The following is a 117,299-nucleotide window of genomic DNA, read 5'->3' on the forward strand; positions in this document are numbered from 1 at the left end:
AATAAAAAGAGGTACAATGTCAAATATGCCCTCAATAGGGTTGTTACTAGGGGTATAACCGGATCAAATTTCAATTGAATAAGGCAATATCCAAATTCGATTTGATATCTGACAGATATTGAAAATTAATATTCGAATTTAAATTCGATTAAATATTCAAATATTCTACTCGATTCAAATTCAACCAATTAATTATTTTAGGTAATTAATAAATATATAGAATAAATAATTTATTTATATAAATAAAATATATAAATATATAATTTAATTATTATATATAAATTATATAAAGCATTTAAGTATTGTATATATTATATATACAATACTCTAATAGAGAAAGAGTATCCAATACTGAATTAGATGAGTATAATGGACATGATGACTCTTTGTTTGATTCAATGAATGAATGAATGAATGATGATGATTTATGGTACAATGAAGAGGAAGGTGATGCCCTCATACTTGTAGTGATGTTTGGGTTGATTACTATGTAAACAGAAGATATCTTACAGGGATGATTCGTTCATAGGGATAGATTATATCCATAATGTTTTAAATGGTAACGTAGAAAAATGCCTTGACATGTTTAGGATTGAGAGACATGTCTTCATGAATCTTTTATAGGAATTAAGAGAAAGAGGACTTCTTAGTGATAATCTTTTTTGTCTGTAGATGAGCAAATAGGTATTTTCATGGCTACAGTTGGACATTGTAAATCAAACCATGGTATTATCGATACATTTCAACATTTTGGGGAGACAATCTCCTGTCAATTTAACAAATTGTCGAAGACTATGGCCAAGATGGTCAAGTATCATATAAGGGAGCCTAACATGGACATAATCCCAAGAGAGATCCATTCCAACTCAAAGTATTATCTTTACTTCAATGTATCTATTTAGATAAATTTCACTCATTTTTTATACATCCAACATTGCTATCCTTTAACTATTCCATATATAAAACTACATTGGTGCGATGGAAAGCACCCATATTCATGCACATGCCCTAGTGGACAAACAAATTCCATTCCATGACAATTCTACCATCACATAAAATATAATGTGTGCACGCTCATTTAATATAATGTTTATATGCAGGATGGGAAGGTAGTGCTCATAACTACAATTTTCCTTGAGGCAGTTGGAGATCCTTCAATTAATTTCCATCGGCTACACTTAGGTATAGGTTCTTGTCTTGCCTTTTAAACTTGTGTCCTTTACATAGACAAGTACTATGTATTATGTAGTAGATTCGGATTACACAAATATGGATGACTACTTCTTGTGCCAGTATTGAGGAGAACAATACCAGCTATTCAAGTTTACAGAAGAGGGTCATCCAAGAAGCACAAGAGAATGCTTCAACCACTTGCTATTTTCATTATGGAGTGTTACTGAGCGATGCTTTGGCATGCTCAAAGCTCGATTCCCCATACTTAAACTCCTCATGCCTCCATACAAGTTAAAGAACCAAATTAGAATAGTTTTACATGTTGTACATTGCACAATTACATCGATCTGAGATCATTTTGTGTTAGACTTGCCAGACTTTTCTAATAAGTCGCATGGATTTGAGTTTGAATTGTTGAGTTTTAATGGTTGAAGAATGACATGTTTGTTAACTATTGTTTGATTATTTGATTTTGGTTATATTGTTCATCATATAGATATTCACCTAATACAATTGACATTCATTCACAGATATGGCCACCAACGCCAACACCTCAAATGACTGAATGAGTTGAGCACTCTCAAGTTAAAAGTGAACGAATTAATTTACCGTATGAAAGAGGTGCTAGAAACGAAACACCCGTGAAGGCCTCCACAAAGTAATTAGAGAATTGCCTTCTGAAAAAGCTATAAATGAAGTAATCGATGAATAAGAAAAAAAGTGAGGAGAAAGGAAGATTGGGAAGAAGATGCTTTACATGGGGAGAAGATGGGTCAGATTATTATTACCTTAATAGTAATAGAAAATACAGAAAATTCCCAATTCATGCGTGAACTTATGTTTGAGACTGTTTGTAATGGCATGAGAGAAGTCATTTTATTCCATGTGAATTATTCTAAAATATTCAATTTGTAATGTACTACATAGTTATTCGAGTTACTGCCACGTGGGATAATAAGAATGCCACATGGCGTGTGTCCCATGTCACAACCGGCAAGTGAAAGCCATGCTAGAGAGAAACATTGATGGTATACATTACTGATTTACTGAATGAAAAAAATAAAATAAAATAAAAAAATCTTATTCCTTTGCATGAGTTCATTAACGACATTGTATATTACTACCACATGGCATGATGTGGAGGATGTGGCAGGTTCCCCAAGTCACGTTGACATGTGTAAATGGTATGATGATACCAAACACGTGGCATGTGAAATGTACATTAAATTTCAAAAATAACGTATGGAATAGGATAGCACACTCTACTCTGTTTAATTTTGAAAATTTTTGAACCAAACAGTTTTTAAAGTAAAAAGAGGAAAGTAGAAGCATTAAATGTACTTTATACTATTGAAAGAACAAGATACAAAGTACCGCCAAACAGGATCATACTTGAATCTGTTTTTTCCCATAGTTCTACTTGTGTTAGGTCTCCCATGGGCCCTTTTGTTTCCATTTTCCTTGTCCATTCAATGGAGGTTTTTTGCATGCAAGCTGGTCATTGTTGTCAAAGATAAACAGCAAGCTAGGATTAAGAATCCAGGTTTTTAGAAAGATCTAGCAATGGAAACACTGATAGTTTAATACCCATGGGCCATGCTCAGGTTATTTATAATTGATACAACATCACAAAACTATTCTCCATCAATTCGATAAAATATAATGACTAGGAATTAATCTTCCATTTGCCACTTGCCTACAAAATTTTCTCGTTAGTTGCTGTTTACCCACTAAAAAATTATAAAAAGCAAATACTATTCAGGTCTTAACACACTTCACATTTCACTATACTAACTTCTTTCTTTTCCTTTTTTGGGTGAAGATACTAATTTCATTTAGTCTGTCCCTTTGACGACCCCTTCTTTGAAAATCCTTTCTTTGATGATTTCTTATGAGCTGTCTTTTTTGGTTTCAATTTGCTTGAGGTCGAAGAAGATTTCCCTTGCTGATTCTTTCGCTTCTTCTCTTTCTTCACATTGAACATCGTAACAGCCTATTTTGTAAAAAAAAAAAGAAACACCACACAATATTGCAGATAAGCAAAATATAAAAGAATGGAAATGAGCAGGAATTAGGGGCTAATAACCTTAGAAGAAAATAAAGAACAGGAGTAGGAAATAAGAACCTGGCATATAACAAGGTAAATGCCTAAATGGTTGCTCACCTTATTAACATCCAGTATCTCATGAGAGTGCTTGGACAGTAGCTTGCTCAGAACTTTGTCAGTCTGCTGCTTCTCTTGCGAGCCCATTCCTGTTCCTTCCACAACAGGGAGGAACTGCAGGGAAACAAAGGGAAGAAATAAATAATTGTCATCCTCAATATCTCTTTTACCATAGACAAAAATGGCAGTTTGGGATGGAATCCTAAATAAATACAAACCTTACGATACTTCCCAGGATGTTTTGCAGGTTTTTCACCTGGCAACTTCTTGTCAAACTTTCCACCACTGGCTGTTGATGTTGCTGCCATTCCAGCTACATTTCCTAGCTCATCTTTAGTAACTTTCTTTGGAGCACTTTGGGTTCCTGTTATGGGCAATGCTGTTGCAGCAAGTTGAACATGGCTGCAACAAATATTTTATCAGGTCTTCTAAATAGTCAAGTAATTGAATACTGCTACTACAATACACATAAAGAAAAAGAATTAGTTTATGAGGAAATGAACGGGTGACATAGGCAAGACCTACAAGAATAGACCTAAAGGAGTTTTTAGTCTAACTCCAGATGGAATTAATTATGTGGCAATTATATGGCTTTGCTATTGGTAGAAATAAAATCGTTATATAAACCTTTTTGTTAGTATTTTATTAATAGGGTTTGAAGTAGTCATAACAGGGCAATTGTAAAGCATATAAACCAGCATATTTTGTTCTCTAGAAACACTTTATGCTCATGTTTTATTATTATTATTATTATTATTATTATTAATAAAATACTTAATTATTCATAAAAAAAATTATGCTCATGTTTTTCCTTATATTTTTTCTCGAGGTTTTAGAAAAAGATGTGTTGGAAAAATTGTTCCCTAGGGTTTCTCTTGCTTAAATTTCCTGCAGCAGGGTGCTAGCTGGATGGTCTAATAGAAAGTCAGAAACCTCCCCTGTTATATGTCAACAGGCTTACCCTGATTGAAAAATTCCTGTCTCGATATTTACTGAATAGTCAATTTAAATACATTTTTTTCAGTAGGACCAAAACATAATGGTCAAGATATTTCATTTATAAAATATGAATAATCAAGATTTCTCATGTTCACAGGGAAGGCAATAGGGCTACAGATTTTAGCATCCCTGGACCATTGCGGAAGTGTCAGGAAGGAAACTTTCACCAGGATCATCTGGGAGGACATAATCACATAACTGACATAATGAGGTCTAACTGTCAGCTTCTACGGCCTGTTTGTTTCCTGTCTATTTCCAGCAAAAGGGATTTTTTGATAAGTCAGAAAGGAGATTTTCTATTACTAACTTGCAAAGTAGAGACCACTCTATCCTAAACCTCGTGATATCCTTTTTTAGATATTTGTGGGTGCAATGTTATGTAAATTAGCAGATAATATATGCACCATATGCCTTGAATCAAAGGTGAAAAGACGAAACCTTGGCAATGCACCAACTTTAGCAGCTTGTTTCAGGTTCTGTAACCGGTTCTTTTCCTGTTTTCCAACTCGCTTCTTCTTTTCTTCTTTTCTCTTGGCAAATGGATCTTCTCCTGGCTCTGCCGAAATGCCACATCATCTCAGAGAAAGATTAATCAACTTACCATATAATATATTGAATTTGTTTCAAAAATTCCAAGGCTTATAAATTTAGAATATTGTGAAATTTATTTCTGCTTACAATAAAAAAAAATAATTCATACATCTTACATGTTTCTCCACAGAATGGACAGTGATATAGATGATGCTTAGTTGTAGAGAATTCAGTAATATATCACCTTAACACAACTTTGTGTGTGTGTGTGTGTGTGTGTGTGTGTGGTGTGGGGGGGGGGGGGGGGGGGAGTGTTATGATCCACTCATTGAATTCATATATTTCCTGACACAAAATTTCTAAAATATCTTAACACCCGGGCAAAAGAAAAGGTTTGAATGTGTACCAACTCTGGTCTATTCTTTAATGTGACTGGGGGTGTACAAATTGGCTGGTCCGGTTAGAACTGATGACCTAACCAACTATTCAGTTTGACCATCTCTCCCAACCGAACTAGAGTTTAGAACTGAACCGACCCTAATCGAATTCAATTCGGTTCAGTTTTAATAATTAAATGAACAATTAATTATTAGTCTTTAGTCTAGGTTCTAACAATTAGTCTAGGTTTTAATGAACAACACTACACTCATTTAATGACCAATTAATTAATAACTAATTATTAAAACAAGTATACCCATTCTTCACAAACAATTAATGAATAATTAATAATTAGTCTAGGTTTTAATAATTTAGTTGTTTAGAGTCTCCGGACAATTTAATTAACTATTATTAATTAAAAATCTAGAATGGGCCTAGAGCACAATGGAGAATTGTGAATCGACCATTGGAAAAGATAACAATTATTAATTAATAAGTATAAAGTATTAAATAGAATATTATATATTTAATAGACTTAATTAGATACAACCGCTAGTTCGGTTTTCGGTTCAGTTCGTTGAAAATCTCAACCAAACCGAACTGAAACCAAAAACCAAAAACCGAATTTTTAAAGAAACAAAAACCGAACCAAACCGACACTCGAATTAACCAAATCGAACTAGTTTTTTCAATTCAGTTCGGTTCAGTTTTCAGTTTATCATCCAAATTTGAACACCCCTAAATGTGACCTTTTAACATATCCTTTTTATGTCATGTGAAAAAGGGAAAGTTAGCATATTCATAATTCTAGTGTATGTAGTTTGGAGTTTGCATTTTCATAATTACTAATTTTTTTAACTGCTTGCTGCATTTACAAGTTCCTCTCTTTTTTTGTTGATTAACATTTGACATTAAAATAAAATCAACAAAACCTCCAATTTATTAGGTTGGGATGATATGACCGAGTTTGGAGATTTGATGCTTACAATTTAGTTACTTCCAAAACTTCCAATAACAATTGCAAAATTTTAGTTATTCCAAATAACCTCTCAAGTAAAATAAACTCTTAGATCCTTCCAATCATTAAAATTCAATAATGGAATTTGTGCCTTTTTGAACAAGGGAATAATGGGAAGGTAACATCTTTACCATCAGTCATCTTGGTCTCAATGATAGGTACATCTTTGTCATCATTTACGCGATCATAGCCATATTGACGCTTCCAAGTACCAGTTTGTTCATCATATACAATCTTGTCTTTCTTGCGCTTCTTTATACCTGGAAAAAATAATGCAGTACCATAAAAAAACATTGGAATTTTGCTAAGGAACCTGGAAGAAAACCTGAAACACAAAAGAAAGAAAAAGGAGAGAAGAGGAAAACGTGGTCTAGGAATCAGAAATGTTTATATATCATTGATGTGAGTAATATGACAGAATACCACAGGTTACATAATTTGACATTAATAACAGATACCAGTTTTATCTCTGGATTCAATTCAAATCTCTCAATCTTGACATAATTGATTCCCTAACTTAAGAAGTAAATTTTATAATGAAATACTGAAGCTGCCTGTATGACAGAATATAAAAATAGTTGAGATGACTAACCTTTCTTTTGGGCAAATAGTTCCCACTTTGTAGGGGGCTTAGGCTTTGGAAGCTGAAAAACATCACCAAATTAAGATGAGCAATGAAGAATCTGTGCCTAACATATATAAGTAGAAAATGCTGTAATGCATCCAGGAAAAAAGAAAAAAACAAAAACAAAAATGCACAACCAAGGAGCAAATGCAGTCTACAGATGTTGGAGTAACTGGCTTTCCAAGTAGGGTTGTCAATAAGCTGAGACCAAGTTTGAGTTGGCAAGCAACTTTGTAGGCAAACAAGTCTGAACAGAGCTAGGGTGGGCTTGATCCACTCAGTCTCAGACCACCTGATTAACTTATCGGTTCACAAATGTCAAAGCACTGTACAAGATATTTAACTTAAAGGACCTCTTCTCTTCTTTATTCTATCTCTTTGTACAAAAAAGAGGTTGTTTCACAATTTCTATCCCCTGCAATTCCTCTGGCTCTGGGTTCTGTAAAGGGTTAAGGGAGGAGGGGATTGATTGCTTATCTAGTTTGCTTTGTCTCCTGAACAAGGTTTGCTTCTCTGAGAAAGACAAACGGTTTTGGACTCCCAGGCCCACAGGGACATTCTGTTGTGCTGTTTTCTTGAAGTCCCTCTGCCAGTTTCCTTCTCAGCAGTCTTTCCCTATTAAGGAAAGTTTGGTGCAGGCCTGTTCCCCCTAAGATTATAACCTTTTGGTGTGAAGTGTTTTATGGGAAAATAAACATTTTGGATGGCTTACAAAAGAGAAGACCGTTCCTTTGTATTTCAGGTAACTGGTATCCTTTGTAGGTTTCATGGTGAGGATTGCTACCACTTACTAATTTCCTGCTCTTTTTCTGTAGTGTTATGGGAATTTTTTCTTGATGTTTGCGTGCAAGTGGAATTTACCGATTGCCAGTAGAAGTAAGCATGCTCTTTAACCCTTCTACCTCCACCTGACCTAAGAAGGATTATGTGGAGATGTGCCAGAGCAGCTCTGATTTGGACAATTTGGGAAGAAAGAAATGCTAGAATCTTCCAACAGGAGAGAAGCCAAGAATTGAAGGAGTATGTGTTGAATAAAGTAATTTACTGGCCAAAGACTTTGGAGTTATTCCACCATTTCTCCTTTAATGATATATGAAGGAATTGATCACCAGTAGCAAGGTGTTCATAAAGAATAGGGTAATGGCAAGTTGGGCACCCCCTCCTAAAGATTCTTTAAAGCTGAATTTTGATGGGAGTAGTCGAGGCAACCCTGATCCCTCTGGAATGGGAGGGGTTTTGAGAAATGAGTTTGGAGATGTTGTACTTCTTTACTCGGGTCCTCTTGGAAGTTGGAATTGGGGACTCTATTAGGGCAGAATTACTAGCTGCCTTACAAGGAGTGCAGTTTGCTTATCAATTAGGTGTGAGCAACTACTGATTGAAGGGGATTTCAAGGTGGTGGTGATGTGGTTGAAGAGACCAGAAGCTGTTGTGTGGTGTTACAAGAATGAAATCAAGAAATTTAAATGGCTGACACAAAACATGTCTGTAAGAATGCAGTGGGTGAGGAGATCAGCAAATGCATTGGCTGGTTGTTTAGCCAAGCAAGAGGCAAGTAAGGAACAATTGTATTGGGCCAATCAATTTGTACTCTGTTAGGAGAAGCCGCAGCTTGCACCTCTCTAAGGGATATTTCTCTCAGTTTGAACCTCTGAATTAATAAAATTTTCTTTAATTAGAAAAAACAAAGAACTTAGATATTATGCTTCTGGCATGGTCTCTTGTTTTAACATAATTATTAATGAGTATTGCAAGTGCCACAGACTATGGCCATAATAGGCCTTTAAATTACAGAACGAAATTTCCTAAGATGAGGGGTAAATAGACCAAGATGGTCTGGGTATGTGCATAGAGGACCACCTACTGCATTATTAGGTAGTCATCCTATACCATCTGTAGTTCTAGAGGAGTTAGGAAAAGACTGAAAAAGAACATTGGAATGTGGTAGTGAAAATGAAATATATATTTTTTTTTTGATAGAAGTGAAAAATGATTTAAGGCCCCACAATTTAGCAAAGGACATGGAAGTGTGAAACTTGACAGAAATCAGAATAAGATGGTAAAATGGGATTCAGGTAGCCATCCTCATATGTTGGGAAAAGATTTAGTTGTTTTTCTTCGGGGGAGGGGGGAGCTAATTTGAAGCTTTACTATTAAAACTGTGGGTCATATGATTCAGAAATATGCTAGAAACTCACCAGTACTACCAAAAGCCAATGATTATCAGTTATCTTGCTTCGGCTTATACCAGTGTTACCTGAACCCGTCCGAAAGATTTACAAAAAAATATCAAAAAAGAATCCTTTCTAATATGTTCAAGTCCACTTTGAACATTTCAATTTTACCACAAATTCTGTCCATGACATCTTGCTCGTTTCATGCCATTTCTGTGTAGCATTTTTACAATAATTAACAATTTATATCCTATGTTACATGAGCATTTTAAAATAGGTGCTGCACTCAAGTCAAATACATGTGGACACCAATAGTGACACAGCACTAATGGGGGCCCTTCTTTTTGTCAAACCTGTAATATGCGACTAACAAACCTTACAAATATTAGGGCAAAATTTGGACACCAGTGGTTAATTTATTAGACTTTATAACTTAATATTGTAAATCTTTGTTTTCTTTATGATCGTTACACTGATTTATGCATCTACATTAATGTTTTTCCTTTTTAACAACTATCCCATTTTTTATAAAGGACCATTACAATATTTGTCCCAGCTATCCAGGGTCATGGGAGGGGTGCATTGAATATGGTCCTGACCTTTGGCGTTTTTTTTGGACAAAGTGGCCATTTTTGCACTCAAACTACATTTTCATGTTTGTCAGCCCAACATTTCACTGTTGCACCGAATCCAAACATTGGCCTCTTTTCCTCCTTTTTTTTTCAGGCACCTTGTATCCAAAAAAGGTTGTCCCTAGCATCTATAATGTGACCCCCAATCAAGTAGCATCACTTCAGGAAAATTTCTCTCTGGATAAGGTAGAGATTAGATGATCTTTTTTTCCTGAGAAAAGGTAAAGTATAATTTTATGTTGAGATTCGGTGATGATTAATGGCGGCTTTCTACCAATCAAACAAAAAAATAATAGATATTCTTTTCTTGAAGGAGGTGGCATCAGCCAACTACATAATCTTTCATTGCATATAACAGATTCTTAAGGTCTTTTTTTCCACATATTAGGATTTTGGAATCAACTAGTTTTTTTCTGAATCTATAATGGGTTTATTAGTCAATTGGAATCTGTAAGTTTTCTCCAAAAAAGGAGAGGACCGAGAGGTGTGTATAAAATATTCCATCACTCATAAGAATTTAATTTGAATGAAAATCTAGAATTTTTAAAATGTTTACAGCCTGGAGCAAGTACTGTTGATGAGAAGAACAAAGGGACATGCATTCTCTTGGATTGGGATAGATAAATTATTCAGGGGTTCCCATGGGCCTTCTATTTTTGGGGCCGTACTAGATTTCTTTTAAACAAAATCCCCATTACTCCTTTTGGGAGCTCAATCTTATTTCAGTGTATGGCATCTTGTTGTACATGGGCATGCTTATGTACCTGTGCATAATATCATTTTCTGAATGCTAATGCATAAATAAATAAATGCATCCAAGGAGAGAAGTCTCTGAAGCAGAACAGACTAAATGGATTAGGTTTAAATATTACATCATGGATAAAATTCAAGGAAGGAAAGAAGGGAAAAGAGAAGGGAGAATAAGTTATCAAAAAAGAAAGAAGGGAGAACAAAAATCAAAGGAAAAGGAACAAAAAAAGGAAAAGAAGGCTTACATGCTTTTCCCTAGGCAACCTTGTTGTAGGTGGAGGCAATTGAACAATAGGTCCATCACGGTCTTCTGTTGAAGGTAAGTTGAAAAGGACATCTGCAATCGCTTGGACCAACTCAGTACCTTTTTGTAGACATTCCTTCACTAGCTCTCCCCTAGATAAACAGAAAAATAATAGCAATAATACAATAAGTTTCCCCTAACAAAAGTATTACAGTGGAAGGATTTCAGAACAACGAGTATTTTACAACAATAAAAGAACTTAGACTTGATTAAGATCTAGCGGTCAAGATTATTATGCTTAAAGTTATTGGTGGTTACTTAGATGGAAATTCTCTACTTTCATCTTGCAATTATTGTTGTGGAGTTAACTTTCAAATCTGTTAAGAAAATCCCTACTTAGAGTACAAAATGCCTAGTAAGAATTTTATTTTGGACCATTACAAGCAAAATGGTTCAATGCCTCGATGGGCTAATAACTTGGAAAAATCATACTTTCCTAGCCTTTTATGTGTTATATTTATAAGGTATTAAGTTTTACTACACATGTAATGAGGATTTTATATTTCAATCAAGTTGTACACCTCAGCTGACTCATCTTCCTATTTCAGTTCTATACATCAATTTTTCCACCACAATTCATCTCAGTCACGTTAGTTCTTCCATAATAAAATTAATAAACATAGGATTGTACTAGGTCTCTAGTATAACCACACAGCCAATAAAAGAACAGTATAATAGTTTGGAGAGGTTTTGAATCCTCTCCAAGGTACCCTTGCCTTGGACATTCTTCAAAAGGTGACAGAAAATAGCAATACCATGGCTTTGCCTAGTTGCTATTAACTCATTTCCCGTTCCATGCAACCCATATCAAACTTAAGGATACCATCAAACCTAATTGTTTTTTCTTTTTTTTTTTTAATCAGCAACACATAATTGATTTCCATCAAACATAATTACAGAACTACTAATACTTATTCAGTTCAAAAACACTGGCATATACTAGCTTCCAGTTATCTCTATCAACTAGATATCTTGCATGTGCATAACGTAATCTCAACAAACAACAAACCACTGCCCCAATACTAGTAAGTATTTGCATTGGAATTTATTGGTCGAATGGCGAGGCTTTCTACTCAAGCCGATATCTACTTTGGAAGTGTTTAGGCTATAAGACTGAATGAATAGCAATAAAAAAGAGACCTTGAAACTTGAAACAAACTCTCATTATTGCAAAATCGAATCCCCCCCCCCCCCAAAGCAAGACCAAGAAACTCAGGAAAAGAACACCTAAGCTATATAGTAAGGCATAGTAATAACTCCCTCCTGAAAATAATAACTATTTAGAAAAATCAATAAATACAGATGTTCGAAAGGAAGACTCAGAAACCAAACCGGGTATAACCTATGTCAAAGAATTGCAAAAAAATACCAAAAAGTACAAATACACAAGAATAACCAGGGTAGGAGAACGAAACACACGCATGGTGGAAAATAGTAGCTTTTGAAGGAAAAACCCTAAACCCTGACCTTTCGGAGGGAACAGAAGGGAAGTGATGATGGCGGTCGTACGCCATTAGATTCCCAAGGTCGATCTGGACCATCTGGTACTTCTGCTCCTGCAGCTCCATCCTTTGCAAGCTCTACCGTTATCTCCCTCTCCCCAGCTGGGAATCCAAAAGAAGAGCGCCGACGCTGTTACAGTTGTTAAATAGGTTTGCGAGGTTGAAGCGCAGATGACCTGTTGGCAATAACCCAGATAACTCGGTAAGCCTCGCAGTCTGAGTATCCGAGTTCTCACTTAAAAGGGTTCAGATAACTCGGTATGCCACCCGGTCGAGTTAACTCGATGCGATCCGATAATCGTGTTTACTGCCGAGTTCCCTTTCTTTCGAGTTGGCAGGTGATCCGAACTCCTTTAGTTTAAGATTGTAAATGTAGAATCGAAGCAAATTTATACTCGAGTTCAATTTTGCCATTTTTGTTAAGAATGCATTTTCTGTGTGTTAGAAGGAAGGTAAATTTGTTTTTTTTTTTCAATATTAGAGCAAAATTTACTTTAGTTGCATTTGGTAAGTGATGTAACCGTTTTCGGCCACGTACCAATGTTTTGTGATGTAAAATTTTTTGGCAAAGTACCTCGTTATTTGACCCGGTGGTGGCGTACCTTAGTGACGAGCTACTTGGTGGCGAACTGCCTGGTGGCGAACTGCCTGGGGGCGAACTGCCTTGGTGGCGAACTCCCTGGGGGCGAACTGCCTGGTGGCGAACTGCCTGGTGGCGAACTGCCTGGTGGCGAACTGTCTGGTGGCGAACTCCCTGGTGGCGAACTGTCTGGTGGTGAACTGCCTTGGTGGCGAATTACCTGGGGGCGAACTGCTTTGGTGGCGAACTCCCTGGGGGCGAACTGCCTGGTGGCGAACTGCTTTGGTGGCGAACTGCCTTGGAGGCTAACTCCCTGGTGGCGAACTGCCTTGGAGGCTAACTCCCTGGTGGCGAACTGCCTTGGTGGCGAACTCCCTGGGGGTGAACTGCCTGGGGGCGAACTGCTTTGGTGGCGAACTCCCTGGGGGCGAACTGCCTAGTGGCGAACTGCTTTGGTGGCGAACTGCCTTGGAGGCTAACTCCCTGGTGGCGAACTGCCTGGGGGCGAACTGCCTTGGAGGCTAACTCCCTGGTAGTGAATTGCCTTGGTGGCGAACTCCCTGAGGGCGAACTGCCTGGTGGCGAACTCCCTAGTGGTGAACTGCCTTGGAGGCTAACTCCCTACTAGGCGGCCGATGCCTTAGAGAATGTTGGAGCTCCCTGGTGCGGCGCAATCCGACTGCCCTCAGCATGAGGTGGTCTTCTTTCCTTTGTAGGCTGCGGGAGATGAGGGACCTGCGAGAACTTCATCTTTTCCTCCTCTTTGTAGGTGGCGGGAGCTGAGAGACCTGCGAGAACTCCATCTTTTCCTCCTCTTTGTAGGTGGCGGGAGCTAAGGGACCTTCGATAACTCCATCTTTTCCTCCTCCTTGTAGGTGGCGGGAGTTGAGGGACCTCCGAGAATTCCATCTCTTCCTCCTCCTTGTAGGTGGGGGGAGCTAAGGGACTTCCGAGAACTGCATCTTTTCCTCCTCTTCGTAGGCGGCGGGAGCTGAAGGACCTGCGAGAACTGAATCAGAGGGCCTGGGGGTACTTTCCCGGTGGGGGCTCTCCGATGCTTAAGTTAGCACTCTTATTGTAGAGAGCTTTGAAGATAATATGAGAGAGCTAGAGTGCAGGGTTACTTCCCTTTCTTTTCCATCCCCTTCCCCTTTGGGGGGTGAGGTCTTTATATACCGGAGTCTTCGCGAGTTAGGTGGGTGAAAAGCCTCCAAACGGTAAGACTCGTTGCATCCGGTCAGAACCGGGGTACGGTGGTGAACTCCTCGAGGTCGTCAGGCTGGCGCTTGTGTCAGGCGGCCAGGTCGGTGCCTGGGTCGGGTTGTCAGAGGGGTGCCTGCGTCAGTCGGCGGGTCAGTGTTTAGGCCAGGTCGTCAGGTCGGCGCCTGTGTCAGTCGGCGGGACAGTGTCTAGATCAGGTCGTCAAACTGGCGCCTATGTCAGTCGGCGGGTCAGTGTCTAGATCAGGTCGTCAAGCTGGCGCCTTGGCCAGATCATGCGCTAGGCTGGTCCAGGTCGGCCAGGTCGCGCAGGCCGTGCACAGTTCGCGTAGGCCGCGCGCAGTTCGCGCAGTCCGTGCGCGCGCCGTGCAGTTCGTGCGCGCCGCGCAGGCGCACGTCAGGCCGGCCAGACAGGTGCCCGGGTGGGTCACCAACTTCGTAAGTTTGTTGGCTGGGTGTTTTCCTAGTTGTCACGAGGTGCCATGTGTCACAATTTTACTGGAGGGCCAAATATGCCCTCATCAGTAAGAACGCAAAAAGTATATGCAAATTTGACAAAAAATGCAAATTTGGTTTAGCTGAGCATTGATAAGCAATGTTTTAAAAACAACCCAGAGGCCAAACTGTTTTTGCCTCACGGGTCACCAGTTTAACTATCCGGATCGCACGGGTCATACGTACAGTATATATATATTATCAATAAATAATATATAATTATGTTTTGGATATATTATATGCATTTTTTATATTTAATTTATGCTTTTAATTCAGTTTTTAATTTTATTATTTATAAAATATTAAAAATTGCATTTTGAGGCCAAAAAGGGTTTTTTTTCCCGCAAATATAGCAAGGCGCGTTGGGACATGTAGATCTCAAAAGTTACCCCAAAGAAAAATCACTCCAATCGAATATCATAATGCAAAGTTATGGCCTCCGAAAGTTTGCATGCATTGAATGTGCAACCCATGACCCGGTGATCGGGTCAAATGGGTCAACGGTTGAACCAGTTGGGTTGGACAATTCTTGACCAAATCAATGGGTTTTTACTGTGCTAATGGGTTTTGACTTAACTAGACCCGAAATCCTGGCCAGGTGATGATTCGAACAGTTCAACTAGCCTGATCAATGACAGGTTGAAAACACTATTGATAAGCTTTATCTTGTGTTTGGTTGTAATGGACAGAAATACAAATTTCAAGATTGCAGTCTACCTTCTTACATGCAAATTTTGTATTGCTTGCTTAGCTCTACTTTGATAGAATCCCCCTCCTTTCGCTGGTATTATTATTTTTTATTTATGTAGAAAAGGTTCTATATATAAAATAAAATTAAAAATATCATATTAAAAATATATACTGTGATAAAAAGTAAAAATATATAAATTATCTATGACATAAGTACATTATATAAAAAATTAAAAACAATTCAGTTTGGATAAAAAAGGTTATAACCATGAAACAGAATCCCCCTCCTTTCTTTCATATCCATATGGATATTTATCTTGATTTTAGTGCATACTATAAAAGTTAAATGCAACCCCCTCGCATTAGTGTTAAAGAAATCATACTTCCCAATCTCAATTTTGAGAATTCTGTTTTACCTACTTTACTAGAGAAATAAACAGTTTAGCACAACCAGCAGTTAACTTGATCAACAAGGGAATGAAAGAGATGCATAAAAAGTAGAAAGTAAATTAGTAACAATAAAGAAAGTTGCTTTATGGGTCTTGGCTAAACATTGGTGGTAGTTTTAGAAATTGTTGTTATGATCCTTGAATTGTCAGCTCATCACGCACACACCTTCCTCAATTTAAACTAATGGTAATGTTCTCCAACCATTCAATCATCAAATCTCAATTGCCATAAGTTGCCAATCTTCTTGTTATTTACTCGTTTTGCAAATTCTTAGTCTTATTCAGTTCAAACTTCAAAGTAATCAGTGCAAAATAAGATAATAAACATTTTGGTTAGAGATCTTTCCTGATGCTGATGCTTTGGAAGCCAATTACCCATATCAAACATATGTTAAAGGTGTAATTAAGGCCCCGTTTGCATGTTTTTCTGCACTGTCTTTTGGCTGTTTACAAGCTGGACAAACCAAGCAGTGGTCTTTTTCCGTTTGGTTTGTAATAGATTTACTTGTAAAAAATCGGTGCACCGAAAAGACACAAGAAGCTCATTTTTGGCTGATTTCGGAAAGCTCCAAATAGAGTTTTTCGTGTCTTTCTCGCTTTATTCTCGTGCGAAAAGACACAAAAAGATGCACAAAAAGACATGCAGTAGCCAAACTAGCTTCGAACTGCTTAGATCTTCATGCAAAAGCTCAATGTGTCTTTTAATTGTCAGAGCTACCAGGAGATATTCCCAAAAAAACTTGCCAAACAGCGCCTAAGTCAAATGTGAACCATCTACATATAGTGTTGATTCCAAATATATATTCGAGAACAAACAAATGTGGTATAAATGAAATGGAAAAAGCTTATACATTGGGTGGAAGTAATAAAGAGTGATTTAAGTGTTCATAATTTAACAATAGATATGGCAACAACATTTAGGGGACATTTTTATTTTTAGATTTTGAGAGGGAGGAAAATTGGCCAATGGGATTTTGGTTCCCATTGACCAAGAATCTCATGTTCTTTTTTCAACTTTATGTGGGGACTAGGGAAAGTTTATTTTCTTGGGTATCGTTTACCTAAGAAATTGAAACCCATCTTCTAGGTGGGTAAATAACTTTTCCACATAAGGGGAAAATTACCAACACTTGAATGGGACAAAAATGCCCCTTTTAATAATGGATTTCTATGACTAAAATGGTCATTGCCTTACTTACATTGGAAATAAAAGAACATGGGTAAATACACTTACCCGGGCAAGTGTTTCCCAAGAAAAATTTACCCAAATAATTGTATTTACCTGAATAAGTAACTTACCGTAAAGCGAACGGGGCCTTAATGGAATGGCAAAAAAAGATTTATATAGCTGACCCCATATAATTGGGACAAGGCTATGATGATGATAAAATGAATGTATGGATTTTTTTTTCCTTCTGACCATGGAAATAATTTTATGTTTGTTAAGCAAACAAGTTGCTCTGGTGATAGTATTAGGATAGACTTGGCACTAGTCCTCCAGTACCCACTTTTCCTTGTGTTTGGTTTGATGAAAAATAAGGGAGAAACAGATTGATATGTAGTTTGTTTAAACTTGTGCTGTTGTGCACCTAATGAAGTTTGTTTGAGCAATAGAACATGTGTGACTATCATGGTTTTGAAAACTGGATCTGATCAAACAATCGGACCATTAACCCAAAAACATTCCAGGCAATAGGTTCCATTTCACCCTAAAACCATTCTTGGGCCAAAAACCATTGCCTTGGTCAGCAACCCGCTAACCCGGGGGGGGGGTTTAAACCATCGATTCATCAACTTGGACAACGGTTTTTGGCAGTTTTTATTTTAATTGTTTCTAAAATTTTTATTTTTTTTAATCAGAATGCACCATCTGTTTGGACCAGACAATTGTACCATTTTAACCAGAAAACTGGTGGCCAAAACAGTTTTGTATCCAATCCTTGGTGACTATGATCCATTTTTTAACACTGCTACTGTAGGAGGCAGGGGTGCAGTTGAAGCATGTATACGTTTAGGTAGATGCTTGCTCCAAGAACCCACCCCATTTCTTTTATACCCCCTGTTTATTGTAAGTTACAGTTGCATCTTACCGGAATCATCATTTGAAGGAAATGTAATCAGGTTTATAAGATGAAAAAAATAAAGCAACACTTAAATCAAATCCCTTAATAATGTATTTGTTTTGATAGAAAATAAAAGAGAAACAGAAAAATGAGGGAAAGTTCTTATAGCTAAAGGTTCTCCTTTTAAGTATTATATAAACTAGTCAATAAATTGTTTAGCCTAATCCGAAGGGTCATTATACTACATTCAAGGTCCATTTGGTTTGTAGTTAGAATTGGAATCGGAATCGGAATTGAAATTGTAATCCTCTAGAATCAGAATTGGAACGGTCCATTCCCATAATATGTTTGGTTCAGACAAGAATAGGAATGGGATTTCATTCCCAAGGGAAAGGCAAGGAATGGCCATTCCCTCAAATGGGGGAATGTCATTCCAGCAATAATGGGAATGGGATTCCAATTTCGCCCAACCAAACAGTTGGAATTGGAATAGCCCATTCCGATTCTGATTCCAGACTACTATTCCTGCAAACCAAATGGACCCTTAGATATGCATTACTTTTCATTAAGAGCTATTGCTATCTGTTTTGGGTCCTATCACTGAAATTGACACACAGAAAACAAATACTTAAATTGTATAATCTGTTTGCATATGCAGTCAGAACTACATTATTGTACTATTTGTCTTCCAAAGAGAAGGGTTGGAAGTAGGGATGACAGTTTTCTCCGTCTCTGTCAGGTATCTGATTTCCCTGATCTGATAGGATCAGGGGTGGAGATTGCCTTGGCGGGGACAGGATAGGGAGTGAATTCTCCCCCCCACCCTGACCCTGATTACATATATTAAATATATACATATAAAATATTAGGGAAAGTCTATGATGTGGAAAAGATATGGTATGGGAAGAGTTTTGGCCAATCAAAACCCATCCATGAATTTGATAACTAACACCTAATTAACTACCACGTTTATCATTCCAGTTGACTAATCAGAAGTTTTTCAGATATCATATCTTTTCCATATCATAGTTGAATTTTATATCAAAATATATTTAAAATGTTTATACATTTTAGAAATGATTTTAATCTAAAAATTTTGAGAATTCAGGTCCCCGCCTAAGTCTCCACTGGGGATCAAAGATAGGAGGGTAATTTTTATCCCCTACAGAGAATGGGTTTGGGGAAGGGGTATGTTTGAAAGTTGGGATCGGGAATGGGAAATATAATTCCTGCCCGGAACCTGCCCATTTGCCATTCCTAGTGGAATGTGCATCTTGGACCATGCGCCGTGTGTGGAATTAGAGCTGTTGGACAATACACGTGGCTGAGCCGATTATATCACCAATGCTACACATCCATTGTGGGCCCACAAACCGACCAAGTGCACATGACATTGCCTCTCATAGGTTCAACAGATAGACCAGGTTAAGGTACAACTCTCTGGCTCACCCATGGAGCTCTTCACTCTTCAGATCGACCACTTACTGGGCTCCTTAACTCGTCTTTATTTCTAGCTCAACTGACTTGAGCATCGGAGGATCCACCCTCGGAGCAGTTCGTCGAGGCCCTTGACTTCTTATGTGGTTATTGTAGGTCGCCTAGGCTGAACATTGTATCAATACTCCCATACGGCCATACTAACATCAGCTACTAGCCGTGACCCCTTTGATCCTCTTACTGCTGTCCTATCCGTTTTCCAAATTTGAGCAGCAAACATGTTAAATTGCCCATCCAAGACTGGAAAGAAAATTTATGGAAGAAATCAAGAAATTAGGATAGAGGGAAAATATGCTTATTTTGAAGAAAACTTCAAATTTTCTACAGGAAATTAAACTCATGGCTAGGATATATATGCTTCTTTTGAAGAGGATTCCCGGCCCTAAGGCAATGTTTGGTTTGAAGGAAAATGTAGGGAAAAAATGAAAAGGTAAAGAAACCTTTACAAATCTTGTATTAATTTCCTCATCTTTCCCTTCCTTTTCCCTATCCTTTCCTTCAAACCAAACATAGCCCAAGTGTTGATGTGCATTGAAGGTGGCCCCATCCCATCCATTGGGTAGTCAGAGATAACCCATGGGCAGCTAAACCTAACAAGGTTCAAGATTTGGTTTGGGTCTCTAGTTGCTCACTATCAATACTTCAATAGAGTGGGAAATTGGGTGGGTACCCAGTCAACTAAAATGATTGGGCATGAGAAGGGTGTATGACCACACAATGTTGAGATGGCATGGGGATCCTTTACGCGGTCAAAAAGCAAAACTATGATGAGTTTGGTGAGTGCGTGTTAATTAATGGGATGGGGTTGGGGTCAATCATCCAAACTCATCTTAACCTCGTTTACACTTATAAAGCAGCATCACTTCAATCGATAATCAATTAAAGTATCTCTAAATTGTATAAACTGCGTTATCTTTTTCCCATGCTCTTTTATTTCTCACTTAAATAACACAGTAAAGGCTCATGAAAATATGTACAGCGTAAATATATACAAAAGAATACAAAATTATAAGGTTTTACACTCTACATTTTGCATTTGTACTCCTTTCAAATTCAGCCTAAATGTTTTAGTCATAAAAAATCATTATTAAAAGGGACGATTTTGTCTCATTCAAATGAAGCATTGGCAACTTTCCCCACAAGGTGGGAAAATTATTTATCCACCTGGGATACCCAAGAAAAATAAATTTTTCATAAACTTCATATAAATCTAAAAAAAAAGGATGAAAACTAAAATCCCATTGACCAATTTTCCTACTCTCAAATACAAAATCCAAAAAAGGAATGAGCCCTAAAGCTAAATGTTACCCTCTGACATACTTTTAAGATATCAATTCATCACAAAGGTCTTAAATTAACTGGATGGCGAGGAACCCACCAATTAGGGCATGCACACCAACAATAATCTAGATGGCCCAAGATCACTTCAGATTCGATAACCTTATCATCATTGCTTAGCCAAAGAAGAGTTATCTTAGGATTGTTTAAGGCTCAGTTTGGAAGGAGTAGAAATGCAAATACGTGCATACAAAATAATACAAAATAAAGGGTTTTGAACTATATACATATATGTGCCATTATTCAGTTGAGGGATCTCTGCTCAGTCCTCTCTTTCACCCTATAGTGATGACAGACTCTTGGAAATTGACATATGTTCAATCTGACTCCATACTGCATGTCCTTTTTGCATATATCTCTCCAATACAATTCAGGTCGCCGACGACTGGTCTAACTAGACTGTTGAACTATGTTTAATGCTTTATCGACTAAGGAGTATTGGATTATATTACGTTTGGACCACGTCGAAATGGAACGTGAAATGGATACCAAGCTCATACCTCTTGAGGGTTTAAAGTTTCAGCTTTGAAAAATATGAAAAGTGCATGTTGGTGGGAGCACTTCACTAGTCCTTTCCATTAGAGAGAGAGAGAGAGAGAGAAAGAGACTTGGTTGGGGAATTAAACCCACAATCAAAGTGGGGTTGTTAGATGCATGGATGACACCATGAAAGAAAAAGACGCCTATACTCGTCATCCTGTGCGTATATGCTCTTGTCTGCATGTATAAATTGGAGCGCAACTGGGAACTTCTTAGGTAGTTCAGTTCAGGGGCGCCTTAACAGTCCAAATACTCCATTCACTCAAATAAGAGGAAAAAAAAATGAGGTTCACCTTGGCATTTCTTCTTCTCGCTCGGCTGTGTTTTGATGTTCTGATCGTCACCGGGGATGTTGGGACTGCTTCCTCATATGAGCCTCCATACTTACGTATGTAGGAGGGATATATACCCTTTTCAATTTTGTGTAAGAGAGAGAGAGAGAGAGAGAGAGAGAGAGAGAGAGAGAGAGAGAGAGAGGCACAATTAAGCATATTGATCACCAAGGCAGTGATATTCTGCGTTAATCTCTCCTTTTCAGATGTCTTAATTAGGTCCCATATAAACAATTCATCAACCTCTGATTACCAAATCTCTTGGATTTGGGTGCTTTCCACTCAATGGTTGACCCACCATCTGAACAGTGAAGATTGATGATTCCATGCCCACAATATATTCATATTGTTTAGGCTTTAGGGGAGTTGGGTTTTATTCTATTCATCATCCTTCATGTAGTACAGTCAGTATTAGACGTCAGTGATACACAATGAAATATATAATTACAGTGTAGTAGCTTCCATGAATGCTACCTAATTTCTCCTCCTTCTTCCTCCAGCAACCAGATGTAACGGATACGACCAAAATCAGTTTCCTGAAGGTGGCTTGTTTGCTGCTGCAAGCAATGGCGTATGGGACAATGGAGCAGCATGTGGCCGGAGGTATCGCATCAGGTGCATCAGTGGACTAAAGCGACCATGCAAGGATGGCTCCATAGTTGTGCAGGTGGTGGATGTCTGTAGGAGCAATCCGTGCCGGGCGACTCTAGTCTTATCAAGAAGAGCCTTTGACGCCATTTCTAGAATCCCTAATGCCAAAATCAACGTTGAATATGCTCAGTAATAACTTATATTCATCTCTATTTACTTCTGTAAATGTGTTTGATTTTTGCTCATTCTCCATGCAAGTTCTGTACTGTAAATTGCTGATCACCCTCGGTTCTTATTTTTGTAGGATTTGAAGTGGTGGACACTCGGCTCCCCCAAGACATTTGCAAGGCGTCTTCTGTGTTCTTAATTTGTGTAGCACTCTGATTGAAAACTAGAGTAGTTTTGTTTTATTCTTCTATGTTGTTACTTGTTGGTAAGATAACTGCAAGGAAAGAGATGTGTTTGAGGCTTTGAGCACAATAAATTGTCAAAAGCCTGCTCATTTGCATGGTGTTATTATCCATGCATGATACGATTTGGGTGGCTTCATGTTTCAAATTCTCAGATCAATGTTAAGATTCTTGTAAATTAATCGAGTCCATGGAATTGGTTAGGCTGCATTTGGTTTAAGTGCAAATCTTGACTGCATGCAAACTTTTTACCCTGTTTAGTTTGCTTTCCTTTTTAACTATGATTTGCATTCTTATTTGATTCAAAGTTTGTATATTTTTTTTGTCTTTTTTGCACTTACTGGCAGTGCTAAACTGCTAATTTTGCATTGCAAAAACTGAAGCAAAATTTGCATCATCTTCCTCCCTCAATTAATCTTTCTAATATAAAGCGGGAACCACATCATCTTGCACCCTATCCTATTCCTAAGCAAATAACTCTCCTCCTACCTCCATTCTCTTTCACCAAAGTGGAGGTCACTTGATTTTACTTAATTATACTACCAAAAAAAAAAGACTTTATTTCTATTTTCTTACAAACAAAAAAGACGGTCAAAAGTAAACCAGAGCTTACACTCAGCCTTTTTGCACTTCCATACATTTACACCAGTGCAAATGAAATTTATACTGCAGCCAAAAGCAAGTTAACCTAAGTTTTACTGGTCAAGAAGAGAACATGACCCTTAATCCAATGAAATATGAGTCCTGTTTTCACTGGTCATGCAATCAAAGTCAGAAGTTCAAAGAATTCATTTTGCATCGCAGGTCTATGTTTGTACAAAAAAAAGCCTAATTTGAAAACTCAAATGGAACATTACAAACTATTGGGTTACAATTATTTACTCAAACAAAACTAAATACTCTCAGTCTTTGTTTCGAATAACAAAATGAGGATTTGAGAATGGAAGCAACAGGTCGATGGGGGTCGGTATTTCTTACCTGCTTGGTGAGGAAGAAGACTTGCTTGCAATTGTGACTGCTAGCTATCTCCTAGTGTTGATTCTTGAAAAAGGGATGAAGTAAACAATCTCCTTCCTGTTCTTGCTTGTTTTTTTACTGGAATTTCTTTTTCTACTAAAAACAAGTATAATTGGCTCTGAATTTCAATAATGGATACTTCTTATACAGACTGCTCATTGTTAAATTATATATGACATATATGAACCTGCAAGTTTCTCCATGTTGTCAGATTTCAGTCAACAATTGGACTGCAGAACAGATAAAAAACCTAAATCAATTGCAAGTTGGTGAGCCAATGTCTTTTTCACAACATTAATGGAGTTGGGAAGTTTGATATATGCTTGGAAGGCTGATGAAAGGATTTAAATCACAGAAGGACAAGAGATAAAACCTCAATAAACCCATGTATTTGTACAAAGCCCCATTTTCTTAGTTTGTACTCTAATAAAACTAAGGTTTTATTTTTTATTTTTTCACTTTATACTTCAAATTATTTTATGTTCAAATTTAAGCGTCCAACTACAGTGTATTTCAAATATTTGCTGCACGTTACATTAAGTTTTCAACCAAGCTAGTTAAAGATGTTACATAGTTTATTTATTCTCATTGATTCATGTTATACAGGGTGTACTTACCATTAAAGACTTTAACAATGTCTACCAAACATGCCAGAATGCATTAAAGCTTTAAGCCACCCTAAAAGGCTAAAACAATCTAAAAATTTATATCTTAATATATAAGTTCAAATATAATTAAAATTTATAAAACATTAAATTGTTTATTTACCAAACAGTTTTCTTGTGAAGAAAGCAGCAGACAGCCCATGCAATGCACTGGCTCAATGACACCAGTCAAAAGGGTTTCTTCTATTCTCAACTCAGTTTTACTGTTTCTTATCCGTAATTGCTAATTGGTTTAAACCCAAAAATATTTTAAAACTTACTGGGTCACTAGATCACTAGTCTCACTGTCTCATCTGGACCAAGTTTCACAATATTGCGTTTACCCGTTGCTCTGTAAACAGGATGGGGCATTTGATGGAGCAACTGATAAGCTCTCTATTTTGAAATGAGAGTTTGGTTCAGTTTGGCCCTTTACATGTTTGTCTGAAAGTCCAATGCCCAATGTGACATCCAGCCCAATTATTTCAAATTTGGATTATCTATTTACATAATCAAATAATTTTCAGATTTGACGGAGGTTGTTAATTTACAGCACGCTAGTTATCTGTTCGAAGCGATGTATAGCAAGTTGAAGGGGTTAGAAGAATTAGGAACAAACTAAAAAGAACTAATGATCTAAGCATCCATAATTTGATGATGAATCGTATGTCACTGAACAGAATGAAATGGCGAAACAGGATTCCTGTAAATCATCAGGAGAGTTTGGCAAAAGTTTTAATGTGCCTACCAACTTGACCACCCTCCTCCTTTATCCGAGCTCCGGATCACACCCGCGGAGTTAATTAATCCGAAGGATTTCAGATCAGATTGGGAATTAGGTTTCTAATAGTTGGATTGGATTCGAACATGGCTGGATCCAATGTAAATCCAATATCCAATTACGAAAAACCAAAAAATGAGTTGGACTCCAACTCTCCAAGTAGACTCGTTGCTGACATTCTTTCTCCTTTGACCTTTGACCACAATTAGATATGAAAAATAAAAGGTTTTGTGGCCACAAATGTATTATTGAGGTGGGAGACTTCTGGCAGCCCTCAAAAAGTGCAGAGCCATGAAAACAACTGAAGGGATAGACTTTACTTCAATCCTCCCAAGCAATATGTTAGAGTCATTACTCCTTTTTAACATCACAGCAACTAGTAATCAATTATAAGTGGAGAGGTCACTAAAGGGGTCAATCTACTCTACCCACTATGAAACTTTAAGCAAATCAACAATTATAACCGACTCATAATTTTTAAATTGGACGGCCAAGAACCCATCAATCCCATTGTTCCACTTGTACTTGTCAAGCAGTCAATAGATTTAATAACCTTGTTTGATTATGTAATGATAAGCTTAGCAAAAGCTTAGTTAATTTACTAATTAAAGGATATACCATACAAAGTGGGGCATTTGATAAGCACGCTAAAAAGTATGTAACCATCCATTTCACTTCAATAATTTAATGCTCAGTGCTCTTTTTTCCTTCTCTAGTACTTTATTTGTAACTCTGAACCATACTGTTTAATTAATCACTTGGCATCATGGTGTCTATCTGCTGTTTTGTTGAAATAGTTAGCCATAATAGCAGAGCAACTTATCACTGTTTACGCAGAAACATCAATAGTTCAATACCACATCTTACTTTGTTAGAGTTTAATGCTGGAGATCAGTCGTAGAATCTTCTAAGGCAGGGGTGGCTCATGGTTGGATGTGATGTGGCACATTGGAAATTGGAAAAGCAAATCACTTGGTCCCATTGCAACCCTTACCACTATAAAAACATTGAAATTAGGTGGGTGTTTGGTTGGAGGAATGAATTGTCGAAATCATGGTTTTAAAAAACGACCCGGAAACGGAATCGTTCTGGCTACCAGTTTCTTGAACTGTAGTCCGTTCTGACAATAAAAAAAAAAATAAAAATAAAAGGCCAAAAACCTTTGAACGGGTCAACGGTTTAACCACTTAGATCAATGGGTTGTTGACTGATTTAACGGTTTTTGGCCAGAGACCGGGTTTGGGGTAAAATGGAACTGATTGCCTAGACGATTCTTGGGCTGAACGGTCCAACCATCCAGGTCAATGGCGGTTCAAAAAACCATGGTCGAAATCATTTCTTCTAGAATCAGTGATTTTGGTGGCAATGCTGGCAAGATGATTTCCTGCAACTATCTAGACATTATTGGCTTGCACATTATTGACATTGACATTTCATTGCCATGTCAGAAACCAATTCAAAAATCACCTCCTTATCATCTCCAGAGGCTTTTAGGCATCACCCCAGATTACAAAATTTGAGACTAACCGATTCCTTCACTGATATTTGAGGAATCAACCTTAACAGAATAGTTTCTTTTTTTTTTTTTTTTTTTCCACAAAATTTGAAGAATCAGCTAATGTGACGACATTATAAATCAGAATCAGCAAATGGCTTCCTCCAGTCAAACATCCCCTAGGACCTAGCTAGTGTGTATTGCATTGTTGATTAATGCTCCAAACACGAGCACAATTAAGGACCACGATGCCAGACACCATTGGAACAGGGAGATAGAGACAAATCGGTACTCAAGTAGATAAACAGTTGAAAAGTGTTAAATGGGTCTAAATTCTAGATAAATCATATATATAACTAATGGGTTGATCTAACTATAGATGATTGAGAGCTAGCTAGTAGCTACAAGAGAGAGTAGCCAAAGTATAAAAGCATTCAACCATTCTAAGGTTGTCCATTCATTGTATTTGGGCGCACTTTGAAGTGGGATGCGAATTTGAACAAGTATACGTTTTCATTATAACCATAGACATTATGTCTACTGTCTAGAACCTTTGATGCAAGACCAGAGCTTCTAGCTAGCTTGCCAGGAGCTATTTTACTTTGAGAGCTGAAAAAAACAGTGCACAGTGGGAGAGCACCTCACTAACAGCCGTAGGGCACTAAACTTCTCCCGTTGACGTCAACCAAAAAGTGAAGAAGATGACAGAAACCCACAGCCGTCCAGAGGAAGAAGATAACATGATAAGGTCATATACAGTCACTATAGCCATCAAAACCAGAAAATGCCTAGGGTGTGTTGTAGGTTCTGAGAGGGGGAGAGAGAAGTCGGTTTCTGTGGTTGGGAAATGGAAAAGCAGACCGCGTTTGGTTCAATTAATTTAAGTTGGGGTTGGTTTATGTCACTATTGCAGAAAGAACAGAACTTCACACGTTTTGATATTTCTTGAATGCTGTAGTGGGGGATGGGGGTTCCGAGTTCAGTATAAATTAGAGCAGCTCGCAGGCTGATCAGGGGCGTCTAAGTCTAACTACTTGTACTTGAATGTCATTGAGCCAAGTAACAAAAATGAGGTCCACCTCCACCATAGCAATTGCTCTTGTGGCTTTGTTGTTTATTGACGTTTTCTTTGTCTGGGGGGACGTTGGCACGGCTACGTCTTATGATCCTCCATACTTGCGTAAGTATCAAAGCTTCATACCCTCTTTGAGTCTGAATATGCTGGCTACTAAATCAAATAGAGTCAGCTGGGTAGGAGTTAGAAGGTGTTTGATGAAATGGCTATAGTAATCTAACGCAAGATATATAGCAAACAGTGCAGTTTGCCAAACACATACACATGCAATTTTCCTTGCTCAGAAGTTGATTGCTTTGACACCCATTGACACAAGTAACTGTTGGTCAGTCTGTATGTCTAGTGCACCTCAAGATAGATTGGCTTAGCCCCTATGCGACTACTTAGGTGGGGACCGGATCTGCTCCTCACACCGGGGATGTGCCTGTGACTGTGAGGTTGTTGTGAGGCGCCCTGTGTGAGAAGCAGATCCCAATTCACTTAGGTGAGGCATGTCTGTCAGTCGAAATCAGTAACAGTTGAGTAGAGTCCACCACTAAAGAGTTCTGGTCGTGAATGTTTTTTTTTTTTTTCTTTTTTTGTGAGTTGTGACCTCATCATTGTATCAGTGACGCAGCAGTCTCGACCCTACATGAGTTTTCATGTAGATCTCTTACCCACAAGAACTCTACTCATATCTACCCACAAAATACTAACTCTGTGCATTGAAAACATTTCTCATGCATAATAACATGTAAGAGGATGAGATATTCTCATGTGTGACTGCGGTGATATTAATTATATGGGTGGAGTTGTCGTGGGTGGAAAATCCAGTCTTGAACTTGCTAACTGGTCCCATGTTTTGGATAGCTTTGATCAGGCAAACACACTACCAGCTTTTTCAGAAAATTGTTTCTAGCAAGTACTCAGAGGGAAGTTGGCAATAGTGCAAATGCATTAAGCAGCCTGACATATTTTCTTTTGTGTTTGACGTAGCAACCAAATGCAGTGGATATGACCAAAATCAGTTTCCTGAAGGTGGTTTATTTGTTGCTGCGAGCAATGGGATATGGGACAATGGGGCTGCCTGTGGGCGGAGGTATCGCATCAGGTGTATCAGTGGACTGAGACGACCATGCAAGGATGGATCAATAGTAGTGCAGGTTGTGGACGTCTGTCGGAGCAATCCATGTCCAGCTACTCTAGTCCTCTCAAATACAGCTTTTGGTGCCATCTCAAGGATCCCTACTGCCAAAATCAACGTAGAATATGCCCAGTAATGCCTTGCTCCCCTACTCATGCAGCTCTGAATTTTGATCTATACAAACATGCAAATTCTCTCCTGTATGCAAAATGTCATCTTGACCTTTCTGTTTGAATGTTTGCAGGATTTGAAATGGTGGAAGCTTCTCAAAATATTTTCAGAGGAATGTTCAGTGATGCTTAGTGCGTATAATGGTTTTAAGAGCTTATTAATATGAGAACCAAGAGTAGTTTTGTTCTATGCTCGCGCGGTGTTGGAACAATATACCCTCAAAGAAAAGAAATTCCTTCTAGCATAATAAATTGCTCAATACTTGCTTATAAGACCCAATTTCACACAACAATGTGGGAATGTTGCAAATTGATTTTGCTGATGTGTCCAAGTAAAGCATGTTCTTTGTCTATTCAATTAATCAGGAGTCCAAAGGACTTGTTTACATGTCTAGTGCAAGGTTCAAAATTTTGATATGATACACCCTGATACAGGCATGTTGTATTGTATCTTTTTGGGACGATACACCTTTTTTAAGGCATTTTAAGAAATTTTGTTTTTAATAATTAAATAACATAAAAGGCTCCCTCTGAAATTTTGAAAAAAAAATATAAAGCATGATTCCCAAAGTACCGATACACCCCTTCCACCATATCGGGGTGAATCGATATTTTGAACCTTGGTTAAGTGTGATTAACAAATAAAGAACTTGAATTAGAGCTCGAGTCAAAATATTGATGATTCTGTAAAACACAATTACCATATTAAATATTACAAATATATATATATATATATATATATATATATATATATATTTATTTATTTATTTAACATAGACAAGTGTTCTTAGGAGCACCTTCCACCACTATTTTAGTTGCCTAACCGGGGTGAAGGGGAGGTAAGAAAGATGGTGAGAGTGATGAAAACAAATGGAGTTAGAATTATATTGGGAAGCAGTCACAATGAAATTCAAGGGTCACGATTATGATTGAGGTTGCAAGGAACATCTACGATCACTGGATAGTTCTTTGTGTTGGTTCGAAAAAATGGATGAAACGAACAAACTCCTTCCAGGTACAGTGGAGTCTGCATTTCAATTAAGCGTGACACCTACAACAGAGCACTTTGTTAAATATGGCGTGACATCTACAATGAACTACCCTATAGTTACCAATGCAGAGGATGGGTTTTAAGAAGGATAAAACAAATTTTACATTCAGAACAATTCCCAAAAATATTTTATACTTGGTGGAAGCAAGGACTATAGTCCAACATTATCTCAATCTCATATTATCTTTGATAGAAAGAGAGCATGGTTGAACAAATATTTTCTGTTTCTAATCAAATGAAAGACAAAACTGAAGTATGCTTTTTCTAACTCAGGAATATATAAAATAATTAAACTGGAAACGATACAAAATTGGAACACCATAAATACAGGAGAGTAAGGCAATCTGAATGATGATACTTACTGCTCGGCGGAAGGCAAACATTTCTTCTTGACCAGATAGTAGGGATGCAATACCAGCTGGTGAACCACCTGAACCCACACTACCTTTTGCTAACACATCTCTACGAAGCCTCGTACCTTCTATCTCTGTTTCAAATTGGAAACTGGAAAAGAGAAGGAAACATTTTCACATCAATGCCAAATCTTCAAACTAGAGCAGAAATGCTAAAAAGAACAAGAATAGTGAAGCACTGAAATGTGGCAAGTTTTCTCTGTTGGCATCTAAAAGTCATTTGGTGGTGGAATAAGAAAGCACCCAGAAACAGCAACCCATAACCTCAGTCCATGATCACCCGAATGGAATAACATAACCTATGAACCAGCCAGCGGAATGAAAAGAAAATGCAAATTAAGAATTTTTGTCAGGGTAAAAGTTTTTGGCAGTTTTACAAGTCAACTTGAAGAACTTCATATAGTTGCATCATTTGTGATTTTGACAGCAATGCTCCACTTTGATCATGCTTAGTTGAAATCTAGCACCAAAAAATCTCCGACTCAAACCAAAAAATTGAGTTTTGGAACCTCTGTCTCCTGTGCCCATGGAAGTACAATGACAGGATTAGGGTGTGCTTGCCATTCAAATTCCAGACAATTGATCCTATCATTGAAAAGTCCATAGTGACTTGTGACAAAGGCAAAGGCCTATAGGGCCTATCCTCAAGGAAAAGAAGGCTAGAGGTAGTTTTTGGAATTTTATTGTTTGACAACAAAATGGAGCTTAATCTTGGACTGGAAGAATGGAGACAACTGAAGATCAGGATAAGAATGACAATGGTTGAGTACTTATTAAAAAAAAAAGATGACAATGGTTGAGGTATCATCTAGTAGTGGAAACTAGACCTTACATGGCCTATAGAAGTTGCAAAAAAGATAAGTTTGCTATGCATGAGTGTTTTTTGGGCAAAGATAAAACGCATTGGAAAAATTATCAAATTTCATTGTTGATGACTTGTTTCATTTCATTATAAGGAGCAATTGCAAAGTTGGATTTATCAGTTGAACCTTGCCAAAGAACACTTGAACCAAAGTAGATAGACCATAGACTAGCCTCACAAACCTGTTTGCTATTCTAGCAACTTTCAACTATAATACACAACTAGTAACCTTTCTATTCTGATATTCTAAAAAGCATATTTCTCTCCTACGAATAAGTTCCATGCTTGTTCATGCATCATTTTGTTTCAGACTTAACTCTTAGATCCTCTTGATCAAAGAAGAGGCTGAAAAGCAAGGAGATCTTTTATCCAGCAGCAAACAAAAACAGAATCTCTTCACAGAAAGAAAAAGGAAAGTCAATTATCTTCCTTTCTAACTTCTAACCAATAATTTTTAGGGAAAAATTCTTAAAGTACCCCTAAGGTTTAGCTAATTGACTAACTCTACCCCTACTGTTTGGCTATTGTCTTAAAGTACCCCTATTGTTTCTGACAATTGACTAACTCTACCCCTATCGTTAATTTTCGTCAATGTTCCGTCAAAATCTGTATACACATGACATATAAATATTTTTAAAACCCAATACTACCCTCCATCCCCTGCAAACCCAGTTCCTGCAGTAGATACTGTCCTGACCGTCATTAGGCTCACTTCCATTTCCAAAAAAAGATTTCTCCACCTCCTGTTCTTGCTCTTCTTCGAGTCCTCTTTCGAGATGGGCTTCTGTAGTTTGAAGCTGCTCTGCACATCTACAACCAAACTGAAGTTTTCATTTCTGGTTCAACTTGGTCACTCGGTATATCATCCCCACCTTGATTACTAAATCTGTCTCTCTCCATAGTTCACTCTTGAGATAGAAAATTCTTCTTCAATCCTTCTGTAGTTCAATTTGCTCAAGGGACTTGTCGGTTCGAGCTTTCAAGTCGTATTCCGAAACTAAGAACGAGGAGATTCCCAAAGCTTCCCATCATGAAGATTGCTTTGGAGGAACTTCTCAGTAGCAATGGTTCGACTATTCCCATGGATAAGCATAGTCTACGTGTCTCGATAAACACATCTAATTCCAATTCACCCCCTCTGTCATCATCACTGGACAGTGGATCTCCATCATCTCCAACAGATTCAACTTCTTCTCCGACGACAAAAAATCTGAACAATCTTCTTGCTTCAACCTCAGAGAAGAACAACATCTATGCAACGGATGAGTTCCGCATGTTCTCTTTCAAGGTCCGACCTTGTTCCTGAGCATATTCTCATGATTGGATCAAGTGTCTGTTTGTTCACCCATGTGAAAACGCTCGCAGGAGAGACCCAAGGAAGTTTCATTACAGTTGTCTTCCTTGCCCTGATTTCAGAAAAGGGGCATGCAGAAGTGGAGATATGTGTATGCACATGGAGCCTTTGAGTGCTGGCTTCACCCGGTGCGGTACAAGACTCGACTCTGCAAGGATGACACAAATTGCACGAGGCATGTCTGTTTCTTTGCCCACACAGCTGAGGAGCTGTGCACCCTGTATGTCTCCACGGGCTCTGCTGATCCTTCTCCCTGCTCAACTGCTTCAGCTGCTACTGCTATGGAGATGGCTGCTGCCATGAGCCTCTGGCTTGGTTGACCCTCCTCAGTCTCTGTTATGTCACCGTCCCCTTTCACACCACCCATGTCCCCGTCTGGTAATGGCATTAACCATCCTTGGCTTGGCCACGGCCCAATGTCCCAACCCTGCATCTTCCTGGTAGTAATCTTCAATCTAGTCGCCTGAGATCCTCTCTCAATGCAAGAGACATCCCAGCAGAGGACAGTTTGTTTCTACTGTTCGTCTTCTGGAACAACGACAGCCCATTCTTTTCTTTCTTTTCTTCCATAACATCTTTCGTTCATCTTCTGGAAATTTTTTATCAGTTGAGTTTTATTCTGAAAATTTGAAAAATAGTAGAGGGAAAATTCGGCATTTTATTTTTTCCATTACGATTTAACAATGGCAACAATTGTTAGAAACAGTAGGGATACTTAAGACAATACTGGAAAAGTAGGGGTATAGTTAGTTAATTCCCTAAACCTTAGGGGTAGTTTAAGAAATTTGCCCAAATTTTTATGATTGCAACTCCAAGACAAAAAAGGGATGAGTTCGTTAGAAGTTAATAATACAACTTCCTGGAAAATGAAAATAAATTAGATAAGCAGGAAAAAATTACAGAAAGGAAGTAGCAAAAGAGAAATACTTGATAGAAAGCATACATTTTTCAACATAAAATAAAATTAATGTTCCAGAATAGAAAACTGAAAACAAAATAACTACCTTTCCAAATCAAAAAGTGTCCCCTCATCTGTTCCCTGAAATAGATCATCAATAGAAGAAGCTGCCGTACAGAATAGGCAGCAATGGTGATTGTACAGTTCATCAATAAGTGTAATAAATCTCCGGGCCTGAAACAGCACCGAGGAAAAGTTCCGTAAGGTTGAAAGGAAAATGCCCCCCCCAACTGATAGGGTAGAAAAATTATGACATCATAGAGCATGTCAACATGTACCAGGAACTCAGAGCATATGTATAGAAAAGAGAAACAATAAAGATTCATCTGAGCTAGATTGAGGTCCATCTCAAGATCTCCTGACATGGTCTAAAAATTGCTCCCAGTTAATAAAAGCTTCAATCTACTTTAGGTGGGTCCTACAATTTCTCATAAGTTCGATAATAATGGAATATTTGACAAAAGAATGCTGATCAAAAAAATATTTGACAAAAGGATTAACAATCACTAGCAGCAAAAATACCTTGTCGCGAATGCGCATACTCATCACAGGAATGTCAGATATAAAGACTGTGTGATAGTTTTTAGCTATTGCAATATAATCTGCTGCCCCTACCTGAAGAAAATCAAAATTATTATAAGCCCATACATATACAAAGCAAGTACTTTAGGCAAGATTGTTTCATAAAGTAAGAAGCCAATACATTGAATAGAGCTTAGTATGTATGAAGATAAGATGCTTTGATGTAGTCTTACTCTTTTCTTAGAACTAATTGAGGATATCATGGATGAATGAAAGCTAACTCTTGGAAAACAAAGTGGCACAGGGTGGGCTTAAATGTTAAAGTCAAAACAATCATAATGATGATAATAATTGTTATCAAATATTAAAAGACTGATAAAAATTAAGATCTCTCTGATTGCTATTTAGTCATGACTAAATGACAAATACTGATTACTGACTATTAGCACTAGAATTATAAGATTAATGTTTAAATAAATCATTAGATCAAGATAAAAATAAGAGTTAGATACAACTATAATACTATTTTATCATACAGGGGCAGACATACTACCGGGCGACCACATAGATATTCGAATGTGAATCTTGCTACCCCATTACAGCTTTCAGGAACCTCCAAAGTTCTGATTTAAAACATAATGCAAGCATCAATTGGAATCAGCCTATCTTAGGAGTAAATTGTGTTCAGATTGAATGTGTTACCTTCCAAACATCACTGGAATGGTAGTAGCACTAATCCTTCCTCCAGATTTATTGATGATTTTGCACCATATTTTATCAAATTCTTTAACAGCATGGCTATCTAAAGGCCAGACGTAGTGAACCTGCATGGATGCATATTGATAACCGTTTTCAACTTATAAGAAAATATATCTCTTGTCTAGGGCTTAAGAATTTGAATGATGCATCAGTGCATCAAATATAGAAGCCATTACTAGGCATAATGGTAAAATCTCAGGCTGGCAAGCATGAGAATGTGGCTTCGAGTCTGAGAGTGGCCACTGTGCAAAAAAAAAATATAAAAAAAAAAAAACAAAGGTTAGAGCTGAATCCAGTCTACCCCTCCCAAGACCCCAGATAGCTGGGACTGCCATTGGGTAATGGCCTTTATGACCAGTGCACCAAATATCCTGAAATGATGCAACTTCTAAGGATACATCCCAAGAAATGCCATTTGTATCCAAATACCCCAAAATAAGTAAATAAGCATCAAGTTTAAATCTCGCCTGGTCTATGGATCTTTTTGCTATATAACGGCGATAGTCAATCTCACTTCCAACCGCAACAATTTGACAGTGCTGTTCCAGCTTCGCAACAAATTTTAGGAAGATCTCTCGCTGCATGCCATCCTACACATGGAAGGCACAACATGAAGTGCTTTAACCTTGAATCTCTAAACATGGCCTACTGAATAAGCCGGTAATGGTGCCATAAAAAAAAGGCAGGTAGCAATACCATTTTTGTTTGATTTTTATGTTAATTACTGAGGGGAAAGAAAAATGATAGAGATCTTAAGGTGTCAGGTTATCCTTCTGCCCACAATTCAAGTAACTTGAGATAGAGGAAGGGAAGTTGTCAGGTGGTGATAAGAGGGATGTAGGACTCAGTGAAAGGTCCTTGGGCATTGTCACCATATCAGAGAATCTAGAGAATTGGTGTCAGAAATAAAGTTCATTCAAATTGATCCACTTTACTTGCTCATAGCCTTGCCACTTAGCCAGAGATGGAGTTGAAAGGAGTGAATTATATTGGAGATCAGCTGTTCTGGAATAGCATCTTGTCTCTCTTGATTGTACCTTGTGTCTCATGATTTTATGACAGTTTTTATGACCTTTTCCATTCCCATCTTTATAATGGGAATAAATACCATCTTTCTTATGGGAATATAAAGTTGAAGCACCCCTGAGTAAAGTATAATGGGTAAGCCCTGAAGGGACAAAACTTGGGGGGTGGAGGAGGAGATGAAATAAACCTGAAAGAATAGGATGATCAGCCAAGGGACTAAGGTGATTTGAAGACATCAAACAACCGGAGACACACCTGATTCAAATCCTGTGCTGCTCTATTGCTAGTAGCCACAAGAACAGTTCCAGTACTCAACAATCTGCTTAAAATTCCAGATAAGGCCACAATAGCAAATACATCAACAGTCTGAAATAGGAAACAAGAAATATTAAGTCAAATAACTTGTTTTCACAGTGATAATCCAGTTTGTGAAAAATGAACTAATAATTTATGAAGTGATTGAATACTCTATACTAGTGCCATACATGACAAAGAAGAATGCTACATATAAAATGGAACAATTAATCTTTTTTCTTTTTGAGAAAAGATAACAGATTTCAATAATCAAGGGAGGAATGTACAAGGCCTTGGCAGTAAAAAATAAAAAAGCAAAGCCCGCTAATAATTTGGCAATGCATGAGCACTATACAAAAAGTCCCTTCCCAAACCAGAATTTGCTAGGTTATCAGCCAACTGGTTTTAACTCTCTAGAAATCCATCTAAAACTGCACTACAAGCAAGAGGCTATCTCCTTGGGAGAGCTTCCAAGGATCAGGAATCTGTCCAGACACCCAGTTTATGAAATTTCTCGAGTCCCCTTCCACTGCAATGGAACTAAGCTGCTTCAACTTGGCAATTCTTAGACCCTCCAGGAGAGCTCGAGTTTCTGTTTCTGTTGCATCAGCAGCATTGGAAGGACCACTAAGAGCCCATGTCACTTTGCCATTTCATCTGCGCACCAGACCTCCTATTTCCAGGTTCCAACTAAGAATTTTGGCAGTTCCAAGGAAATGGAACTAATGATTTCATTCTCCAAGTCCAACCGGGAATCGATTAGTAACAGCCCTGAACCTAATTGAGTTGACAGGATAGCTCATACATCAAGGAACAATTTGTATAGATGGACAGAATGTATCACACAGTGATAGCACAGGTGAGGCACATTTCAAGTTCTGTGCTTCGCCTAGGCCCAGGTGCATCTCCTTTAAAAAGGCATGTGCGTGGTGTGCCTTGTGCCTCAGCCCAGGCGTGCACCTTAAAATTTGTGCTTTAAGCATGGTGGCTGAGCTGGGGGCTCCACCCATGGACCACCAACTGCCCCTTGAGGCAAATCAAACATGTCCATACTAAGGTCTTAAATTCTTCATCCATACATAAAAGATTGGTTTTTAATTTTAACTATAGTTCCTTGTCTTTTAAAAATGTCTTGTATTAAGACAGGACCTGATCCCATAAATGTCTTTGAACTATGTCAAGTACTATATTGGTAAAACAAGCTCTTGAAGAACTTCAGGTTTCAAATACCTGTATTTCATCAAAGCAAAGAATACTTGCTCCTCTCTGATTCATTTGCCGATCTACAAGAAACTTATCTGCCACAGTAGGAAGGATATTCTTCATCTGTACTTCTTGCATATATCTTTCTTCTGCAACCAGCCACTGTTTTACTTTATTGTCAAATGGAAGGTTCATAATCCAGCTAGAAATACCAGACTGCAAGGACTTCTCCTCAACTTGGTTTTTCCATATCTTATGCATATGCTCATGTATTTCAAGCATAGCCTGCAAGTGAAGAATATAAAATTTATGAAATATGCAAGAGTCAAAACAAAAAGGGAATAAAGGAAAAGAGCTTTTCTAGAATAATATCTGTGAGAAAATTGGCATGTTTAAGTAGTCTAGTTAAGGAAGCTAGGCAACAAAAATGAATAGCTAAATATATGCATATACAATATATTATATGTACATGACAGTACATAGGCAACAGGGAAATTTCATGTAATGATAAACTATTAACCAAAATTTAAATTAATAAATGACAAAGAAAAATACACTTGACTTTCAGAAATAATGACAAGATTTTTGGATAAACCATACACAAGGATTAAAAACCTTAATTTTTTAGATTTACATGCACTTCTATCCATCAAGAATGGATTACAAACTCATATCAATATACGAAGGGGACATAACTAGTTATTGGCTTCCATTAAGATGCCTAATATCCATACCGCCTGCCTAGTTAGCCAGATAGGTGAGGTGATTGCATAGTCAACACTTTTTAATAACACTGGTTTGTCCTCTACCGAAACCATAGATCATTCATTCATTCTCAGTAGAAATAAAGCAAAATCTATTACTAATATGGAAGTGAGGCCTGACAACACAGGAAGTCCAATTGCTTTAACAATAGGTGAACATTTGCCATCTATTGGTTTATTGGCAGAAATAATCTAGAATATTCCATAACTTACTAATGAAGAAGGTTGTATTCCCTCCTCACAGTAGATTTTCATGAGCAACAGTTAAGTAGAGGCATGATAAATGAAAATAAAGTATTTAATCAGGATATCCCTTTTTTGTGGGAGAGCCCCTTCTCATCTTGATGTTGCTAGCTTCTTTATTTTCCTTCTCTTTTAGGAAATAGAGTTTATTTTATTTGCAACAAAAAATAGAGCAGCTGATGTTTGCCCCTTATTTTTAATTTTTATGAAACCGAAAATGTGAACAAACAAATTTTGTACTCTAAAGACTTCCCTACTATCTCCCTTTTTCATTCATGAGGATAACAGGTTATGCTTGATTGTAGGATCTTCTGCATGCATATATATGTTCACATTGTTACATGTGTATATATGGTATATGCACATATAAACACAAAACATATGTTCACATTGTTACATGCACAAATTGGTAAAGTTCTTCCAGGCTGGGAAAGGGAAATATATATGCTATGGCTCGAGATATAAATAAAACAGGAACTTAAAACAATAGCTGTGCCATATATTTGTAAGGCTACATATAGAACATTACTGTTGATATTTGTTGAAATATGAGAAATAAGTTCGTCATTTGTCATATTTGCAGTAATTGAATGAGTATGTTTACTTTTTATATTTCCTCTTATAAGGTGATCTTTGGCAGGTTCTATCTTTTGTTTCCATCTCTTAATAGGGAGGTTTTCATAGGTCTTTTGTTGCCGTTATAGGGAGTACACAGACAGGGGTATATCAGTCCTTTTGTTTGTATTGTGAAATATAAATAATAGAAAAGAGGCTAATGCTCTATGCTCTTTCCTCTCTTCCTCAACCTGCATTCTCTTCTATCTCTTCTTCCTGTTTTCCCTTCTCTCTTAAATCAACACACTTAAAACACTAAATTCACAAGGACAACAGACAAATTTATTTATTTACTCTGTGCAACTATGATTTTATGAAATCAATTGAAAAATCCCAAGGCGCTATGTAGATATGTATTTTAACTTTTATAATTGATGAAGAAGAACTAAATAAATGAGGAATAACCTCCCGAAACATGACAAAATGCACACAATTGCTAAACTATAATAATTCAGACTTCTACTTCCAAGAAAACCATGCATTTCCAATCTACAAGAAAACTATGTTATGACTGCAGAATACTGTCAATATCTAACAATATAAACAAACCTTTACCTCGTGAAAGTGAAACCTCCGTCGATGTTTAACAATACCTTCGGTGGCACTGTAGAACATGTCCATAAGCATGGTTTTCCCTGCATTGTACACAAGAATTTTGTTTTTCTTTGTGAAAAGCTGTTATACACGAGTTAAAGATCATATGGTTGCAATCCAGAAAGGGGTCCTCATATGAGGGAACACTTCTATCCAGTGGATTGGTTGTATATGGAACTTAAACAGAATTTTGTATGGGTGTCAAACAGTCTGACACCAGGAAAGTGCCAACCCATGTCAAAATCCCTCATTGAATCAAATTCCACAGAATATTATAATAGAAAATAAACATGGCATGGCATGGAAACAGAACATAATCTAAAAGAAGCTTCAGCCTATATGATAGAGTGGATATGAAGCTATCTTATTTGGATATACAACTCAAATGCAAGAAACTGAAGGAAAATCTAATTTTAATTTAAAAAAGGTAAGGAAAGTCGAATTCTAAGTTTCTAATTTTGGTACAAATGGATGATGAACAATTATATACAAGCATTTTCTTCACAAGCATATCATCAATGTATCAACAACATACCACTTCCAACATTTCCATATAAATACAGTCCTTTTGGGGCCGGAGGGGCAACTGGTCTGCGGCCAACTAGTGAATCCAACTTCTTTTCCCGATTAAGGTAAGACACCCATTTTCCAACCCCTGGTTCTATGTTCCCATTTTTTTTCCTGATTGAAAATAGATATTTCATAAATGAAAAAAAAAGAAAAACCAGTGAGTGTCGAGAAAATAAAATGTCATTGCTGGATTTACAAGTTATATGAGCAGATTTGCATCTATCAATTCTCAAATAAAATCTGCATCTATGAATCTTCAAATTTTAATTACTCCAGTGACTGCACAATGATAATTAATTAGAATAGAAAAACAACCCAACCATCTAAGAAACATTGCATCCAAACTTCAATAACTCATGGTAGATACATTTACCAATGAAGTGTCAGTACCCCAATCTGTATACTAATCACTGCTGTCACTAATCATAGTCAGGGTGTTGCTTAGGGCTGTCAATGGGTCGGGTTGGACCTGATGGAACCGAACTGATTGGGTCGGCTCTGGATCTAGGAACTGGAACTGATGAGTTGGTTCCGGTTCCTAATAAATTGTCCCAATTCTTATCGGTTCAGAACAAGTTCTACCCAGTCCTGAACTGATTCAGACCCGACCCAACCTATCTATATATATATATATATATATATATATATATATATATATATATATAATATGTTGAATTATATATTATTTAATATATTAATAAATTAATATTATATATATAATTTAATAATTTAATAAATTAATATTATATATAATATTTTTAGTAGGCTTATCATAATCGGGTCCATCGGGTCAGACCCCATTGTCCCGAGAACCGATCGGTTTGGTGCTGGGTCTAAAATTACAGACCCTATCAGGTCCAGTTCGGTTCCAGGTCCTTTTCATTTCTTGTCGGGTTGGTTCTGGTTTTACTTGGACCTGACCCATTGACAGCCCTAGTGTTGTTAATCTCAGAGTTAAGCTTTTCAAACTCAACAAGTAGACATGACTTTGAAAAGTTTTAAAACACTGTTAAGGAGAAAAGTAATGATGGTGACACCACATCTTATGGTTAAGAACCAGACTTTGGTAGCCTCAGAGTCAAGAAGGCTTCCATTACATGGAACTTGAAAGGGAATACACAAGAATGCACTACAACCATTCAAGAATGTTCATATCTGAACATCGTCCTATATAAGGTGATTTATTTTTATGAGTTCCTCTATAAGGTGATTCTTTGAATGTGAGATGGGATTCTTTGCAACTGGTTACATTGTAGCAATGCATTGAATGGTAACAATGGAAATAAGTTGCTCCACCAATCCACTGCATTGTGGAACCTTTAAGAAATAAATGATTATTGAACAAAAATGAATTCTAAAATAATAATGTGTTTGATGATAAAATATAGGTGAAGGACAGCAGGAAAAAACTATTAAATCAACTCATCCAAACATTCACTGACTTTATAGCAGAAAATTTATTAATTGCACAAGGTTCTTGAAGGTTCTAAGCATGAAAATGAATCAAACAGGTTGGCCTATTTCAATGGGAAAATTCATTCAGCACCAATAGCTAGCCAAACATATCTGCCTTCTTTCCTTTTTGGCTTACATAACACTACTTCCATACACCAATAAGCAACCAAAAGACTCTTTGAAACTTGTAATAAATGTGTTACCTGTTGTCATTTATAAACTATAATTGATGTCAAAATAACGATTCCTACAAAATGAGAGTTATTTCTTTGTATATATATTTACTGCCAAAATAACAGGAGAACTGTCACGTGGTCTTCTTAGTTGGTTATGCGGTGTTTTTTAAAGCTTAATTGGTTTAATTAATTGATGTAAATGATAAAATCCAATGTATAATGTCCAAGCATCCTTTTGGTGCAAAGTTGTCATTGTTCCTCATATATGTTTCATTTGAACAGTCATATGCACCAATATCTACTATACTGAATAAGTTGAAAAGAAGATGATACTCCAAAAAACATGCATAAAGGAATGTATGAGAGTCTTTTGAGGAGTATAAAGCCTCTCACCGTGAAATCCATTTCTCAACAAGCTTATTTTGGTGTTTATTTACTGTAGTCCAAACACCACCCTTTTGTTTGAGCTCAGCTTCCTCCATCAAAAGCTTGTGCCGTTCATCCTCCCGGTTCTTCTCCCAATTGTCCAGGTTAATCTGCAAAAGGTATAAAATAAACAACCTTTGAGTTTGACCAAGAAAATCAAATTAGCCACTTGATTCACCACAGAGATCCAGGCATACATGGTATTGCTCCATATCTTTCTCATACTGCTCCAACCTCCCAAGTAAGTTTTCCAATTCAGAAGCCACACTTTCCTGGTAAGGATCATATTGGAGCTTTCCTTCCTCAACTAAACTCCTATAGACTTTTAGTGGTCCTGCAAAGAAATAATTGGATAAGAAAAATATATACATAGATAAAGGACTATGACTTAAGTCAAATCACTCAATTCATTCGCATTCCTCCAAGAAACCTGGCCTTATCCACTAAGAAGACTAGGGGGAACAAGAGAATGGTTCTGATAACAAAAAATACTCATATATTAAAGAAAAATACCAGCCAAAAGTATTCATATACTGAAGAAAAATATCAGCAGCTCAATATCAAAATAAAAAGAATAAACAAAAAGTCCATGGCTAAACTTAGCTAATCTTGATTTGAGGTTGGCTACATGAATCTTGATTTACCATTCTACTCTATTAAGAGTCTCAAAATTGCTAATTAATGCAATGAAAGTGTGCTTAAGAGAGTCTTATTTTTCATTACCATCCTTTAATTGGTAGTAATACACATGCCCTTTGCAAGGTTCCAACTCCATCTGTGCTTGTTTAGTTATTCTTTGCTTTGTATGAAACACCAATATCATGACTGTGGAACGGGTTTGACTTTTGTCAATAAATTCATGTCAACATTAAGGATCTTCACCTCTCACCTTCCGGTAAGTCAACATAAGGAATGCCGTTTCTCTTTTTTCTTTTAAATGCCGATACTAGGTACTGCATCTTTGAATTGGTATAAACATGAGATAGGGAAGACGTTTCATTATCCTACCGTTATCTAGGAAACTCAGGAATCCCTTTTTTATCAGTGACAAATTACTTAGAATCTTCTTGGGACATAATCAACCCTCTTAAGATGAAATCAATATTCTTTATCTTGGAACTGAACCTAACCAACTGACACAAGTATTATATTTCTAGTTGAGTCAAGTTGAGCTTCAGCACCGAAGTACCTAACGCGACTTGTATTATATGCATAATGGTGAACTGTTGTATCACTTTTACAAGCTTAAACTTCTTCAATCCCACATAACAATGAAATTCTATGAACCTAGAAAACTAATTGCTAGGAAAATGCAAAAAAAACAAAAAACAAAAAACAAAAACAGAAAAAAAAGAAAAAACAAAATGCTCACATTTAAATTCAACTACCCAAGCACTTGGGGTCCACTGCCGAACCAGTCATGCAGAGAAGCGGCCATAAAGTCTCATTATTTAAAGATTACGAACCAAATAATTCTGGTTCTATGCCAGAAACTAATTAAGATAATGTAACAGGACAAACAGAACTATAGAAGACGTACCAGTTTGACAAGCTACTTCAGAATACAGATGAACCGAAATTCACAAGGAGAACAATGGAAAACGAAATTGAATGAGACAGGAAATTAAAAGAAGTCGACAGAAGATGGAATTTGAATTCGGGAGATGAATAAAACGAAATTCAACCTGGACGCCTTGGGGAAGGCTGCTGAGATCGATCACAGTAACAGCGGATCACATTTATCTGAGACTTGGAGGATCTATCCAATAGGTTTTTCCTAGCGAAAGCTCGACATAGAAGTGACGAAACCGAAGCAAGCCTTCTCATCGTCATCTTGCTCCCGTCCGATGAGAACTAAGGAACACTCGGAGTCGATGACTCAACTCCGGAGTAGCGCCAATTCCAAAAAAGTGTATCAAACGCCGCAGGCAACGTGGCGTCACGGAGGCCATCCACTTGTCATGTCTCGGTTCCTCGAGTAGGTTGAACCGTTGAAGTCGAAGAGACTGTCCTGTGGGGCATAGTGGTCGACAGTAGGGTGTTCATTATACGGTTCAACCCGCCAAATCGATCGAACCAAATCATAATTTGCTGTGGGTTAAACGGTTGATTCGATTTTCTGAATTTTAGGCTCAGTTTGGAAGGAGAGTTCAAATGTAAATACGTGGAGTGTAAAACCTTATATATTGTATTATTTTATATGCATTTGCAGTGTATACTCTTTCCAAATTGAGACTTAGAAACCAAATTTGCATACTAATTATATGGTGACTAATTGAGTAGTCACTCGTTGGTATGTTAGTTGGCTCGTTTCAATATTGGCACAGAATTAATTTCTGCAACCATCAATATAGCATACTAACTAGGAGTGTACGACACCAAATACAAAAAAAAAGATTTTATGGTGATTAAAAAACAATACTACTAATTATTATTTATATAAACATATATGTTATTTGGGCTTTATAATTGGATTAAACCCAATAAAATGGTGCAAATCATAGGTCCTGTTTGATGCGTCTTTTTGTATAGGCTGTTGGCTTTTTAGAAATTTGGTAGTCCACGTGTTACTATTTTCTCATTTGGTTAGAAAAAGATTTAACCATTGAAAACCACAACCTTAAAAAACGTAGGAAGCTAATTTGGGCCATTTTGGAAAGCTCCAAATGGAGCTTTTTGTCTTCTTTTTTTTTCAATTCACTTTCGAGCGGAAAGACATGTAAACAAATACATCTTAATCAAACAGTTTTCAAGCTGTTAAGACCTTGATGCAAAAGCTCACATTGTCTTTTGACTGTCAAAACTTTCAGAAGATCTTTCAAAAAAAACTTATCAAACAGCCCCATATTAAAAACCACACCATACCATAATAGAACAGTTTGATTTGGTTAAAAAAAAAAAAAAAACTCAAATCATATTCTACCAATTTGAGTTGTGATGTACTCTTAACCGCACCAAACTGAACGTGAACACCCCTCCTATTCAACAAAAGTCTTATAATCTCATCGATCAGGTCTGAAATCTCTATAGATAATGCTCTACTTTATCGAATCTCAATGGAGTCCTCCATCGTCTAGTTAGCAATATTGGGGGTTAGGGAATTCGGGTTGAGCTTCGTTCCAGAAACACCGAATCCGCCGCGGGATGCTTCCATGTCATGTGCGAATTGTGATTCCAGGTTGACCCGCCCTATCACTCAGAAGACGACCTATACCAGACATGATTAGTTTTCGAACCAACTTATGTCCATACCGGACCATTACGACCCATGGATGATGGATCTGAATGTATAAGGTTTCCATCTGTATAATGGTTAACGTGCTAACTCAGCCATCTATGCGGGTTAATCTGACTGAGCCACCATCCAAATAGCCCCAATACATAGAAACCTACAAAATTTTAGACCATGATTTGTCTAGAACTCAAATTATTAAGTTGCTTTCTCTCTCTTGAGAAATTCTGAAATTTCAGATTTCTGACCAAATCCTTTTATTTATTTATTTTAAACAGCAAGATACCCAATCGAAATTTCATACTATTAAAGAATGGGTACAAAAGTCCTACTGCAAGAGAGCTTGTAAAAGTTGCAACAAAGTTAGAGATGGCCCATTCCTCTTCCCACGATACATAATCTATTCTGATGACACAAATGAGCTTTGAAAATTAGCACTATTGAGAATGTCGCACTACTTAATGCAATCTTGTTATCTCAAAGAGAAGAAGAAACAGTTCCAGGACCTTTAAATGCTTCTCAGCATGATATAAAGAGCTTCTGAAGTACATAATGACACTTTGTACTCTTACCTTTCTTTCTAATAATCCTATTTGAATGCTCAACCCCATCCATCAATTCTTCTTGACCAACCCTGCCTCAGACTATCAAACCAGAGTGCAGCTGCACTTCCCTCCAGGCTCCAACAAAGACAGTGCCAGACCAAAGCACCTTAAATTCCAAGGAGACCTAAAGCAAACTGAATTTTTATCCATCCACCATTCATCTTCCCTATTTTCTGTAGATCAAGTTCTCACAGTTCATGAATTCCAAATTTCCAAATAGAAATGATTCTTTACAGTTTTAGTAACATATCCATTGATGGGACTGGGAAGGCCTCTTAATGTTGCAGTTGTCACAGGATTTCCAGTAACAGTATTTAACCACCCGTGCAGCACCTTCATTTCAAATACCCACCTGACTCCATTTTTCAGTATTTTATGTACCTACATGAGTGAAAAAAAAAGTGTCATCAACAATGCAAGATAAAGATCTCACGAAGGATCAACAAAGTTTAAAAACTGAAAACAGGTACAAGAAGTACTTTTATAAAACTAGCTAAAGGGCATATGCTTCACACGTGAAGGCAAGGTATGTAAATTATTGATTGAGGTTTTATCGGAGTACTTGAACTTTCTTGAGAAAGTATTGAATTGTAAATCTGGAACACAGGGACAACAATTCCTCCACAAGGTGCAGATTAGAAGATTTAGCTTGTATGAATCGTTATTGGTTTGATACCAATAATGGCAGTCGTTTTAATATGTTAGGTATCCCCGATTGAAAAGAAATTGATGGTACATTTCATTTCGTATATATCCCTGCCATATATCATATATGAAGGTAAGTGAGCAATGTTAACAAAGTTAACGGTTTGTGATAATACATTCTTTTTAATGGATTGTGATGAGGGCAGATTTGGCCCTCCAGTAAAATTGTGACACGTGGCACCTCGTGACAACTAGGAAAACACCCAGTCAACAAACTTACGAAGTTGGTGGCCCACCCGGGCACCAGTCTGGCCGGCCTGGCGCGACCTGCGCGGGCCTGCGCGGCGTGGGTGCAGCCTGCCCGAACTGCGCACGGCCTGCACGACCTGGACCAGCCTAGCGCATGATCCGGCCAAGGCGCCAGCTTGATGACCTGATCTAGACACTGACCCGCCGACTGACACAGGTGCCAGCTTGACGACCTGATCTAGACATTGACCCGCCGACTGACATAGGCGTCGACCTGACGACCTGGCCTAGACACTGACCCGCCGACTGACGCAGGCACCCCTCTGACAGGATGCGACCTGGCCTAGACACTGACCTGGCCTAGACGACCTGGCCGCCTGACACAAGCGCCAGCCTGACGACCTCGAGGAGTTCACCACCGTACCCCGATTCTGACAGGATGCGACGAGTCTTACCGTTTGGAGGCTTTTCACCCACCTAACCCGCGAGGACTCCGGTATATAAAGACCTCACCCCCCAAAGGGGAAGAGGAGGAAAGAGAAAGGGAAGTAACCCTGCTCTCTAGCTCTCTCATATTATCTTCAAAGCTCTCTACAATAAGAGTGCTAACTTAAGCATCGGAGAGCCCCCACCGGGAAAGTACCCCCGGGACCTCTGATTCAGTTCTTGCAGGTTCTTCAGCTCCCGCCGCCTACGAAGAGGAGGAAAAGATGCAGTTCTCGAAAGTCCCTCAACTCCCCCCACCTACAATGAGGAGGAAGAGATGGAGTTCTCGGAGGTCCCTGAACTCCTGCCACCTACAAAGAAGAGGAAAAGATGAAGTTCTCGCAGGTCCCTCATCTCCTGCAGCCTACAAAGGAAAGAAGACCACCTCATGCTGAGGGCAGTCGGATTGCACCGCACCAGGGAGCTCCAACATTCTCTAAGGCATCGACCACCTAGTAGGGAGTTCGCCACTAGGTAGTTCGCCACCAAGGCAGTTCGCCACCAAGGCAGTTCGCCCCCAGGCAGTTCGCCACCAGGGAGTTCGCCACCAGGCAGTTCGCCCCCAGACAGTTCGCCACCAGGGAGTTTGCCACCAGGCAGTTTGCCACCAAGGCAGTTCGCCCCCAGGCAATTCGCCACCAAGGCAATTCGCCACCAAGGCAGTTTGCTCCCAGGCAGTTCGCCACCAAGCAGTTCTCCCCCAGGGAGTTCGCCACCAAGTAGCTCGTCATTAAGGCACGCCACCACCGGGTCGAATAACGAGGTACTTTGCCAAAAAATTTTACATCACAAAACATTGGTACGTGGCTGAAAACGGTTACATCAATTGGCGCCGTCTGTGGGAACCCGCTACAAAAAGCTAAGTTCTCATCCTACCAAAGCTAAGTTCTCATCTTGCCAAAACTAAAGTCCTCACTTTTTAGAAATTGAAGCTATCGCTTTATAGTTTACATTTTTTATGAACTCAGAGACTATGCAGGGAGCTAACGGACTAAGTAGCTCTACCAACCTTACTTTCAATTCAGATAATGCCACATCAGTCATCTCCGCAAGGTCCCCCCTACAAAGATGAGCTCTTCGTGGCTTCCGCGGGAGTTGGCGGCCAACTGACTACATAGGCGCCCTTACTGGTCGAGCCTTCCAAGGCTCCCATGTGAGCTGGCAACCTAAAGTTAGTGGTGTTGCCCCCGAAGGTCGAGCCCCTAGTAGCTTCTTGTAGGAGTAGGTGATCGGCATTACGAAGCTGATGCAGGCCAAGCCTACGGGCCACCTCACTACTTAAGACCCGGTTGCCTCTCCGGCATGGGCAAAAGTAAAAAAAGAGTAGACTACGAGTCGCTCCCAAAAGCCTACGGGCCACATTATTGCTTAAGACCCAGTTGCCTCTCCGGCACAGGCAAAAGTCAAAAAAGAGTAGACTACGAGTCGCTCCCAAAAGCCTACGGGCCACATTATTGCTTAAGACCCAGTTGCCTCTTCGGCACGGGCAAAAGTAAAAAAAGAGTAGACTACAAGTCGCTCCCAAAAGCCTACGGGCCACATTATTGCTTAAGACCCGATCGCCTCTCCGGCACGGGCAAAAGTCAAAAAAGAGTAGAGTACGAGTCACTCCCAAAAGCCTACGGGCCACATTACTGCTTAAGACCCGGTCGCCTCTCCGGCACGGGCAAAAGTAAAAAAAGAGTAGACTACAAGTCGCTCCCAAAAGCCTACGGGCCACGTTACTGCTTAAGACCCGGTTGCCTCTCCGGCACGGGCAAAGTCAAAAAAGAATAGACTACGAGTCGCTCCCAAAGCCTACGGGCCATACTAGTAATTGGATCAGCACTTACTAGCTCATCGACTAACGGGCCAAAAGAAATCTACTCCCTTCGCTGAGTTACTATCAGCTCGGGAGTGGGGAGCTATTGATGAGGGCAGATTTGGCCCTCCAGTAAAATTGTGACACGTGGCACCTCGTGACAATTAGGAAAACACCCAGCCAACAAACTTACGAAGTTGGTGGCCCACCCGGGCACCAGTCTGGCCGGCTTGGCGCGACCTGCGCGAACTGCGTGCGGCCTAGCGCACGGCCTGCGCGACCTGGCCGACCTGGACCAGCCTAGCGCATGATCTGGCCAAGGCACCAGCTTTACGACCTGATCTAGACACTAACCCGCCGACTGACACAGGCGCCAGCTTGACGACCTGATCTAGACACTGACCTGTCGACTGACATAGGCGCCGACCTAACAACCTGGCCTAGACACTGACCTGCCGATTGACGCAGGCACCCCTCTGACAACCCAGCCCAGGCGTCGACCTGGCCGCCTGACACAAGCGCTAGCCTGACAACCTCGAGGAATTCACCACCGTGCCCCGGTTCTGACAGGATGCGACGAGTCTTACCGTTTAGAGGCTTTTCACCCACCTAACCCGCGAGGACTCCGGTATATAAAGACCTCACCCCCCAAAGGGGAAGAGGAGGAAAGAGAAAGGGAAGTAACCCTACTCTAGCTCTCTCATATTATCTTCAAAGCTCTCTACAATAAGAGTGCTAACTTAAGCATCGGAGAGCCCCCACCGGGAAAGTACCCCCGGGACCTCTGATTCAGTTCTTGCAGGTTCTTCAACTCCCGCCGCCTACGAAGAGGAGAAAAAGATGCAGTTCTCGGAAGTCCCTCAACTCCCCCCACCTACAAGGAGGAGGAAGAGATGGAGTTCTCGGAGGTCCCTGAACTCCTGCCACCTACAAAGAAGAGGAAAAGATGAAGTTCTCGTAGGTCCCTCATCTCTCGCAGCCTACAAAGGAAAGAAGACCACCTCATGCTGAGGGCAGTCGGATTGCGCCGCACCAGGGAGCTCCAACATTCTCTAAGGCATCGACCGCCTAGTAGGGAGTTCGCCAGGCAGTTCGCCCCCAGGCAGTTTGTCCCCAGGCAGTTCGCCACCAGGGGGTTTGCCACCAGGCAGTTCGCCACCAAGGCAGTTCGCCCCCAGGCAGTTCGCCACCAGGGAGTTCTCCACCAGGCAGTTCGCCACCAAGCAGTTCGCCCCAAGGCAGTTCGCCTCAAGCAGTTCGCCACCAAGGCAGTTCGCCCCCAGGCAGTTCGCCACCAGGCAATTCGCCCCTAGGTAGTTCGCCACCAAGGCAATTCGTCCCAAGGCAGTTCGCCACCAAGGCAGTTCGCCCCCAGACAGTTCGCCACCAGGGAGTTCGCCACCAGGTAGTTTGCCACCAAGGCAGTTCGCCCCCAGGCAATTCACCACCAAGGCAGTCCGCCCCCAGGCAGTTCGTCACCAGGGAGTTCGCCACCAGGCAGTTCGCCACCAAGGCAGTTCGCCACCAGGCAGTTCGCTACCAAGGCAGTTCGCCACCAAGTAGCTCGTCACTAAGGCACGCCACCACCGGGTCGAATAACGAGGTACTTTGCCAAAAAATTTTACCTCACAAAACATTGGTACGTGGCCGAAAACGGTTACATCAGATTGAAACAGATCTATTAGCCATGACAGTAATGTCTGCAAGTAAATCACAAAGAATATCAAGTAAATCCTACATTAAATTAAACAAGATCCGCATCATGAGAGCAAATAGAAGCGCCTTGATGCCCATGGGATTTAACATTCTTCTCAGAGCCAAATGTTAGAAGGTAAGCAGAATTCAGAGTGAAACCTGTTATCCTTTTTTTTTGATAAGCAAAAACCCACTATCCTTGCATGATGAAATTCCCTGCATGTGTAAGAATTAATAACCAGAGAGGTCAAGCAATCAGGAAATACAATAAAGAACTAGTCAATAGGAAAAAAAGAATGAGAGAACAAAGTATATACACTTAGTCTAAAACATCCCATGAGCACATGACAGGAATTCTTCCTAAGGAAATTGTTTTTTTTTTTTCTTAAATTAATAATCAGTTAGCTCCATTTCTTCAACACATCTAAGGGTCTGTTTTTTTTTTTTTTTTTTTTTTTTTTTTTATCAATAACTGTGAATTGAATTAAGATTATGAAAAACTACAAAGCAAGCGAGCTAAACAATCTTAACTCCCGAGTACAACCAGTGAACACCAAAAGTAAAGCAATTACAACACAGCCAAAAAATAGAGTTTCTATTCACCCCTTACCTAGCTAGACCATCTGCCAATGAGTTTGCACTTCTCTTTACCCATGTGCATTGAATTTCAATGTCCTTAGTCAGCCACTTAAATTTTCTCTTTTCATTGCTGTAATTCCAGAGCCTAGAGTTATCCTCTTTTAGCCAGTTCACCACAACTTCAGAATCTCCTTCTATGATCAACTTATTAATATGCATGTCCTTAGTCAGCCACTTAAATTTTCTCTTTTCATTGCTGTAATTCCAGAGCCTAGAGTTATCCTCTTTTAGCCAGTTCACCACAACTTCAAAATCTCCTTCTATGATCAACTTATTAATATGCATGTCCTTGACCCTTTGTACCCCTTCAAGAGCTGCTAGTATCTCAGCCCTCAAGGAATCTCCCACCCCTATTGGTCCATAAAACATAGATAACAGATTCCCTTGTTCATTTCTTATTGCTCCCCCTATTCTGGATGGCCCTGGATTACCCATACTGCTGCCATCAAAATTCAGTTTAGTAAAACTGTGAGGTGGAGGAATCCAGCAAGAGCTTGAGGCCTTCTTAGCTGAAGCTAATTCTGCAATCTCCTTCCAGTTTCTTAGCTCATCAACTGAGAATTCTACAAACAGGGCCAAAGTTTTCAACAAATGTATCACCCTAATATGGATAACCTCCAAAATTACTTCCAAGCTTCTCTCATTTTCTGAAAAGATCCATGAATTTCTCTCCTCCCAAACAGTCCAACAAACTGCAGCCCTAATACATCTCCACATAATCTTGGCCCTTTTTATTGGCCAATTCAGCATGGAAGTGAAAAAGCTTTTCGTTTGATCCGTGATCGGAATGGGAATCTCTTGGAATCAGAATTGGAATGGTCTATTCCCCCTACCTGCTTGGTTCAGACAGGAATCGAAATCGGATTCCGATTGATGCTGTTTGGTTCATGAAGGGGCTGGAATCGGAATCAACCATGATTTCCAATTTTGCCCCTAAAAAAACATATAAATAAATAAATATCTATAAAAACTCCCAGTTCAATACAATCCAATTAACATGTAAAGAGATAGATAGGGCTATCAATTAAACCAGGTTTGGTCCAATCCAATCCAACTTGTGTCTATTTATAAATGGACGGGATCCAATCCAATCCAAATCTAAGTACAAACCAAACCCAAACGAATCTATTCAAATTTAAATGGATCAGATTGGATCCAATTATCCAATCCAAACACTCCCGAACGACAAGTATGAAACCATTGAGTCGTACAAGCAAGTGATCAAAGAAATGCATGACGAATCAAACCAGAAATGGGCGGCGGAGCAGGAAGACCCTTGCGGAACACAGACGAGAAGAATAATTGCGCACTTTTTGTGATAATCCTTGAAGCTGGATCAACAAGCTTCGACAGCCACCCTCTTCTCCCCGCGGTCTATGGGGTTCCGGACAGCGCTCACTGGCCTATCATAAGGCATCGATGCAACTCTCCGAAACGACTTCTTCTGGAATTTCCCACCTGCTCCTTCGTACCCTCCTGCCGCTGTTGCCATGAAAGCTCAATTCCAAGCTCGACTAGAGACACAGAAACGGAAGCAATGCCCACCTATAATAGGGTTTTTACTTTTTCATTTCCCAGAAGAAGAGGAGAGAGAGAGAGATCCATGGTCACTTACCTGGCCGGAGTAGTCCAGGTTGGATCTTCAGAGTTCAGCTGCCAAACTGTTGAAGAGTTTGAAGGAGGGAGTGACGAGAGATGAGAAAGAGGGTTGGAAACTTGGCATCAGGGGTTTGAGGGTTTTTTTTTTTTTGTCATTTTCATTTTTCTTGTTTTAATATGCTGGAATGGGAATCCGATTCCGAGGGGGTGGGCCGGGAATGGCCACTCTGCTCGGAGTGGGAATCCGATTCCAATTACACTCAACCAAACGGCTGGAATCTTGAGTGTTAATCTGTTATGTTCCTTGATGTGTTGAATATTTGACAAAAGCACTTGCATTGGGCCGGGTTGAGCCAAGCTACGATTTGATGGAAAACTCTCATCTCATTCATCAAGCTATGAGAACACCTCCAACAGATTTGTAAAATGTATACGCATGGTTGAATCGCTATTTCAGCCCTACCTTAATTGTAGCAAGCAATTAAAGGCTCTTTCACGTGGTGAACGTATGACAGGAGGTGATATGGATCATGTTGTTTTCTTCCCTTTTACATGAAGCAAAACGAAAAGAGTACAGTACCACCATGTATAGGGACACAGAGTGCCAAGAATAAACTTACGAACGGTCAAAGAGATTTGCCTGGAAAACTTCAGAAGCATAGGGAAGCAAAATGAGAAGAGTAGATCAACAAACATTAGGGATCCATCCCATGTACACAGAGTGCGAAGAATAAACTAACAGTCAAAGAGCCTACAAAACTTGTGAAGCACAGAAAAGCAAAGTGAGAAGAATAGACCAGCAAACATAAGGGATGGACCCCCATGTACACACAGAGTGCTAAGATAAACTTATAAACAATCAAAGAGATCTACTTACAGTAGTACCATACCTATGGGTGGCAAATGGGTGGGTTGGGTTGGGTCACTGGGTGTGGGTTGAATACCAAATCACCCATGTTGACCCACTAAAACATTTGCTAGTTGCTAGTTGCTAGCCATATTTTTTGATATTTGTGGGTTGACCCACTCTGACCCTGACCCACCCACATGACCCACTAGTCCAAATTGGACATTTTTCATTTACTTTTTCTCTACATAAAACATAAACTTATATTTCAATTTTCAACTAAAAAACATAAAATGATTAAAAAAGTTAAAAAATATCTTCAAATAAAAAATATAAAATGCATAGAAAATAAAATGGTAACTTGGTAAAAATATATTTCATGTATAACATCAGAAATTGCAGAAAAACATAGAACATAGTAAAAGATTTAAAAGATTTAAATGAAAGTATACATTTGAGATAGAAAATGGAAATCATAAAAACAACAGAAATTATAAAAACACATGAAATTAGAAAAAAACACTGAAAATGCAAAAAATACAAAAATTAGAGAAAAAGACAAAAAATTGAAAATATATAGAAATTGTAGAAAATAACAACAGAAATTATAAGAACAATAAAGGTTATAAAAAGCACATAATTTGCAAATAAAAAACAAAAAAGATACAAGGTAGAGCATTGTTCATCAGTCGTTTTTACTGGGACAGTGCACCGTCCCTGATCTCAAGACCAAAACAGAAGCTTAGCAGTGGTGTCAGCCTCCTCCTCTCTCTCTCTCTCCTCTTCTTCTTTATTTCCTTCTCTTCCCTTCCTCCCTGCCCTGTTTCTCTCTCTCTCTCTCCCCCCTTCTTCTCTCACATGTTCATAGTTGTAGATGCTGCCAGCCCATCCACTTTTGACTATTCAATTACACAAGAGAGTTGATCAATATGGTATGTCAGATTGTCGGTGCCTTGGTCAGCAAATAGAGACTCATGGGTGAGGTAAAAAAAGGGCAACCCAGTGCACAAGGCTCCCGCCAATGCAGGACCTGGGGAGGAATAGATGTACGCAGCCTTACCCCTGCACATACAGAGAGGTTGTTTACAAGATTTGAACTGTGGTCACCCAGATGCATGGGTGAGGTATGTAATATAAAATTTACATATATTAGGATTATTTACAAAAGTGTGGTTTTTTAATATGTGTTATACAAAAAAGATATATACAATTAGGTTATTTAAAGTTGTCCATGTCCATATTCTTGTACTTTCACGACTTTTTCTTTGTTTTTGGAGTCCTATCAGAATTCAACACCTCAAGAATATGAATACCCATAGAAACCGCTCGTTTCAATGGCTGGGGTAGGTTTCAGATGTCTTGCCACTGCTAAGGAGAGCCCTGAAATGGTAAAAAATCCCCACTCCATAGCCCTCCAGAATTTTTTAGAAAAAGGAAAAAAAACTGTACTGAAACGTTAGATTGGGATCAAATATACTTGCTGTCCTTCACCCCTGGCTCCTAAACTTCTCTTCCTCAAAATAAATGATTAACAACTATAGTTCCCAGATTAGTTCCTTGTTATTTGGGGTCTAATGGAATTTGGGTTTGATTGAATATGCCAAGAAGAAGCAACCAAACAAGCTTATTCACCTTATTAAGACGAAAATGTTGTGTTGAAGTTCGGCCTGCCCTAGAAGTCTGTTTGTCCGTTAGCAGTCAAGTAAAGCAAACAGGCAAGAAGAAGGAAGAAAGAGGAAGAAAGAGAGAAAAGGTCTGGTTCGAAGTAGGGAAGAATTCAACCCTACTTTCGGCCAGGCCTGTTATTATATTATTAATGTGATAGGAAAAGACATCAGTGCCCTTACTTAAGTAAGAGGCACTCGAACTAACATAATAGAACAACTCAGCAATCTCAACAGGTACAAAGACCGAAATACCCCTACACTAACACTCCCCCTCAAGCTGGTGAATATATATCATATAATCCCAACTTGTTACATATGTAGTCCACTCTCCCCCGATTCAAACCTTTTGTAAACAAGTCTGCCCACTGGTTTCCCGTATTAACATATGCGGTCTCTATCACTCCATTTAGCACCTTCTCTCTCACAAAATGACAGTCAACCTCAATGTGCTTAGTTCTTTCATGAAACACCGAATTAGAAGAGATATGAACTGCAACCTGATTGTTACAATAGAGCTTCATTGGAGTACTAATGTCATACCCTATCTCCTGTAGAAGGTTCCTTAGCCACACTAATTCACAAGTAGTATGTGCCATAGCCCAATATTCTGCTTCTACACTGCTTCTTGCCACAACTGTTTGTTTCTTACTTTTCCACGCCACCAGGTTACCCCCCAGAAAAGTGCAATAGCTTGTAGTAGACTGCCTATTAGACATAGAACTGACCCAGTCAGCATCGGTTTCTGCCACTTTTGTATAGCAAACCACGGCCAAGAGCTCATTTCAAATACCTCACAATCCTTAGCACTGCATTCCAATGAGGGACCAAAGGTTTCTACATGAACTGACTCACCACACTAACCACAAATAAAATATCTGGCTGAGTAATGGTTAGATAGTTTAGTTTGCCTACAAGTCGTCGGTATCTGCCAGGGTCTTCAAATACTTCACCCATATCACTACTCAGCCTCGTATTTGTTTCCATAGGTGTCTCAGTTGGTTTTGCACCTAACAAACCTGTTTCTTCCAAAAAATCAAACACATATTTCCTTTGACACAGATTAATACCATACTTAGATCTTGCTACCTTTATGCCCAAGAAGTACTTCAATTTGCCAAGGTCCTTTATCTGAAAGTGTTCCTGTAGGAAGGCCTTCAACTTGTCAATGCCCATTTTATCATTCCCAATAACAATGATATTATCTACATACACCACCAATAGTATTTTTCCTGCTGGAGAGTCATGGCTGAAGACAGAATGATCAACTTGACACTGTTTCATACCAAACTTCTTGACCACCTTACTGAACCTACCAAACCATGCTCGGGGGGACTGTTTAAGTCCATATATAGCCTTCTTAAGTCTGCATACTTTACAATCCTCCCCCTAAGCAACAAACCTTGGTAGTTGCTCCATGTAGACCTCCTTGAGCAAATCACCATGCAAAAATGCATTTTTGATATCCAGCTGATATATGGGCCAATCATACATAGCTACAAGAAAGATGATAACGCGAACTGACCCTATCTTAGCAACCAGAGAGAAGGTTTCTATGTAGTCAATACCATAGGTTTGGGAGTACCCTTTTGCTACCAATTGTGCCTTCAGGCGCTCAACACGACCATCATGCAAATACTTAACGGTATAAACCCACTTACAACCGACAACCTGTTTCCCAGGAGAAAGAGCGGTGAGGTCCCAAGTGTGATTATGATGGAGAGTAAAGAGTTCGTCTTCCATAGCATGACACCACTCTAGAGAAGTAAGGGCTTCCTGGACATTCTTAGGGACAACCACCGAGGATAACAAAGAGATGAACTGGCGATGGGAGGCGGAAAGGTTAGTAAGTGAAACATAATTGGAAATAGGATGAAGGGTACAAGTGTGTTTACCTTTCCGAAAGGCAATAGGAAGATCAAAGTCGGAGGCTGGTGGCGGGTCTGGAGCTGGATTTGTTGACGGTGATGAAGCCAGAGAAGTCGCAGCCGGTAGACGTGGGCGATGTGTATACACGTGACGGATAGGTGGACGGTGGCACCGGAGGCAAGGACGTAGGTACGACTGGGACAAGAGGAAGAGGATCAGCCATAGGAAGGGGAATCTGGGCACGTACTGGTTCATACTCGGATTTCAACCCCACCAGAAATTGAGTCACATCAAATTGCTCCCTCTGTTGTTGTTGAATCTTGACATCAGGAGTGAGAGGGTGATAGACATTCAACTCATTATGGATGCTTCTCATACTAGCATAGTACTCCTCAAGACTCTGATTGCCCTGTTGCAGATTGAAATATTCCTCATACAGTTGATATACCCTGGTTGTATTGTCCTGACTAGAATACAATTTCTTAACATGATCCCACACCTCTTTGGCCGTGTCAAGAAACATGAAGTTCACACTAATTCTGGTTCCATACTGTTCCATAACCACATGATGATCTGTGCATCTTCTTGTTCCGAGTCTTCATACTCATGAGAATCAGTGGGGGGGTTTCTCCTCTCTTATGTGCTTCGCCTTCTTCTTTGCCTTTAGAAAAACCTCTACAGACTTAGCCCAATGTACATAATTCTCCCCATTCAGTTTAATGGAGGTCATTTGGACATTCAGGTAGTCAGTAGATATCATCACATTAGGTTTATTAACACTGTTATCTCCCATTGCTGAATTCTTTTATCACCGAATTCTGCACGCTAATTTCAGCAATAATAAGTGCTGAAAGTTGCACTTGTAACACCAAGATCCTACTCTACAGCTACCTGAAGTTTCACCACTATGTGAACACCACTTCCCTTCAAATCACACACGAACCAGCATAAACCCTAGCATAAACCCTAGCGCACTACAATCTGAAACCCCTCCAATACGATCTGTACCAGACCTCTTATGTGCTTCATAACAGAAATTATGCATAAAAGAAACTCCTTACCTCATCGCTTGAAGGACAACCACACGAAGAAAAAAAACACCCACTGCACCACACGTACCAGCCCTACATTGATTAGGGGAGGGCTTAGAAAACACAGCAACCAACCACACACGACACAACCGAAGGCATAGACACCTCCAAGGGAAGAGGACGATCACTCATTTTCAGCCCTTTTCCCAATCTCCAATCGACAATTGAGAAATCAAAGAAAAAAAAAACCTAGGTCGAATGTGCAAAAGACAGAATTCTAGGCAAGTCCGATTTGTTTAATTTGGCTTTGATACCATGTTGAAGTTCGGCCTGCCCTAGAAGTCTGTTTGTCCGTTAGCAGTCAAGTCAAGTAAGCAAGCAAGAAGAAGGAAGAAAGAGAGAAAAGGTCTGGTTCAAATTAGGGAAGAATTCAACCCTACTTTCAGCTAGGCCTGTTATTATATTATTAATGTGATAGGAAAAGACATCAGTGCCCTTATTTAAGTAAGAGGCACTCGAACTAACATAATAGAACAACTTAGCAATCTCAACAGGTACAAAGACCGAAATACCCCTTCACTAACATGTTGTATTACAATGGGTGGCTAATTAATTTGCCTCAAGTCAATTTATATGGCACTAAGTCTGTAGGTAAGATTGAACCACCTTAGTTTTGTTGGTAAAAACCATACCTGTACAGATTGTCACTGATACTATCTTTAGCTTCTATGTCATTTGGTGGGGTTTTTGATTTCTAAATGATACTGTCTTTAGCTTTCTACTTCTATACAATTGTTGTTTTCATTGCTACTAAAGTTTAGAAAGACCAAATTGAAAAGCCAATGTTGTTGAGATATACTCACAACACTAAGTCAATCCATTATACATGCCCTTATCTTCCGCAAATGGAGTTCCCTTCTTCGAATTGAAAAAGTGATATGTAGCCTAAAAAACAGTATACTCTTCAAATGAAAAAGCAACAATTATATAGTTGGAACATAAGGTCCATAAAAAATTAATACAGATATAGGTTCTTTAATTACAGATTTCTGTTTCAAAAGCATAGCTAAGGATTTCTGTTTCATAAAGTCTTTCTATATCTTTACCATGTATGGTTAAGCAATGTGACAAGCCTGAGAACACAAGTTCGAATCTCATGGCAGCCGCTTGGTGCAGAAAATGTTAAAGGTTGAGTTCTTGTTGACAGATCAAGGACAGAATTAGAGATCACAGGATTTGCAAATGGGGAACTAATAATTCTTTTAGTCTACATGCTTATAAGTAAATTATCTCTCCATTTTTCTGTGAATTGTCTCTCTCTTTTTGAGTTCTATCAGTGCTGAACTCCTCAAGAATATGAATACCCATGGAAACATCTCATCTTAGTGGCTAGGGTGGGTTTCAGACATCTTGCCATGGCTAAGGAGAGTCCTGGAATGGTAAAAGATCCCCACTCTGTAGCTCTCCAAATTTTTTAGAATAAAGGGAAAAAACTGTACTGAAATGGAACGGACTTGATTGACCATATTTATAACCATCTCAGGCTTTATTTCCATTTGTTTTTTCTTTTACTTCATTTCATCGTTCTCTATACCAAAAGCAAAGAGCCTGAATCCTGCTTTGGTTTCCTTTTCTTTACTTTAGGTTTGCTTTCTCTGTTGTTGTCCTGAAAGTTCTAGTGGTGGGGTTGCATGCTTTCTCTTTTCTGGGAGAACTTTCTTTTGTTTTGTGAGCCTGAGAAAAAAAACCAGTTCATCAACTAGGCCTGTTATTATATTATTAATGTGATAGGAAAAGACATCAGTGCCCTTATTTAAGTAAGAGGCACTCGAACTAACATAATAGAACAACTTAGCAATCTCAACAGGTACAAAGACCGAAATACCCCTTCACTAACATGTTGTATTACAATGGGTTGGCTAATTAATTTGCCTCAAGTCAATTTATATGGCACTAAGTCTGTAGGTAAGATTGAACCACCTTAGTTTTGTTGGTAAAAACCATACCTGTACAGATTGTCACTGATACTATCTTTAGCTTCTATGTCATTTGGTGGGGTTTTTGATTTCTAAATGATACTATCTTTAGCTTTCTACTTCTATACAATTGTTGTTTTCATTGCTACTAAAGTTTAGAAAGACCAAATTGAAAAGCCAATGTTGTTGAGATATACTCACAACACTAAGTCAATCCATTATACATGCCCTTATCTTCCGCAAATGGAGTTCCCTTCTTCGAATTGAAAAAGTGATATGTAGCCTAAAAAACAGTATACTCTTCAAATGAAAAAGCAACAATTATATAGTTGGAACATAAGGTCCATAAAAAATTAATACAGATATAGGTTCTTTAATTACAGATTTCTGTTTCAAAAGCATAGCTAAGGATTTCTGTTTCATAAAGTCTTTCTATATCTTTACCATGTATGGTTAAGCAATGTGACAAGCCTGAGAACACAAGTTCGAATCTCATGGCAGCCGCTTGGTGCAGAAAATGTTAAAGGTTGAGTTCTTGTTGACAGATCAAGGACAGAATTAGAGATCACAGGATTTGCAAATGGGGAACTAATAATTCTTTTAGTCTACATGCTTATAAGTAAATTATCTCTCCATTTTTCTGTGAATTGTCTCTCTCTTTTTGAGTTCTATCAGTGTTGAACCCCTCAAGAATATGAATACCCATGGAAACATCTCATCTTAGTGGCTAGGGTGGGTTTCAGACATCTTGCCATGGCTAAGGAGAGTCCTGGAATGGTAAAAGATCCCCACTCTGTAGCTCTCCAAATTTTTTAGAATAAAGGGAAAAAACTGTACTGAAATGGAACGGACTTGATTGACCATATTTATAACCATCTCAGGCTTTATTTCCATTTGTTTTTTCTTTTATTTCATTTCATCGTTCTCTATACCAAAAGCAAAGAGCCTGAATCCTGCTTTGTTTTCCTTTTCTTTACTTTAGGTTTGCTTTCTCTGTTGTTGTCCTGAAAGTTCTAGTGGTGGGGTTGCATGCTTTCTCTTTTCTGGGAGAACTTTCTTTTGTTTTGTGAACCTGAGAAAGAAAACCAGTTCATCAACTGGGAAGTGCATGGCAATTTCATTTCCCCCAAAAAATCTTAAACCCCAAGAGGTCATGATATAAATCTTCATGGGTAATGACCTCCTAGAAAACCTATAATTTGAAATTTGAAACTATGTACAGAAATATGCTAAGCTGAAAATCTTGTTATAATATGCAGTTCTGTCTGACTAGAGTTATATATTGTAAATGGGTCTAAAGGCTTGTGTTTGGATGGACCTCTAGTTCTGATAAAAATATGCCCTGATGATTTCAGTGTATGACCCTATACACTACATGTGTACCATTTCCTTGTGAAATCTTAGAAGATTTTGATTAACTTGTTCCCTGTCTTTGTTTTATTTTCAGTTATGTCAGCTTTGAGCTCATCTCCCAGAGTTATGTTATTTCTTTGGCTTATCATAAGAGTAAAGCCTTGACTGTCAATCCACTTAAGGATTTTAGTTTAAAGCATTTGAAGATTATATTGATCAGACCATCTTTGAAAGTGTGTTCTTTAGGTGTTGCAACCCATAAAATAATTCAAAAAACAAATGAAATTGCAGTGCAAACGGACCAAGCCAACTATTATTGAAATGTTTAGGTAATTGTAGTCAAATTTAGCAAATTTTGTTTTGAATTTATCAGAAAAAAAGGCTAATTCTGGAGTCTATTCAGAGCTTCAGAGCTTCAATTAACAGTTACTTCAGTGCTTAATGAACTCAAGTGTGGCTCTATCGAAGGAACACAGTTGATGAATATCATTTCTGTGCATCTTTGACCGATTTGCAAAGTTCAGTTCAAGGATATTTTTCAACCCATGAAGCATTAGATCCAGCTAGAAATGTGGTAAAGATGGTTTCTCTTATGGTCTCCTACAAATTGCTTAAGCTTCACTCATATAGCCACATTTAATTAGTGTATTGGTGAGCTTGAAACCATCAAAAGCTGTGTATTTTTGGATCATTACAATCCCTAGATGGTATACAAATTATATTAAAACCTGGTTTTAATATTGAATTTTGAATTTAGTCAAAATCCAAAACCCTTAATAACTTTGAGCACCCTTAAACCCTAACCCTGGATTTCAAATGAGATGATCTGCCCATCTTGGGAACCCTTTCAATTAACAAGTGTTCATTATCAAAAAAAAAAAAAACAAAAGAAGGTTAAGCAAATAAATTCTCAAATCAATGAATAATACAATTGAAGCATACCATTGAAATCTGAGAAATTAGGCTTTCAAAAAATCTAAGAAATTCCTTTTAGTCCAGATAACACAATAAATGATGTAAACATACTCCAGAAACCCTCTTTTGCTCTTCTCCATCATTAATTACCAGTAAGAAACAATGCAAACACTTGCCTTACAAACTATCGTGCTGTGTGGCGTCTGACACCACTTGAACAAAGATTTGCAGGGGCAAATTCTCTAAAGGAAGAAACAAAAATACTATGAGTCAGCACAGGAGAAATTAAAAATTCATAATTCATAAGGGTAAATTTGGAAAAAGAAAATATGATCATGGATGAAAGACCTGAATTACCAATCACATCAGGCTTTTCTATAAATTAGATGGTTACTAGGCAGCTCACTCTATAAAAGTGAAGTGAATATACAAGTATTTCGTTCAGTCTGAGAGCATCCAACAAAGGTACTTTAGTAAGCATTGAATCCAACTCTTTACCAGGTAGAGTATCTGCATTTTTACAACAAAGTAATTAATGAGTACTGAATTATCTGAGTTCCAATAAGAGTTGATTCCATCTCTCAATGGAAAAGGCAATCATGCTTGCACAAACATTGTAAGCTAATGTATTTCTTGTACTGCCATATGAGAGACTAGGATTAGAAATCATCACTAGCATACAGTACACTCAAATAGAAATATCAGTAACGCATTAACTTTACATTACCTTGGAAATAAAACCATTTTGGTCTCCACCTCATTTAAAAACAAAAAAAAAAATTGATTTCTTCATGCAAATCAGTAGTTAAAGCCAACTGCACACCTAGGAAGTTGGCTTACTTCCCCACTGCACCAACATCACTCTCCCTACACAAACACCAGTTATCTTAATTACCAATCAATGCAACTAGTCACTATGCATATTCAATAATATAGAGAAAGAGCAAAACCAATAATAACTTTCCCCTACCTTGACTCGTTTCCATAGTGTTATGGAAATTGACACAGAATCCAACTGAAAAAGCACATAGTCTTCCCCAGCCCCCACCCCACCCAAGCTTATGCCTGGACCAAGACATCACAAAACCGAAGATTATTAATCTACCAACTGTAGCTTATCCCATTTCTAATAAAAACCAGTTAGGTTGGCTGAAGAATTCAGAAGGCCCAGAATATGATATTTGATACCATCCTCATTCTCCTTAAATTGCTGAAATTTCTACATGAGTCATTTCTTTCCTATTATATTCCTGCTTATCATAACTCCACTCCTCAACCAAGGAAAATAAAATTTGAGAAGCCTCAGAAGTTATTCCACTAGGGAGGTATTGATCTAACATCAATGAGTACTTGAGAGCAACCTGAAGCTCCTGTTGACTCAGATTACAAGAGAAGAAGTTCCTCCACTCCTGTGATCTTCCCCCAATACAAACACCATGTAGTAGGGCTGCAAAAGTAACATCCAAAGGATATCCTTTTTTCACCATTTTATCTCTCAATTCCACGGCAACTGTGACCATTCTATGTTGACAAAGGCAAATAAGAATAGCATTGTAAGCTGCAGTATAGTTATTCCATCTGTCTGATATCATCTTTCGGAACAAATCCAAGACCAGAGACTTTCCATGCTCTTCAGGTCCATTTCCTGTAGTGGAAACAGCATCATCATCAATATTATTTGTGAGTCCATTTATCAAATAATGGTATGTCACATCATTGGGTCTACACTTATTAGTCAACATTTCTTCAAAAAACAACACAGCCTTTGCAATTTTATCTTCCCTGCAGAAGCCCCTAATAAGAATACTGTAAGTGACAACGTTAGGGACCAAACCAAGAGACTGCATTTCTCTAAATAGCTCTACAGCTCTGTGAGAATCTCCCTTCAGGAAAAATCCATTAATCAAAGAAGAATATGTAACTACATTGGGCTTGCACTTTCCTTTTGTCATATTGTGAAACATTTTAAGTGCCTCACCCATGTCATGCTGCTTTACATACCCATCTATAATTGTGGAGAAGGTGAATTCATCTGGAAGGATGCACTTTTTGACCATTCTATTAACACATGAGATTGCGTCTCCCATCATTCCAAATTTACTGTAGCCCTTAATCATGGCATTATACCCAACTATACCAGGATCTATACCCCTTTCTACCATAAAATTGAAAAGCTTTTTTGCCTCATCTAAATTACCATCTCTGATGAACCCATCAACTAGTGTAGCATAGACAAATGCATCAGGTAAAATGTTTTGGGTAAGCATCTCTTCAAGCAGCTCCTTTGCTGCAGATAACATCCCTTTCTTGCAAAGCCCACTCATCAGAACATTGTAAACACCTGCATCAGGATATACTTTCTGTTCTATCATTTTATCACGGATAGTTAACGCAACATTAACTTCACCAGCAAGCACAAGCCCATGTATGAGAGCTCCATAAGTTACTAAGTCTGGTTTATTTCCCCATTGCATCATTTCAATGAGCAAATTTGAGGCCCTAACAACCTCCCCCTGCTTGCAATACCCATGTACTAGAGGAGTATAGCTGAACTTATTTGGCATCAGTCCCCTCTTCACTGCCTGCGCTAGAAGATCATGAGCCTCCTGAACCCTCCCTTCCTTGCATAAGGAAGAAATCGTTGAATTGTATGTTGTAATATCAGGCTCACAACCACTACTGATCATCTGCCCGAAAGTCTCTAATGCATTTGAAATGGAACCATGCTTACATTGAGCATCAATTATATTATTGTAGATTTTCACGTTAACACATAAACCTCTTGTCTTCATTTCTGATATAAGCCGATCAATTTCTTTGAAATTCCCTTTTCTACAGAACCCGTTAATTATAGCTCCGTATGATACTACTGTAGGCAAAAATCCTTTCATTTTCAATTCTCGGAAAATCCTGTTAGCCTGTTGAATATCACCTCTTTTACAGTATCCATCAATGAGTGTGTTGTAGAAGACAATGCTAGGAATGCAACCCTCTCCCCACCTGTCCTCAATCAACTTTCTACCTTCCTCAACCTTCCCCTCTTTACATAAATCTTTCACCAATATACAAGTGCTGTAATTATCTGCACAAGTAGTCTCACCATTGTCTCTGTGAAGCATTTGATCATATATCCGACGAGCAACATCACTTCGACGATGTTTCACAAGCGCTTCGAGCAATGAATTACAAGCATAAATACTCGGAAAAGAGTACTGCTTTTCAACTACAACCGAGTAAAATTCAACAGCTTTATCAACAAAACCAGAATCCGAATAAGCTTTAATCAGAATATTGAGAGCTTCAAGAGTAGGCAATTTTTCTTCATTCATCATATTTTCCAAAACGGTTTCGATTTCCGAAAACATTTTCGACTGAGCTAGAAGCTTCAGAAGAGAAGAGTAAGCACGAGGATCCGGAGAACACCATGGTCGCCGAGAAACCCAATCGAAGAACTTCAGACCCAATTCAGCATCTCGAAGTCGATCGAGAACTACGGGAGCTGCATCCGAGACCAGGATATCCTCTTCAGAGAACCGGGTTTCTAGACTTTCCTCATAGTGCTCATGGGTTCTAAGGATCTCGGAGACGTCATTAACGAGACTGTTGAGTTGGCTTTGAGACGGGAAGTCCACAGGAAGTCGTGATTTTGGCTTTTGTGGGGGTTTGAAACGAGAGAGAATGGCTTTCGACATGAGAGAAGCAGAGAGAGGAGACACACTGACCTCTTCTGTAAATCCGACTTGCTTCAAATAACTCTTCCATTATTTCTCATTGAAGAAGGAATCGTCGAACCGCCAAAAGTTCAGCGAAAACCGGAAAGGCGACTCCTTGTCCTTCGGTTCATAGTTCCCACACACTTATACCTTCCTTCAATGTCTGTGTTTCCCTTGGGTTGAAATTGCTCATACTTAATGATTTAGTGCTAATGATGACACAATTATAAATTGTTACCGGCCTTTTTTACTGGTCAATGAAGTTATGATCTCTTTAACCGTCGATTATAGACAACTGTAAACTATTATTTTACTACTGTATTTAAAATATCTTATTTTCAACCCATCTATTAAAATCAGAGGACCTAAGCATCCCTCGAAATTTCCCGTGCCCCCGTGTGAGTTCTTCTCGCCGTTGGGTCTGCTCTCCTGCAGACCAACAATCCCAGAGAGATTTTTTTCCTTTTTGACGAGAGTCAGAAGAAACAACCCTAATTGATCGATTCTGGGGAGAGAGCAATAAGGTGAAGTAATCTCGTCCAATTTCTTAGTTCGGATTTTTTTTTTTCTTGTAAGCTCTCGATTTTCGATTTCTTTAATTTTATCCTTTGCGCATTTTTATTGGATTTTTGAGTTATACTTTTCATCCACCAGCAGAGTTGATTGATCAATTAATTGAAAAAAAAAAAGGTTTTCTTTGATCACTTTAGATGGACGGGAACAAAGACGAGGCTTTGAAATGTTTCAAAATTGGAAAAGAAGCTTTCGAACTCGGTGATCGAAACCGTGCGCTGAAATTTATCACTAAAGCCCGTCGTCTTGATCCAACTCTTCCTGTCGACGATCTATTAGCAAAGTTGGAGGGCGAGTCTGGTGATCCCCAAGCTTCGGAATCGCCCGCAGCAGATGGTGGTCCCCATGATGAAGGATCCTCACCGGGTAAGTCTTCTGCTAGTTCTTCTGTTAGGCAAAGGGTGCCGTCAAGTGGGTCTTCTTCATCATCGTCGAGGTCTTACACGGAGGAGCAGATCTCGATTGTTAGGCAGATAAAGAAGCAGAAGGATTACTACCAGATTCTGGGGTTAGAGAAAGGTTGTTCTGTTGAAGATGTGAGGAAGGCATATCGAAAATTGTCTCTGAAAGTTCACCCTGATAAGAACAAGGCTCCTGGTGCTGAGGAAGCATTTAAGGCCGTCTCAAAAGCATTTCAGTGTCTCAGTGTTGAGGAAAGCAGGAAAAGGTATGATCTTGTAGGGTCAGAGGAACCTGTATATGATAGGCCCACGGCGAGGCGCGGGACACAAGGTTTCAATGGTTTCTACGATGCCGACATTGATGCAGAGGAGATTTTCAGAAATTTCTTCTTCGGGGGAATGCCTGGAACAACCACTCAGTTCCGAGGGTTTACTTTTAGGACTGGCATGGGACCGAATGTTCGGACTGGGGATCATGGGTCCGGCAATTTTAATATCCGAACTCTTATTCAGTTACTTCCCGTTCTTATTATGCTTCTTTTCAACTTTATACCGTCGCCGGAACCCATTTATGCTCTTTCTCAGTCTCACCCCTATCAACACAAATTTGTTACTCAAAGGGGCGTCAACTATTATGTTAACACTGCAAAATTTGAGCAGCAGTATCCTCCCAATAGCTCAGAGCGCCTGTCTCTTGAGGAACGTGTTGAGAGAGACTATTATTCAGTTCTTGTACGAAATTGCCGTGTTGAGTTGCAGCGACGCCAGTGGGGCCTTACACGTGAAACACCATACTGTGACATGTTAACACAGTTTGAGGCAATGGCTTGATGTTCAAATCAAGGTCTTTTTCTCCTGTGCTTCTCTCTATTTTGCCTGTTGTGTTGCTATACCCTTAGAAAAAAGGACCATGTTCAATTTCTTACCTGTTAGTAGGTAAATTTTTTATCAGTAAATCCGTTTAGTAGGTTATGTCTATTAAATAATGCCATATATTTTATCAAAAAATGTCTTTTAAATAATACTGGTTGCATTTCTTTGTTTGTTCCTTTTCTTAAATCTCAATGGTATAAGCTATAAATATTATGTCATGTGGGATTATAGATTTCCTTTCACAATTCATGTTTGTTCTGATTTTAACATGTCTAGATCTAGAATCATGATAACTTATCAAATTATATTTGACTCCACGTTCCCCCCACCTTATATATTTCTTATTAACACTTCCTCTCTTTTGTTTTTCACTTGGGTATCTCTCCTTGGCACTTGGAAAGTTGGAAGGTAGTAAAAAGGAAAAAAAAAAGTAGAATTACTTTTTCTCTACTGTTAACATTAAATCATAGATTCATTAACGTGGAATCACTTAACATGGCAACCATCTTATGAATCTTTTTTCCAGGTTCTGTCTATTGTTTAACTATTTTTTCTTGAAATAATTTCGTTTCCATGGTCTCCGTTTTGTCATTGTGCATTTTGCACAATTCTCTTTCATGTATGAATTATCAACTAATAAATTGCTAAATTGCATGTTTTGGTGATTGTTAATGGAAATTTATAATGTTAGTATTTCATCTTTATTACTTAAAAACCTTAGCAGCCTATCTAGTCAAACCATCATATGGTCACCCCCATTATGCGGCTGAAGAAACTGAATTTTGATGGGAGTTGTTTGGTAACCTGGGCCCCTCAGGCATAGGGGGGTAAAAGGGAACAGTATAGCCTTATGCTCTGAGCCTGCTAAACAGGGAGATGTGGGAAGAGCAGAACTGTTAGCTGCAGTATATGGGGTCGAGAAGGCAAAGGAGTTGGGGCGACATGGCACCTGAGGAATGATTTCAGGTGATTTAAATGGTTGTTATCAAAGGACATGACAATCGGAGTTAAGTGGGTGAGAAGAACTGCCAACAGCTTGGCAGATGGTCTAGCTAAGCAACGGGCACAAAGTCAATTGTAATATCTAGGTTGAGTCAGCTTTGTGTTTTTTCTTTTTTCACAACCTCTTGTTGTATGCATGCCTGCTTTTTATTAATAAAATCAATTCTGTGTAGATGATAAAAAAATAACGAGTTCGTTAATTTATTTGATAAATTCCAAAAAAAAAATCAAAAAATGCAAAAAAAATTAAACACAATATTAATAAAGAATATAAACCTAAATTTTAAAATAGATGTTTTAAAAAACCTATTATCTAAAATCAAAATACATAAATATAACATGTAAAGCATATTCGAATGAGAATTTAAAAATAAAATCAAACATATAAAACATTTTCAAGTATGTAAAACCCACAATCTCTTTTTTTCCTCAATTGCATTACTTAAAGTAGCTAATGTGATGCAAAACATATTACATTCCTGATTCTACAAGCTGCCTTTTTGCCACGCCCCTCTAGGCAAGCCCAAATAAGTGCATGTTAGGGTCTTAAATTCTTAGTTCTCACACAAAAAATAATGATTTTATAATTTTAATTACTTTTTAGGAAGATATTTTAGTAGGATGAATGAATGAACAACATTAGCAAATAGGGGGTACTGTTGTCACCCATATTAGAAATAGTTATTTAGCAAGCTAGTTTCAATGGTACTAGTTATTCATGTAACTGGTTGGCTGTGTTAATTAACATTTAGGACCCAGTTGATGATTACTTATATTTAGGCAATAGTCTTCGTGGTGGCAGCTAGCTAGTTGCTTTTTATGTCCACGTATCCTATTGTTTTTTGCTCACCAAGAAAGACTCCTGGACCTGCATTGAAATCCAGATTCTTGGGTCTGAGTCCAAGTCCCATACAACACTTGTTAGTTCTCAATATCAGTGTCAATATTTATAGGCCTTGACCCACATGAGCTTATTCTCTCTCTCTCTCTCTCTTGCTCAACTCTTTCAAAATTTTGAGGTTTCTTAAAAGTTAAATTAAAAATGAAAACATTAAACATGTGGCTATTTAAACTCACCCTCACCAATTCAGTTGCTTTTTATTAGTAAACTGAATGCGAACACTCCCTTATGGTAACACCAGGTCTCTTCTAGTACTTCATATACAAGCTACATACTAATGGGTGCAGTGCAATCTTCAAAGGCTGTGTGCCTTGAGACCTTTCTCTTTACCCTTGGACCCCTTTTTAGGACCTTGTTGCTAGCCTGAGGTAATGATGAAACCCAGCAATTTTATTTGTATTTGCAAACATGGCCTTCTAAATGGTTCATCAAAAAAAAAAAAACAAAAACAAAAACATGGTTATCTAAATGTTTGATGCCATATCTTCAAAACCATTTGGTATATGGTTTTGATCAATTGCAAGCTGCTGAAGTTGATTGTTATCCTTTCATGAGCCATCTTAGTTGCATTTCAACGTGTGTATTCAGATTGTATGTGGTTTCTCCTTGCAGAATGTTGAAGCTTTATCACCCACTTTGGCTCAATTTTTAAATACCCTTGCAAGAAATGTGGATTTGGCACCAACAAAATGAAGAGTGATATATAACTAGTATCCCCCCCCCCCCTTCTTTCCTGAATCTTGCTCTTTGCCCATATTTATGAGAGCAACAAAAAATTCTGTCTATGCGATGATATTCTAGTGGATAGAATTGTTTGTGTATATCTTGTTTTGGAACTTATTGTTGCATTTGGGTGACCATGGATTCATCATCCATCAAAACTTGGATATAAGGTAATACTTGTTTGTTGTCAACCTTTTTCAATTTATCTGACCATGCTTTCAGTTTTGAAGAGTTCTCTCATATGGTTATTGATATCTGTTAAATATTGTCAATGGCAAGCCATCAATTTGCTGGAATTCCAGTAAGTTACTCAATCCTGAAATAGGGCCTCTCCTGAGCGATGGTTGAGCTGGGTCATGGCCTCATGGGTGAGCTCCTGTTGGAAACAAAATCGTATCCAGAAGCCCCCTGCCTACATATTAGGAATGGAGGATAATGGTTATCGTTTGGCCTGCGGCAATATAAATAGACCCTACTAGAACAATTATTGGCCTTGTCTCATTGATAGTTCTCGGCATCATTGCACAAAGTCTTTTGGGGGAAGAAGATGCTAAATTGAATTTGTTTTCAGGGTCCCACCACTTGCATCATTGCATGTCGTTAGAATTAACCCAGGGCTTTTTATTGAATCATGGAGCAAAATCCATCCAATGCTTCAGGTGGAGATTTGATTTCCGTGTATGAATATTTGTATGCTGGGTGATTACCCATTAATCATCTTATGTTTCTGTTGGCTGTGTAGAGTGTAGACTGTCGGAGCGCTTCTGTTTGGGCCTCTGTATACATGTGTCAGTTCAATTGGACGAGAGTTCTCCAGTGATGGATGGTACCGTGACTGAATTTAAGTCGATCAATGAAGTTAACAGTTCGAAGTCCTACAATTAAATCAGTTTTCTACTAGATTATAAATTTCTATTAATGCTTTGTACTCATCTCTAATGAATCTACATCATATAGACATATACAACCATGTTTAACATGAATGTCTGGAAACAAAATGACATAACAAATGCCACCAAAGGAACAAATGGTTTATGGTCAACGAACAGATTGGCTAAAAGGAATAAGTGACAAACTTAAACAAAGGAACAAGTAATATAAGATATTCTACAATGTCTAGCCAAATAGCAAACTTCACACTGTAAAATGGAATAAGTGACAAACTTAAACAATTGGCTAAAAGGAAATTTCAAATGTCCACAACTCCACAGTGGGTTTAGACTCTGGATTTAATCATGGTGAAAAGTGTAGGAAAGCCAATTTTAAGATGCAAATGAAGATCGATTATCGATCCAAGTATCCCACAAATGTATTCATGACACTAGATCTAGAGCTCTTCAATAAAGTTTAATGTATGATAAAAGCATATTGTAATAGTCTGTTGTGAGTGGAAGGGGGCTCTTCACTAAAGAACATATCAGGAAGTACATGTTGTGTTAAAGTGGTAAGAAATGATTTAAGCGCTCATAACTTAACAATAACTTTTGGCTGTTGGGGGCCAATAGCCTATTCTGTTAAGAGTGTATTTAGGCTGGACACATTCACCAATTCAGGCCCATGTCTATGTTTATGGTTAAAAAGAAATAGAGGCAATTATCATTTTACCCCACACTGTAGTAATGTAACATTTCTGAAAATGTTCTCAACAGCACAGGCTGTTTATACTGTTGACCCCCAACAGCCGAAATTATTAATGTGTTGCATTATTAATGTTTATACTGAGTCCCGCTATTACCACCTACTTTCGAAAGTTATTAATGTGTTGCATTAAATACCAAAAAAGAAACATTTACTGCATTTTAGAAAAAAGCCCATTAGAAAATGCAATCGATGGGTAACTTTTGGTTTCTTGCACTTTCAAGACCCATCTCGGTTTTGCCCATTTAAACTTTTTAATACCTAAAATGTCCCTATTGACTCGAAAACCCTCACACCGTCTTTTTCACTTTTCCTTTTCATTTTCACTTCTGTGGCGGCAAGCTACAACCAAGTCCGATTTTGAACCATTTTTTTCTTGTTTTTTTTTTTCCTAAAAATTGATTGAATATTGATTCCCACCACTCCTTCTCACCCCTTTTTATTTTCTCTTTTATTTTTGTTTGTTTTGAATCAAATTCCTACGAAAGTGGTTTTTTACGATGAACCAGGTATGATTCATACGCTTTCTCATATTATTTATAGAATGAGCATAGATTTATTGATTATTGAAAACCCCTTGCCCATAAAATGGTGTTATACATGTTTTCTTTATTTTTATACATGATGGTGGATAATATTGTCTTTATATTGGCAAAAGTCCATTTTGAACCAAATAATATTGTCAAATAACTGCCTAACTTTAAGTGCTTTTCAAAAAAAGTACTTCTAAAAAAGCCTGTTTAGAGGCACAAAGCCCCACCAAACGCAGCCTCAATTCATTTAATCTATATTAACCATATATGGCTGCTATCTTGTGTCGAAGTTTTTCCTAACTAAAAATAAGTGTTCAAGTTTTAATTTCTTAATTTTAATTATAAAGAACACAGCTGAAGCTTATTAGGGTTTTTGATTTGAAACTTGCCTCATATATAAAGTGCATAGAGAAACTTGGTGAGTCCTTTTAGCACCCAATATAAATTGCCACATGAGTATTTCTTGGGTTGTTTAGATTTCTTCACACAAAAAACCCAAATAATAAAAATCATAACATATTAAATGATAGAGAAAAACTAAATAAAATAATCTAAATTAATTTTTTTTGGTAGAATTGGATCACATGAACAACGGCATGGGTTTAGAGCTTGGATAATTTGGTCATTTTAGATTCTATATCCTCAATGATAATTTTGAAAATTTATGATTTTTTTCACAACTTTATTATTTCATTGATAATTTTGTTTATTCTATAATATTTTTAAATACATATTATTTATTTTTATTACCATTAATACTTCGTCCAAAATTTCAGGTGAAATAAATACATGAAATCCAGACATTTCAGAGAAATTAAAAAAAAAAATACATACCTAGAACTAAAATTTTGCAAAATATTCTGAAATCTTAAACCATGGGTAAGAGTGCTAAAAACAGTCGGATCCAACTTTAACACAATTCATTAATTCGAACTGAAAACGTTACCAATCCGATATAAAATCGGGTTATCAGTTTTTATGGTCGAACCACAAAAACAAACTGTTAAATTGCACTTGCACACGAAACCGGACCGGAAGAGGGAGTGATGTTGAGTTGTTCCGTCAATGAAGATCTTACTCTAGTATGCTGTTTGCTTCGATTGAAACTCAGCTCACTTGCCCAATTCAAAAAGCTTTCCACCTTACGATTTTCGGCGGCAACGACATCCCTTCACAATAACAACAGCAGAGTAGCAGAGCAGAACTGCTTAGCTTTACTAGAGAGCTGCAACTCACTCGCGAAACTCACCCAAATTCACGCCCACCTGCTCAAATCCGGTCTTCAAAATAATGCATTCGTTCTGACTAAATTCGCTTCAACGTCCTCCCATCTCAACGTCATCGACTATGCTGCATCTATCGCATTCTCCGACCTTGACTCCATTAGTACCCACCATCTGTATGACGCTTTTCTGTTCAATACTGTTATTCGAGCTTATGCTCAAACCAGCCACGCCAAGCACAACGCAATCTCTTCTTACAGTCTCATGCTTCACCATGCCATCCCACCCAATAAATTTACCTTCCCTTTCCTCCTTAAGGCATGTGCCGGCCTCCTTGACTTGAATTTGGGCAAACAGGTTCATGGGTCCGTTGCAAAATTTGGGTTCGACACTGATCTCTATGTTCAGAATACCATGGTTCACATGTATGCTAGCTGTGTTCGGGGCATCGAGTTTGCTCGCAAGGTATTTGACGAAATGCCCAAGTCGAGCCATGTTTCTTGGAGCGCGATGATTGGTGGGTATGCTCGTTTGGGTCGGTCTAATAAAGCAATTGGACTGTTCCGTAAAATGCAAACTGCTGGGGTTAAGCCCGACGAGGTTACCATGGTTTCGGTTCTTTCAGCTTGTGCTGATTTGGGTGCACTCGAGCTAGGGAAATGGTTAGAGTTTTATATTGAAAGGGAGGGGGTCTTGAAGACGGTTGAGCTTCGTAATGCCCTCATTGACATGTTTGCCAAGTGTGGTGATGTTGATGAAGCAATGAGAGTGTTCCGGAAGATGAATGACAAAACTATTGTTTCTTGGACTTCAGTGATCGTAGGTCTGGCTATGCATGGTCGTGGCGTGGAAGCTGTTGCTTTCTTTGAGGAAATGAAGAGAGCTGGAGTAGCTCCAGATGATGTTGCCTTCATTGGGTTGCTTTCAGCCTGCAGCCATGCTGGGTTGGTTGAAGAGGGTCAACGTTATTTTAGCTCTATGGCAAGTGAGTATGCCATTGTGCCCAAGATAGAGCATTATGGGTGCATGGTTGATTTGCTTGGCAGAGCTGGGCTTGTCAAACAAGCATTAGAGTTCATTCAGAAGATGCCAATTGCGCCAAATCCAGTAATTTGGCGAACCTTGATTCATGCTTGCCGGGTCCATGGTGAACTTGAGCTTAGTGAGACCATCAGCAGACGACTTATAGGAGATGAACCCACTCATGGGTCAAACTATGTCTTGTTGTCGAACATCTATGCCAAAATGTTCCGATGGGAAAACAAAACAAAGATTAGGGAAGTGATGGATAAGAGGGGGCTAAGGAAGGTCCCTGGTTGCAGCATGGTCGAACTTAATAGTGAGATATATGAATTTGTGGCAGGAGATAAAACACATAGTCAGTACAAAGAGATCTATGACATGCTGGATGAGATGGGGAGAGTGATGAAGAGAGCTGGGTACATTCCTGTAACATCAGATGTGTTACTGGATATTGACGAAGAAGATAAGGAAGATGCACTGAATAGGCATAGCGAGAAGCTTGCTATTGCTTTTGCACTTCTTAATACATTGCCAGGGACACCAATCCGTATTGTCAAGAACTTGCGTGTGTGTGGTGATTGTCACTCTGCTACTAAGTTCATCTCCAAAGTTTATAATCGAGAAATTGTAGTGAGGGACCGGAACCGATTTCACCATTTCAAAGATGGGTCATGTTCATGTAAAGATTTTTGGTGAGAAAACTTTTTCCATTTGTAATTGTTGTTTCAGAAAACCCGGAAAACAGCATAGAGTTCTAATATCTATAAGAAAAATATACAAAATGTTCATGTATCAGTATTCAGTACTACCATATATCAATGCAACCATTCAACTGTTCTTTGGTTTGAAACTTCATGGAAAGCTAGAGTATGGAAAGCAATCTGTTCTTTTATGGTGAAACTCTAAATGAACTTTTGAGTCTTGAATATACATTTGCATTGATTGGAAATTATTTTAGATGGCAATTGGCCAACTCTCTTCAAATTATGCTTTTCCTCTTCTCTTCAGTTAATCGGCTAGTAACAAGACAAGACTTGGGAAAGGAGTCCTCACTATCTGCCACAATGGGAAAGCCTCTGAGTTGGGGGATGAGTTGGGAAATTTTGTCATGAACAGTGCAAGATGCTTTGTTGGAAATGGGGAAAAACAAGTTTCCATGTGGACAACTGAATTAATGAAAAACCTTTGTAGGGGTTGTTTTGTGGTATGGATGAGAGAGGATGAATCACACCACGCCATAGCAGAAGAGTTGCTTTGTTTTGTAGACAAAATGAATAGACAACCACACTAAATCTGTAGAGGCGTTCTGCAAGGTGTGACAAGGTGTGATGATGCAGTTCAGTCCATGCCTTCTGTTTTGATTCTATATATCTCACATACAACATGTGAGATGATTTACACTGTTGATTAAGTATAAAAGTTTAATTAATTGATTAATTAAGTCAATAACATGGTTAGAAATTAATTAATTAAATATTATTTAATTACAATTTCTATCATATGAAATAAATCTTAAAATTCAAGCATAAATAGACCTAATGTTCTAAAAGAAATGTAGTTAAATATGAAAGCTTTTCCATTGAATATTTCATGAGACAGATTCTAACAACTATAATATAATTCTATAAAGAAATGTCACATGAAATTTCCTTAAGAAGTACTTCGAATATTTCATGAGACAGATTCGAACTTTTCCATATTTTCTGAAATTTCCTATCAAAATTGCTAAGCATAGGAAGTTGAAACGTTGATTTCTGGTGCAATCTATTTAACTTGTTTAGAGTTTGCTCGAGTCTACCCATGGGCCTATACACTCATGCGCCCACGTGCCCCCACGCACCCATGCAACCCTGTGGCTATGTACCCATGAGCCCTTGCGTCCATACACCCATGTGCCCACACACCCGTGTATTATTATATTTTCTTTATTTTTGATATTATTAAAATATCAATACAGTATGCTCGTTTCGTATCCGTATCGATGACCCAAATCCCATGGATACATTATGCATGAATGTTTTATAACATTTTAGGCCCGGTTTGGTTCACAAGAATAGGGGTCTTGAATCGGATCCCATTCCGATTCCAACTGTTTGGTTGAATGGAATTGGAATTCTATTCCCGTTTCTTCTGGACTGGCATTCTCTCATTTGAGGGCCTTTCTCTTGGGAATAAAATCTCATTCTTGCTGATTTTAATTCTCATTCCCATTCCTATTTGAACCAAACAAACTATGGGAATAGACAATTCCAATTTCAATTCCAAAAGATTTTGATTCCAAATCCAGTTATAAATCAAAAGGATCCTTAAAATATGGCTTAGGGATGACTATATGAATATCATTCATATTGATATGCACTTGCATTCATACCAAATGGACCCTTAAAATATGGCTTAGGGATGATTATATGAATATCATTTATATTAATATGCACCCGAATTCATACCCAACTTCGTGCATTGATATGAATTGGTCATTCATATTGTCTCTCAACTAATAATGATAGGTCTACTTTGGCTAGAAATAAATTAATAAACACCCATCTGATTAGGGATGTCAATGGGTTGGGTTCGGCACAGGTTTGTTTCAACCCTTACCTCACCCGCGAGCACTCCAATCCGAACTTGATACGATCTAGATTAAAAATATATGATTTTCGAACCCAACCTGACCCTATAGGGTCTAACCCGATATTGACATGTCATGACCTGTAGCATTTTAAATATATTTTTAACATGTTTTGAAGACTTTTAAGTTAAGAAATTGTTTTATAGATTAGATGTCACTTTTTCTATTAAAAAAAAACAAAATTAACATGTAAATAAATCATAAACTTTAAGGCTATAGAATTAGAAGTAAAAAAGCTGCAAGAATACTTAGTATATATGAGTGTCATGACCCGGCGGGATGGGTAAGCCAAAACCCAAACCCAACCTGAACCCAATTCGAGTCAAAGAATCAAAACCCTAAACCTGAATATACCTGAACTTAACTTGACCCTATAGGGTCAGGTCAAGCCGGGTTTACCATTTAACCCAATCCATTGACATCTCTACGCCTGATTGTATTGTTAGTTTCTGTTTCTAATGAAATTCTCCTGGTTGAGTTTGTGTTACCAAACACAAATTAAAGAAAGGGAAATTTTAAAGTTTTCCCATTATCGGGTGTTTTCATTGGGAGGAAAGTTGGTCTATTCCCTCAGGAGAACATGTGCACTAGATATTAAAATTTGAACCTTGTATCTTTTTATTTAGTTTTTGGTTTTTAAACAATCAACATTGATCAAACCAGCAGCACAGTTTTGTTTGACTCCTCATTTAACAAATTCGCAACACACAAATTGCATTAATTTTAAAAATATACCTTTTATACATTGGAAGATGAAAGCCTAATCCTCCAAGTCATTTTATATTTTATATAGAATTGTAAATATAATTAAAATTTATATTTTAAAATTAATAATTAATATTATTATCATTATCATCATCATCATCCAAGCATTAATGGCTTATCTCAATTATATAGGGTTGATCACAAGTCTCACCGTTCTGTTCTGTTGAATACCATGTCCGGCAAACAATATATAATTATGTCTAAGAAGACTTTGGAATGTTGGAGTTGGTTAAGAAAGGAAACAAGTAATCGTTGTCTCCCATGCTACGAGGGTGTCAATGGACCGGTTTTGAATTGGATCCCATCTAGTGTAAAATCAATTTAGACGGATTGGATGGACCAACAAGATATATTGAATTGGACCAAAATTTGGTCCAAATATTAATTAGACTGAATTGGACCTAGTCCATCCGTAACAAATTTATATTGGATTAGGTTGGATTAAGCCAATATCTGGTCAATTGATACAAGATATCAATGGACCGGATTTGGGTTGAAACCAATCTAAATCAAAATGAATTTGAACAGATTGGATGGTCCAAACATTGAATTGAATTGGTCCAAATTGGTTCAAAACATTCATTGGATTGGATTGGATCGGATTGGACCAAATCCAGTCCAATTGACACCCCTATACTTGAGTAAATTGCTCTTGAGAATAGTTTCTTAGTTTCACCATCTCTTAGTTTCTGTCCCAACCCATTGCCACCTTTTAAAGTAGCTTAGCCATTGAGGTCGATTACCAGTTCTGGATTGGATTCAATTAGAGCTCCAGCTCCAGTACAGGCAAAGTTTGCTCCGTCGCTGAACCTATGAACTCTAGGGTGTTTCTGGACTTGTTAAAAGAAGTCTCTCTAGAAGAAGGGAGATCAGCAGTTGTTGACAATGGCAGTTTCTGAAGAGGGGAGAGCAGTTGTTCAAATGTTTGGAGTTCCCATCAAAGTTTTTGTTTCAGAAGAAAGAATCTGGGAGTTGGAAAAGTTTCTCCACCAATGCATAATATCCCAATTTTCAAGTTGTCTTGAACCAAAGGAGGTTGAGAGTAAGATTTTAACCTTAGTGCACCCTGTCGAAAATTGAGGTTAGGCATTTCAACCTTCGGGGGATATTGAAGTGTGTAAATTGAATTCAATTTTGATTATATTATCGAATATTTGATGAGGTTTAAAATTAATAGGCACACCTATTGTGAGACACTGAATTTATTAAATACATTAACTCGGCCAATCCGGCATGAATCCAAAGAGTTCAGCTTCAGTGAGGTTTGGGCAGTCTTTACTGCTTTGAGAATATTGAAAAAGGCTGTTAGAATAGTGTGGGCGTGAATTTGCCTTGACTGAAGCCGGTCTCGAATCCGAATCTAAACTAGACTGAATTGGTTCAATATGATTATCAATCTAAATAAAATTATTAACAATTAAAGAACTAGAATCTTGAGAATAATAGCATTCAAGATCAGTCCATAATAACAATTAAAGGCAAAAAAGAAATATGAGAAGACTCTAGAGAACAGAGGTCCAAAACACTACAAATAGGGCTCCATGATACATTAACATCATATTGATCAAACCCATTAAGGGAGGGGGGACTCACATTTTCTCTCTCTCCCTTCCCTGAACCATCGACCTCTACAACCCCCGCCATCTTCCTCTAGGTTTTTTTAGTTGGACCATCCTCATCCTACAATCGGGATTATATATAACTTTTATGCATTCATTTTATCACAAAATAAGTTAAATAGTTAAAATAACATATATTTTGATGTAACGCAATCCGGTCACTCCTAATTGGCGCTTGCATTTCTCTTGAGAGGTACTTGAGACGAGAGGAAAGAGGAAGAACTCCCGGGGGGTTTCTCGGCGGAAACACTCCGATGCTTAAGTTAGTATTGTATGCAAGAAGAATGAAGGCTAAGAGTGAAAGTTACGTAGGTGATTCGAAGATACCTTATTCCTTGAGAATAAACCCCTTATAACTGAATTTCGTTGCTTCAGGCCCTCTAACTTCTGACAGGGCAGGTATAACCGCCACTATCAATTTGCCGCAGCCATTACAAACAAGGCTGAAGTGGCACATGCGGGGCCATCGTTGTAGGGTACGTATCTATCGGGTGCGGGACACCTTTCTAAAGGTGGCAAGTGCGGCAAGAGGGACATGCCTGCTGTCCACAGATTTGTCAGGTACAACGGTTGAGCAGGAAGCCCTCCTGTGGTATAACGAACTACCCTGAGCCGGGCTATCCTTTGAGTGATAGGCCGCCTCTAGCCGGTTGTGCCGAGCTAGCTGACCCGAGGTGCCTGGGCCTCGAGGTGTCCAGGGAAGGATTGATGCGTTCTTGCCTGGGAGTGGCCCGAGGTCCATTGGGAGGAGCTCGGGTCTTAAAAGGGGTCGAGGTGGCCCAAACTCGAGACCCCCTGAAGTGCCTTGACCCCAGGGAGGAGGTGCGGGTAAGGTGGCTCCTGGCGAGTAGTTTACTCGTCGAGTTGCCGAGCTAAACTCGGTGGGACTTTCCCTCTGAGTTATGCTCACGCTCATTGTGGTGTCATGCTGAGTCACTGTTTGAGCAAGGTCACGCCCACGTGTACTCGTGCTGCGAGGTCGGGCCAAATCACCCTCCATCATATTTTATTAAGGTTTAGTTTGGAAGGAGTACAAATACAAATATGTAGAGTGCAAAACTTTGTCTTTTGTATTATTTTGTATATATTTGCACAGTACGTATTTGTATTTGTACTCCTTCCAGAAACCTAATAAATTTAAATCAACTTGCTGTATCATTTTTGTAATCATTACATTATATTAAAAATAAATAAAAACACATTAAAATATTTATTTTATAAATAAATTCAAACCTATTGTTGGGTGGATATGCCATTGAACAGAACGGAATGGTGAGTATTCCTGTAGCCAACCCCAGCCCATATAGTTGGAACTAGGGGTGTTCACGGTTTGATTAATCGAATCGTGGGGCATTTTTTGGAACTGAATTGATACTATCGGTTTTTGGAAAATCGATAACTAGAACCGAATCGAAGCCAGTCAGTTAATTGGTTGATCAGTTCGGTTAACCGTCAATTCGGTTTATTGGTTTTTCAGTTTTTTAGTTTTTACAATATATATTATAAAAAAAGGTATAAATATATAATAAAATTTTTTAAATATATACAAAATATTTATTTTAAATAATAAATAATAAATAATATATTATAAATATATATTTATATATATAATGCATATTTATTAATTTATAATATATAAAAATGTAATATATATAATATACATAAATATATATAAAATATATAGAAATATATATATATATATATATCGGTCGGTTTGATTAACCACCGATTTTCTATATTGATTAACTGAAATCGAATCGATACCTTCGATTTTTTAAAACACCAAACTAAAATTGAACCAATCGATTTGATTAACTAATTTTTCGGTTCCATTTCGATCATTTTTTTCGGTCAGTTCGATTTTTTGATTTTTTTTTCTCACCCTTACTTGGAACAAGGCTTAGATGATGTTAATGATATCCATCACAAGCCCTAAAATCAAACTGCGCAAATACCCCATGACCCTCAAGGCTCTTTCTTGTAAGATACGATGACTTACAAGTAATTGTTTTCACAGGACATGACCCTGGAGGCCGGGACATCTGAGCTTTATTAGAACCTGAATATTTTGACATTTTAAGGACTATCTGCATTCAATCCAGTAGCCTAGTCAGAGATGGTAGTTGGGTCTACGTGCTTGCTAGTTGGCCTCCTATCTATTTTACATAGACACGTGGTTACTTAGAGTTGTGATGAGAACTCCATTAATTGTAGCATGCCTCTTACTAAAATTAGTTTGGGACATTATCATTTATTTGAGATTAATGTTATTCGCAATTTTGCATTATTAGAAGATCAATTCAAAAAAGAAACATAAATCCTTTTATTACTAAAAAGTACAAATAACAGTAATCATTTTCCGTATCCAAATAGTACCATCCCTCTGTTAATGGAAGAAGAACAAATTAAAAAAGCGAAAAATAAACATAAAAATCACAAACTTGCTGAAACAGGTGAAGCCCATCATTTCACCAAAAAAATTAAGAGGTGGATATAACTAGAAACTTTAGTTTAGTTCACAACAGTGCACTTCTTCCTAACCTCTCCGCTGTTCCCAGTGAGAACTTCGATGGCTCCCATCTTCTTCATTGAATGGGCGAATGCCTTGAAGAAGGCCTTCTGGTCAAGCAATTTGTTGACGATTTTCTCAGACTTCTTGTTAGTCAGAAGGGCAGCATCAGAGTGGAACAGACCCTTGTGTTGCTTCAGGTTCACATAGTAATGGTTATCAAACGATTCAGCGCTCTGGGGATCCATGTCTACTTGAGTTGTTTTGTTTGAAAGATTTGGACATTGAGATGCCAAGAAAGCTGCATATTTTGGATCCAGAGATTTCTCTGCACCTCCATGATTTTTGTGGAGCTTTTTGAAGAAGGATTCACAGTGTGCTTGACCTATGGTATGTGCTCCTGCAATAAAACAAGCTTATTTTATTCATTCTCACACTTGACAGCTTGAGATTTTACTATTTTTTTAATTTAAATATTTCATTAATATTTTTTTTATTAGTATCCAAAATCCTGAAATTTCAAAAAAAGAAAAAAGAAACTTTAGCCAAAATACTTCGTCTGATAATTTTCATATATACACACCCGATAACACCACAAGGTCATGTACATCGAGTCCTTTGCTAGCAAAGTTTTTCACAAGCTCAGCAAAATTGAAGGATGGGGGAGGGAGGTTGTCAACTGCCTCCTTGGCAATTGAAACTCTGCCGTCTCTTCTACCAGTTAGCACTTTCCACATTGGTTTCTTGAACTGCAAATCCAAATCAACTACACACAATCAGCTTATCCATTCATTGGGTAAATCATGCTGTCTTTGTTCCAATTAATCATTCAAGAAATAGAAATTAATTTGTTCAGAAGTTTGCTTAATTAATGACTTTAGTAAATCAGTTTCTCCAAATGGGTCCTGTAATTTCTTCAAATACATCTTCAAATCATCCACAGCTTTAGTAAGAGAAGAAGAATTCTGAGTTGATATGACCAGAAGAGCTAGGGGCAGACCAAAGAGGTCATGGGTTGCAAAATAATTCTATACAAGTGATTATAGCACTAAATACAACTGAATGATGAAATAGGGTTCATGTAGTTGAAACAACCCTTACATAAATCCGGAGTTCCTCCTCACACCCACCCACCTCACAGCACTTGTAGCCATACATTAACATCTTCCCATGAATGAAAACAATACATATAAGAGATATTTCCGTGGTTGCAACATACTGTGAGGTGGGTGTGAGGAGAAAATCTGAACTCGGCTTATATGAAGACGGAGATGATGATGATGAATCAACAAAATTAGAAAAAAAAAAAAAAAAAAGAAGAAATTGAACTTACTTGGAAGGCAACTGCATCCCTAGCAGCCAAAGCAAGGATATCAGCACAAGAAACAACTCCAGGGCAAGCCTTCTCCACTGCATCCTTGGCCTCATCAACAACTTCGAAACCGTCCAGAGTTAGGTTTGGTTGTGCATCCCTCTCAGCCAAATGATCTTTGGTAGAGTTCAATAAAACCGACGCATCACAGCCCTGAAGAAAAGAATCAAACCAATGAAACTGACTGAGAGATAATATCCATTAAGTACACAACAAACATATAAAACAATTCTTACTAGTTATTACCCTAACAAAGCAATCATGGTAATGCAGCCTCACGAGCCCAGCAGGAATTGTTGCATCCTGGGCTACATTTTTCCAAACCACTTTCCTAATGATATCCTCAGCTTGACGACAGCTTTTCTTGTAGAAATGCTTCTTCAGGCCATCTCCATGACATAACCCAACAACACAGAGAACTAGAATGGAGACTAGAAAGGGGACTGATTTTGTCCTCATCCTTCACAAGGAAATGCTATTCCAACTTCTCTACACAGCAAAAGATGGCCATAGCCTTATATACAGGAAAAGGACTCCATTCGAAGTCTTCCCCACTTAAAATATATCAAAAATCCAGTTAAGCATGAAAACGTCAGAGAGGGACTAACAGTTAACTACTAAGATTCTATTTGCAGAAAATAAAAATCATGAAAAAATATTCCCATCCATCCATCCATCTTTTTTTTTATTTTTTTTTCTCGTTTATTTTTGGTTATTAAAGAATTTGGCTTGAGCTTACCATGCCCATGTTCTCATTGTTTAGGGTTTAAGACACCTATTTGAAACCAAGCCATCCAACCGTAGCATCTCTTACCTGCAATTATAATTTAATAATGATAGTGGTCCTAACTATATACTATTTTTATTCTCATTTCTAATGCTAAGCTCTGAATTTCTAATTATTAATATATTTCTCTGTAGCAGGAGCAGACTATGGAAATAACACCCACACCAGTTATTTGAAGTTTACCTTTGAAGTTTTCAAGATGTGGCAATGGCTTAATGTGGTGAGTGAAGGGGATCCATTCGTACATCTGGAGTAAAGTTTGGGGTTTGAATAAAAAAAGAATTTATGTGCTTTTCTCACTATTCTCTATTTACAGGGTAAGTTTAAACCCAAAATACCATTCTAAGTGGGTATATATTGTCTTTTAATTAAAAAAAAACTATGTACCGAAAGGGCCACTCACCCATGGTTTTCAAAACCAAACCGGTCAGGGGTCTGGTTACGGGTTCGAACGGTCCGATCGTTCGATCCGAATGGCCGGCCCATTCTAACAAATATAATAAATAAAAAATAATAATAATTTTGAAAAACAGTCAAAACCATTCGAACGATTAACCGGTAGGTTCAGCGGTTTGCTGACTAAAATCAACGGTTTTGGAGAAAAAAATGGATTTGAGGAAAAACGTAACCGGTCAGGTGACCGGTTCCCAATTTTTCTGGGCTGACCATCCGGTCCGGTCTGGTTTCGAAAACCATGCACTCAACCCCCCCCCCCCCCCCAATTTATTAATTTCATGGTAGAGATGATTGATATTTAGTTACAAGTTTTTCCAGTATCATAGTTGAACCCTTTTAATATTAAGATCATCTAAAATTAGAAAAGGGATGAGATGCACAACCGAATAAACCAGTGTTTCGGACCTCTTTACCCAAAAAAAAAAAAAAGAAAAGAAAATAATGACCCAGTATTCTGATGGAGGCTTTCCAGTTCCTGGTTATTTTAACGAATTGATAAATCTAAGGTTTTTAAAATCGAATCAGACAATGAACTAGTTAAGGGTCCGGTTTTCGAGTCAAACGGTCCTATCATTTGAACCAAACAAATGACCCATTTTAACAAGAATTAAATTAAATTAAATTAAAAAAATAAAAAATGATCAAAACCATTAAACACTTCAAACGGTTGAACCACCTGAATTAATGATTTACTGACTAAATCAACAATTTTTGACAAAATAATAGTTCTAAAATAAAACAGAATCATTTTTCCAATCCCACCATTTGGCCCAATCCAGTTTTAAAAACCATTGATAAATCTGTGATCTAGTGAGATTCCTGGTTTTCTATCACAATCCAAGTCCCTAACAAAATAATGGAATAAACATTACCCACCAAGAATAGTAGTAGTTAGGGGTCCAATAATTTGAGGGTGTCCCAACCCACAAAGCGTTGTGAAGTTTTGATTACTATGAGATTGAATGTATGTAGTTGACTTCTTAATTAGATGGATGGATCGGCACATGTCCAACTGGCATCTGATCTTAACAAACACCGATTTAGGATTTGGGAGTTGGGACTCTGGACACCTCTAACAAAATTATATTACAACCATGAGTTAGAAAGGAATTTATCAAACTACAAATTTACAATTTTAGGTTGTATTTGGTACCATATCGTTGTTTTACCTGAAACTTGTTGATAATTACAAATTGGTGAGAGATTTGTGTTGATCAACCTTAAATATTTTAGATAAAAATAACAATATTATCAAATAAAATCTTAATGATGTTTGTATGCAAAAAATTGAGAAAAGAAAATAGAAAGAAAGAAAGAAAGAAAAAAAAAACAATAAATTCATCCATATCTATAATAATAACAATATCATCAAATATAATCTTAATGATGTTTGTATGCAAAAAATTGAGAAAAGAAAAAAAAAGAAAGAAAGAAAGAAAAAAAAAAGCAATAAATTCTTCCACATCTATTATAATACTTTAGTGATGAAAACTTATTATCAGCCACGAATCATACCGTCAATGCAGTTTAATAAATGTTTAAAGTATGGTAAGGAAATGTGGCGGGTCAACTGTTAACTACCCGGTTTATATCGATAATCTAGGGGTGTTCGTGACATATGTATAAGTTTGGTTTTCCCAACAAAATGTGAGACGGTTGTTTTTGTTTAAAAAGCATGGTTAATTTTGACAAACACCCCCTAAGTGGATCCTTCAATACAGTTTGACAGAATTATCAACTAAATGCATGGTTTTATTAATATTGTATAATAGCAGTTGCCTTGTCTTACTCCCTATAAGATTAACATAATAATAATAATAATAATAATAATAATAATAATAATAATAATAATAATAATAATAAATTATCGTGTTTTGTGCTCAGTAAATAATAATGTTTTCTAATATCATGGTCTTGTTCTAAGGGATAGACCTGTTTAGTGGTATTTTTTTCTCAATAATGTTTATTAATAATTGCTTAACTAATCTCCTTAATTATTAGATGCATTAATAGTGAAAAGTGGGGGAATTTGACACAATACAAGGAAAGTAATACTATATAGGTGGGGATTTTGGAAAATAAAATCAGAAAACAAATAAAATTTTATGAGGTAGGATAAGGTAAAGATTTCTCTAACATTTATATGTTGGTTGTTGGTATTACTATTTTGCCCTTTATACCATTTATTAATTACTTAGTATTACCATTTCACTTATTAATTATGTGGAAATGGAAAATATTGACTGTTTTCTAGAATTTATCCAAGTTTGCATGATAACCTTGAATTGATCGAATTATTCAACAGTTTTCTTTATGTCATGCTTTACAGGATTAGATATAACATTGGAATTTGTCATGAAATTAAGAACATAACACAAATCTATAATGGTGTGAAAAAGCAAACAAATAAAACAAAATTATGAGTTTTCATTTGCATTCTGTTTGTTCATATATGTTTTTTCTTAAGGCTCAGTTTGACAGGAATATAAATGTGCAAAATTATGTTTTTTGTATTGTTTTGTATATATTTGTATTGTAAATATTTGTACTTATACTTCTTCCAAACTGAGCCTAAGGCTCCGTTTTCCGTTTGCAAATAATGCAAATACAAATGCAACTTATTGAAATTTCCTATTTTAATTTTAATTTTCAATTATATATTGTTTGTTGGATATGGCATTGAACAGAACAAAAGGGTGAAAAAGGACTCATATGTAGTCATGTGATCCACCTTACGCTTGGATGATGATGATGATAATATTATTAATTTGCTTAAGAATATAATTTTTAATTATGTTTACAATTTTATATAAAATACTTTTTTTTTGGCCAATGTTAGATTGTTTAAAAACCCAACATTATAAAACGAATAGGGTTCAATATCCAGTGCACATGTTTTCTTGAAGGAATAGACCAACTTCCCTCCCAATGAAAGCACCCAATATTGGGGAAACTTTAAAATTTTATTTTCTTCAATTTGTGTTTGGTAAAAGTCGTTTTTCTATTCTTGTGTTTATTAATTTATTCCTAAACAAAGTAGACTACCATTATTAGCTAGCTGACAGACCTAAACCCAATCACTAAAATATGGTGAATCGTCTAACACCTTGATTTTATATTTCCAATCCTATCCCTCCATGTTTTTATATTTCCAATCCTATCCCCTCTTAATTTATTGACTATGATGGATAATTTGTTGATTATAAATTATGGATAATTTATTCATCATTCAATAGATTACTGAAATTATTGGAAGTTTATTTATTATTCAACCAATAAATAATTATTGAAAATTAATAATTGATTATTCCGAAAATTAGTGTAATTCTCATCATTACATTTTCAGAAAATTATTGATTAATTTTAATTGAAAATAACAGATAAGTTAGTGCAATTTTGGAATTTTATGACATTTTTTAATTTTTGGAATATTATCGAAAATTATTGTAATTATTGAAAATTTATAATTATGTTATCATAATTTATAACTATTGAAACTTTTATTATTATCAATGTAACTATAATTATTACACTAAAATAATTGTTAGTGTAGTTTAACTAATTCCTTTTTTCATAATCTCAAATAGTAATTCCCATTATCTAATAATTTTTGAAAAATTAATAATAGAAAAAACTGTAAATCTTGATTTAAAATAATGGAAATTAATAGTAATAATTATTGTTACATAATTAACAATTTTCCATTTTGTATCAATTCCAATAATGTAATTATTAAATTACACAAATTTCCATTTTTAAAAATAATAATTACTACAGAATCATAAATTACAATAAAATCTGTTATTTGAAATTACTGTAATTACAGTAATTTTGAAATACAGAAATTCCAATAATAGTTATTAGTGTAATAATTACAGTTTGTTTCAAAATACTTTTATTACACTAATAAATCTTATTGGAATTTTATTGTAATAATTCAATTACAATAATTATTGTAATGAAAATTTTATTTCTAATTACAGATTTGTTTTTCATATTAACTTTATTACAGAAATAATTATATTTGAAATTTTAGTGTAAATTATTATTTTACCGAAATTTATAAAAATGATAATTGGAATTTTATTGGTGATAGTAATTACAGTAATAATTATCATTGGAATTTACATTTTCAGAAATTTATTAATGTAATTTTATTAGTGTAACAATAATTATTAAGATACATTAATTATTATAGTAAAATTTGTTATTTTCAAAATACTGTAATTACAGTAATTTTGAAATAACTGCAATTCCAATAATAATTATTAGTGTAGTTAAATTAACTATTTTTCAAAATAATTATTACACTAATAATTTTTGTTGGAATTTTGGTGTAGTAATTAAACAGTGTAATCATTATAATAAATATTTACTATAGTTACAATTTCTGAAAATTAATTTTATTACACTAACAATTAAATTGTGTTATTTTCCAGAAAAATTACTAGAAATCAATGAATATACAAAATTTTCAACCAATAATTTCTCTATAAATGTCATTTAAAATTGAAAAATAAAGTCAACCATTATTGCTCCAGGAAAGAGTTGGTGGAGTTTGAAAATTGGCACACAAAATATCATAATTTTGGAGAAAAAATAAAATATATATTAATGTAATTTTGGAAAATTTCTTTAAAATGTAGTAAATACTTATTGAAAATTATTGGAATATTTTGGAAAATTGGGAAATTTTATTACATTTGATATATTTTGGGAAAATATTTAAAAATTGTGTGATTTTCATTTTAAATTATTAAAGATAAATTAGTATCGGTAAAGGAAAACGGTATTTTGAACCAATAATTACACAAATTATTTCTGTTATTAATATAAATTAGTATAATATTGGAAAATTTTAAAAAAGGAAATTATTAATTAACTTATATTAAAAAGTAAAAGATAAATTAGTGTAATTTTATAAATAATATATTTAAAAAGAAAATAAATTATTTAATATATTTAAAAATCAATAATTTAGTATATATACTTTTGGAAATTTACTAGCAGCCGACATGCAATATATCCTTTTTGATCCTTTTTACTAGTAAATTAGACATTGGGTTTTCCCATGCATTGCACGGGTCCCCTACTAGTGCTCAAAAAAGTCATTAAAATATTGATGCACTGGATATCCAAAGTTGGTATGGATGCTTATGACTGATATTCGTATTAATATATACATACATACATGTATTTTTATTTTATTTTACATTTTTTATTTTATAAGCTTTATACAGATGAGATCTATCTTCATCCCATAGGCGAATTCACATCTGCACCCCATTGAGCGCGCCCCACAAATGCCCCACAGCACATTCCAACCATGTATTGGAAACATTTCCCAATGACAAGTATGAGAGATGTTCTCAATGCACACTGAAATGTGTATGTGGGGCATTTGTGGGGTGCACTCTGTGGGGCATAGATGTGAACTCCCCATAGGCCATTGTTTAAAATGTTTTAAATTAAACATTTATGTATTGATGTATCCATGCATTTCGGGATTCACTGTTATGGATACGATTGGTCCAAATTTGATTTGTTTAGATTCAGATTCAAATAAGATCTTATCCATTAAATTTATTTTGGATTCTAATCAAATTCAATTGCAATGGGATATTAAATAGTACTAATATATTATGATCATTTACTAAAACACTCCTATGATTTTATATATTTACTAAAACCTACATTTTATTTTGTATTTTAAAACCCAAGTAGTTTGCAACTGATTTGAGCTCCTGGATAACATACAGTCTAAAGATGAAGAAGAGGCATCAATCATCGTGATTTTCTCCTTCATGTAATCTATTTACACAAGCCACAATTGGCTTGCATAATTAGAACCATAGCTTCATTGTAACATCTCTTCTTAATCTTTTTGTTGGTGTAATAAGAGAGTTTACCATGGTTTACCAGGGGTAACAATGAAATTTCGATTTTTTATCTTTTTTTGATTGAATTTGTCTGAACGAATGTAAGGGCTAAAGCTGTCATTTTGCACTCCCGTCAGGATTAAGTAAACACGTTGCAAATTATAGGGGTGTTAAACGTTTTACTAAAATGCAAATTATATGGTAGGCTTTAGTAAATGCGCAAAACTACAGAGTCTTTTAAATGATCCTAAATTAAATCAAAATTGATCAAAATATTTTATCTTATTAATAAAATAAACTAAAAGTAATTTTTATATTGTATTTCATGAGCAAAATGAATTGAAAATAAACCTCTGATAATTTAGTAAAAATGCAACATTCAAAGCAGTTTACTAATAGATACTACATAAACTTTAACTATGATGGGGTGTTTGGGGACCAATGCTGTTTTCTCAAAAAATGGTGACATATCAGTGTCATGTCAACATTTTATGATTTAAAGCCATGTTTTGTTTGATTGGATTTTTTTTTTCTTTTTTTGAAAAATGCTGAAAAAATGGCCACCTATCTTTTTATGTAGGTGATTGGCATTGGTGCTAGGAAAACTGCACCGTTTTCTCATAAAAATGGTTCTGAGCATGTATGAATTGTAAGCACTGTTTTTACTTTTTTGTTTGGAAGTGATGCTGCCACATGTGTTGTTTTTGCATTGTTTTTGTTTGGTACCAGTGCGTAAAACTGTTTTCAGCATTGGTCATATTATTCAACATCCAAGGTGATGGTACATCATTGCACCGTTGGTAGTTCATTAATTATTATTGTTATTATTAAGTATTTAATTAATGATTTTATTATCATAATAATTATTATAATTAAATTTTTTTACTATAAAAAATTAAATATTAATCAAAATATAATATTTACTTAATTATTTAATTATAAATTAATATTATTTTTAATTAGCAATGGTGATGATTATTTTCTTATATTTTTATTAATATTTAGTATTTAATTAACGAGTAATGTTGTTATAATAGTTTTCTAATTACACTAAATTCTGGTAATTTACATAACTTTAATGCACAATTAGTTTTTGAAGTTTACTATTTAGTTATCAAAAATTAAATTAAAAAATTAATATGGGTTTTACATCTTTGTAATTGACAATATATTCTGATCTATTTTAATTGAAACCCACTATTAATTTATGTTTTCTTAATTTGATTTAAGATATTAAATGAGATATTATGGGTAAACAATGTCCCACTTTATTTGGTATATATTTATTATTTATCTAATAAATCTATTTTGAGTTATTTATTTTTAAAAGTTAAATTAGGTTGTTTCCTAAAAGTTAAATCAAATTTGTAATTAATAAAGTATTTAATTTCTTCTTAAAAAAATCATTTAAAAACAAGCATGGGTTTATGGCAATCTTTTAATGGGTTCCACCATTTGTATTTAATACTATGGATAAACATGTGTTAAGCTAATAAATAATTGTATATTGAGAATGTTTAAGAATGAAACTACACACTTTTGAATCCTATTTCTTTAATTAATGAGATGTCGCACATCTAAATGGTGGTAGTGAGATGTGGGTTTTAGCAGCAGTTTCTCAGAAAATGCCACATGTCTACTGTTTAGCTTTCCAGAAAAATAAGAATGCCACATGGTGGGGGGCTGTAGCATAGTAGTGGGTTGTGGGCTTTACTAGGAATTTTTCAAAAATTATCATGTATCTAGCTTTCTAAAAAATGAAAAGGCCACATATTTGAATAATAACTTATATATATATATATATATATATATATATATATATATATATAACAGTTTTCCTTTCTTTTCTTTTTTTTTCTTTAAAACGTACGGTGCAAAAAAACCCCATTATTCTCACGCTAGATGGTTCTGCTATTCATTTTTTATATTGCTTACAACACTCAACGACAAATTTCATGGTTAAATTGAAACAAGTATAAAAAACCTAGGGATCTTCGATGCAATAATATGGTTGGGGAACAAAAGGGTTCCACCTTCCATGTGAGATAATCTCTAATTTACCCAATCTCTCATGGGGCAAATTTTACCAAAAAATAGTTAAAGTTAAAAATCTTTGCCATATGTTTGCAAAACTCTGGGCATCTTTTGAATTTCTAATTAAATGATGCAAACAGCTAATTAATCGCCTCCAGCTGGGAGATTGCCAGTTGGGGTGTCATTTGGACTGGATTTGGTCCAATCTGATCCAGTCCAATGTGAATCTATTATAAACGGACCAGGTCTAATCCAATCCAATGAATGTTTTGAATTAATTTAGGTCGGTCCAATTCAATGTTTGGACCATCTAATCTGTTTAAAATCATTTTGATTTAGACTAGTTTTAGCTCAAACCTAGTCATTGACATATATTCTTATCTTGTATCAATGGATTAGATATTGGCTTAATCCAGTCCAATCCAATATAAATTTGTTACAGGCGGATTAGGTCCAATTCAATCTAATAAATATTTTGGACTGGGTTGGTCCAATCTAATATGTCTTGTTGATCCGTTCAATCCGTCCAAATTGATTTTGGACCGGACGGGGTTCAATCCAAAACTAGTCCATTGACACCCTTAATTGCCAGGTGTTTTTTTAAGGCACTTTGGACAATTAACACCATCTCAGAGGGCAATTTGATCTGGGCATGATGGTTCTTCCGGCTGTATTTGTGAAATTGGTGTGAATAGATCTGAACTCTTGAAATTCATATGCTTTACCCAAGAAAAAATATGTGCTCATATTGGAATCAAATCTCGCCTGCATCTGAGATTAGGGAATGAACTACCCCCATTGTATAGACATATTTATACAATCCAAGTTGTAGCATCAATAAATATGGTGTAGAGTCTTTAAGACTATAATTGATTAGGGGAATGAACAAGAAAAAAGAAAAAGCAAAGAAAACCTTCATCCTCTAGTTAGATTCCCTTTAAAACCAGATTTACTTGTGATCCAATTCTTTAAATGGGCTATCTAAAGTCTCACAAAAAATTGATGGGCCAGCTAATATCTTTATAACATTTCCCAACAAAATTCAATCAATATGAAACAACTAGAAGTTACATCTCCAAATCCAAAACAAAGGATCAAGGTCTCCTTGTTCAATGGAATTATTGTTCTTTCGATAATAGTTAATGTTTGTTGTTGGTAGGGATTTTATAAGGTTGATGGATTTCACATGCACCCAGCCAGCATTGAACCATATCCCCTTTTCAACATTTTGACTTGCCTATCAACGAGATGAGGAACAGTGTTTTTAACATGTTTATTATAAAAAAAAAAGATGACAAATTAAGTAAGTGTTTGGAAGCGTAAGCGCTTTTTGGGACTGATTTTCAAGAAAAAACGTCAATGCTTCTAAGATCTGTTTTTCATAAAAAAAATTTCTGTCACATAGACAGTGAATAATACTATGCTGTTTGGTAAGGTGATTTTCATCACCGTTTTTCATGTATATGCTGATAGGTAAGCACCAAATAGGATACACATTAGTCAACCGTTAGGGGGCAACGGTTCACCGATGCATGAAACGTGATTCGGTGGAGTTCTGATTTACGAGGCATGCCCGATTTTTCAATAAACGCTTGAACCAAAAATTCATATATATGGGCGTTTGTTGAAATGCCTATGTGGATCCGATGTGATTGGCCACGGTTCCAAACATCCCCTAAATCAAACCGTAATTAGTCATTGCAGACATTCAAGGATCTCTAATTAAAACCAAACTCAGACAAGCCCATTCGACAATGCAGTTCGGATCTCCTACCTACAATAACTCTACCCACGTTTAACATTTAAGGGGATGCGGTGGAGCCCATTTTGAAAGTCAATTCTTGAAATAAGGCCCATGCCTCATTATAACTTTACATTGAGAACATCTCCTATATTTGCATGTTATATAGTATCATGTGGATTGGTGTGGGTAGGATTCTTATGCGTGGGAGATCTGAATTATTGACAATGACAGATTTCAATCCCAACTTCTTAGACTATTAGTTTCAGTAGGGGAGTGATTTGGGTACATCCAATCATCCATTACACTTCTCTTGATGGCAAGGATCAAGAAATTGTATGATTACAAGAGAGAGCAAATTTTGCCAACTTATGAAGCAGCTTGCAATCACTTGTTCAATGCCCTCTTTCATTTTTAATTGTAACTCTCTTCTGCTTAGTGGATAAAGCCAATTCTTAAAATAAATTAAAAAGATATTCCTTTAAGAGCACATCCTTAAGAGACAAGAACCCAACTGCCCACTTCTATGATAACGAAAAAAAAAAAAAATTTGTTTTTTGCAGTTATGTGATGATAGAGATGCAAATGAATTGGATTAGATTTGAATTGGGCTATATCCAAATCTGATCTGATAAAATAAATCTTATATTCAACCTTTTCAAGTGAATCTCAGAAAGGCCGATTCAAATTCAAATTCATTAAAAATGTCGAATATTAGTATATGTTACGATTCGATTTAATTTCTATAAAATTTAACAAATTACTAAAAAGAAAAAACATGACAGTCTATATGAAGAAAAACATAAAATAATCCTATTATTCGATCTGACTCAATCCAAAAGTCCAATAAAAAATATCGGAATCTGACAAAATAGAATCAGATTTGTATTCTAATCATGTTCAAGTCCATTTGTACCCCTGTAAAAAATGGGATATGCCCTAATCACTCCCCTAAATTTTGAAGTGCGTGCAGTAACAAATCCTTATTCTCCATACCTAACGGTCTATTTCTCTGGCCTGCTTTCAAAAACGAGAGCAGTTTGGTGGTTAAGTTGAAGCTACATTATGTAGGTAACTTATTGCGTGTCGTCAAACTTGCAAATCTGACCCGACCCATTAAAATAATTGTTAGCCCAATGTTTTAAAAATCGACCCTAAGGCATTTGGGTCACGGGTCATCGATTCAACTGTCCGGACGAATGGTTCAGACTGTGCTATATTTTAACAATAAATAATGTATAAATGTGTTTTAGATATATTATATATATTATTTTATATTTAATTTATGTTTGTTAATTTAGTTTTTTTATTTTTTATTTATAAAAAATATTAATAATTGTAATTTGAGGTCAAAAAAAGGTTTTTTCGTACAAATACTAAGGCAATTTGGAATGTATAGATCTTAAAAATTTATTCAAAATAAAAAAAAAGAAAAACAAATTATCTCAATTGGACATTAAAATGCAAAGTTAAGGCCTCCAAAAATTTTACATGCATTGAATGTACAACCCACAACCCAATCATCAGATCAAATAGATCTATAATCAAATGGGCTTTGACCAATCCATCGGTTTTTAACTGTCCGATGGATCTTAGCTAAACCGAACCTAAAATCCTGGCCGAATGACAGTTAAAACTATTCGACCGGCCAGGTCAATGGTGGATTGAAAACATTATTGCTACCAGTCAAGTGTGTATCAAAGTCTACATTTCAAATTCCCCCAGCCCACGCAGTAAAATTAAAGGATCCGAAAATACTTTTAGCTCACAGGCATATATATAGCTGTACCCAAAGGATGGTGGTATGACTATAATCTATATACACCCAATTGTAACCAAATACGCCACCGCCATCGTCAGATTACAATCTAAATATATGTAACACTCAGAAGATAACACATAATTTACAGTTTAAACAAGTATCCTCACCCAGACAAAATTAAAACAGAAAACAAAACAAAAATGCGATGTGCTGCATGCAGTATCTGTGTAGCAATAGTGCATCACTTGGTATATGTAATGTAACCCGCCACTCAGTAGAGCCTTAATCTACTTCCAATTGGGATCCTACAGATTGGGCAATTGTTGATCCTCCGTCCACACTCGCCACATGTCTGCCAAAATAAATTAAGAATGTATAAAGTTTCCAGTAATCAGGCAGAGTGAATTAGAGTTGGGTGCCATTTGGTAACATTTTTTACAAAATCTTCCGATAGTCTAGATAGATAGCCAAAAGATGTAATGAATTTTCAGGGTTTGTATTTAAAGATATAGATCGTTTGATAAGTATTCTAGTACAGGGGTGCAAATGGATGGGATCGTAATGGATTGGATCACGATCCGATCCTATTTTGTCGAATTTGGATTTTCCCGATTCAGATTGGATAATAGGATTCGATTATATTTAGATCACTTTTATCCGATCCAATATATATATGTTATTTATTTATTTATATAAATACAATATATATGTAATTTATTTTTTTATAAAAACATGTATATATATGACGAAAATAGTTAAAAGATATTTGTGTTTTTGTATTTTCTTATTTAAATTGTTATATATATTTTATTTTTCTTTTAATAATTTATTTAAGAAAAACATATCAAATCGGACAGATCTGAAAATCGGACAGTTTCATTGGGTTCAAATTCAAATCCATATTTATGGATCTCCCCTTAACGGATTTGGATAAACCCTAATTTGAATCCAATTCGATCCGTTTGCATCCCTATCCTAATCTACCATTATCTACAGAACTGTTAAATGAAGCTTCCAGATATTTACAATTTTAGGCTTCATGAGTTTTTTTAGGGTATAGGTATTTTAGTCTTTTGTCTTTTATTGTTAAATAGGAAAAGTAGCCCAAGAGTCCAAGACCACACAAAAAGATTTACCAAATGGCTCCTACTAAATTGCAAAGCTGCATGCATTACCTGATGCCCACAATTAAACGCCATGTTTCTGGGATTAGAAAGGCAAATGGGGCAAGTCTGTCCATTGTCCATCAAAGTCAGTCAAGACAAGTTAGCATTTTAATACTCTATCTTAAAGAGTTGCATAACTCAAGAAGAAAAAAATTGCAAACAAATCAGAAAAGAAAACAGACAACTTGTTTCAAGTTTCAACACAAGAATCCATAAAATAATATAGGATAGAAAGGAATAAATTAAGCAAGGGAAATGGGTTACCGAGTGGTCAAAGGACTGAAAGGAGTTGCTTGTTTCAGGTTGCACAGAAGGTGCAGTTGGCTGCAAATTTGATCCCTCAAAATAATGATGATGAAGGGGTGTAGGCAAAGGATCTGTAGCTGGAGCTCCCCCTCTTGGAAAACTGTTTAATTAAGCATGAGACAGAAGGAGGAATTACAAGTTAAAATTTAATTAGGACATCATATCTCATATAGAAAAGAGCTAGCACTGAAGAGATGCTCAATTAGTATACCCCAATATCTCAAGCCTAGTCAATTCCTCATGATGCAAAACTATTCCCTTCAAGGCCGCTTGAGCAAACTCTATCTCTTTCCTGTAATTGGGTATATTCCTTGATATGATTTCTGTAAAATTCACGAACTGATGGACAACAAAAGAGCAATAAGAACAAGGATTTATTGAAGTTTGAATGCCGCCTAGCTATCAGCTGTACTGAAATTAAATATACCTGGAAATTACCAGTGGCCTTATCAGGGATATCGTTTGCAAATTCCCTCATCACGTCCCATGGCCCATCTCCCACTCCAACTGCAACAATCGACAATGGGTATGCGCTGCAGCAAGGAAGAAGATGCGGTGCAGAAGATTGAGGAGTAGTTGCCAAATTAAGGACAAGTCTGTGAAGGAAATAATTAATCATCAGTCATTACCTAGCTTGTACAATTGCTTCCACTGTCTTATCATGTGGGCTCAACCGGCCACTCCCCACATTGGATCTTCTGTCTACCTGTGAAACCAAGTTTTGAATTGTCTAGATTCCTTGCTTCCACAAACAATACAATAGCTAGAACCCACAAATTTGTAAAGTACCCCAGATGAGATCGAAGATACATACCTGTCCATCCGAAATTATCAGTAAAACATGGTGGTCACCGCCACTTCTCTCAACGATACCCACAGCCATTTCGATGATAGGTGCAAATGACGTTGGTTCTGCCACAAGAAATTAAACAGAAAACCATCAGCTGTGCCTGTGTCATCTGATCAAAATTCCGAACCAGAAACCTCTAGAATGATGTAAAGACAACAACGGTTAGCCGAATATAGCAACCTGCCAGTCGAAGCTGAGGGACTATTTCATTGTATCGAGCCAACATTTCATCAAATCCGAAACATGGTTCGTTTTCTGGGTTAAAATTGAAGACACTTTCATCCAGTGTTGATACTGTCAACAAATATAGAAACAGCAGATGTTCATCCATGATATCTCTAGCTAATGTCTAAATAACGTTACCCAACAAATTTTGATCAACTAGCTAGTTAGTCAAGAAACTACCATCTCCAAATCCAAAACAAGGGATCAAGACCTCCTTGTCGAATGGAGTTATTGTTCTTCCGATAATAGTTAATGCTTGTTGGTAGGGATTTTGAGTGATTCCAATATGATGCAGGCTTCTCTGGCTGAATGAATTTACACCTGCAGGTTTTCATCAAGAAACGTTTAATTAGCACATATTGCCCACCGCTCAAAACAAGTTCAAAAGCACAGAGAGATGAGGCCAAAGCCAAACCTTCCCACTCGTTGCTCTTTGTGAAATCGATGCCGACAATGAGATTAGACTCAAGTCCAAGAAATTCAAGAACCTCAGGGACCTAAAGGGATGCAAATTGATGAAACCATCTTTGTTAAACACCATCAGTACTAGACAGAAGCTAATAACAATGGCGACCACAAAGTCTTTAACGGCATTTCAATGATCAGAGAGAACCCACTGGATGCATAAATGTCAAGCAAGCATCCATTGCAAAGTCAGACCAAGAAGAATTCCCAGAGACCACTGCATCTCTGGTAGCATAGTCATCGTATGCTTGATTAATGGCCAAGTAACGATGGCTCTGATCAGTGGTAGCTAGCATACCCAAGAATTCAGCTCCCAAGTAAACAAAAACATAGTATATTCAATGTAAAACATCTAAGAATAAGTATATGATTATGGGGTCTAACCTCTTCCAGTGAATCGTAGCAATTGGTTATCCTTGAATTACTCCCCCGCAGCAATCGTTTGAGTTTCGAGAACATAGAACTGAACACTTTCAGAACTCTATTCATGATCTGTAGTATTAGAATGAAACCGTCTGATGATTAACAAATCTGGGTTTTCTAGATCTACTTCAACAGCAAGAAGAAGATGATCATGAAGAAGAAGAAGAAGACGAAGCGAAACCAAGCAAGCTTGACACGCAACAAATCACCTACAAAGGAAATCCAGCACCATAAGAACAATATCAAACGAAGAGAGAGAGAGAGACGGATAAAAAGTTAAAAAACAACTTGGTTTCATCACCAGAATCTAGCAGCTTTTAGCTTACTGACCAAACTCCTCTCGTTGTAGAAAGCAGCCCTGAGAGAACTAAACCGCAAAGGTACGGACAATTAGGAATTCTAGCTCCAACTTTTAAACTAAGGGGTAAAGGCCAGCGGGTCGGCCTGAAACAGAATTGCGCGTAGCGTGGGAGTGGAGAGAACGAGTGATCACTGATCAAACAATGCGAGGACGAAGAAGATGTGAGCGGCTTCACCTTCACCTCTTAATTAAACTGCAGACTAATTGAGTAGTGATTAAGGTTTGTAATGGTCTTTGATCTTACGTGTTTCGTTTGGATACGACAAAACGAAATTAACTGGAATTTCAGTTATGTTTCGTTGGAAATTCAAGAACATTAATTGTAGAGGTAGATAGAGAATTTATGATTTATTGTAAGTAATTTTAGTTGTTTGGATAGGACACCGTACCTACCATGATTTGGACGTGTATTAATGCAAGTAAAAAATTTTAAATAGCTCTAATAATTAATTAAATTTGGATGTATTTTGTTTGATAGAAAATATGAGAAATATGAGGAAATACAGGAAATAGAGATGGAGATAAAGTTCTTAAGAAGTTCACCTCCACTTTCTATTTTCTCGCATTTTTTTTATCAAAACAAACCTAATATTAGGCTTAGTTTGGAAGGAGTATAATATGTACAGTGCAAATATATATAAAATACGAGATTTTGCACTCTATTTATTTGCATTTATATTCCTTTCAAACTGAGCCTTATTGCCAAATAGGCAAATAACCCAAAATTTCAACAAATTGTTTTAACTTTTTTGCTTCAGTTTTCAATGCCAAATAACATGATTTTCATTTTAATTAATTTCCCGGAATTGGATTTGAAGTTTCTTACAACTCATGAAATTGATAACTATATAAACCCAAAAAAATTGATAACTATATATAGGTGTTTGGCAAGTTTTTTCATGTTAACTTTCGAGCTTTTCAAAGATTGGAAGACCAAAATTTGGTCTTCCTCTGTTTGACAATGAAAGATAGGAAGTGAGAAAGATTATGTCCTAAAAAGTTCATGGAAGTCCAAAATGGCCAAAAATATAGAAGCTTCAAATGAAGCTTCCTATCATTTTTGCACCTAAGGCTCCGTTTGGAAGGAGTACAAATGCAAATATGTAGAGTGCAAAACTTTGTATTTTGTATTATTTTATATGTATTTATATTGTACATATTTATGTTTGTATTCTTTTCAAACTGAGCCTAAAGTCTTTCATTTAACAGCTATGCAGATCATGATAGACTTGAATACTTATCAAACTATTTAGAACTTTTTAAAGACAATACCCAAAAACTCATTACCATTTGGCAAGTCTTTGTTTAAAGATCTTTTAGAAGATCTAACAGCCAAAAAACATAATGGGTTTTTACATTAAGATCTTGACAGCCCACAACCGATTTGGTTGGAGGTGTGTGTTTCTGCACAAAGACAAGACGAAATAAGTCGAGAAGCTCCAATCGGAGTTTTCCAAAAATAGCCTGAAACAGGCTTTTCACATCTTTCAATGTTGCATTTTTCGACAGCTGTATCTTTTTCCAACCAAATGAAAAAAAGATGAAAATATAGGTTTTCAAACTTCTAAAAAACCGACAGTCCACACGAAAAGATGCACCAAAGACCATGTAGGCTGTTGAAAAATCTTCCTGAAAAGACTTGCCAAATTATACGATATTTTTTGGTACCATCCAATAATATTGATTCTTCAATCTGTAAAACAACAATCAAGACCTTCATTTATGCCTTTGAAACTTTTGGGTTGGCCATGACATGATTTCCCTTCCTTGGAACCATTAATTTTTTTATGCACAAAACCAGCTGGTCGAACTCACTGAGTTGTCTTTTTACCAAAAAAAGATAAAAAGAAAAAAAATCCTCTTTGATTTGTCAGCCAACCAAGCTTTCAAGGTCCCTACCTCCAAATCATTTGCTTACAAAATAAAAATGTTGATTTGGTCATGATTTGGCTGCTTGAATCATTGCTAAAACCTCCTTTGAAGTTTAGTAATTGCAATCACCTATTGAATTTTCTAACATAGTTGATTAGTTGCAAGTAGATCCCCTTTCTTAGAATCTTCTAAAAAGAGGCATACAAATGTCCAAAATACCCATACGTTTACTTTTGACCAAAATATTTATTTTCCAAATTTTCTCTTCTTATGCATCACTAGCCTAAATCCTTCCAATTTTTCTTCTGAAATTGATTTATTTTTCAAATTTCCCTTCATATCAATTGTTCAAAGGGAAAGTTACAACTTTAAATTATCCATTTCTTGTTGTTTATAAAGTTTGTATTATTTTGTCTATAGAAACCAGTCTCAATAGTAATTGCATGGTTATATTGGACATTTTCATATCTCTTGTTAGAGATTTCTAACAGAGGGGGTTTAATTGAAACTGTACCAAAAAGTTAAAGTGAGGTGATTGCAATAACCAAACTTCAGGGGAGGTTTTAGCAACGGTCAGAAACTTTAGGGGAGGCTTCAATAATTTACCCTTAATAATAATATTTTTCATTTATTTACATATTTTTGTTTCATATGATGAATCTATAACATTAGGGGCATCCAGTTTTTCTTCTTTTTTTTTTGTATTTTTATATAGGTACCTTTTTTAGATTTTTATTATTTAATCTAGGGTCGTTTACTAAAACACCCCTATAATTTGCAACCAGTTTACTTATTCAATCCTTTGTTAGACTGAAATGAAAAGTGACAATTTTAACCCTAATTATTGTGGAAAATGACAGATTCAACATTCTTTTGGCCACCTATTTCTGGGTCAACAGTTCAACCTTTTGGGTTGAACAGTCAACTCATTTAATTAAGTGTAGCATACATATTACATCTTAGCCTTTAGATTAGAATATTAGTTAAGATGGATGATTATATATAGGGGAGCTTTACCAAACCTGTTCGCTACATGCTCATGTTATCCTCTCGTGTTGATAATTACCAATGGACATTATAAGCATCACGTATTAACACTTTTCTAATTTTTGAAACATCATCACCAACCTGTCTCCCATCACTGGGTTTTTCAAACAGAGAAGGAACGTTCGCATCTATAATCAGATCAAAAGTAAGTGAGTAAGCAAAATGAGATTGAACTCTTAGCAGATTAGGGATGCAAGTGTAGAGGGTAACTGTATGCTGTATTTTGTTTCCCGGTTGCTTGGTCGTATAGTTTATTTGTGTCCATTCTTCTCTTTGAATGGAATGGTTTTTCTAAGGTTGTGTTTGGAAATGATGCAAATGGAGTAAATCTCGATTCAGGGTAAATTTGTATTTTGGTTCACTTTTGCCTGTAACATTACATTTATGTATTAACAAATGATAAAAAACACACTTTCCAATACATATTTATATTGTTAATAAGATGCAAAAGTACATCAATAATAAAGTAGATTTACATTCAAGTGGGCTTTTGATAAAAATAAGGCATATACTTTATTGAAATTCGTGTTTGCATCCATTACAGTCAAAATCTGTTTATTGGTAATAAGATAAATTTGTCGATGCAAAATTAACTCAACTTTGCAATTTATATGAACCGTTTTACACTCTACATATTTGCATTCACACTTATTTACATCGTTTCCAAACACAGCGTAAGGAGAAAAAACACAAGCGTTAAAATTTCAGCCTACTTTGGAGAAACCGCAGAACTCAGCCCAAAAGATGTCAGCTCTCTTATTTTAGAATCGTCATTACATCGTTTCTGGTTGATTTATCAGCATTTTAATTCAAACAGGAAAAAGGGGGGAAAGAGAGGGTAATGGAATGTTTTGTGGCGTGGATTAGTTAGAACACGAGAGAAGGCCATCATATGTGCAAAGAACAGATGACTCTAATAAATAGTTTAGCCATGAGAAAGAGACTCGAAGAATCAGATCACTGAGGTGGAGGTGTTAACGTGGACTGGCTTTGGGTTGGACCCGTCTAAATCAAAATCAACTTGGATGGATTGGATGGGCTAATAATATATATTAAATTGGACCAGTCCAGATTTAATGGTCCAAAGTATTTATTGGATTGGATTGGATTTGGTCTATATGGAATGGATTCTTATTGGATTAAGTTGCATTGAATCAATATCCAGTCCACTCATAAAAGATAAGAATACAAGTGCCAATGGACCAAATTTGAATTAGAATCAATCTAAATTAAAGCCAATTTAAAAAGATTGAATGGTCTAAATATTAAATTGTGGACTGGTCCAAAATAGTCCAGAGTATTCATTAGATTGGATTGAACCTGATGCATTTGTAATGGACTCATATTAGCCCGAATCAAATTGGACCGAATCCAGTCCAATTGACACCTGTACATGAGTGCCTCTCTCACTGTCTCTGAACAATACTGGAAGGACAATATTCACTTTCCGAAAATATATATGATATCTACATGACTGATCCCACCAATTAGCACCCTGTGAATTGATAATACCTGACCCACTAACGGCAATAAGTCCATTTACAGAAGTGAAAGCCATGCATAGGCTTTGGTCAATCCCTTTCCATTTACTAGTTCTGTTGGGTGGAAAGAAACTTGAGATGGACAACAAGTTGGGTACACATAATGACATAAATATGTTGAAAATTTAATCACCAAATGGATAGTTATTAAATCCATTTTTTTTATAACATTCTGACCCAAGCAAGTAGGGATGGCAATTTTTCCCATAAAATCGGGGCTTTGCCCTGCCCCACCCTGAATGGGGTGGGTTTTCCCCAACCTTAAACAAGGATGGGGCAGGGATAGAGACGGGAAAAATAATTTTTCCCTGAACCGGGTATGAGGATGGGGGAAAATAATTTTTTCCTGAACTGGATACGGGGCGGGGATGAGTTCTGTATATAATTCCCCGAATTCGAAGGTAAATTAGTAAAATATCTCTAGGTTTAATATTGATATTTAAAATATCTCTAAGTTTTCCTTAAATTTTTAAAATCTTAAGATCCCATTATTTTATTTTTGAATTACCCCTAAAGTATTATAATTTAATTCTAAAATACCTCCAAATTCCTATGTCCTATGTATAAATTGTCCATAAAATGGATAGTTTTAAAGTAATTGCCTTGGAGCGGGGAAAATTCGGGGATTCTCCGTCCCCAACGGGGAATGGATGCCCCGCCCCGAACCCGCCCCACCACCGGGGATGGGGCGGGTACGAGGCAAGGTATCATGACTTCGGGGCGGGGACAGGGAGGGGGTGCCCCGCCCCAAACCCACCCGGTTGCCATTCCTACAAGCAAGGGTCCCTAAAGTTATAGATTTTACCTAAAATATCTCTCCTTTTTGGAAGTCATGGGAGGGATATATACATTGCGTCTGTTTGGCATTGATGTCGTTGCTCCAGAAAACGGCAACACATCAGCGCCACGTCAGAAAAAAATGGTGTTCCAGAAAACCCCTATTTGTTTAGAACCATTTTTTCATAAAAAACAGTATTCCAAGCCACAATAATGTTCTCTTTACGAGACTCCTCTTCTTCTTCGATGCTAATTCTTATATTTTTTTCAACTTCAATAGGAAATTCTGTCAATTTTGATTTCTACAATTTTATGTGTCTCCAAACCAAATGGTATTATACGGTTTGGTCCAATTTCTAATACGGTTTGGGCCATTCTATTGAGCTTAACCCAATTAGAAAGCTCAAATAACAAGCATACCTACATAAATAACAAATATAATTCAAATATCAAATTGAAATGTTAAAAATTACCACTTATTGCTATTATATAAATTACACTCAGCCTTTGTCAAACATAAGCAATTCCTTGGGCATCAAATTACAAGTTAAAAATTGAAACAAACGCATGAAATGGTAAATAAAAACATACATACATTCTCAAACATATGTATTATATTAATATATTAATAAATATATTATTAATAATTTCGTTTAATACGGTTTACAGTTTGGTCTAATTTCTAAAATTTAAAAATCAAACCAAACAAAAAAAAAAGATACGGTTTGAGGAAGTTGCTTAACAAACCAAACCATTTTAAGGCTAAATCAGACCAAACTGCTAATTATGTTTTGATTCGGTGCGGTCTTGTGGTCTAGACCATGAACACCCCTACTAGTAAGTTGGCCAGGTGTAGCGTTTGTTGTAACAACTGATTCTTAATCAAATCTGGACTTAATTTCTGAATTGGATTAAAATGTTTTCTTACCTAATACAAATATTGTGGAATAACAATACATCAAACAAACGAAGCAACTAAGAATTCCATACTTGCATAGAGTCCTTCCTGCTAATGAGCATTTTCAATAAGCCGGATATATAGACCCAACGGACCAGAAACAAAACCAATCGGACCCAGCGTAGGACAGGCCTTTGTTTCAATGTATCAGTTGTGAATTTGATTCTGATTCTTCCAAGCTGATGGCCCACCATGTCCAAAGCAAGACCCAATTCTACCAATCGATGTGTCTATTTTTTTATTGCGAGTTTACGATATATAAATAATGGTTCGGATGGATAATAAAATAGGCAGCCAATGAGCCAATCAAGAATTGGCGTTATTATTTTTTAGGGCAAATTGTTTGAAACCTCTCCTCAAGTTTTTTACTGTTGTTGAAATCTCCAGTGAATTAAGTTTGATAATTGTAATCATTTCTCAATTTCTTTTGAAATTTTTAACATAGTTAAGTAGACACTCTTTATTAGAATCTGATGGAGCGCGATCCGGTTGGTCTTAGCTGTCCGCTGCCTTGCTTCCGAATGAGGTAGCAGGGAACCTAAAACGGAGGAGATGGGAAAGCTTCGGGGGGAATCCGGTGTAGAGGCTCCGAAGCTCAAGTTAGAATCCTTCAAAAGCAAGGTAGTACCAGATAGCGCAAAGTTTGCATACCTCCGTTGTCGGGGGGTAGGGGGCTCTTATAGTCACTTCGTGTACTCGTCCCGAGGCCCTTGTCAGATCGGGTATGATTACCCTTGTGCTTGCCAATTCGGTCGTCGTCCTTTCTGCTGAGACAGAACCGTCACTGCCTAACCGTCTAACTGGAGATGGCGGTGTCAGTGGCGGTGGCAGGTGGCCGTTTAGAGTGTTACTGCCAAACGTCAGATCCCAGGTCAGTCAAGCGTGGCGCCCTCGGGCACAGACTTCCCTAGTGTCAGGCATGGTACAACTTGTTTGGTTTTGGTGCCCAGAAGGTGATGCGAAGTGCTGAGCGAGGCGGTCTTGAGCTCGGAGGTATCTATAGGGCAGGTCAGTTTCGCCGAGGTGTATCCCGAACTGTTACAAGGTGGGTCGGTTCAGCGAAGTGTATCCCGAGCTGTTACCAGGTGGGTCAGTTCGGCGAAGTGTATCCCGAGCTGTTACAAGGTGGCAGTTTCGGCGAAGTGTATCCCGAGCTGTTACAAGGTGGCAGTTTCGGCGAAGTGTATCCCGAGCTGTTACAAGGTGGGTCAGTTCGGCGAAGTGTATCCCGATCTGTTACAAGGGTCAGTTCGGCGAAGTGTATCCCGAGTTGTTACAAGGGTCAGTTCGGCGAAGTGTGTCCCCTTGTTCCCGCCTAGGCTTGGCCCCTTTTGCCGAGCTGTTGTTTCTGCCACGTGTCACATAATAGAGAGGTCAGGCCAAATCTTCATTCATCAATTGCCCCCCACTCCTTGCGCCGGGGGTCTTGCCATGGTGCGGGGAGTCTTCGCGAGGTAGCTGGTAGATTTGTCCCGTCCTTCGAACCTTCACTGTACGATACGCTTTTGCTAGGGTTCTTTCGGTTTCCGAGAAGGCTGGAAACGTGCATACTCAAGAACGCTGGTGGTTGTGACCGTGCGTCTTAAATTTCAAACCAATTCGCGCCGCTGGGACGTGACAGCGGGTCATTTCAAAAAGGCACGCCACTGTTGTACGTGCGCGGTCAACTGTCAGGGAGACGTGCGGCGCGTCAGTTTCGAAAAGACGCGTGTCGAAGCGACGTCGGTTTCAAAAAGACGCGCTGACGTTTCGCTTTTTTCGGAAAGACGTGCGCCAATCACGTCTCGACCTTAAGGGTTGTGCGGTCGGTAAGAACGTGGGTCGTCGGATCGTCTTCGGTCTGCACGGTCGATTCTTGGTTACTGTAGCAATAAATAGTGGGGGACCCTGGTTGTTGTCACTTCTGCGGTTTGTCTACTGAGTTCGCGTCCAACCTTTCAGCTCGTGTCCAAGTCTTTTCCAGCTCGCGTCAAGGCTAGTTATACAGTTCACGGTTCTTTGGTTTTTCTTCAAACTTTCCGGTGAGTACTTTCTTGAATTCGTCTTTTCCCCAATGTCTAGCTTTGATAGCTCAGGCGATTCTTCGAGTAGGGCCGATGTAGGTTCCACCAACCGAGCCGTGTCCCCAGACTGCCTCAGTGATCCTGAGGTGGAGTTTGAGGACTACGAACCAGTAGGTCGAGTCGCTTCGGGCAGTTTGGCGTCTACCTCCCGCCGAGGTCGAATGCTAGACCGGTTTGGCCCTTCGACCATGATGCCTGAGGGGCTTCAATCCATACTTCTGTCTTACAATCTTCTTGGGGGGTACACATATTTTATTCCTTCGGGTAGCTTTCCTTGGGAACACGGTCCCGACGAGATCGTGATTTTTCGAGAGCAGCTTGCTACAGGGTTGCGACTTCCTTTCCATCCCCTTCTTGTCGAAGTCATAAACCACTTCGGTGTCACCATTGGCCAGCTTCATCCGAACTCTATTCGGAACTTGGTGGGGACAATTTCCCTTTTTTGCGAGCAGAACTTTCCCTTAGACTTAGAGATATTCTCCTCTATCTTGATGCTCAAGAGACAGGCGGGTTCTCTTCTTGGGGGGAGACGGGCGTATTACCTTTCTCCTCGCCAGGGTTTCAAGCTTCTGCACGATCTTCCTAATAAGGTCCCGGCTTGGAAGCGGGACTACTTCGGCGTGCGAAGTGCACAAGGATGGCCCTTTCAGACCGGGTGGGGTGAGGCCGCTCCCGATTTGGGCGTAACTCTTGACAAAGAGACGGTGAAGGGTCTCCGGCAATGGGCACGGCAAGGCTTAAAGTGCCACCACTACTTAACGGAGGCCAAGCTTATTGCAGCCGGCCTGAGTTCGGGTAGGTTTCTAGCTATGTTGTTGCTCGTTTGCTTTGTTCTTTTTTTTTTTTTTGATGTCGAACTCGTTTCTGTAGGTGTGATGGATGCGGAGAGAACTCGTGGGGGGCGTTTGTTCCAAGGTATGAAGAGGAGGAAACGGGTCACCAAGCGAACTCGTACCGAGCTGCCTCTGGATGAGGAGCCCCAAGCCCCAGACCATACGCCAGAGGATCTGCCCAGGGAGCCCGAAGTGACTCCACCTGTGCACGAGACTATCGGGGCGCCTTACGCTGAAACCACTCATACGGGCGCTCCTACGTACTCAAGTGCTCCTGCTCACTCCGGGTCTGCTCATACGCGGGCTGGGCCCTCAGGCTCGGGAGCTCAAGGGGAGTTTAGGAGCGTGTTGACGCCGAACTACGCTCTTCAGAAGAGTAGGGACGCTACTTTCCCTGAGGAGGTCACGGCGTGGACCGATCTTCCCTTGAATCAGGTCGCTCACCGCGCCGTAACACATGCCATGGTGGTAAGTTAGATTCTGCCTTCCTTTTTTATTCTGTTGCTTCTGCTGTCATTTGCTCACTTGTTTCTTTTGGTAGGTGAATTCTTCGATTCATGCCTTGGCAGCCCAAGTGGAGAGGAGCTCGCGACAGGCGCGAGCTGCTGAGGCTGCCGCTCATGCTGCTGAAGAAGCTTTCCGTGCTGTAGAGGCAAATACCCAGGCTGCTGAGGTGGCTGCTTATGCTGCTGAAGAGGCTGGTTGCGTCGCGATGGCCAGACAGGCGAGGTCTCAGCGTGACGCCGAGGCCATGGGGGTAGTTGTCAAGTATATGGCGGACTTGAAGTTGGATTTGCAGCATCAAGTCAAGTATCTTCAGGAGGACATCAGGGAGAGAACACAGATTTTTTCCCAAGGCATTGAAGACGCCAAGAAGAAGGCAGTTGAAGACTACATTGCCTCCCCGTGTTTTGACGATTTGATGGTGGATTCTTACAGGAGGGGGTTCAAGTTGAGCCGGTGGATGATCCGGAATACATACCCTGACCTCGATGTAAGTGCCATAACCACTTCGCGTATAACTCAGGAGATGGCCAATGCTGCCGATGGCGAGCCGGACTCTGAAGGAGAGGCAGGGCCTTCGGGTGTTGTTGAAGTGCCTTCCGATGGCGAAGAAGTGGCTCCGGGCATGTAAAATTTTTTTTTTTGCCAATGTACTGTTTCTTGCAATGGAGTGTCTTTTTCCCCTTGCTCATCTTCCCCGAGCTGTTTCTTTGCCGAGTTTTTAAAATTTCGTGGTCTTTTATGCCGCGAACTGATTTTTTGCCGAGCTGATAATGTGTTGTCCACGCCGAAGTTCCTCGGCTTGCCTTGTGGCACATAGGGCCTGATTTCGTCCACTTCGCTAGGTGGTTTATAGGTAGTATCGCCTCAAGTTCACGATGTTCCACATTCGGGGTACTCGTTTGATTTCCAAGGTTTCGAGTTCATATGCGCCCCCGAGCGCTATTTTCCCTTCTCAATTAGGTCCAAGCTTGCCGATGCCGGGTTCGGGCACCATAATCTTACGGAGGACCAGGTCGCCGACTCGGAAGCTTCATTGCTTTGCTCTGCTATTGTAGTAGCGAGCTACCTGCTGCTGGTATGCCGCTGTTCGGATGTGCACGAGGTCCCTTACCTCGTCCAGTAGGTCGAGGTTGGTGCGTAACTCGTCTCTGTTCGTCTGATCGTCGTATGTTTCTAATCGCAACGTTGGTATTTCAATTTCCGCCGGGATCACTGCTTCAGTGCCGTAGGTGAGGTTGAAGGGGGTTTCTCCCGTGGCTGCTTTTTCGGTCGTTCGGTGAGCCCATAAGACACTTGGTAGCTCTTCAGCCCACAATCCCTTAGCTCGATCCAGACGTGCTTTCAGTCCGCGTAGGATGGCTCTGTTCATTACTTCCGTCTGACCGTTCGCCTACGGGTGCGTGACTGACGTGAAATTTTGTTGAATCCCCATGTTCTGGCACCACTCTTGGAACTTGATATCCTCAAACTGTTTGCCGTTGTCGGAGATTAGAACCCGAGGTAACCCGAACCGACATACTATGTTCTTCCAAAAGAAGTTCTGTATGTTTCGAGCCGTAACAGTTGCTAGAGGTTCGGCTTCTATCCACTTTGTAAAATAATCTACCGCAACAACTAAGAATTTTCTTCCGCCTGTTGCTGGTGGGAATGGTCCTAGGAGGTCGATGCCCCATTGTGCAAAGGGCCATGGGCTGGCGAGGTATTTGAGGTCGGAGGCAGGTTGATGGTGGATGTTAGCGTGCTTCTGACACTTGTCGCATTTTCTGACGAGCTCGACAGCTTCTGCCTTCATCGTTGGCTAGTAGTATCCTTGTCGAAGTGCCTTTTGGGCGAGTGCTCTGCCCCCCAAGTGTCCGCCGCACAGGCCTTCATGAGTGTCACGGAGTACGAACTCGGCTTCGGTAGGTCGCAGGCACCGCAAATAGGGGAGCGTGTACGACCGTCGATATAACCGTTTGTCTATTATGACGTATTTGGCCGCCTGACGCTGCACCCTCTTGGTCGCATTGCGTTCTGCAGGGGGGGTTCCGTCTATCAGGAAGCTCGCGAGTGGATCGATCCAGCTCGGCTCTGCTTCTAAGACGGGAGCGACCTCCTCTGTCCCCCCGAGAATACTAGGCCGAGGTAAGTCCTCTATGTACACAGTTCTCATATTGTTGTGACTCGTACTGGCTAACCGGGACAGGGCGTCGGCCTCAGTGTTTTCTGACCTCGGGATTTGCCTGATGATGTGTGACCGGAAGTTGAGATCATGGAGAGATCACGTGCTTCGTATTCGCCGGTAACTTGGTTTACCACAAGCTGAGAATCGTTGCAAATGACCAAGTGTTTTGCCTTAACCTTTCGCGCTAGGTCCAGCCCGGCGATCAGTGCTTCGTACTCTACCTCGTTGTTAGATGCCGCGAACTCAAAGCGTAGTGCATATTCTACTTTTGTGCCGCTTGGGCCGCACAAGACTATTCCAGCTCCGCTGCCTTGTCGGTTCGAGGAACCATCCACGTGAAGGATCCAGTGCTCCTCATCCCAATTCGCTCTTCGCCTGACCAGGAGAGATGCCACACTGGCTGCTACTTCACGGGGTTCGGACTCTATGGGCTCAGGAGCTCCGGGTTCGCTGCAACTGGGGACCTCGGGCTCGACCTGTGAGGCTTCGTGGCTGAAAGTGCACTCGGCGATAAAATCTGCCAAAGCTTGGGCCTTGATAGCGATTCTCGGTTTGTACTGGAGGTCGTACTCTCTGAGTTCGATGGCCCATTTCGTCAGTCGACCGGAGACTTCGGGTTTGAGTAAAACTTGTCTAAGAGGTTTGTCAGTTAGGACGATGACGGTGTGAGCCTGGAAGTATGGGCGGAGTTTCCGAGCTGCTATTACTAGGGCGTATGCTAGTTTTTCTATCTCCGGGTACCTTGCCTCTGCTCCCTGCAAAATTTTACTAACATAATATATGGGTCGTTGGACCCGGTCTGTTTCCTTTATTAGTACCGAACTGATCGCCTCCTCGCTCACCGAGAGGTACAGTTCTAAGACCTCGCCCACCTCGGGCCGAGCTAAGGTTGGCACACTAGCGAGGTAACCTTTTAGTTCGTCGAACGCGAACTGGCAGTCCTGGGTCCACTCGAACCCTTTGCCTTTGACTGCCTTGAAGAAGGGTAGGCAGTGGTCTGCTGACTTAGACAAGAAGCGGCTTAGAGCGGCTATGCGACCGTTTAGCCTCTGAACCTCTTTTACTTTCCAAGGTGGTTTCATATCTAGAATGGCTTTTATTTTGTCCGGGTTGGCCTCAATACCGCATCGATTGACAATGTAGCCTAGGAACTTGCCCGAGGTGACGCCGAAGACACACGTATTGGGATTCAACTTCATGCTAAACTGACGCAGGATTTGGAAAACAGAATCTAAGTCTTGTATTAACTCTTGTGAAAACTGAGTCTTGACGACCATGTCGTCTACATAGCACTCTATCTTTGTACCAATCAGGGGCCGAAATAGCTTATTTACAAGTCTTTGGAAAGTTGCCCCGGTATTTTTTAGTCCGAAGGGCATGACTTTGTAGCAATACAGGCCGAACTCGGTTATGAAGCTGGTTTTTTCCTCATCGGATGGGTCCATCCTAACTTGGTTGTAGCCCGAGTAGGCGTCCAGGAAGCTTAGCAACTCGTTTCCCGAGGTCGCGTCCACTAGGCGGTCAATTCTGGGGAGGGGGAAGCAATCTTTCGGGCAAGCTCGGTTCAGGTCGGTATAGTCGACGCACATGCGCCACTTGCCGCTTGCCTTTTTTACCAACACCGGGTTGGCCACCTAGCTCGGGTAATGGACTTCCCTTATGAAGTTTGTTGCGAGGAGCTTCTCGACCTCCTCGTCGACCGCTCTCTAGCGTTCTGGGGCTAAGTTGCGTTTCTTCTGTCTAACGGGTCTGACTACAGGGTCAGTATTAAGTTTGTGAGTTATCAGTCTAGGGCTAATACCGGGCATGTCGGCCGCGGACCAGGCAAAAATATCTAAATTTTGAAGTAAAAAACTCACCAGTTCGGCTCGTAGGGGGTCTTCGATGGAAGCTCCGATGCTTAGTGTGCGAGCTGGGTCCGTAGCTAAAGTCGGGATCGCGACTGTTTCCTCCGTGGGCGAAGCTCGCTCCTCACCTTGTTCCGCCGGCCGCTCCAGTTCGAGGTCGTCGGCCGCCTTGGTTTTTCCCTTCAGGGTGGCAACGTAGCAGTTGCGGGACTCGAGCTGGTCGCCCCGCGCTACCCCTATACCGAAGTCCGTAGGGAACTTCATGGCCAAATAGTAGGTGGAGACCGCCGCCCGTAGGATATGCGTGATCGGCCGCCCTATTATGGCATTGTATGGGGAGGGGGTCGCGACTACCAGGAAATCATGGTTGAGTCTGACCGCACAAGGCCATGTGCCGACTTCCACAGGGACAGTTACTTTTCCGAGGGGCCTGACTTCCTCTCCGCTGAAACCTAAGGGGAGTGCTCGCGGGCATCAGCTCGCTCCTCTGTAACTGCAGCTGGTCAAATGCTGATTTGAAGAGGATGTCCGCTGAGCTGCCCGAATCTACGAGTACGCGCCTGACTTCGAAGTCGCTGATCCTTAGCTTAATGACAAGCGCGTCATCATGGGGTAGTGGACTCCTCGCGCGTCGTCCTCCGTGAAAAAGATTGGTTCTTCGGTCTTTGGTCTCTTTGGGGGGTTCCGTTCTTCGAGGGCCGCTTCGCGAACTGAAGTCCGGGCTGCTGCCGAAGTACACCCCGCTACCACCGAACCTCCCACTATTACATGGATGGTTCCCCAAACTGGCCTCTCTTCCGGAGGCTGCTTCTGCAACGGTTCGGCAGGTCTGTTGCTAGACTCGGGGGCATCCTTTTCGTCCTCCCTTTGCCGACATGCTTTATTGTTATTGCTGTGCTGTACAAAGTTTCTCAAGTATCCGCGACGGATGAGTCCCTTTATCTCGTCCCGGAGGTTATTACACTGTTCGGTGCTATGACCATGATCTCTATGGAAACTACAATACAAATTCTTGTTTCTCTCGTTCGGATTTCCTTTTAGGCGAGGTGGCCACTTAACGTACGGAGCGTCTTTGATCGTCATTAAGATCTCTGTCCGCCTCGTGTTTAACGGCATGTAGTCCGTCCGAACTGCTAGGGGGGCCCGGAAGGACTGGTTCGGCTTCAGCTCCCGGGTTGGGTTTTTTCTATTCACCAGGTTGGAGAGCTCGCCTTCTCTCTTTCTTTTCTCGTTCCCGCCTTCGGTTCGTTGGTTGATTTCTTCCTCTGTCCTCATGAACTTATCCGCGAGTTTGAGGAATTCGGCCACGGTCGCGGGCTGGTTGGCCACCATGTGCCATTTGAACTCTTTGTGCGTTACCCCTCTTTTGGCCGCCGCGAGCTACACTGCGGGGTCCAACCGCGGTATTTGCAAGCATGCTTCGTTGAACCGCTTGATGTAGCCCCGAATAGATTCTCCTTCTCTTTGGACCACTCCGAAGATGCTTTCCTCTGTTCTGGGGCATCGTCGGCTGGTGACGAAGTGTGTGGTGAAGACTTGCACGAACTGGGCCCAGCACTTTATCGACCCGGGGGCCAGGTTCCTGTACCAAGTGCGGGCTACCCCCCTGAGGATGGTGGTAAAGGCCACGCACATGCACGATTTGCTAGCCCTAGCGAGGTGCATTTGCGACTGAAAGGCATCAACGTGGTCGTTGGGGTCGAAGGACCCATCGTACTTGTCCAGAGGTGGGAGCTTGAAGTCTCTGGGTAAGGGGACTGCCAGGAGTTCCGATGCGAGGGGGGAAGGAACGGAGAGAGCCGGGGCAGCCCCTACTTCGTCCGAGCTCGTGCCTTTGCCTCTGAATTCCGACAAGGCGCGGGTGGCGGTTTGGTGACTTCGCCGGCGCCTTCGCCGTTGAGCGGGCCTTGTGCTGACGCTGCTGGCCTCCGTGCTACCGAGCTCGATGGGCCTGAAATGCTGGTAGTCTGCCGCTAGGGCGCTGAATCGGTTTTCGGTGAGCGGGAGCTCGGGCTTGGAGCGTCGGGGTGCCGACCTCGCGGGCGAGGTTCCCGACCCGTCTGCGGGTTGCGAGGCGGGGATGACATTTTTCTCTCTTCGGCCTGGGGACGATGCCTGGCTGTTGGGGTGGTTCTAGGGCCGGGAGGCCTTCGCCTGGCGGGGGCGCCCATCCTGCGGGGAGGCCTTGACCGGCCTCGGAGCGAGGTGGCGAGGTGGAAGTAGTGGTTGGTTCAGTGGCAGTTGGGGGAACTACTGTTGATAGTGATACTGGGAGATGTTGTGCAGCACTTGGTGCTGGTGAAGCTGGTGTTGCTGGAACTGTTGCATTTGGGCTTGCATTACCCGCATGCATTGCATCAGGTCCTCCAATCGGTTTTGGCTAGCTGCCAGGGGGACGGCAGTTGGTTCAGTGAAGGTTGTCTCAATGGGGAGAGGAAAGGGGACGCTTGTGATAGGAGGGTTTACGGGTGCCACTGCTTGTGGCGTGTTCAAGATGGGGATCCCATCCGCCGAAAGGGGGATGGTGAACTGTCCAACGCACACTACGGGGACCTGAAGTTGCTCCCCGATGGCGTTTGTCTTCGTGCCACGTCCGGTGTTGCTGGAGGAGGCCATGAGTGTTGGGTTTTTTGAAGAAAAAAGGGGGTATCGAAGTTTGGAGGGAGACTTTTTGAAGCGTTTCCCACAGACGGCGCCAATTGATGGAGCGCGATCCGACTGGTCTTAGCTGTCCGCTGCCTTGCTTCCGAATGGGGTAGCAGGGAACCTGAAACGGAGGAGATGGGAAAGCTTCGGGGGGAACCCGGTGTAGAGGCTCCAAAGCTCAAGTTAGAATCCTTCAAAAGCAAGGTAGTACCAGATAGCGCAAAGTTTGCATACCTCCGTTGTCGGGGGGCAGGGGGCTCTTATAGTCACTTCGTGTACTCGTCCCGAGGCCCTTGTCAGATCGGGTATGATTACCCTTGTGCTTGTCAATTCGGCCGTCGTCCTTTCTGCTGAGACAGAACCGTCACTGCTTAACCGTCTCACTGGAGATGGCGGTGTCAGTGGCGGTGGCAGGTGGCCGTTTAGAGTGCTGCTGCCAAA

The 117,299-nt window shown here is 38.5% G+C and overlaps 7 protein-coding genes and 2 pseudogenes across 28 annotated transcripts; 4 read left to right on the forward strand and 5 right to left on the reverse strand.

Moving 5' to 3' along the window:
- Positions 1 to 2,749: 2,749 nt before the first annotated feature.
- LOC148842905 (ribosome biogenesis regulatory protein (RRS1) family protein) lies at positions 2,750 to 12,610 on the reverse strand. Its single transcript, XM_088958195.1, has 8 exons — positions 12,216 to 12,610; positions 10,690 to 10,840; positions 6,856 to 6,907; positions 6,395 to 6,523; positions 4,775 to 4,892; positions 3,556 to 3,739; positions 3,338 to 3,451; positions 2,750 to 3,166 (listed from the first exon to the last, which is right to left on the reverse strand). The coding sequence occupies exons 1-8, from the start codon at positions 12,314 to 12,316 to the stop codon at positions 3,005 to 3,007; spliced, it is 1,011 nt and encodes a 336-aa protein (XP_088814321.1). The 5' UTR covers positions 12,317 to 12,610; the 3' UTR covers positions 2,750 to 3,004.
- An 8,726-nt stretch (positions 12,611 to 21,336) lies between these two features.
- On the forward strand, positions 21,337 to 22,628 carry LOC148842906 (EG45-like domain containing protein). The gene is made up of 3 exons (XM_088956739.1): positions 21,337 to 21,510; positions 21,955 to 22,234; positions 22,350 to 22,628. The coding sequence occupies exons 1-3, from the start codon at positions 21,405 to 21,407 to the stop codon at positions 22,354 to 22,356; spliced, it is 393 nt and encodes a 130-aa protein (XP_088812865.1). The 5' UTR covers positions 21,337 to 21,404; the 3' UTR covers positions 22,357 to 22,628.
- Positions 22,629 to 27,298: 4,670 nt separating this feature from the next.
- On the forward strand, positions 27,299 to 29,070 carry LOC148842907 (EG45-like domain containing protein). The gene is made up of 3 exons (XM_088959948.1): positions 27,299 to 27,572; positions 28,443 to 28,722; positions 28,835 to 29,070. Exons 1-3 carry the CDS (start codon positions 27,437 to 27,439, stop codon positions 28,839 to 28,841), a joined length of 423 nt encoding a protein of 140 aa, XP_088816074.1. The 5' UTR covers positions 27,299 to 27,436; the 3' UTR covers positions 28,842 to 29,070.
- Positions 29,071 to 29,389: 319 nt separating this feature from the next.
- On the reverse strand, positions 29,390 to 43,930 carry LOC148842908 (AFG1-like ATPase family protein). Of its 4 annotated transcripts, none has more exons than XM_088959944.1 (15): positions 43,731 to 43,930; positions 42,243 to 42,379; positions 42,013 to 42,155; positions 39,954 to 40,099; positions 39,380 to 39,459; positions 37,230 to 37,487; positions 35,961 to 36,071; positions 35,147 to 35,269; positions 34,623 to 34,744; positions 34,474 to 34,543; positions 33,921 to 34,013; positions 33,677 to 33,766; positions 33,445 to 33,572; positions 30,174 to 30,315; positions 29,390 to 29,811 (listed from the first exon to the last, which is right to left on the reverse strand). In XM_088959944.1, exons 1-15 carry the CDS (start codon positions 43,876 to 43,878, stop codon positions 29,671 to 29,673), a joined length of 1,932 nt encoding a protein of 643 aa, XP_088816070.1. In that variant the 5' UTR covers positions 43,879 to 43,930; the 3' UTR covers positions 29,390 to 29,670. The 4 variants fall into 4 exon arrangements, with proteins under 4 accessions (XP_088816070.1, XP_088816072.1, XP_088816071.1 ...); XM_088959946.1 differs by having other exon boundaries at positions 43,586 to 43,760; XM_088959945.1 differs by lacking the exon at positions 33,677 to 33,766 and having other exon boundaries at positions 43,731 to 43,929.
- A 1,578-nt stretch (positions 43,931 to 45,508) lies between these two features.
- On the reverse strand, positions 45,509 to 66,533 carry LOC148842909 (Pentatricopeptide repeat (PPR) superfamily protein). 10 transcript variants are annotated; one of them, XM_088957444.1, is made up of 6 exons: positions 63,622 to 66,533; positions 63,379 to 63,518; positions 63,058 to 63,161; positions 62,828 to 62,893; positions 50,918 to 50,974; positions 45,509 to 46,263 (listed from the first exon to the last, which is right to left on the reverse strand). In XM_088957444.1, the coding sequence occupies exon 1, from the start codon at positions 66,341 to 66,343 to the stop codon at positions 63,854 to 63,856; it is 2,490 nt and encodes an 829-aa protein (XP_088813570.1). In that variant the 5' UTR covers positions 66,344 to 66,533; the 3' UTR covers positions 45,509 to 46,263; positions 50,918 to 50,974; positions 62,828 to 62,893; positions 63,058 to 63,161; positions 63,379 to 63,518; positions 63,622 to 63,853. The 10 variants fall into 10 exon arrangements, with proteins under 10 accessions (XP_088813570.1, XP_088813565.1, XP_088813563.1 ...); XM_088957439.1 differs by having other exon boundaries at positions 63,009 to 63,161; positions 63,622 to 66,525; XM_088957437.1 differs by having other exon boundaries at positions 63,000 to 63,161; positions 63,622 to 66,525.
- Positions 66,534 to 66,597: 64 nt separating this feature from the next.
- On the forward strand, positions 66,598 to 71,820 carry LOC148842910 (chaperone protein dnaJ 49 pseudogene; annotated as a pseudogene). 6 transcript variants are annotated; one of them, XR_016103199.1, is made up of 4 exons: positions 66,680 to 66,888; positions 67,075 to 68,182; positions 71,117 to 71,496; positions 71,580 to 71,820. The product of XR_016103199.1 is annotated as a chaperone protein dnaJ 49 pseudogene, transcript variant X4 (transcript). The 6 variants fall into 6 exon arrangements; XR_016103198.1 differs by having other exon boundaries at positions 71,409 to 71,496; XR_016103197.1 differs by lacking the exons at positions 71,117 to 71,496; positions 71,580 to 71,820 and adding an exon at positions 70,727 to 71,028 and having other exon boundaries at positions 66,598 to 66,888.
- Positions 71,821 to 74,012: 2,192 nt separating this feature from the next.
- LOC148842911 (pentatricopeptide repeat-containing protein At4g21065 pseudogene) lies at positions 74,013 to 76,104 on the forward strand (annotated as a pseudogene). The gene has a single exon (XR_016103060.1). The product of XR_016103060.1 is annotated as a pentatricopeptide repeat-containing protein At4g21065 pseudogene (transcript).
- Positions 76,105 to 82,566: 6,462 nt separating this feature from the next.
- Positions 82,567 to 84,685, reverse strand: LOC148842912 (peroxidase 3-like). Its single transcript, XM_088957448.1, has 4 exons — positions 84,395 to 84,685; positions 84,110 to 84,301; positions 83,360 to 83,525; positions 82,567 to 83,176 (listed from the first exon to the last, which is right to left on the reverse strand). Exons 1-4 carry the CDS (start codon positions 84,605 to 84,607, stop codon positions 82,779 to 82,781), a joined length of 969 nt encoding a protein of 322 aa, XP_088813574.1. The 5' UTR covers positions 84,608 to 84,685; the 3' UTR covers positions 82,567 to 82,778.
- A 12,157-nt stretch (positions 84,686 to 96,842) lies between these two features.
- On the reverse strand, positions 96,843 to 100,795 carry LOC148842913 (E3 ubiquitin-protein ligase RGLG1-like). 3 transcript variants are annotated; one of them, XM_088958900.1, is made up of 12 exons: positions 100,573 to 100,795; positions 100,204 to 100,451; positions 99,770 to 99,851; positions 99,535 to 99,675; positions 99,310 to 99,423; positions 99,094 to 99,191; positions 98,909 to 98,985; positions 98,707 to 98,812; positions 98,491 to 98,618; positions 98,238 to 98,379; positions 97,983 to 98,039; positions 96,843 to 97,159 (listed from the first exon to the last, which is right to left on the reverse strand). In XM_088958900.1, the coding sequence occupies exons 2-12, from the start codon at positions 100,306 to 100,308 to the stop codon at positions 97,079 to 97,081; spliced, it is 1,131 nt and encodes a 376-aa protein (XP_088815026.1). In that variant the 5' UTR covers positions 100,309 to 100,451; positions 100,573 to 100,795; the 3' UTR covers positions 96,843 to 97,078. The 3 variants fall into 3 exon arrangements, with proteins under 3 accessions (XP_088815026.1, XP_088815025.1, XP_088815027.1); XM_088958899.1 differs by having other exon boundaries at positions 100,544 to 100,759; XM_088958901.1 differs by lacking the exon at positions 97,983 to 98,039 and having other exon boundaries at positions 100,544 to 100,733.
- Positions 100,796 to 117,299: the final 16,504 nt, after the last annotated feature.

Source organism: Nelumbo lutea, chromosome 8, assembly GCF_056320005.1.
Source record: "Nelumbo lutea isolate HS-2025 chromosome 8, American lotus-T2T, whole genome shotgun sequence".
NCBI lineage: Eukaryota > Viridiplantae > Streptophyta > Magnoliopsida > Proteales > Nelumbonaceae > Nelumbo > Nelumbo lutea.

Bases quoted from the DNA above. Each gene is read 5' to 3' on its own strand.
- LOC148842907 (XM_088959948.1), top strand. From the start codon at position 27,437: ATGTCATTGAGCCAAGTAACAAAAATGAGGTCCACCTCCACCATAGCA. The intron at 27,573-28,442 runs GTAAGTATCAAA...TGTTTGACGTAG, and splicing joins TTATGATCCTCCATACTTGC to CAACCAAATGCAGTGGATAT.
- LOC148842913 (XM_088958900.1), bottom strand. From the start codon at position 100,308: ATGAATAGAGTTCTGAAAGTGTTCAGTTCTATGTTCTCGAAACTCAAA. The intron at 99,676-99,769 runs GTTTGGCTTTGG...GAAAACCTGCAG, and splicing joins AAAGAGCAACGAGTGGGAAG to GTGTAAATTCATTCAGCCAG. The intron at 98,040-98,237 runs GTAACCCATTTC...GACAATGGACAG, and splicing joins TTCAGTCCTTTGACCACTCG to ACTTGCCCCATTTGCCTTTC.
- LOC148842912 (XM_088957448.1), bottom strand. From the start codon at position 84,607: ATGAGGACAAAATCAGTCCCCTTTCTAGTCTCCATTCTAGTTCTCTGT. The intron at 84,302-84,394 runs GTAATAACTAGT...TCTTTTCTTCAG, and splicing joins ACCATGATTGCTTTGTTAGG to GGCTGTGATGCGTCGGTTTT. The intron at 83,177-83,359 runs GTGTGTATATAT...GTTTTATTGCAG, and splicing joins TGACCTTGTGGTGTTATCGG to GAGCACATACCATAGGTCAA.
- LOC148842905 (XM_088958195.1), bottom strand. From the start codon at position 12,316: ATGGAGCTGCAGGAGCAGAAGTACCAGATGGTCCAGATCGACCTTGGG. The intron at 10,841-12,215 runs GTCAGGGTTTAG...CTGTTTATCTAG, and splicing joins CCTTCTGTTCCCTCCGAAAG to GGGAGAGCTAGTGAAGGAAT. The intron at 6,524-6,855 runs GTTAGTCATCTC...TATTTTTTCCAG, and splicing joins ACTATTTGCCCAAAAGAAAG to GTATAAAGAAGCGCAAGAAA.
- LOC148842906 (XM_088956739.1), top strand. From the start codon at position 21,405: ATGAGGTTCACCTTGGCATTTCTTCTTCTCGCTCGGCTGTGTTTTGAT. The intron at 21,511-21,954 runs GTATGTAGGAGG...TTCTTCCTCCAG, and splicing joins ATATGAGCCTCCATACTTAC to CAACCAGATGTAACGGATAC.
- LOC148842909 (XM_088957444.1), bottom strand. From the start codon at position 66,343: ATGTCGAAAGCCATTCTCTCTCGTTTCAAACCCCCACAAAAGCCAAAA.
- LOC148842908 (XM_088959944.1), bottom strand. From the start codon at position 43,878: ATGACGATGAGAAGGCTTGCTTCGGTTTCGTCACTTCTATGTCGAGCT. The intron at 35,270-35,960 runs GTGTGTCTCCGG...TTCCATGTGTAG, and splicing joins CAGCACAGGATTTGAATCAG to GATGGCATGCAGCGAGAGAT. The intron at 29,812-30,173 runs GTAAGTATCATC...GCTCTGTTGTAG, and splicing joins TGTTTGCCTTCCGCCGAGCA to GTGTCACGCTTAATTGAAAT.